Raw genomic sequence first — 144,179 nt, 5'->3', positions numbered from 1 at the left:
ACTAGAGAGTGAAGTAAAGAATGACTGAGACTGCCTGAAATTATGGGTCAGCTAAGGTAAACACCCATTGCAACAGCAGGGGCCCAGGGTGGGAGTTGGGAAAGGAGAAGGTTAAAACTTTCATGATCTTAAGTCTGGCCATCAAGGCAGATGGTTTGAAAGTGGGGAATAAAGTTATTTCATTGGTTCTCATAGCTATCACTCTGTGATGTTTCTCTTCTTTCTCTCCCTCCATTTTCTTTTCCTCTTCATCCTTCTCTTTCTCCTCCTCCTCCTCTTCCTCTTCTTTTTCTTGTCTCTTCCTCCTCTTTTTCTCTCTTCTTTTTCCTCCTCATCTTTCTCTTCTTCCTTTCCTCTTCCCCTCATCTTCTTCCTCCTCTTCTTTTCCCTCATCTTCCCCCTTCTCATTCTCTTTCTCCTTTTCCTCTTTATCTCATCCCCCCCTCCTTTTTTTTTTTTTAAATCCAGATTTGTGATTTTATCCATGTGGAGAACTTTCTACCTTAGAAAAGTTTTGTTATGCAGATAGACACACTTTATGGTTGGGCTCCTAGGGTCAGAAAGGTTAAATAACTGACCCAGAGTCACATAATGAATAAGTGTCAAAGGTAGGATCAAACTCAGGTCTTCCTGACTTCAAGCCAGTCACTCTATCCCACCACCACCATGTTGTTTCTCAGTCCTTAGCTTTGGGCAGCTGCTAGAATGGTGCCCAGAAGCAGTCCACTCCCCTCATGTGATTGGCAAAAATTCCAAGTTGTTCTCCTTGAGTACTTGGCTTCAAAGCAACCCTTCCCCTCTGGCTTCCTCATCCTCATTCTTCCCTGTCCTCCCAGCCAAGATCCATTTGTCTTTTAATTATAGCTCCTTTCTCCTGCTATGGACTACTTCAATTCAATCAGTCTTCAATTTATCAGCATTTACTCAGTCATCAAGCTGGGATCTGGGGCTCTAAAGAGAAATATGAAACAACTATTGTTTTTAAGGACTTAGCATTTTATTTAGAGGAGACAATATGTGGATCTTCTCACATACTCCTTGATTATTGGAATCTGGGTCTTCAAGCTTCAAACAGTGGTTCTGGTTTGCTCAGTGGAAAGATCATGAACTGGCTAGGGAATTCTCCATGACTGTGGTCTTACCACCACTCCCTGGCTGGACCAACCGTCTAACCTGGTCATAAGTCCTTGTCTTGTAATTGGCAATACTAGGGTCTTTACTTGACTTCCTGATCTTTATTACCCTCCTACAATTTGTGAACCTCCCAATTCTTGACTTTGGCTTCTGAATTATATGGCCTGCCAGATTCCTTGGACACTGCATTTACCTTTTCCAGTCTGTCCTCTGACCCACACCTCTTCCTGATCTCATTGTTTGCCAACTTCCCAAGGTCCCACATTGTCTTGTGTTCAGTGCCAATTATTGCCCATGCTCTCCTGAGATTTGAGTAGCAAGCCCGAGATTGAGCACCTAGACGATGTTATGTCTCTTACTACAATGGAGCTTTTTTGAGTGAAAAGTGAGGACTTAGGATAACATCTGCCAGGAAAGGACTTTTGGAAATTTGGGGTGTGTGTGTGTGTAAGTATGAATTTATCTATCTCCTACCCCTTCCTGGATCCCACTCCCCTATACGCCAATGTTATTGCTTAGTGATTTCTGACACTGCAGCCAAATTTCACCCAGAGATCATAATGGACCTAAAGATCTAAAAGTAAATGTTAGTTCTTAAGGAAAAAAAAAAATTGGGGGAGGGGGGGAGAGAAGGTGCAGGGAGAAAAATGATTAATGATTTGGGTTAATATTGAGCGGCACTATCAAACTCAAGTAAGAGGCAGGGTACTAAACCATTCATAAGGATCCCTGTGGGTACATATGACTTAGAAAACCACATATTAACATCATCTATATTTTATTGTTTTTTTTTTTTTAGATATTTCCAATTACATTTTTATTCTGATTCCTATTGCATTACCTGAAGCCAATCCATTTTTGTTTGCCTTAATTTCCTCAAATGCAAAATGTAAAATAGGAATTACCTCTCAGGGCTGTTGTGAGGATGAAATATTTGTAAGGCATACTTAGCATAGTACCTGACACATAGTAGCTGCTATATAAATGCTAGCTATTATTATGTATATGTTTTATGGATACTTTTGGCAGTTTGGTAAAGCTTACAAATTATTCAGAAGCATGTTTCTCCTCCTTAGTAGTTTATTTTTTTTCAATTACATGTAAAGCTAGTTCTCAACATTCATTTTTGTAAGATTTTAAGTTCCAAATTTTTTCTCTCCCTGCCATGGCAATCTGATTTAGATTATACCTGTATAATTATGTTATACATATTTCCATATTAGTTATGTTGTAAAAAAAGAATCAGAACAAAAGGGAAAAACTGTGAGAAAGAAAAAACAAAAGACAAAATTTAAAAAAAAAAGAAAATGGTAAACTTTGATCTGTATTTAGGCTCCATAGTTCTCTATCTGGATGTGGATGGCATTTTCCATTCTGAGTCTATTGGAATTGTCTTGGATCAATGTATTGCTAAGAAAAGCTAAATCTATTGTAGTTGATTATTATACAATGGAGAACCAAGTGTTATGCTGAAATAAAGTTATTAAAACTTTTAAATGGGACGGATTGGATGAAGTGTTCTCAAGTTTGAGACTAGTTTATGAGACTGGACCTAAATCATATGATCCCTATTCCCAGGCCTTGAACCCTGGGATACAGGAAGTTAGTGAAGTTACAGGGAGCAACGTGACCCACAGGAAGCAGACAACACTGGTCACCATGGGTCAAGCATGGTTATGTCCTTTTGGTCTATCCAAGCCCTTGGGTCTTTTCCTATTTAACTGACTGTTCTACTTCCAGCTGATCAGGGTTCCAGGAGCACAGGGCAGGAGTTAGGATGGCTCCCAGGTGTGTCTGGGCCTCTCCTTGCAGGGATTAAATAAATGCTTTCTCTTTGTACCCGAAGAGGTCTCTGATTAGTTAATTTGAGTAAGGGGATCTAGCACCCGTCCCACATACTTTTAAAAAAATTCCTATAATTAAGAACCTCTGACCAAGAGCTAGCTAGTGAAATAAATAAACATACCTTCCACCTCACAGCTCCACTTGATTAGGCTTGTTTGGGAGCTGCCATAGTTTTTACAAGGCCTAGATGTCTGTGAGCCTCAAGTTTACAGGTGGCAGAGTTTACCTGGTCTTTCACTTTCAGAACATGTGGGCAACTTGGGAACCAGTCTTCTATTTAGGAAAAAAAAACCACCCTAAAAGTCCCACTCAGCCCACAGGGAGGGTCACCCGGCCAATCATCCATTTCTGCTTCATCCCACAGGAAGTTGACAAAGGCGTTTTGGGGAAGCACTGTGGGGACAGGAAGGGGACTGTAAGAGGGCTTGGGAGGAAGAAGAACGATAGTGGCTTACCCAAAGAGCAGCCAGGGACAGTCCCATGGATAAGGACCAGAGGAATTTTCAGTAATCCAGTGTTGACAAGTACCTGGGGAAAGAGGGGAAGGCCCAACTCTTGCTTCAATCCATCAGCATTTATTAAGTTCCTACTATATGCATTGTGCAAGAGATTAGAAATATTATTTCATTTTATTCTCACAACAACCCGGGGAGGCAAGTGCTATTATTATTCCCATTTTAGAGATGAAGACATTGAGATAAACAGGCTTAAGTGATAGCTATTAACAGAGTGAGACCAGAGATAGGCTGGGATGCTATCTATCCTCCATCTACAGTGAGCCTCCATGGAGGAGGCTGTATCTATGTGTATGTATGTATGCTCTTAGCCCCTGTGGTTTAGACAGCTCACAGCTGACTTCCTGTGCAGAATCAATTAGGGCCCTTTTGATATTGCACAACTATCTTCTCACTTAGTATTTCCTCAGAGATGGGGTGGGGCCTTGGCAGAGGGACAGTGATCTGGCCAGCCCCCAAAGCCGAGACAAGGTTGGGAGGGTTTTTTTTTCTGGTCTGGCCAGGGTGTGGGCAAAGGTGATGAGTTTCTCCGGCTTTAGCCAGATAGACATTATCATACAGAGCACTGGATCTCAAGGGCTGGAGTTCAAATTCTGGCTTTTTTCTTCCTCCACAAATTGAGAAGGATTGGCCTACATGGCCTCCAAGGTCTCTTTTATGGTACCAAGTCCAAGAAGAGCAGGAACCATAGTAACATTTTGTTGTTTGTGGTTCAGTCATATCTGATTCTCCACGACCCCATTTGGGGTTTTCTTGGCAAAGATATCTGGAGTGGTTTGCCATTTCCTGTTATAGCTCATCTGATATATAAGGAAACCAAGGCAAACAGGGTGCCCAGAATTGTATAGCTAGTAAGTATCTGAGATCAGATTGGAATTCTTGTGTTCCTGACTCCAAACTCAGTGCTCTATCCACGGCACCACACAATCTGAACCCAGGGAGATGAGCCTTCCTGACTGGGCCAGGGGCCTTCCTCACCGTGTAACCTAGCTGCCCTTTGCATGTGCACTATGCTAAAAGGTCATCTACTTGAGAGACCTAATTCAGGATCAAACTTGATCTCTTCCAAAGGATGCATTGGGTGCTCCTGATCCTGAAAACCTATAATCCCCCTGGAATATCACAATCTACTTGTTCACTGGCTATCATATTTACTTTTTTTCACATTAAATTTTTTAAAGGCTTTTTTATTTTCAAAACATATGCATGAATAATTTTTCAACACTGACCCCTACAAAGTCTTGTGTTCCAAATTTTCCCCTCCTTCCTCCACCCCTTCCCCTGGATGGCAAGCAATCCAATATATATTAAATATGTTAAAATAAATGTTAAATCCAATATATGTAAACATATTTATACAGTTTTGTTGCTGCACAAGAAAAATCAGATCAAAAAGGAAAGAAAATGAGTAAGAAAACAAAATGCAAGCAAACAACAACAAAAAGAGTGAAAATAGTATGTTGTGATCCACACTTATTCCCTACAGACCTCTCTCTGGGTGTGGATGGCTTTCGTCATCACAAGATCATTGGAACTGGCCTCAATCATCTCATTGTTGGAAAGAGTCACATTCATCAGAATTGACCATCATATAATCTTGTTGCTGTTTCACATTAAATTTAAAAAAATAAAGATTTTATTATTCATTTCTATTTTTTCAATGTTATTTTATTTATTTTTATATTCTTTATTCATTTCTATTTATAAGCATTTATTTTCATTCTCTCTCACTTCCTTCTCCCTTGATGTTTATATGTTTACAATTTATCACCAACTGAATATATTCCTTGTTAGATTCTCCTTTGAATGAGGACAGTTAAAGAAAAACCAATTTATATGGCATCCATAGAGAATGACTTTGTGCCTGTGGGAGAGATGGAGATGTCAGGGTTTTTTATTTGTTTCTGATTCTTCATTTCTTGAGAGATATACAGGGGATTCCATATGCCTTTTGGGAAAGAGATATTTGGAGAAAGAGAAAAAAGCTTTGGGAAATGGCAGGTAAATAGAGGGTAAACAGAGAAATATACACTTCTATATGTCTTTGATTTCAGTTTGTCTCCCTAGAGACTGGGGAATTTTCCTTTGGATAAGATGAGGAACTCTCTCTTGGTTGAAATGAAGATATTTTTCCCCCAGTGTCAGAACTTATTTACTATGCATATTTTCTGCTATATTTGAATTTATACAATGCCACCAATTCTGTTTGCCATCTGCTTTGATAAAGGATTTTACTCAATAGTTATTATTTGTGATTTTTTTGTAACTAGCTTTTGGTGGCAAGGAGTCAAGAGTCTTCAGGGAGAAGTTTGGTGTTAGCCCTTTCCTTTTAAGAACTAATAATCAGGAAAGTGATTTGAAGATTAAAAAAAATCATGAATTAATATTAGGGGAACATATATGATTCTAGCCTGGTATCCCCCCTTTTATGGTTCCCTTCTTTGTAGGAATCAAAGCCTCTCATGAAGAAGGGAGAAAAAGATTCTACATTGGCAACCAATGTGGATATATATATATATAACCTACATGCGCAACACATATACCATGCATATAAAATAAAGGGGCTGAATGAGATCAGTGGTTCTCAGGCATTTTTGTGCCCATGACCCAATAATGGTTTTTGGGAAGGGTGTACAGTAGGGAATAGAGGGAGACTCTAACATCTCACACACACACACGCACACACACGCACACACACGATTGCAAGTATAACTTCCAAATAATTCATAACATACCTATCTAGGACATTTGAGAATCACTGAACTATCAATCAACCAATCAATCAATATTTATTAATTGCCTACTATGTGCCAGGTACTGTGCTAAGTGCTTTTACAAACCTATTAACCCTATCAAGGATGTGCTATCATTATCTCCATTTTATAATTGAGGAAACTGAGGCAGACAAAAGTTAAGCAATTTGTTTGATGTCACAGAAATAGTATCTGAAACTGAATTTGAACTCATATCCTCCTGAATCTATGTCCATCTCTCTATCCAATGAGCTATCTAGCTGCTAGAATATCTTTGGTTCTATTTCCTTTGACAAGAGGAACTTCACTGGATGAATCCTGGTTAATTCTTCTAGCCTGGGGATTTCAAAGTCTTTAGTTCTATCACTGTGCTCATCAAAAATTGTTTTTTATTTTTATTTAAATTTTTTTTCAACATTAAAAAAAATAAGGACAGCTCATTTCTCTAAAAATAAATAGCAATGGTTTTCTTGGTGAATTCTCTTCCCTAGTAATTGGTGATGATGGTGATAATGATGTTGATGATGGAAGGGAAGGGAATAAGCACTTATATACTGTCTACTATATGCCAAGCATGGTGCTAAGCAGTATTTTAAAAAAGAGTCTAAATTGATCCTCAAAACAATCCCTACAAAATAGGTGCTGTTATTATCCTCATTTTACAACTGAGGAAACTGAGGAAAAGGGAAGTTGAGTGATTTGCTCAGAGTCATACAGTTATGAACCTGATTCACCATGCCTAAATTTAGCTGATATTATTATTATTATTCAGACAGACAACAACTCATAGTGGATAATAGCTGACTTTGTAATTGGAAAGATTTAGATTCAAATGCTGTGATTTTTACTGGTTATATGATCTTGGGCAAGTCACCATGTCATATTCCAAGCATCTCTAAAACTAAAAGAGAGAGGAGGTGCCAATTTTATTGGTAAAGGGAATTCGTCAAAAGGAGTTTCCTATGTTAATAAAATCACAGATCAGGCTTAAAAAAAAAAAAAGATGAAGATGATGATCATTATAAGCTTGTGGGGTTGAAGATCTTTGAATGCTCCCAACTCATTAGCTGAGTGTTGAGCCCTGTCCTCCTAACTCTGCGAGCAGGGGACAGGATTTCTGGAGCAGCTTCCAGGGTAGGAGTGGGGAGGGCCTCAGACCTCAGAGTAACTGGGGCCATAGAGGTGGCCAAGACCGCCTGCAGTTCCCTTGCTTTATCCTGTTAGGAGAAAACACAGAAACCTCTGTTCTCTTTGAAACCCAGTTCCCCACCCTTGGCCATTTTCTGTGTGGGACTTTTTTTTCTCTTTTGGTTTCAGCTGCTAGGTTCAGGTTTAGTTTTCTACTCTCTGCCCAGTTTTGGGGACTTAGTCTTCCTCTCAAGCCAGCTTTTGCAGCATTGCCTTTATACTATTCAGAACAGTTTATCAGAAGCATCAGGATCCATCAGCTCCAGCTGTCCCCAGGAAGCCGGGTCATCATAATAAGGCAGAGTGTCCAGAGACCCAGGCTACAGCTACTCTTTTCTCAACCCCTCAGGGAAAGACCTACCAGGACAGGATTGCCTTTTAAGTCCCAAGGCCTACTCTGGGCTAACTTCTGAAACTTTCACTGACCCCTTACTCCTGAAGCCTTCTCTCTCTCTCTCTCTCTCTCTCTCTCTGAGAGCATATTGTCCTACTGGGCCTCTACAAAACATAGTAGCTAGTGGAAAAATGCTGGCCCTTATGTCAAGAAGCTTTGAGTTCAAATCCAATCTCAGATACTCACTAGTTTTATGACTCTGACTTTATCTTTCTTTCCCCTTTACCCTTCTTTTTGTCTCAATTTCCTGGATTGTAAAGTGGGGATCAATAGCACCTACTTCCCAGGATTGTTGTAAGAATTAAATGAGATATTTGCAAAATGTCTGGTATATAATAGGAGCTTAATAAATGTATGCTTCCATCTTTTTTACCTTCCTTTCTCTCTCTCCATTAAAATCCACTTCCTTTCCAATTCTAAATTCTGCCTCTTCCTCTCCTTCCCAATTCCTACCATTCCAAAAAGGATCCTTTGTCTTTCTCTATCAGAACTCATTCTCTGGGTGCTATTCTAAAGAAATGTCATAGGCACTAATTCACATTAAGCTATGGATGATTTGAGAGAACTTCACTCTGGTTATCCCCTCAGGACTCTTTCCCTTTTAAAGGGGAGAGCCAACATAGCATCTTTTATTTTTCTTTTCTTTTTTTAAAATTAAATCTTTTTAATTTTCAAAACATATGCATAGATAATTTTTCAACATTAACTCTTGCAAAACCTTGTGTTACAATTATCCCCCCTTTTACCACCATCCCCTTCCCTAGATGGCAAGTAAATATGGTAAAATATATATTAAATCCAATATATGCATACAAGAAAATCAAATCAAAAAGAAAAAAATGAGAAAGAAAATAAAATGGAAGCAAATAACAACAAAAAGAGTGAAAATGCTATGTTGTGATCCATACTCAACTCTCATAGTCCTCTCTCTGAGTGTAGATGGCTTTCTTCATCACACTGATAGCACCTTGTTTTGTAGTTTTTTTTATTGCCCTTACCATGTATATTCTATTTATAGGTTTAATGTCTTATCCACCAACTAGAATGGAAGCTGTTGGGGAACAGAGATCTTGTATTACTTACATTTTTTCTTCTCTCTCCTCCCATCGTCCCAAGTATCTAAACACTATTAGGTGCTTAATAAATGTTTGGGATATAATAACCTAAAGAAATGTATCCTTAATGGTAGAATTTCAGGTATCATTATTAATACAGAAGATATTTTAAGCAGGATGACTCAGTACCCATAGAATTATATCATATATAAATGATCTTTAACTGAGTATAGGCCCCATTGATCTCTGAGAGGAGGAGATAATTGAGACCTAATACAAAGAAGATTCATTTTACCAAAAAGACAAAAAGGTACGCAGTTAAATTAGTTGGCTCAGTGAGGGTTTGGAGTGGGTGTCAGTGGCAACGTCCAGGTTCAGCGTACCAGCTTGGTAGATTCCCCTAATTATCAAAGGGTGGCCTCTTGATGTGGAGTTCCAAAATAAAAGGAGGGGGTGACTGTTTAATATGGATATTCACCTTGATACCCTAAAAAGGGAGTATTTGTCAGTCACCAGAGATTACCTGGGTTTCTTTGCAATAGGGCTGAAGAAGGCTTGAGTTTTTCCTAACATCACCCTTCCAGCCTCCCATCTCCTTCTGAGTCAGAATGCTATACTCAGAGCTGAATAAGGACCCGCATGATTACTTAACCTCTGAGTTTTCCTGACTTCTGCCTATTGTTCTTTATGCCACAACTCTCTGCTGGGATAGAAAAATGCACGTATCTCCTAAGCACCCTAATAGTGGTAGCGGTGGAGTATAGTGAGCATTTTGGAACAACTAAGCCCTTTTGTCAAGTCTAATACTCAAGTCTAAGGCAAGCTTCCTCCCTTCCACAGAAGAAGCTGTGATTGCTTCGTAAGAGGCAATCTCATTCTGGGTTTCTGGGTGGGGAGGAAAAGGAGGGCAAAGGGAAAGGGGAAGGAGAAATGGGAAGTAGGAAAAGACAGGGAAAGAAGGGAGAGAATCTAGAATGGGAGAAGAATAATGGTTATACCAAACGATCCCTGAGGGGTCCCTTCTACCTCTGAAATTCTGTGATTCTGAGGAGGAAAGAGGGGGAGGAGGAGGAGTGGAAAGAAAAGGATCAATAAAGAGGGAAAGAAAAGGGGAAAGGAAGGAATTGGTGGAAGAAGATAGGGAAGGAGGAAGGCAAAAGGGGAGGGAGAAATGCTTGAGGAGGAGAAAATATGAGGAGAAGAAAAGGAATTGGTGGAGGAAGAAAGGGGAAGAAGAAAGGCAAAGGGGGAAGGAGGAATGTATGAGAGAAAATATGGGGAGGAGGAAGGGAAGAGATAGAGATAAAGAATGATGAGAGAGGGAGGAGCTTTGGGAATGAAAGGAAAAAAAGATAGGAGGGAGGGGAAGAAAGAAGAGAATGGAGGGAAGAGATAAGGAGGGGAAAATCTAAGGGAGGAAAGAAAAGAAAAGGAAAGAGGTTAAAGGGTGGAGGGAAAATGGGGCAGAAATAATTTAGCTTTTCAAAAAAATGAAACCAAAAGTACTCTAAGTAATAATCTGAAAGAAAGATCTATTGCTGAGCTCCTACACCAGCAAATTGGAAACAAGGTCAATAGAGTTCACTAAAGGACGAATCTATCCCTAGAAATACCCCCATAGTGCCCTGTGTTCTTCATAAAACAATAATACATTTATCGAGGGCTTCAAAGTTTGCAAATCTCCTAATAGATATTATCACATCAAATCCTCACAACAACTCTGTGAATAAGTATTACAGAGAAATGTGGAAAACAAATTTCCCTTCCAGATCTTGCAGCCTAAGGTCATCACTTCCAGCATGAGTAGAGAGGAAATAACAGTGATGGGAGATTTCCAGTTGTCAGTGACTTTCGAACAGACTGGAATTAAATCTCTATAAAACTGATAGAAGGTGCAGTGGATAGAGTGCTGGGCCTAGAGTCAAGAAGATTGAGCTTCCTGAGGTTAAATCCTGCCCCAGCTTCTTACTAGCTATATGACTCTGAACAAGTCACTTAACCCTGTTTGCCTTAGTTTCCTCACCGTTAAAATAAGCTGGAGAAGGAAACGACAAATTCCTCCAGTATTTCTGCCAAGAGAACCTCAGATGGGGTCACAAAGAATCAGACATGATTGAAAAATGGTTGAATAACAGGAAAATTATCCTAGCAATTAGAGCTGCCCCAAAGTAGAGGGGTCCTTGGAAGGTGATGGTGGGGGGACCCCTCCATGAAGGTCTTTAAAGATTGGGTAACCTTAAATATATTATATCTTATAATGGGGATTCCTTCCATACTGGTTGGACTAGGTAGCTACAGAGGTCCCTTCCAACTCTTAAGTTCTGTGCTTCTATGTAAAAGCTGGATTGGAGAGAGAATGGAAAAAGAGACGCCAGTTAGGAGGCTATTGTCATGGTCCAGGCAAAAGGTGATATAAGGTAGAGGTTATCGAAGTGGACAGAAGGGAACAGAGAAAGGATATGAAGGTAGAACCGAGGAGACGTGTCAGAATGCTGAATGTGAGGAATGAGGGAGAGGTTGTGAATTGGGGTGACTGGAAGGATGGTGATTTTCTTGACAGAAATGGGGAAGTTTGGAAGAGAGATGAGTTTTGGGAAATATAAAACAAGAGAGCTAGTAGCCAGGAGAAGTTGATTGACAACATCAACATTTGCAGAGAGGTTAAGGAATCTAGAAATCTATCCTCTTTCAGAGAAGAGGCCCCTCCTTTCTCTGCAGCACTTAGTGCTTTTTGCAACAGACAGCGCGTTCTACTTGGTTCTGTAATGATTTGCTTACATGTGTCAGTCCCATTGAGTGGAAGCTGCAGGATAGAAGAGGATCCCCTTTGCTTCTCCCACAAGGCTCGGTAAACAGGAGGTACTCTATAAACACTGAACATTCCCATAGACTAAACCGACTCTATCTCACTCATATTTGACTTCAGAAATGCTTTGGGGTTTTTGTTGGCAAAAACGGCACCTCGCCCAGTTCTCCTGAACAAGGCGTTCCTCTGTGAAATCTGCTTTGGTGAGTCTTGGACCAGAATTCCCGGCCTCTGCTTTGGGCTTCAAAGGAAGGTTTTATCCATGGCGATCTCTGTGCATTGATGAACCAGGGGGAGAGTTCTGCCCTCTCTTAGACTATGTGGGGGTCTGTCTTTAGAGTTCCTGTAAAGTAGGGAGAGTTCGTCTTTAGTAACTTCCTATTTTCTTCCTTGAGTTAGAGCTAAACTCGTGTTTCATTACAACTATGACTTTTGGGAAAGTTCCTCTTTCTTGACAAATATTAGCAATCCAGGGAGTTTATGAAGGCTTCCAAATCAATGCAGGAGGTTGTTTATGAGTTCTCTGCCAGCTGCATTGGTTCCCCCATGTGGGGGGAATAAGTACTGCAGCCTGATAATTAGCTGTATCTCTAAAGCAAACTGGGGGGAATCATTCAACAAATTCTTACTATGTGCCAGGCTCTGTGCTAAACAATGAAAGAAAGTGACCTCTTTCTGATAGTTTTCTTTTTTATTACGTTTAATCAAAATTTTTAACCATCCCCTTTTGCTTAGCACGATTCTCTATATAGCAGGGTTTTTTTTTTCTTCTTTTAATAAATATATTATTCATTTAAAAAATTGAGTTCCAAATTCCCTCCTTCTCTCTAGTCCTACACTAACTCATTGAGAAGACAAACAATGTGACATTAATTATACATATGAAATCATCCAAATTATTTCCATATTAGCCGTATTGCCAAAAAACAAAAACAAAACAAGAAGGAAAATGAACAAAATTATACTTCAATATGTAGACTTTTTTGCTTCTTTTTTCTGAGGATGGGGAGCATTTTTTCATCATGAGTCCTTCAGAACTGTCTTGGATCACTATATTGTTAAGAGTAGCCAAGTCTTTCACACGATTATCCTTACAATACTTACAAGGTTCTGCTCACTTCACTCTGCATTGATTCATATAGTTCTTCCCAGGTTTTTCTGAAACCATCCAACTCATCATTTCTCATAGCACAATAGTATTTCGTCATAATCATAAACTTGTTCAATTTTTTTGACCATTGGTGCAATTGTTTCTGATAGTTTTCTAAAGGCAATATCTAATTTCTCATCTTGTGATATTTTTCTGAGACTGTTCACGGAGAGGCAGCAAGCTAAAGGGGATTCTGGGTAGAAAGTCTGATGTTCAAATCCTGGATCTTACTATTTATGTGATTTTGGACAAATTGGTTCACTCAGTTCTTCAGAGAAATGAGTAGATATTAGTTAATATTGGGCTAAGATATTCAGGGATTAGACACTACACCCAGAGAAGGAACACTGGGAAATGATGCGGACTACTTGCATTTTTGTTTTTCTTCCCAGGTTATTTTTACCTTCTGACTCCAATTTTTCTTGTGCAACAAGAGAACTGTATGGACCTGCACACATATATTGTATCTAAGATATACTTTAACATGTTTAGCATGTATGGGACTGTCTGCCATCTAGGGGAGGGAAGGAAGAGAAAAGACAGAACAGAAGTGAATGCAAGGGACAATGTTGTAAAAATTATCCATGCATATGTTCTGTCAATAAAAAGTTATAATAAAAAAAATTATGAAAATGGGAGAAATTTGACTACAGCAGATTTATCCTGTTCTACCTAAACAATACTTAACATACATTTAATTAAAACAGAAAAGTAACATTTTAAAATTTAAGGAAAAAAAAAAGATATGCAAGGATTAGATAGGTAGCCCATTAAGTCAATCCAACATAGAATCAGATCTAAATCTATAGACTTAGAGATAAAAAGGCCCCTAAAGGTCATCTTGCCCAATTGCTTATTTGTAGATGAAAAACCTGAGGCTCACAGAAGTCAATAAACTTACTTAACATCATACATAAGTAAATGGTGATTGAGATTTGAACTCAAATACCAAGATTCCAAGTTTAGTCCTCTTTCCTATGTACATGTATTGCTAATTTTTTTTGAAAAAAATTTCTTTACAACATTATCCCTTGCACTCACTTCTGTTCTGATTTTTTCCCTCCCTTCCTCCACTCCCTCCCCCAGATGGCAAACAGTCCTATACATGTTAAATACGTCACAGTATATCCTAGATACAATATATGTGTGCAGAATCGAACAGTTCTCTTGTTGCACAGGAAGAATTGGATTCAGAAGGTAAAAATAATCCAGGAAGAAAAACAAAAATGCAGAGTTTACATTCATTTCCCAGTGTTCTTTCTTTGGGTGTAGCTGCTTCTGTACATCATTGATCAATTGAAACTGAATTAGATCTTCTCTTTGTCAAAGAAATCCATTTCCATCAGAATACATCCTCATACAGTATCATTATTGAGGTATATAATGATCCCCTGGTTCTGCTCATTTCACTTAGCATCAGTTCATGTAAGTCTCTCCAGTCCTCTCTGTATTCATCCTGCTGGTATTTCTTACAGAACAATAATATTCCATAACATTCGTATATCACGATTTACCCAGCCATTCTCCAATTGATGGGCACCCATTCATTTTCCAGTTTCTAGCCACTACAAACAGGGCCGTCACAAACATTTTGGCACATACAGGTCCCTTTCCCTTTTTTAGTATCTCTTTGGGATATAAACTCAGTAGTAGCACTGCTGGATCTAAGGGTATGTACAGTTTGATAACTTTTTGGCCCAGTTTTCCCACATCCCCTCCAACATTCCACATTATCTTTCCCTGTCACTCTAGCCAATCTGACAGGTGTGTAATGGTATCTGACAGGTGTGTAATGGTATCTGACAGGTGTGTAATGGTATCTCAGAGTTGTCTTAATTTGCATTTCTCTGATCAATAGTGATTTGGAACACTCTTTCATATGAGTGGAAATAGTTTCAATTTCATCATCTGAGAATTGTCTGTTCATATCCTTTGACCATTTATCAATTGGAGAATGGCTTGATTTCTTGTAAATTAGAGTCAATTCTCTGTATATTTTGGAAATGAGGCCTTTATCAGAACCTTTAACTGTGAAAATGTTTTCCCAGTTTGTTGCTTCCCTTCTAATTTTGTTTGCATTAGTTTTGTTTGTATAGCTTTTTAATTTGATATAATCAAAATTTTCTATTTTGTGACCAATAATGGTCTCTAGTTCAGCTTTTGTCACAGATTGCTTCCTCTTTCACAAGTCTGAGAGGTAAACTATCCTATGTTCCTCTAATTTATTTATGATCTCGTTCTTTATGCTAAATCATGGACCTATTTTGATCTTATCTTGGTATACGGTGTTAAGTGTGGCTCTATGCTTAATTTCTGCCATCATGTATTGCTATTTTTGAGTCACTTTCAGTCATGCCCAACTCTTTGTGACTCCACTTAGGGTTTTCTTGGCAAAGATACTGGGTTGGTTTGCCATTTCTTTTTCTGGCTTATTTTACAGAAGAGGAAATTGAAGCAAAAAGGGTTAAGTGACTTGCCCAGAGTCATCCAATCAGTAAGTATCTGAGGCCAGATTTGAACTCAACCAGATGAATCTTTCTGACTCCAGGCTCAGCGCTCTCTCCAGGAATACCTGTTTAAGTCCTCATTTAACTTCTCAGTGTCCTCAGACAATTTTCTAAATAACTATATATTATAGATGAGTGTCCATAGTTGTATCCACACAGGGAGTTGTTTCTATTGATGAAATTACAAGTCCAGACCAAAATAAAAAATGGAATTGTTCATCTAAATTGTTTCTTTAAATGAGTATAAATCAGGGTAAATCACAAGCTTATTTATAGCATCTGCTGATTTCCAAGGCATAAATACTATATCTAAAATGTAAGAATCCAGCTCTAGAGTACATTGCTTCTAACTGAAGATCTCCATGAAGCCCATGAATCAAATCATTGATGTTTGAGTAGTTGCTGTGTGTTCTTTACTTTACTGGGTACTCCTGTAGAAATCATGTACTTTGCACTTGTGGGACTTGTAGTCTGTTTCAGGACATAAGTTGACATTGTATCAAACAATGAGTCAATGATACAAGTTGCTTTGAAATAAAGTGCCAGCTTTTGTAATATATAATGGTGTATTCACAGACACAAGTGCATGCATTATAATCTCCTTTGAACCTTGCCACAACCTCTGGAAGCCTGGAGCAGTGTGGCCTAGGTTAGCTTCATTTTGCAGATAAAAAAACAGATACTTAGTCAATAAACAAAAGCAACAACGGGCACATTGTATAGAGCATCAGATTCATCTTGGCTGTATGACCTTCGGCAAGTCATTGACCCTGTTTGCATTAGTCTCCTCATCTGTAAAATGAATTGGAGAAGGGAATGGCCATTCCTGTATCTTTGCCAAGAAAACTCCAAAAACAGCCATGAAAAGTTGGGCGTGACTGAAATGCCTCAATCAACAACAGTCAGTAAATAAGCATTTATTAATCACCTATTATGAGCATGAAATGTGTTGAACACTGGGATTACACAGTCCTTGCTTTTAAGGACCTCACAGTATAATAAGGGAGACATATATTTATGTACAGGGCAGCTACCTGGCACAGTGCACTAGGTGTGGAGTCAAGAAGAATCATCCTGAGTTCAAATGTGGCCTTAGACAAAGAAAACCTCAAATATGGTCACAAAGAGTCAGATAGATTCAACTGAAACGAATGAACAACAACAAAATATAAATAAGAGATATACAGAATATACAGGAAAGATAATCAACCAATGGAAGGCACTAAGATTATGGAAGACTGGGAAAGGCTTTGTGCAAAAAGTCAGATTTTAGCTGAGACTTGAAGGAAGCTGGAAGGCAGAGATAAAAAGAAAAAAATACTCAAAGGCATTAAAGACAGCTAGTGAAAATATTTGGAGTTGGGTGATGGAGGGTCTTACTCAAGAAAGAGGAAAGAGGCCAGTGACACTGGATCTCAGAATTATCTGGGCATGGAAAGAGGTAGAAAGTGTAAGAAGCTTGAAAAGATAGGAGGGGCCATGTTAAGAAAGGTTCTAAAAACCAACAGAGAACTTTATATTTGATCCCAGAATTAACAGGGAAACACTGGAGTTGATTAAATTTGGGATGAGGAGGGTGAAATGGCCAGATTTTTGTTTAAGAATGATCAATTTGATAAATGAAGGAAGAATAGAGTGGAATGGGGAGACCAACCTGAAAGCTATCTCTGTGATCCCAGGGGGGGTCTGCGCTATGGTGAGTGCAGTGTCAGAAGAGAGAATGGGTCATATTTAAGAAATGTTATGAATGTAGAATTATTAGCAGCAGAGTAGACATAGGAGGTGATGGATGGTGAGAAGTTGAAGAAGACCTAGGTTACAAGCCTGGATGACTGCTGTTAGGATTCTTACAAGATACTAAGCCAGTGGAATTGATAGAGACAATAATTATCTAATTTAGCATGGTACTTAACAGTTCTCTAGTTCAGTAATGTACTTAGTTGTGATGACCATGCATTTTAAAATCAGCTGGAGTCAGGAATTCAGGTTAAGGGAAAATCTTCAATCTTTATTCTTTGTGGAGGTGAAGGGGGATCGCGATAGCAATGTGAGCAGCTGTGACAAGAAGCCAGCCAGCAGTCTCTCCCTGCCTCTCTTCCTCCCTCTCTGCCTCACCCACCAAAATCGTCATTTCCTATACAACACATCAGGACTTGCACAAAGAGTGGGCAGGGCCATTCTTTCTCCAAGCTTATATATTAATAGAGTATGGTCCAATTACTATTTAGGCTCACGTGCTTGGACCTCAGTGCATCAATCTGAGCTTCAGCCCATTACATCTCCCACTTTCTTTTGTTTTAGAACACAGGTGATCATGCCATCCCTGACTCCTCAGGGAGGTCAGAGCCCCCAAGAGTAGGTGATCACCCCCTCCCTGACTTCTCAGGAAAGGAGGTGAAAGCACCGAAAAGGAGGTGATCACGACCCCCCTGACTTCTCAGGAAGGGAGGTGAAAGCACTAAAAAGGAGATGATAATGCCCTCCCTGATATCTCAGGAAGGAAGATGAAATGCATCAAAGGGAAGTGGGGGTTGCTAGTGGGTTTCTGGGCTGAAGGGTCTTATTATGCATAAACCCATCAGCATGGGAGGTATTACACAAGCACATAGCAATAACGCAGACACTATTAGTGATGACCCTCCCCTCAGTCAGTGTAGGCTCAATGTGGTGTAACAAACATGAATTGTACACCCAAGTAGCAGTATAACAAACAATATAAATCAACATGGTGTTGTAAAAGATTGCCAGAAGTCCTAGAAGGAGAGTATGTAAACAACAGTCACACATACACCTTCTTCAGCAGCCAAGAGATAGTCCAAAACCAATCTATTGTCCATTGCTTCACATGATCCCCCCAAATTTTTGAAGTCCTGCAAAAGTCTTTTTATGCGTTAGGGAATCCAATGATTCCAGCAGATTTTGAAGTCCTGTAACAGTCTTATCATTTCTCAGAAAATCCAATGATTCCTGAGGGCTTTCAAGTCTTATGTCTCAGAGAATCCAAAGGATTCCTGAGGATTTTCAAGTCCTACAACAATCTTATGTCTCAGAGAATCCAATGATTCCTGAGGGTTTTCAAGTCCTACAACGATCTTATCACGTCTCAGAGAATCCAATGATTCCTGAGGGTTTTGAAGTCCAACAATTTTCGATGTCCATGAGTCAAATGCCATAACTGCCACACTCTTTCAATAGTGAGCACAATCAGCAACAGAATCACCCGATATTTCTTGTGTCTTCTCCTTTGTTTCAAGGATCTGCTCTGTTTCTCTGCGATAGATAAGAAGAATATGGCCTGTTAGCACCCATCTGATTCCTTTTCACCTGTAGAGATAAAAGCAAACCCTCTCCCCCAAGCAGTTAGCTTATCTGGTCCCTTCCATTCACCACTTTCTGGATTTCTCCACAATCTTTAGATAATCGCCAGGCTTAGTACTTACTAGAGTTCCACAAAAGTCACACCTTTGATAAAAGACCATATAAGCTCAGACAAGCTCAGCCAGGAGGAGAACTGAAGAAGACAGAGAAGTGGTGGCAGGCTATCCTGTGGAGAACAATGAAACCAAGATCCAGAAGGCCTCTAAGAAAACTAGCCGAGCCCCAAGGGAAGGAGACAAGACTTTCAAGGAGACAATAAAGGATTTGGATTTTAACTTCTGGCTGCATTTGGGGTGATTACATTGAACTGAAATGAAGGCAGCCTCCAGAAGCCCCCCAAGAAACCTTCTCCCAGAGAACATTATATTTTAGAGAAGAACATTTCAGACTGGGAAGATAGTGGTTCCCTTGACAGAGATGGGACAGTTAGGAAGATGGGACCTGTTGAGAACTGTTGAGTTTAATTCATCTACGTGGCACTAAGTTCAAGATGCCCAAGGGGCAGCTGGAGATTCAAGATGAAGAACAGGAGAGAAGCTAGGGCTAGATACATAGATCTGAGAATTAAGTGCATAGAAATGATAGTAGAATACAGAGTTTATATGACTTATTTATGTTTGTATAGTTGGGACTTAAACAGTCTTTCATTTAAAATCTCATGGTCATTTTTAGGTTGAACTAATCAGGGATATCATGGAAGAGATAGAGTTGAATTGAGTTTTAAGCATTTTTTAAAAATTAAATTAATTTTTTTCAACAAGAATCAATGTTTTCTTCTTCTAATAATAATACACAATTATAACTCTAATCCCCATTAAAAAAAGAAGAACAAAACCCTGGTGATGTAGTCAAGTAAAAGAAATTCCAATCTTGCTATGTTGAGCTGAGCTTTGAATGGTGGTAAGAGGATCAGGACGATCCAAATGGAATTTTGATTGCAATCAGTTTGAGGGGAGGGGAAAGAAAGGAATAAACATTAGCGAGTGTCTACTATGTGCTAAGCATCATGTTCAGCTCTTTATAAATTTTATCTCATTTTATCCTAACAATCCTAATATGTAGATGCTTTTCTTCCCATTTCACAGCTGAGGAGAGTGAGACAGATAGAGTGAACCTCATAATTGCCCAGGGTCACATAGCTAGTAATTATCTAAAGTCAGATTTGAACTCAGGCTTTCTAAAATGCAGGCTCTGTGCCACTTACCCAATAGAGATCCATTGGTAGAGAGAGCCAGTCAATGACTTTTGTTAATAAAGCACATTGAATAAAATATTGGATTTGGAATCAGACTTGGATTTGTATTAGAAAGATCTGTATTTGAATTCTACTGTAGAAATTTATGGCGTAATTCTGGAGAAGCCATTTAACTTGCCTCCGTCTCCTTTTCTTCAAGAGTAAAATGAAAAAAGAAATCTGTATTACTTATCTTCCCAGGGTTGTTATGAGGTTTAAATTAAAAGGTTAGAGATCTAGAGCTGGATAGGGTCTTAAAGACCTTTTAATTCAAAACTTTCAATTTCCAGCTGAGGAAACTGAGACCCAGAGCAGTTGTGATTTCTATCTTAGGTCATACATATAGTGAGCATCAAGTTGTATATAAAATATCATCACCATCACCATTAATACCTACTGCTAACCTTAAAGCTCTAACTTAACTAGATATCCCCCCAAAATGTGATAAAGTTTTAAGCTACTAATATTAATTGTGGTTTTTGTTGTTGTTGCCACTGATGCCTCTTCAGTATAAACCATATTTCCCTTTATTTGTGATGTTTGGAGGCTGACCTGAGGTTGTGCACTGTCTGTCTGATGAAGATAAATTGCCGGAAGGACAACAGCCATCAGCACCACTTGGTTGCTGGCTGTGTGTCTTGAGCTCTGAGCTCTAGGTCATTGTTAGTCCTTTGAGACTTAAATGTTTCCTTGTAGCTCAGACAACAGGCTCTTTTGGGACTGCCCCACAGCAGCAAAGACTAAAGGGCAGGACCCTAACTAATCACTGTTAGTAGTTGGAAAAGATTTCTTGCCAAAAGTCACCCTGATTTAATACCCCCCTCTCTCTCTGGGTGTGTGTGTGTATGTGTGTGTGTGTGTGTGTGTGTGTATGTATGAAAGGGGGGGAGACAGAGAGAGAGAGAGAGAGAGAGAGAGAAGAAGAAGAAGAAGAAGAAGAAGAAGAAGAAGAAGAAGAAGAAGAAGAAGAAGAAGAAGAAGAAGAAGAGAAGAAGAAGAAGAAGAAGAAGAAGAAAGAAGAAGAAAAAAGAAGAAGAAGAAGAAGAAAGAAGAAGAAAAAAGAAGAAGAAAAAAGAAAGAAAGAAAGAAAGAAAGAAAGAAAGAAAGAAAGAAAGAAAGAAAGAAAGAAAGAAAGAAAAAGAGAAGAAAAAAGGAGAAAAAGGAGAACGAAAAAAGAAGGAGGAGAAGAAGGAGGAGAAGAAGGTGAAGAAAAAAGAAGAAAAAGGAGGAGGAGGAGGAGAAGGAGAAGAAGAAAGGAAGAGAAGAAAAAAGATCAGGGAAGGAGATGTTTTCTATTATTGTTCACTAACTCACACTCATCTCATCTTCAAGATCAATCTGGACTGATGCTGAGAAGAATCAGAAAATGAGAGGAGGGGAGGAAAGACCTTTCCTTAGGACCTCAACTTTAGGCAAGTAACTCACAGATCGCCACTAATGTGGAAACAAGTATTGGATCAATTGGCACATTCTGTTCCAAAAACCTAAGGGAAATTGAACAGAAGAAAGTGAAAATAGAAGATTTTCAAAGTGAATTAAGAGGGAGATTTAAAAATCACACTTGTGGGAAGATGTAAATAGTCTACACTTTTGTGCAACATGAGTCAGACAGTATGTAGTTGTTCCAGAAGTCCATGAGGTGGTATCCAGGTTGGCTTAGAGGGATCTTTGTCCAGACTCTTGCTGGACTCTTCCCCAAATATGCCAGTATCTGGTGAAATAGGGAATTCCAGTATCCTAAGATCTTAGAATTGGAAGAGCCTCAGCACCTGCTTAATCTTAAGTAAGAATCCTCTCAGTAATATAACCAACAAAAGTGCTTGCAGGCTTCCAGTAAGAAGGAGCCTCTTGTCTCCCAACATAATCCATGCTTCCTTTTTAATAGTTCTGCTGGGAAATTTTTCCTGACAATGAGACTAAATTGGACTTTTTCTATACTACTACCCATTGCTCTTTCTTCTAGCTTTTGGGGCCAAACAGAACAAGTGTAATCATTTTTCTATCTGACAATTAAAAACTTTTTTTTTAATCAAGAATTTATCTTCTCTTCCCTCATCAAATTGGGAAAATAAAATAAAAGCCCTTGCAATAAATTTACTTTGTCAAAACACATTCCCTGAATGGTCTGTGTCCAAAAATATATTTTTCATTTTTGATCTTGAGCCCAACACTTTATTAGGAGTTGGGAGGCATGCTTTATCATTTGTCCTCTGGAATCATCTGACAGTTTTTAAAATAGAAGATTTGGTTAAAAATCCACCCTCTCCTTCTCCTTCTTGCTCTCTTTCTTCTCCCTTTCCCTCCCTTTCTTTCCCTCCCTCTTCCTCTTTCTCTCTCTTTTACACACACACACACACACACACACACACACACACACACACACGCACACACACACGCACCCACCCCTCAGGCAAGTCTCTGTGCACTATTTTGTGCTGTAGTTTTTTTAGCAGTTGAATTTGATGGCAGTTAACGCCTATCATAATCCTAAATCTATTATATTAAAAGTAGTCTTAAATTTATTATTTTAAAAGTAGTAAAAGGCAGGTATCATGTCCCTTCTGAATCTTCTTTTTTTTTTCTCCCTAGGCTAACTATTCTTGGTTCCTTCTCTTGATCCTCGTGTGGCTTCTACTCTATTCATGATTCTACTTACCTGTGATTAGATCTTCTCCAGCATAATCTTCATTTATTTATTTATTTTTTGCTGAGGCGTTTGGTGTTAAGTGACTTGCCCAGGGTCACACAGCTAGGAAGTGTTAAGTGTCTGAGATCGGATTTGAACTCAGGTCCTCTTAACTTTAGGGCTGGTGCTCTATTCATGCACTACCTTGCTGCCACTTCCAGCATTTTTTTTAGTGTTTCTTTCTTTTTTTTTTATTACAGCTTTTTATTTACAAGATATATGCATGGGTAATTTTTCAGCATTGACTCTTACAAAACCTTTTGTTCCAATTTTTTCCCTCCTTCCCCCCACTCTCTCCCCCAGATGGCAGGTAGAACAATACATGTTAAATATGTTAAAATATATGTTAAATACAATATATGTATATATATCCATACAGTTATTTTGCTGCATAAGAAGAATTGGACTTTGAAATAATGTAAATTAACCTGTGAGGGAAATCAAAAATGCAGGCAGACAAAAATAGAGGAATTGGGAATTCTATGTAGTGGTTCACACTCATTTCCCAGAGTTCTTTCTCTGGGTGTAGCTGGTTCTATTCATTATTGAACAATTGGAGCTGATTTGGTTCATCTCATTGTTGAAGAGAGCCACGTCCATCAAAATTGATCATCATATAGTATTGTTGTTGAAGTATATAATAATTTCCTGGTCCTGCTTATTTCACTCAGCATCAGTTCATGTAAGTCTCTCCAGGCCTTTCTAAAATCATCCTGCTCTTCCAGAATTATTTTACCTTTCTTTCTTACTTCAAAGTCCCATGGCAACAGGCAAGTGACAAAACAGCAGATTTAGATACATTGGGAACTGTAGTCACAACTCTGCCCCCAGGCAGCCCAGGCCAGAGAGTCATCTTCAACTAAAACAGCAATGGGATTCAGCACCCCCTTGGTGTCTGGGCTACTTTTTAAAGAACTATACTGTTCACTTCCTAGTGTGATGAAGGGGCTAGAAAAGGTGCTCTGTTTGCCTTTTCAGTGGAAGGGTCCTATCTTGTAGTCAACACACACACACACACACACACACACACACATACACACACACTGTACAAAAAACTTTGGCAATGATTCTACTCACTATCAGTATAACAGTGTGTATATTCTTATGGGCCCACTGAAATCTGGTAGACCTGAAAGTTGAATAACTTTCATTTGAGAGCTCATTGAATAGAAGGTATCAAATCCTGTAATGGGCTGAGGCTCGAGTTGATGCACTGAGGTCCCAAGCACGTGAGGCTAAATAGTAATTGGACCATACTCTATTAATATATAAGCTTGGAGAAAGAATGGCCCCCACCCACTCTTTGTGCAAGTCCTGATGTGTTGTATAGGAAATGACGATTTCGGTGGGTGGAGGCAGAGAGGGAGGAAGAGAGGCAGGGAGAGACTGCTGACTGGCTTCTTGTTGCAACTGCTCACATTGCTATCACGACCCCCCCCCCCCTTCATCTCCGATTCCCCTTCACCTTCAATCTTTCTTCACCTCCACTAAGAATAAAGATTGACGTTTTCCCTAACCTGAATTCCTGACTCTGGCTAAATCCAAATAACAGCCATGAGTAAAACATGGCTGGCAAATAAAGACCAGCTGCTAAAGTTGGAGCTGGGTATGTGTTTTTCTGGAGTGGCCAAAATGAAGAGTACTACCATGAAGCTGGCATAGGTTTGCAATCAAAATTAATCTAGTCAACAAGCTTGTATGCCTGCCAAAAAGAATAAAATATGGGCTCAAGACTGTGATGGCCACTTTCAGGGAAGTACCATGCCGCCATCATCAGTGTGTGTGCTCCTATCATGATGAACCCTGGTAAAGTCAAAGAAAAATTTCATGGAGACCTGGAGACCCTCATCATCAATGTGATTCTGAGATATCTTGTCAAATATGATTCAATACTTTCAAAATTGTGAGGCCTTCAGAAGGAATTTCTTCTCTGTATGGTCTGCTTTGGTACAGTAGCTCTTCCCCAGATCTAAAGTGCTATTTTGCTTTTCTGTGGGGTTAGAGGTATTACCATATTCAGCACACTATGCTAAGCTTGGAGGAAGATGATGATAATATTGTAACTGACATTTCTACACTGTAGCAATTTAAGGTTTGCCAAGAGTTTTCTATAGATTATCTCTTTTGATTCCCATTAAAAAAAAGAGAGAGATTTTGTTGTTCAGTTATGTTAAACTTGTAGTTTTCTTGGCAAAGATACTGGAGTAGTTTGCAATTTCCTTCTTCAGCTCATCTTACAGATGAGAAAACTGAGGTAAGCATGCTTAAGTGACTTGTCAAGTATCACACAGTTAATAAAGACCACATTTGAGGTGATGAATCTTCCTGACTTCAGACCCAGGTCTCTGTGTACTATGGTATCATCTAGCCTCACTAATGAGAGAGATACCATAGGCATTATTGTCTCTCCCATATGAATGAGGAAATCTCAGTTTATGTGACTTACCTATGGCCCCACAGTAAGTAATAAAGGCAGGATATGAATCCAGATCTTCATGACTTCAGAAAGATGCAGTATTTATTTAAGACAGTCCTTACCTTCCGTGGGCTTCCAGTCTTCGAAGGGGATAAGACAAGCATAGACAATCATAGTGGATAACCTAATATGTCACAAAACAAAATGCAATGAGAGGTCTAAAAGAGAAGGGCCATTTTCTGGCTTAGGAGATCAAAAAAGCAGCATTTGAGTTAGGGCTACTGAAGGAAGCATAAGAATCCAACAGGTGAGGAGAGCTTGGAAACCTATGATTTATGAGGCAGGAAACAAAGGAAGTGCCCATCCGGAGGACAGAAGGAGAGTCCCCTAGGGTCAATTTCATACACGGTTATTGAAGGCCTGTTATATGTAAACTCGATGCCTGGTGACGGACTGACAGACTCCCCTGGGATCCCGAGGTCTGAGCCGTTGCTCAGCCGCCGTTGCCCTATCATCGCTCCCTTTCCCATTCCCACTTCCAATCACCTGCCTTCCATTCTTCCCAGCCACCCCGAAAGCTGGAGAGGCGCCCCCGCCCCTCTCAGTACGCAGCACTGGCGAAGCTTCACCTCCTGGTTCCCGACAGGAGCGCGCCGTTGTCCGTGGCCCGGGCTCTGTCCGGCAGCTTCTGGGTGCCTTCGGCCCATGGGCTCCGCTTCTCTCCCACCGCTGGCAAGGCCGGGGGACTGAGCACTCCGGGGGCTGGAGCGGAGGCGGTGGAGGCAGGCGTGGCAGCGTCATCAGGGGCATGGAGGAGCAGCTAGCCTTGGAGAATGACTGCCGTGAGTCCGTGCGTCTGGGGCGCGTGGTCCTCCGGGGGTGCTGCCTTCTTCCTGACCTCAGGGGAGGAGGCGTGTGGGGAGGCTGGGTGCTCTGCCCTCGGGGGAGGCTCCTTCTCGTTGCCGCGCTACGCAGAGCGCGTGTGGGGCTTCTCTCGGCCGGCTGCAGGCCGGACTGCAAGCATCCCCAGCGGTGCTGGGCCACTCCGCGCTTTGGGGCGCGGGCTTCAGAGGTTCCCCTGCTCCTAGACGGGCAGATAGGAGGACTGAAAGCGCTTGGCGAGCTTCCTTAAGTGTATGCCCCCTGTGGATTTGCGGATTTGGGGGCAGTGGCGGGGAGGGGGGAGGGAGGCTTCCGTTCCGTTTTGATTTATAATTCCGATTTAGGCATTTTCAGCCGTCCCCAAGAGCTAGACGACAGTTCCCTGCTCATTCCAAGTCATTTATGCAAACTGATGGTGTTAGATGTAAGGTGGAGTGGAAGCCAAATCCCGCAGCTCTGAGCTGATCTGGGAACTATTCCCCACACAAATGAATGGAAAGAGTAAGAAGGGAATCTTATTTGGAAACCTCAAAGGAGTCCTATTTGGTCTCTGAGGTCTTTTAGTTTCGAAGTCACAGAATCTCCAAAATTCGAATTGCCAAGATCTGATCGGCAGAAGCTTTTTATTTTACAGATGAAGAAACAGGCCTAGAGAGGGCGAACAACTTGCATTTGCATTTATTGATCAGAAGCACCCTAAATTGTTTGTGGGAAGGTTGATTACTGAAACCCATCTTCACTTGGCTCACATCCAAAGCCGTAGATTATTGGAGCAAGAGCTGAATCTGACTTGGCCTGTTTCACACCATTGCAGTCTGCCAGTTTGTTGTCTAGAGTTCTTTTGCACCTGACTGGCTGAAAAAGAGCTGATCCGAAGGGGGGGAAATGGCTAGTTTCATTATGGCCCTCATTTGAGGTGTTCACTACTGCCAGGGAAAAATGTGTTGGCTGAAATGAACCATAACTCTGAGGTAATATAGAGTCTGGTGGAACTAGGAAATGAAAGGGAAGAATTAGATGGCCTCCAAGATATCTTGCAGCTCTAGATCCATGGTCTATGACTCATGGATAGATTGACCAGGAACACGCACAGCACCATGGCAAGATTTTCCCTGACCAGTCTATCTATCATTCTCCTACCATTGTAAATCTTCTCTCCTGGTTTGGGGACAGCGTTCACTTAGGCAGAATGATGAAGAAAGAAAAATTTGCTATAGGGACTAGTCCCTTCCCCTTTTTGTGCCTCTTTCCTTCCTGGTACCTTCAGGAGCCAGTGTCTTTATGTTATCTGTTAGCTATACAAAGCTTTCCCTAGTAGTGCTGTATCTAGATCTCTCCCAAGTGCCTTAGGTTCAAAAATGACCTGCATAGACTGAGAGGGCAGCCCTTTCTCTTCACCACCTCATCCCTCAATTAAGCTAAAGATCGGGAGAATAGTTGAGGTAGGATGTAATAGGGGATAGGTAATTGGACTTGGAGGCAGGAAGACATGGCTTCAAATTCCACACCAAATACTTACAAGCCTGATGGAGCAAGTCAGGGTACCTCAGTTTACTCACTTGTAAAATTATAGGGTTGGACTTTATGGCTTCTAAATTTTCTTCTAGCTCTAAATCTATGATCTCATATTATAAATTAATTCTTATTTTGGGTAAGTTGTTCCAGATGACTTCTCAAGGCCCATTTCTCACCTGAGATTTCTGTAAATTCATATGTGAATAATCTTTCAAGTCAACAAGCCTTCATAGAATATATGAACGGTCTACACATTCTAGGGAAAAACAACTGTTTAGTAAGTAGGTCTGTTGCCTAGCACATTTTCCATCTGTATGTAAGGTGTATCAGCAACCTGACCATGAATACATAGTGGAGTCCAGGACCTTGCACCACAGACAAGGATCACAATTTGACAGATGGTTTAGTAATAATAAAACATTAAGATTATAGAGACTCGGCCACTATGTACCTTTCAGATTGGCTAAGATGTCAGGAAAAAATAATGACAAACGTTGGAAGGGATGTAGGAAAATTGGGACACTAATACATCATTGGTGGAGTTGAACTGATTCAATCATTCTGGAGAGCAATTTGGAACTATACTCAAAAGGCTATCAAACTGTGCATACCCTTTGACATAGGAGTGTTTCTACTGGGCTTGTATCCCAAAGAGTTCATAAAGGAGGGAAAGGGACCCACATGTGCAAAAATGTTTGTGGCAGCCTTTTTTGTAGTGGCAAGAAACTGGGAACTGTGTGGATGCCCATCAGTTGGAGAATGACTAAGTTATGAATATTTTGAAATATTATTGGTCTATAAGAAACAATAGCAGGATGATTTCAGAGAAACCTGGACACTAACTAATGCTAAATGAAGTGAGTAAAACCAGGAGATCATTATACTTGGCAACACAAGATTGATTATACAATGATCAATTTTGATGGATTTGGCTCTTCAACAATGAGATGATTCAGGTCAGTTCCAATGGTCTTGTGATGAAGAGAGCCATCTGCACCCATAGAGAGGACTATGGGGACTGAGTGTGGATCACAACATAGTATTTTCACTTTTTTGTTATTGTTTGCTTGCATTTTGTTTTCTTTCTCATTTTTTTCTTTTTCATCTGATTTTTCTTGTGCAGCATAATTGTGGAAATATGTATAGAAGAATTGCATGTGCTTAAAATATATTGGATTACTTGCCATCTAGGGGAGAGAATAGGGGAAAGGTAGGGAAAAAATTTGGAATACAAGGTTTTGCAAAGGTGAATGTTGAAAAGTATCTATGCGTATGTTTTAAAAAATGAAAAGCTTTGATAAAAAGATTATAGATGTTTATTGATATCTTTTGTTTTTATATCACCTAATTTTCTTTCTATATTCCTCTTCCCCAAGAAAAGATCATTATAAGAATTTTTAAGCAATGCAGTAATCCAAGACAAATCTGAAGAACTTATGAAAATTGCTATATTGAGAGGGTGTGCTCTGGAAGAGAATCCAGCAAAGAAGACAGGGCAGGAGTGTTTGGGTAGATAGGAGGAAAACCAGGAGAGAGTGGTAGTTTGAAAACTTAGAAGAGAGTTTCAAGGAAGAAAGACTGATCAATAATGCCAGAGGTTACAGATAAGTCAATGGGAATAAGGACTGAGAAGAGGCTATTGGAACTGGAAACTAAGAGATCATTATTACTTTAGAGGGAGCAGTATCATGAAATGATAAGATTGAGAGCTGGATTTTTAAGGGGTTAAGAGAATGAGAGAAAATGAAGTCAAGACATCTATTGTAGATAGCCTTTTCAAGGAATTTAGATACAAAGACCCAAAGAGAAATAGGACAAACAAAAAAACCTCTCTTTCCAGAAAATCACAATCTTGGATATTGTTTAGTCTTACCTACCTCTGAACAAGAAAGAGCGCTACATCATTCCACAGGTGGACAACCAACACTTGCTTAGGGATTTTTAGTGAGGGACAACCCACCATCTCCAAAAAAAGGCCCATTTTTGAAAATTTGGACTGTTGGGAAAACTCTCATACTTAAGCCCAATTTCCTCTTTTCTTGTGATGTGCAGAACAGAATAGAGAATCCTTCTCCCAGGTGTCACCCCTTCAGGTGCTTGAAGAAAGCTGTGATGTCTTCTTTTCTCCAGGAGAAATGTTCCTGGTAGTTCTTTCAATTGTCTTATTGGGACGTGATCTCAAAGCTCATCACTATCCAGTTTGTTTGTTTTTTTCCTGAAGCAATTGGGGTTAAGTGACTTACTCAGAGTCACACAGCTAGGAAGTGTTAACTGTCTGAGATCATATTTGAACTCAGGCCTTCCTGACTTCAGGGCTGGTGCTCTATCCACTGCACTACCTAGCTGCCCTCCAGTTACCTTTCTTTAGACATCTTTAAATTTGTCAAGAATGGAATAGGATACCCAGATGATTCAACCAGAGCTGAATATGGATAGGGAGGAACAGTCACCTTCCTTCTCCTGCATACTATAATTTCCTTATTGTAATCTAAATTTACACTAAACATCTTTGGCTGCCATATCTCCCCAGTGACTCCAATGCACCCTTCAAAGATCCATCCACACCTTCATGTCTTTTTCAGGTGTTCTGTGGCCACATTTCTTCTATCTTATACTTGTAAAGTTGATTTAAAAATAAGACTAAACAACTAGGTATAAGACTTTCTACTTTATTGATATGTTCTGGTATTTTTTTTCACATCACCAGAATTTCTCTCATTATTTCTCTTCCATCTCAGAGAACCACCTCATATCAACCTCCCCAAAAATTTAAGGAAAGAAGAAATGAGACAAAAACAATTAGCAAAAACAATCAACACATCAAAAAAGCCTGAAAATGTTTGCTTTGTATTATATCCAGGCACCTCCCATCTCTGTAAAGAGTGGGGATAGAGGTATCTTCTTGTAGCTTTTTCTTTGACCCATGCTTATAAGTTTGCAACATTAGCTTTTGATTTTTTTTTGTATAAGTGTGGTTATTCTTTACATTTATATTATTGAAATCATTGTGTATAACTCTATTCTTTTTAGTAGTTTTAGATTCATAGTGTCTGTCAAAATCTTTTTTCTGGGTCCCAGTTCTGGCATCCATTATATAATTCTCATATAACTAGTCAGTTTTACTGCTTTCATTCCTTCCCCTCTCTTCTCTCCCTCTCCCATGACCCTTCCCTTTTTCCCTCTCCCACAATCTTCCTCACCCTCATTAATAACCTTCTTTAATAGCCTAGGGGGAAAAGCTAGAGGGGAGAGAGAGTGTAGTTTCAGAACTGTATCAGCTGTAAGCTCTCCTCCCTCAGTACCCAGCTGTCCACTCTTTGAAATCTATCAGTGTGATGGGTTTCAGATTTTATCCTAAAAGCAATTTGATGGAATGGTGGGGAGCAGAGGAGAGAGAAAGGAGTATTATTGAGAGTAATGGGGGTCAGGGAAGACCAGAGAGGTCTGCATTGCTGAAGACAAATTATGTTGCTTGTATAATTTGCTGAGGGTCAGGCCAGCATTCATAATGGGTCATTAAAGAAGAAAAAAAAATTTTGGAAGGTAATTAGCAATTGTTTTGGTCAGAAATCCTGAGAGTTTTCTCCTCTCAGACTGAGGTTTTTTTTTTTTTTAATTAGATAAAATAGGCCATTTTCTGCCTCATTTCTTACCTAGCCTTAATTACTAATTGGGCATTATTTCAGTCAAAATGAGATCTCTAAAAGACCTTAACTTTAAAAGGTCCAGATCTCCCATTGCATGCAGGGCCATCTCCTGGTCTATATCTGGCCACTGGATCTAGATGGCTCTAGAGGAGAAAGTAAGGCTGGTGACTTTACACAGGCCTCTTTCATTTAAATCCCTATAAAATTTGATCCCTGATGTCATGATCCTCTTCAAGAACAAAAACCAAACAACAACAAGAAAAACTAGGGTTTTTGATACATTAATCTTTTGAAGTTGATGTTACAAAGAAATGGTCATGAACTCCCAGAAGACTTTCATCAATCTTCTCTCCTGGTCAAATGGAGTTTGGATTCCAGACTCAGTAGATCATGGGTATAATCCAGAGTGGATTTACTTAGGCTCTCAGGTTCAAAGATTGCTTTTTGATGAGTGACTTGGTCCAGATTGTTCACTTGAGGGATAAAAACCACAGCTAGGGCTGGCTCCTTTCTTTGGTCCTTTGGCCCTTCATTAAGATGCTTACCAGTTATATACTCAAAGTTTCTTTTTTTAATTCTTTGCTGCCCTGTATTCCTTTTCCCTTTAGTGCTTCCTTTGGAGAGACAATTCCATGAGGCAGCCAGACAGAACAATGTTGGGAAGATGAAAGAATTGATTGGAACTGGGGTCAATATCAGAGCTAAAAACAATGTAAGTCATTTTTCTCTCTAGAACCCCTTAACTTTTCTGGGATCTAGTGGGGGAGGTCCATGAATAGATTTCAGATCTGTGGAATTTAAATGGGGGGAAATGATATCTTTATTTTCATTAACCTCTAATTAAAACTTAATCATGAATGTTGGCAGCAAAACATTCTTTTGATAAGATGGGTTCCAAGACTAATTATACATTATTTTACCTTTCCTACCATTTTGATCCTTGAAGAGAGCTCCATCATACCAGGTTCTCATTTAATCTTCCTTCCTCTCCTTTCTGACCTTAGGGTCACTTTTTTCCCCTCTTGCCTACTCCTTTTTTTCTGTCATGTTCAAGGATAAATCCTATGTATTTTATATTTTTGAAATACTATTATATCAATTTAAATGTGAAATTCAATTTAAAAATCAGAAGCAAGAAGAGAAGGGAATTAGGAAGCTAGAATATAGCAGGAGTCTACTGGGAGGAGAATAAAGGAGAGAAAATAGGTTGTGACTTTTTTTGGGTAGTTTGTGAATAACAGCCAAGAAAGGAGCAACCCAAGTTTAAGGTTGATGGATCCTCTGTTCTTCTGGAACAGGTGGGCAGGTTGGCACTACACTGGGCTTCTGGAGCTGGGCATGAGCAAGCTGTGAGACTACTCCTGGAGTACGAAGTGTCTGTGGATGACAAGGACATGGTAAGCAGGTGGTGCTGGGCCATTGTCTCTTACTCTGTATTTCTGGGCAAAAAAAGATCTCTTTGTGTCTTAATTTGTAAATTTGGGGTTTTCACTCTGAATTTGATCCACCAGCCTTTATGATTTAATTTACACCTTCCAAACTAAAAAGAATACAATAGTACCTTAATAATGGTATATAGACACATGAAAACAAATTTATAAGCATCTGGATTGACACCAAAATAAAGAAACCCAGACAGGTCCATGGATAAGTAGAGCATATTTCACTTGGAAGAGGCAACATTTACTGGCCTCAGAAACTCAACACTTATTAGCTGTGTGTCCCTGGGCAAGTCACGTAACCTTGATTGCCTCATCAAAAACAAAAATAAAAACCAAAAAACCAGAAACAAAACAACAACAAAAAGGGCAACATTTAGTGTGTATCTGATGTCTGGCATTTGAAGGCCTACTGCCGGGTAGAAGAAGAAATGGACTTGTTCCATTTGCTTCTAGAGAACTAGGAAAAATGAGCATAGTCATAGCTAGGTTTGGGGGAAGGAAAAACTTCTTAACAATCAGAGCTATCCACAGATGGTATGGGCTATCTCTTGAGGTAGATTCCCTTCACTACAAGTCTGGATGACCATTTGTCAGATATATTATAGAAAGATTTATTATTCAGGTTTGAGTTGGACTAGATGGCCTTGTGGGATTTTGTAAATGTTAAGAATGTGAATGGGGCTGGCTGATAAAGAATTACTGAATGTTAAAGCTACAAAGCATCTCAGAGCCAGGGCTTATATATGTGTGAGTGTGTGTGTGTGTGTGTGTGTGTATACGTACATACACACACACACACAACCACACACATATACACACACACACACCCCACACTTTAAATTAGTGGTCTCAAAATTCAGTGAGTTTCCTATCAATGGAAGCATTCATAGAACATGGAAGAATTATGTATAAAATTTGCAGGTTACACAAAGCTAGAAGGACAGGATAGAACCAAGGGCAGATCTTCTATATTTTGTATTAATGACATAAGAAGATAAAGGATTTGGGTTTTTACCAAAAATTTCCAGGTCTCGTAAAATTGGAAGAAATTCTTTATATGATAATAGATATTTTGTAAATTTCAAGTATTATATTCCTTTGAGTAGTTAAAAATCAGAGTAATCTTAACAGGCTGAACTAATGGATTGGAGCATTATTTCAGCCTGTTAAGATTATTCTGATTTTTAACTACTCAAAGGAATATAATACTTGAATCTAGAGTTTGAAATGTAAGAGACATGAAGTTCAGATTAAAAAAAGGATGCAAATATGTAATGGGGTGTGTGTGTAATTTGTTTGGTAATTCTGTGATTTGAGATTTTAAGATGACCACAGTGTGATATAGCTATTTTAAAAAAAATTTAAAAGCTAACGCAATCTTGGATTTCTTTAATAGAAACATTGTAACATATCAGGAGAAATAATGATTCCATGATCAGCCTTATTAATCATTACTATAGCAATCTACTCTAGACATTCAGATTATTATCTTCAATTCTGAGCATTATACTTTTGATAAACTAGAATACATACCAATATGTATGCATATTTATATTATATACATACATGACTATATGCATATACATACTACATGCATGCACACACATATATACATATGTACACACATATAATACTATATATGTACACTATAAAAGTTATAAAAATAAATATTTTTTAAAAGGATAAAGAAAAAATTTTTGATCCTAGAATTAATGGGGCATCTTTGGAGGTTTTAACTAGGTTATGATAAGATTGATCAGGGAATATCAAGGTTATACTCTTAAATTTGAGGAAAATCACTTTGGCAACTTGGTAAAGGATGGACTGGAGAACAATTCACAAGGAAGTAAAGAAAAGACACTCATGAATATAATTTCTTCTACTAATATATATGTATTTATATAGAAACACTTTCTTGAACTGATACTTTGTTTAAATTTTGACTTCCTTATCTTCTGCTGAACACATGACAATGTTTTCTTGTCTTTGGTTTTATTTTGTTTTGTATTCTTTTGCTTTTCTTTTTTTTCTTATTTTGTTTTTTAAATAAAATATATGTTTAAGAAAGAAAATATGCAAAGTTACCCAAAAAAAGGATGAATTGGAGCAGAGAGAAACATAAAACAAGAAGATCAAGTAGGAGACTATTACAAGTCCAAAAAAGAAGTGATAAAGATCTGAGCTAGAGGACTGGCTGAGAGAAAGTGAATATGAGAAATCCAGAGTTTGGAGACCCCTGATCTAGAGTTTAAGCAATAGGAGCATTGTGTTAGTTATACGGAATAAAATTTTGCCTTAACATAAAGGGTTTTTCAGTGGAATAGGCTGTCCTGAGAAATGAGGGCTAGATAACCATTCCTGAGATAGATTGTCTTTAGGCAGTGAGTTAACAGACATTTATTTTGTGCCTATTATGTGCCAGGCACTGCCAAGCATCTTCCGTGGGAGAGGAGATGCTTGCATTAGATGGAAGATTGAACCATATGACTGCAAAATTCTCTCCTGACCCTAAAATTCTGAGCCTGCAAGTTACAATGAAATTTAGGTTCCTAGATTTGCAGATAGAAGATCACGCAGATACATAGGTAATAATGGATGCAGATGCCTCAGCACATGGACATGCAGGGATGTCTGGGGATGTGATATGAGTACATAAAGAAATAAACACTCCTCCATGAGGCAGGGAGAAACACAGCTACAGGAAGAATGAAGACAAAAACAGCCTGCATTTTTCTTCCTTTCTCCCTCTAGTTTGGGATGAATGCACTGCTTCTCTCTGCCTGGTTTGGCCACCTACGGATCCTACAGCTGCTAGTCAATTCAGGGGCCAAGATCAACTGTGAGGACAAGGTGAGACCACTGCTTAAATCTAGGGGCAGATGAGTCAGGACCACAGAACCCACCTGCCCCCAGCTGGGAGTGGATTTGATGAGTGAACTACTGAGAAGCCTAGGAATGTGAGCAAGCAAGGTAATAAAGCAAGATCTCCACCCTTCACCCCCAATGCTATTTCTCCAACTAGCTTCTGGATTATAGTCTATAAGGCTTAAGCAGGATTATCCTGGGGTTCTGGGATCCAAACAAGGCTACAACCTTGGGGAAAAGTGTGGTAAGTATATTCTTTATGTGTAAGGGGCAGGTGGGGAGGGGAGAGGAGATGGGAATACAAGTAAAATGGTTCTGTCCCCCTTACTTCTCCCTTTCCCTCTTTCCCTTCCTCCTCTCTCTTTTCCTTTTTCCTTCTCCCTTCTTTTCCCTCTCTCTTCCCTCTTTTCCCCTCTCTCTTCCCTCTTTTCCCCTCTCTCTTCCCTCTTTTCCCTCTCCCCCTCTCTTTTCCCCTCTCTCCCTTCCTCTTTTCCCTCTCCTCCCTTTGTCTCCTCCGCCATCCCCTCTTTTCTCTCCCCTTCTCTTTCTCCTCTTTTTTCCCCCTCTATAGCCAAGGACTTACAGACCATTGGTTTATTGAACCAATGGTTTATTGAAACTTTTGTTCCCTCACTGATAGCAATAGGGATGACCAGGATATTTATTCCTTCTCTCCCTTACAGGCCTCCTTACCTATGATCCTTCTATTCATCTGTCAAAAACTCCCTTAGTCCTTTTCCCACTCCTTTCTGTTGCATGAATTTTGGGCATTCCACTTCTGCCATGATAGGTGGTATAGAAATAAAGGGGAGGGGGATGTATATTTTTTAAGCTTTTTATTTTCAAAATATATGCAAAGGTAGTTTTCAATATTTACCCTTTCAAATTTTGTGATCCAAATTTTTCTCCCTCCCTCCCCCCACTCTCTCCCCTAGACAGCAAGTAATCCAATATATGTTAAACGTGCAGTTCTTCTATATATATTTCCACAATTATCTTTCTGCACAGGAAAAATCAGATCAAAAAGGAAAAAAAATGAGAAAGAAAACAAAAAGTAAACAAAAAAAAACTAAAGAGGTGAAAGAACTATGTTGTGATACACATTCAGCAGTGAGGACTTTATCAGAGCCCTTGGATGTAAATCCCCCCTCCCCCCAGTTTTCTGCTTCTCTTCTAATCTTGGTTTTGTTTGTGCAAAACCTTTTTTAATTTAATAAAATCAAAATTATTCATTTTGCATAATGTACTCTAGTTCTTCTTTGGCCACAAATTTCTTCCTCCTCCACAGCTCTGAAAGGTAGATTATTCTTTATTCTTCTAATTTGCTTACAATATCATTCTTTCTGTCTAAATCATGAACCCATTTTGACCCTATCTTTGTATAGGGTGTTAGGTGTTGGTCAATGCCTAGTTTCTGTCATACTAGTTTCCAATTTTCCATTTCCAATTTCCAAAAATGTCAAAGACATTTTTTTTAACAGAGGGGGAAAGGACCTACATATACAAAAATATTTATAGCAACTCTTTCTGTAGTGGCAAAGGAAATTTTGGAAGTTGAGGGGATGTCTATCACTTAGGGAGTGGCTGAACAAGTTGTGGTTTATGAATGTAAGGAGATACTATTGTGCTATAGGAAATGGTGAGCAGGTGTATTTCAGAAAAACCTGGAAAGACATATGAACTGATACTGAATAAAGTGAGTAGAACCAGGAGAACATTGTATACAGCAATAGAAATATTGTACAATGACATGGCAACAATATTATATGATGATCAATTCTGATGGAAGTGGCTCTTTCCATCAATGAGATGATTCAGACCACTTCCAATAATCTTGTGATGAAGAGAGCCATCTACATCCAGAAAGAGGACTGTGGGAACTGAGTGTGGACCACAACATTGCATTTTCATTCTTTCTGTTGTTGTTTGCTTGCATTTTGTTTTCTTTCTCAGTTTTTTTTTCCTTCTTGGTCTGATTTTTCTTGTGCAACAAGATAATTATGTAAATATGTATGCATATATTGAATTTAACATATATTTTAGCATAGTTAACATGGATTAGGTTACCTGCAATTTAGGGGAGAGGGTGAGGGAGAAGGGGAAAATTTGGAATACAAAGTTTTGCAAGGGTCAATGTTGGAAAAACTACCTATGCATATGTTTTGTAAATAAAAAACTTTAATTAAAAAAAGAGAAAAAAAGAAATATTGTACAATGATCAACTATGAATGTCTTAGCTATTCTCAGCAATACAATGATCCAAGATAATTCCAAAGGACTCATGATGAAAAATGCTGTTCATATCTAGAAAAAGCACTGATGGAGTATGACTACAGATGGAAGCATACTGTTTTCACTTTATTTTTTTGTGTATGTTTTTTCTTTTAGTCTAGTTTCGTCTTTCACAATATGACTAATGTGGAAATATGTTTTACATGATTGCACATATAGAACCTACATTATTTCTAGTAGGCTCATGCCTAAAATAAAGAAAACAAAATTTTCTTCTATGGAACTTAGCCTTGTTTTATAACATCACTTCATAGAAAAAGGCTATTCTCCCAATAGCCATCTTATTTCTGGGACCCAAACCATTTCAGACATTAAATAACACAGGGGATTTAGAAGGGAAATTGAGGGGCTTAGAAAAGTCATCATTAATACATTTGCCTTAGAAGAGAACATGAATGACCAAGGCAGTGAATGGTGACATGGATGGAGGCAGTGTTGGCAGGGGATGAAGGCAAAGGGTATTAAAGAATGCCCCCCCCTTTTTTTTTTGCAGAACGGTCTGAACATACTGCACTGTGCAGCCCAAAGAGGCCATGTCCATGTGCTGGAGTTTATAATGGAAGATTTAGAGGATGTGCCCCTTGATCGAACTGATAAGGTAAAAGCTATTACGAACCTAGTAACAACATTTTTCACTTTAGGATAATAATGATGAAGTTTGAATCTGAGAGGCTGGGTAGGGGCAGAGTCTTCTTGGAGCAGAGGTCCAACTTCCTTTTTCATCCTTTATCAAATGTCAGGTAAAACATTTATTGAGAAGAAGGGAGGGAACATTTATTAAATACCTACTCTATGCCAAGCACTGTGCTAAACACTTTATAAATATTATCCCATTTGAGCCTCAGAGCAAGTCTGGGAGATAGGTGCTATTATCATACCTATTATCATAAGGGTCTTAAATGTTAAATATTATTATTATGGGGCAACTAGGTGGTACAGTAGATAGAACACCTGACCTGGAATCAGGAAGATATGAGTTCAAGTCTGGTCCCAGACACTTAATAATTGTGTGATCCTGAGCAAGTCATTTAATCTCTGCCACAGTTTCTAAATCTGTAAAATAAGCTAGAGAAGGAAATGGCAAACCACTGTAGTATTCTTTCCAAGAAAGCCCCAGATGGGGTCATGAAGAATCAGATACACTTAATCACTAAAAATAACCAACAAGTGATTGACTGGAGCATGGAGTACGTGAAGGGGAACAAAGTAAGGAGGGGAAGCAGTGTTTTTGATGAGGTGCAAATGATGAGATGGAAAAATAGAGAGAAAGAGATCCCCTAACAGCAATACCCCTTGGCCGGTAGCAGGTTTTGCGAAAGAATTTGCAAACCCTAATAAATACAGGCACGAGGTTTGTGGCAGAGAATGGGATTTAATTACACTAACAAGTCAGCTTGCTGGGAAATCAGCTTTCTTAGTGAGCAAGGAATATAGCAAAGGTAGGTTACACTGAGAAGAAAATATCTTCAGCAGTGGGCAAGGTCCTGTTAGGAAAGACAGTAAAGGTCCTGCCTGCAAAGATAGGTTTGAGCAACTCTTGGTTATATCAGGTACACCTTGGTCTGGGGTCTGGGGAACAGTTTGAGCCACTCAATAGAGGACTATTGACTATGAGATCTCCAATTGAATAAAATCACTTAACTGAGAGTATGAGCCACTGGCAGGGACTTAATCTTCAGTTCAATAGAGGGTGGTGATTATGTCCCTGTCCAAGATCGCCAATTGAATGAGATTACTCAGGGTGGTTCCCTTATGGACAGAAGGGTGTGCTCTGCCCAGGAGAGAACTTGAGACCCGAATCACCCTTCCCTCACAGATCAAAGGGGACACAGTTTCAGGGCCCTCTTCCAAAGGTTAAAGGGGATACAATTTACATCATTTTGGACTGGGCTTAACATGAAATACAGGTTATTTAACAGTTAAGCAAGGATGTACCTAGCTATAGCAGAAGGAGGATATTTGGCAACAATATGTGAGAAGAACTTCCAGAATTGCTTCCAAAACAAAAAGCATCCTTGCCTGAATTGCCTTTTGTGGTTTGCTAGCCAAGAACCTGACTATACAGGAAGTTCCTCGTGGTTGATTTATGTCAAGAAAGTGAACTTAACAACCTCAGCCATTATTTCCTTGAGTCAATCATGTTTCAAGGATAATTTTGATACCATTTAAAAACAAATTAGTCTAACTCACATAAGGGTAAGGGTTAAGATGCTGCTTCCAATACAAAATGAATTAGGATCATAGCAACTCATACATTGTCAGTCAATAAACATTTATTAAGTGCCAATTATGGTCCACATTTAAGGCATGGTCCTAGCCTACAAACTCCAAGATATGTTGTGAGGTTGCAGCAGTCAAAATTTACATTACTTTGAGCAAAGCACCTGCAGGTAAGGGCATGTCCCAATGTGGACAGAGGGAAAGGAAGGGAAAGAAGAAAGAAAATAAATCACTTTGGCTCTCATTGATTGACTCACTTGGTCATTGTTTGGGTCCTGATTTCCCTAGAGTGAACATAAGTAGTAATTGTTTCTGTTTTGGTCAGGATTCCTAGGCGTCTTCCCCTTCTAGAATGAGATATTTTAAATATATATGTATATGCATATATATATGCACATGTATGTATATATATATATGTATATGTGTATGTATATATTTGACTAGGTAAAAAATCATTTTCTGCCTCATTTCTTACCTAGCCTTAATTGGGTGTTGCCTCAGTCAAACTGAGACCTTTAAAGAACTTACCTTAAAGGCCAAGATCTCCCATTACCTCCAGGTTTATCTCAGGTTATCCTGATCTATATCTTGCCACCAGACCCAGATGGCTCTAGAGGAGAAAGTGATTTTGCTCAGTCCTGTTTCACTTAACTCCAACTCACTTGCATATATCATGGCATCCCTCCCTTTAATTTGCTTTTCTGGATATTTCTCAGATCATGCTAAGTTATATAGATTATATTTTCCATTCCCTAATATTATAGTCCTTTTTGAGAATGAAGGACAAACAACAACTATGAGCCAGCCTTTATGCTTAGTGCTAAAGGTACAAACAAAGGTAAAACAAAGTTTCTGCAACATTCATTCTAATTGGAGAAGATAATACATAAATATCTCAAAAGGGGGCAAGAGTCTGCTGCAATGCAGAGAAGTGTGATCAAATGAAAAATGAGTCAATTGCCCTGTGTGTCTTCCACCAATGGAAGATGTAAGAAGAACTCTCTAAAGTCCAGTCCCCCATTGTGCAGTCAGACACAAAGAGGGCCTCCAGGAGTATGGAGTCCTGATGAGGGATGAATCTTAGGATGATTGTGATCTTGCTGGATGATAAGTTTCTGAAGACCATGATGAAATCCAGATGTAACTCTGAGGGATCATAGAGAGTCTTGAATGCCAGTCTGGGAATTTTTATTTCTTTTGGACAATAGGGAAACCATCAGTTCTTTCATCTGCAGAATGAAGGGGCTGGACTACCTGATTTCTGAGGGTTTTTCCAGCTCCAACATTCCATGATTCCAAGACATCAGATCAAGTTGGTGCTCAAGAAAGATTAACTCAGAAAGTGGTCCTTGGAGCTGGGAAAGACTAAAAATAGATTAGTAAAAAAGCTGTTGTAATAGTCCTCTTTTGTGAGAAAAGGCTCATTTTCTCCAAAGCCATGAGGAAAGAATGGTGATAATGATAATGATTCCTATTCAGATAGGTTTGCAAAGCATTTACATATATTATTGTATTTGATCATTGGGGAGGAGGAGAAAGTACAGATGGTAGATTTCCCCTTTTGTGAGAAGGCTGGAGAGGGAGGGTATCTACCAGCTGTTCCTCCCTTTCCATTGGAGAACTATGGGAAGCCATGGCAAAAACAGGGCATGGCAACCAGCTTGGAGATCCAGCAGCTCCCAAAATCTCTTCACACTGCCAATGTCTTCTCACAGGGAGTCCATACATAAAAGCCTGGAAATTTATCAGCACATGCTTAATCAATGAAATGAATCTCCTAGAACAAATTGCTTCTGGTGATGGCAAGAGCCCTTTGTGGGGTTGAAACAGTATCTGCCCACTGGAATGTGTGCTCACTTGAGAAACTGTGACAAGCTGACTCTAGAATTCTAGGAAAGGAGTCTTTGTAATGACTCAGGCTAAGTGGAGCTTTGGCTCTCTTATCTTCCTTTGCATCTCATGTCCCTCCCTTTGATTTGCTTTCTGGGCATTTCTCGTGTCATACTAAATCATAGGGATTATGGCTCATTCCCTGGGCCATGGGACTCTGGATTGTTTAAACCTCTTATTTCCAAAGCAGTCCAATTGGCTTTGTTTAATAACAGGATTGGGGAATATGACCCTAATAACTTACTGTATAATAAAATGCAACTGAAAAGTAAGCAAAAGGCCACCAAAAAAATTGACCTAGAGGGCTTGGAACAGCAACCCCAAAGTTTATACATTTTATTCACAAGAAAGTCTTTTCACTTAGATTTTAGACGTAGTTTAACCAGCTTGTTTATCTGGCTGCCAAGCTTCCAGCGGATCAAGAGAAAAGCTATTGGAGTAGATGCCCCAACCATGAGAGAGTCCTGAATGTGGAGTTTAAGGACCTGGGGGTGATGATAAGGGCATAGATTTGGATTTGGGCAATGAGGAGGTGCCATGGATAGAGTGCCAGGACTGGAATCATCTTCCTGCCTTAGACACTAACTAGCTGGGAGACCCTGGACAAGACACTTAATCCTCTTTGCCTCAGTTTTCTTATCTGTAAAATGTGCTGGAGAAGGAAAGGACAGTCTGCTCCAGTATCTCTGCCAAGAAAACCCCAACTGGGCACAGAGAGACATGACTGAAATGACTAAACATCAACAAGATTTAAAAGTGGAAGGACATCATCTAATCCAACAACTTCATTTTACAAATAAAAGAACTTGGGACCACAAAGGGATATCGAGTCACTTATCCAAAGTCACACTGATAATAATCCACAGTGGTAAGATTTAAAACAGGTCCCCTGACTTTAGGAGCAGTGTTTTCCCCCCACTGACAGCATACTGCCTCAACAGTCATATTTAAGCTCTAGCATGTATTACTTGTGGCGCCCTGTGGTCTCAGTTTCCTCAATTGTAAAAATGATGGGATTGGACTTGATGACCTTTAAGTTTCCTTTCACTTGTGAATCTAGAGTCTTATGATGAAAAATGGCAGCTTACCACCTGACTTTGAAGTCATAGACAGAAAACCAAGAAATAACTGACAGGGATTTGGCTATTTAAGCAGGCTGGAGGACAGTTTCATAAATCTCAGTGCAACTCTGAAGAGCTCATGCATGCAAGACCCCTCTTGCTATTTCTAGGAGCACTAATAGCATTTTTTGAAATTATTTTTTTTCAGTGAACAGAAATCTATTTTTTCTCCCTTCTCCCCATTGGGAAAAACCTCCCCTCCAAACTTTATAATATACAGAATCAAAGCAAAACAATTTATGTTATTCATGTTCAGATAAAATGCATAAAATTTTGTTTTGTACCACTCTAATATACTTGATCTAGCTATAAATATTGTTATAGTTATATCTTATTCATTGTATAAAATATATTTCAAAAAGATTTTTTAAAAAGAAAAGAATCTATTTTTTAAAATAACTTTTATTGACAGTACATATGCATGGGTAATTTTTTACAACATGATCCCTTGCACTCACTTCTGTTCTGACTTTCCCCCTCCCTCCCTCCACCCCTTCCCTGAGATGGCAAGCAATCTTATATATGTTAAATATGTTATAGAATACAACATATGTGTGCAGAACCGAACAGTTCTCTTGTTGCACAAGGAGAATTGGATTCAGAAGGTAAAAATAACCTGAGAAGAAAAACAAAAATGCAAACAGTTTACATTCATTTCCCAATGTTCCTTCTCTGGGTGTATTTGATTCTGTCCATCATTGATCAATTGTAACTGAATTAGATCTTCTCTTTGTTGAAGAAATTCATTTCCATCAGAATACATCCTCATACAGTATAATTGTTGAGGTATATAATGATCCCCTGGTTCTGCTCATTTCACTCAACATCAGTTCATGTAAGTCTCTCCAAGTCTCTCTGTATTCATCCTGCTGGTCATTTCTTAACAGAACAATAATATTCCATAACATTCATATACCACAATTTACCCAACCATTCTCCAATTGATGGGCATCCATTCAATTTCCAGTTTCTAGCCACCACGAAAAGAGCTGCCACAAACATTTTGGCACATACAGGTCCATTTCCCTTCTTTAGTATCTCTTTGGGATATAAGCCCAGTAGTAGCACTGCTCGATCAAAGGATATGCACAGTTTGATAGCTTTTTGGGCATAATTCCAGATTGCTCTCCAGAATAGTTGGATTCATTCACAACTCCACCAACAATGCATCAGTGTCCCAGTTTTCCCTCATCCCCTCCAACATCCATCATTATTTTTTCCTGTCATCTTAGCCAATCTGACAGGTGTGTAGTGGTATCTCAGAGTTGTCTTAATTTGCATTTCTCTGATCAATAGTGATTTGGAACACTCTTTCATATGAGTGGAAATAGTTTCATTTTCATCAACTGAAAATTGTCTGTTCATATCCTTTGACCATTTATCAATTGGAGAATGGCTTGATTTAAAAGAATCTATTTTTATTTTGTTATTATTTTAAAAATATTTTTATTATCTTTTTCTTTTTTTTATTATAGCTTTTTATTTACAAGTTATATGCATGTGTAATTTTACAACATTGACAGTTGCCAAACCTTTTGTTCCAATTTTTCCCCTCCTTTCCCCCATCCCCTCCCCCTGATGGCAGATTGACCAATACATGTTAAATATGTTAAAGTATAAATTAGATACAATATGAGTATACATGTCCTAACCATTATTTTGCTGTACAAAAAGAATCGGACTTTGAAATATTGTGCTACTAGCCTGTGAAGGAAATCAAAAATGCAGGGGGACAAAAATAGATTGGGAATTCTATGTAATGGTTCATAGTCATCTCCTAGAGTTCTTTCGCTGGGTGTAGCTCGTTTAATTCATTACTGCTCTATTGGAACTGATTTGATTCATCTCATTGCTGGAGAGGTCACGTTCATCAGAATTGATCATCATATAGTATTGTTGTTGAAGTATATAATGATCTCCTGGTCTTACTCATTTCACTCAGCATCAGTTCATGTAAGTCTCGCCAGTCCTCTCTGTATTCATCCTGCTGATCATTTCTTACAGAAAAATAATATTCCATAACATTCATATACTACAATTTATTCAGCCATTCTCCAATTGATGGGCATCCATTCAGTTTCCAGTTTCTGGCCACTACAAAAAGGGCTGCCACAAACATTCTTGCACATACAGGTCCCTTTCCCTTCTTTAAGATCTCTTTGGGATATAAGCTCAGTAGTAACACTGTTGGGTGAAAGGGTATGCACAGTTTAATAACTTTTTGAGCATAGTTCCAAATTACTCTCCAGAATGGCTGGATGTGTTCACAATTCCACCAACAATGTATCAGTCCCAATTTTCCCACATCCCCTCCAACATTCCGCATTATCTTTCCCTGTCATTCTAGCCAATCTGACAGGTGTGTAGTGGTATCTCAGAGTTGTCTTAATTTGAAATTCTCGATTAATAATGACTTGGAGCATCTTTTCATATGGCTAGAAATAGTTTCAATTTCTTTGAGAATTGTCTGTTCATATCCTTTGACCATTTATCAATTGGAGAATGACTTGATTTCTTATAAATTAGAGTCAAGTCAAAGAATCTATTTTTACAAAAATATTTATAGCAGTTCTTTTTGTGGTGGCTAAGAATCAGAAATTGAGAGGATGCTCATCAACTGGAGAATGGTTGACTAAACTATGATATATGATTATGTTAGAATATTATTGTGCTTATCCCCTTTCTCGATATAAAATTGCTAGAACAATTTTCCTCTTACAAAACTTTTCCAAACTTTCAGTCTCCCATATTCTGAAAACAGGCTAGTACTTAATAAATGTTTTTTGGGTTAAACTGAATTATGATAATCAGAGAAGGAAATGGCAAACCACTCTAGGATTTTTGCCAAGAAAACACTATGGACAATATTGGTGTGCCATAGACCAAGAGATCACAAAGATCAGAGGAATTTGGATAATGCACAACAAATTATGATAGCCAATATTTTTAAATAGATCCTGAGTCATTAAGAAAAGGTTTAAATCACATTAAAAAATTCTATATAAGAAGGCAGTGAAATATATCTTATGGTATTTTTTAGAAAGAATTCTGTTCCCAAATTGCTCTTTTAGAAAGTTTTGTTATTAATTCCCTATTACGATCTTATTCTGATGCCTTATTGTGTAGCAGAGATGGTACTGAATTCCTTTCCCCCCCATTTTACTTAACATTTACTGTTCATATTATATTCGTATTTCATTTCGTATTCAGATGTCACATTTTCTACACTGGTATTTTCATGTTACCAACCCCCTCTGATCCCAAGAAAAATAAAGGATTTTGTACAACTTTAGGATGGAATGTCCCAGAAATGAAATTGCAGTTACACTCAAGTTACAAAGAACATAAAGAGACAAAGAAGGGGAAAGCTGCATTAGAATACAGCTGCAGGGAGAACATCAAAAAAAGAATCTTAGTGTTAATATTTGTGTCATAGGGTTAGCCTTAGAGAGGTCAGCATGGTCAGAAAGCAGGACCAAACAGTGAATTTCAACAGAACATCCTATATATGAGTTAAAAATATCCATTTACATTGTAAATGTGCTGTTCTTTCCCCTGTCTGTTATGATAGTAAATATTTTTGAGATTTAAACAGTAATAACATGTCAGAATACTAATATGCCTTAATTTATCAAGCTGAAATGAATGATGTGTTCTTCCTAAGCAAACTGATTTTTGTAGCACAGACAAGAATAACTGGACCTCCCAAATTCTCTGCATTGGAGGCTTAATAAAGACCGCCATGACAAAGCAGGAAACTCCCTGTCGCCAGATAAATACCAGTTGTTCTAAAGGTACACGTTTTGATATCTATCTTAGAAGGAGTAGCAGCAAAAATCGAAGCCAATGGTTGCCTTTGCTCTGGGATCAACATAGATCATCATCAGACAGTAAAAGTTAGAGAAAAGGCTTTCTTTGCTAGTCTGCCCGTGAACAGGCAAGAGCAAGTACAATCTGTTCTGGGCAACAGCATGGGAGCAGTGGTATTTAGGATGAAAGGAGATGTTCTCAATTAAGAGGAATTAAATATATGCCTCTTGGCTCTTCCTAAAGGATTTGTACAAATTTAGGCTTGCCCTTTATTTGGAGGCTAAGAAAGATAGTAGAGCTTCATATAGCCACACTCTTGAAGAGGTTTAAAGAAATAAGGTCCAGGAGATCCAAATAATTAGGGTGTAATTAGATGATTAATAAGACCATTAAGTACAAACACACACATCAATAAAAGACAGTTTCAATTTAGCAGCCACTTTAACAAAGCATGGAAGATACTGGCTTTTTAAATAGAGGATATTTTAAAGTCTATTATCAATATAAAACATAAGGAACACTGGCATTATATGACACCTGTTCTTTGTTTTAATTATAGGGTAATATGTAAACTTCAACTCAGGAGGAGTGAGAAGGGGAAGGGAAGAATAAAACCAACATTTCACAGAGATGAAATTGAAATTAGTTCTTTATTGAAGAGTCTCAAGGGTAAAATTTGCTCAAAGTGCTTTAAGGAATTCTCTTCAACATTTCTTTGGGCAAGATTTGGAGGAGCTGCCAACCCAGTGTCCAAAGTTTCAAAGACAGTATGTTTTTATAAGTGCCTTGAGCAATAAAGTTCCTTTCAAAGTTTTACAGAAATACAGATTTACAAATAACAAATTACAAATTACAAAAATACAAAAATAAAAATTTACAGATAAAGGAGAGCATTTTAAATGAGGGCTTCTTCTCAACAACTGCTTTCATGGCTTGTACATCCTTACCCATAGCATAACATGCATCCAGCTGGTTAGATACAGCTGTATGATCTTTTCTGGTCATAACCTATCCAACAGCAGACTTCATTAATTGGAACACGGAGAGCAACACATTAATAGATGGATAAATGTGTCTTAAGCAGCTGCCTGTCCATTTAGATTTGTCCTTTGGTAATGTTTCCATCAAATCATGGATGGAATGAATGATATCATCATTGGGCATGGTGAGAATAGAGATCTGAGTAATTTTGCCATTTATGCCTTTCCCGAGCCGCTCATTCATATATTATGACTAAGTCTGGATACATTAACCAGGAAGCTACAATGACTAGGGGCGACTTCTTGGGCTGCTGAAACCTCTTAAAGAACTTCAGCATAGAATTCTTTTAGCTGCTAGAATGATCGGTTTCTGCTTTTAGAGCTAGATAAGGGGTAATAACATCTCAATGGCTGGGTCAATGGCCAAGTTAGAAGAGACAGACATTCTCCACTGAACCATTTTCTTTAAAGTCTGATTTGAAGAATTGAGCCGTTTCCACATTTACACCCAGAGCAGCAAATACAATCACAAAATTGTCTTCACTGAGTCCACAGCATCTTTGGGTTTCTCCCCCAAGCCAGTCTGCCACTAGATCTGAGCAGGACCTCATGATGGGGTAAGCCAGCAGCAGAGAAAATGGGAATTTTCTGCCTCCTAGCCAGACTGTGCAGCCATCTATCGCTGAAATGCCTGTTTGGATCATTTCCTCAGGGTGTGATTGACATTGAGGGCTGAGTGGACATTCCATAATGTCAGGAAAGTGGGACGACTGGACTTCTGTCAATAGGTTTCCCAGAACCATTGAAAACTTGACCAAGCATATCTTCAGACACTGGTATTTAAAGACTATCTCCTGTAAACTCACAGGCTGTCTTCTCGGGCTCTATGCCGGAGGTTCCTTCAAAAACTTGAACTGTCACTGCTTTTCTGTCACTAACCTGACCGCCTCTCGGTGCCATCAGGAAAGATCAAGAGGATGATCTCAGTATATATGGGAAACTTAACTTGAAGTAAGATTACCAAAGGATGGTGACTCCCGATACTGTTTTGGAGTGAGACGCAGTTGAGAGAACTAGCATCTCTCCCAGATCCTTGATGTGGGCCCCATGCTGGATCTGGGTGACTGGGACAGATTGGGCACAGACCCGGTCACCATCCCCCAAACCGCTCACACTACCCTCTTGTCTCCTCTGTCCCATTAGGCCCTCCATGCTTCTGGATTCTTGAAGCCTATTTCAGGAAAGAGCAACCTCCAGTCGGTCCTACCAAGCTGGATAGGACTTGAAGATTGTTCATTCATTTTTTTCAGTTGTGTCCAATTATTTATGACTTTTGGATTTTTCTTGGCAAAAATGCTGGAGAAGCTTGCCATTTCCTTCTCCAAATATTTTTTTTTTCCTTAGCTGAGGCAGTTGGGGTTAAGTGACTTGCCCAGGTCACACAGCTAGAAAGTGTTAAGTGTCTGAGACCAGATTTGAACCCAGATCCTCCTGACTTCAGGGCTGGGGCTCTATCCACTTCACTACCCAGGTGCCCCTCTCCAAATCATTTTACAGATGAGGAAACTGAGGCAAACAGGGTCAAATGTCTTGTCCAGGGGTCACACAGCTATAAATGTCTGAGGCTGATTTTTAAATCAGATTTTTCTGTCCACAGTACCCTATTTATGGAGCCATTTAATTGCCTTAGGATTAAAAAAGTGGATTGGCAAATGTACAAGCTATGTATTGTCTATTGTCTGAGGATCAGTCTAACTAAGTTTGTCATCAGAAGAGTATTAATGTTTTTGGCCACAGCAATTTAGAAATACTGATTTACTTAGACACATAGCACATGGGGTATCACAATATGTTTGTTACTAGAGATTGGGGGGGAGTGTCTACATTGATTAAAATCATGAATTCCTGATGTAATAAAGCATTAATATTTAAAGGGGTGAATTTCAGTCAAAGCTAGTGTGTAGTTGGATGCTGGATGACTGAGGCACTTTTGTATTAAGGAGTTGTCAATGTCAGTCCTTCAGCACATCAGAGGAGTTGGCTGTCTCTGTTTTATGGACCTCTAGGGATGACTCAAGACCTCTAGGTTTGCTTCTGGGGTCCTTCTGTAGAGTCTATCCCCAAGGAAATGTGAGATGGGATTGACAGGGTGATGGAGGCTGGGGAGGAAGGTGACGACTACTTTGTTGGTCAGTTGGACAGTTGAAAATAACTGTATTTTTTCTCTGAAATCAAAGTTGGATCGGACAGCTTTCCATTTGGCGGCTGAGCATGGACAGCTTGATGCTCTGGATTTCTTGATTGGCTCCGGCTGCAACCACAGCATCAAAGACAAGGTACTGAGAGCTAAGTCTAGGATGGGAGAGGGGAGGCTGGAGAATTTCTACTCTTTAGAGGGAGAACCCTCAAAGTGGAGGCTGGGGGTCCCCAAGACTCTTTCAGCAGATCTTCAAAGTCAAAATTATCTTCATCATAAAATATTTTAATTTCTAATACAATATCAACAGGTGTAACCCACACAAACAAAAACTGTTTGAGGAGTTCTCAATGATTCTTAAGCATAAAAACAGATGCTGAGATGGAAAAATTTGAGTATGGATGCTCTAGAATCAATCAATCAATCAGTAAGTATTTATTAAGGGTCTAGTCAAGCATGTGCTAGATGCTAGAGATATAACACTGTCCTGAAGGAGCCTCCATTCTCTGGGAGATATCGAGAGACACTCACTATCCCTCCCTCCTTCCCTTCTTCTCCTCCCCTTCCTCCTTCCCCTCTCCTCCCCTTCCTCCTCCTCTTCTTCCTCCTCCTCCTCCTCCTTTTCCTTTTCCTCCTTCTCCTTTTCTTCCTCCTCCTCCTCCTCCTCCTTCTCTTCCTCCTTCCCCCAGTTGTGTGTAGAAAGAGAGAGAAAAAGAAAGAGGAGAACACACACACACACACACACACACACACACACGTAGATACAAATTTATGTTTGCAGAGAATGCGCTAACAGGTAGAGGGGAAGATGAGGAAAATTTCCAGAAGGAAACACAAAAGCAGGATTGCTTTGACAGGTTCGTGCTGAATTTATTATATACTTCATTGAGAAGGAAACTATACATAACAGAAATTCATGATTTCATGTACAATCCCTCTCTACCCTATCCCCATTTTATTTTATAGAAGTATTATTTTATTTGGTATTTAAATTCAGAAAAGTAAATTTTAAGGAAAAGTCTCATATAAAAGATTGGTTTTGTGTTGTGTTCAGAAGGAAACTGAGGATTCCAAGGGATAGTGGTGAGAGACGAGGATGAACATTCCAGGAGCCAGGGACAGCCAGGGACATCTTCCTGCTGGAAGATGGAGTGTCAAATACATGTAAAGATATCAAGACCAGTTTGATTGATGGGGATATGGAGCCCCATTGCCCATGCTCTCACCTGGGGCCTCTAGCTCTAATTCTGCACTGAAGGCATTGCAGTGGAGGAGAGAGCAGGGAAATCCTCAGGCAGGGAAAGCCTAGAGGCGGGGAATTCGTTCTGTGCTCGATGACTGGCAGGTCCAAGTCAACATGCAAGTGTATTTGTTTAACACTCAGTCCCTCAAGATTCTTCAGGATCTTCCCATGGCTAAAACCAATCACGAGGGAAATTATTTCTATAAACAGCCTATATATTAGTTTATTTAAACCACCTAGCAAAAATGACATGTTGCTGAAAATATCCTACAACAATTAATTAATTTTCAAAGGGCAGAGGATAGAGCATTGGGCTTGGGATCAAGAAGACTCATCTTCAGTTCAAATCCAGCTTCAGGGGGCAGCTAGGTGGCACAGTGGATAATGTACCAGCCCAGGAGAACCTGAGTTTAAATGTGGTCTTAGACACTTAACACTTCCTAGCTGTGTGACCCTGGGCAGGTCACTTAACCCCAATGGCCTCATCAAACAAATAAGTAAATGAAAAAGAAAAAAAAGAAACAAATCCATCCTCAGACCTTTACTAGTTGTGTGTGTCCCTGGACAAGTTATTTAATCCTGTTTGCTTCAGTTTCCTCCTCTGTAAAAAGAGCTGGAGAAGGAAATGGTAAACGACTGCAGTGTGTTTGCCAAGAAACTCCACCTGGGGTTATAAAGAGTCAGACATAACTGAAAACAATTGAGCAGCAATAATAATAGTTAGTTTTAGGTGCTTATTCAACAAGGGGATGCATTTGAGTAAAATGTGATGGAGATCAAATTTTGCACATGAACTTCACTATACTTCAATTTCTTTATCTTTTTTATTTTATTTTTTGCAAGGCAATTGGGGTTAGGTGACTTGCCCATGGTCACCCAGTGTTAACTGTCTGAGGCTAGATTTGAACTCAGGGTCTCCTGACTTTAGGGCTAGTGTTCTATCCACTATGCTGCCCTCTGTTTCTTTATCTTTAAAATGAGAATGATAATTTGAAATGTATTCATCTTGGTGGTTGATAGACTCAAATGAAAGAATATGCTATAAATGCTAATGATTACTATTATTGTTCTTGGAGTAACAGCAGCAGTAGTATGAATTAATCAATGGGGGATAAAGATTCAATGTGTTCAAACTGATCACTTGACTTGATTATAGAAATCAATATATTATATATATTATAGAAATCAACTCGAATTTTCATCATTAAATGTAGAATCTAACTAATCAATTTTGAAAGCTGGCAAGGACATTTAGATTCATTTAGTCTAATCAGCTTATTTTTCAGAGAGGTGAAGAAATCCCATTCAAGCACTCACAACTAGTTCATGGATGAAGTGAAACTAAAATCTCACTTCCTAGAGTTGTTTAGTTATTTTCAATCATGTCCAATTCTTCATGACCCCATTTGAGGTTTTCTTGACAAAGATACTGGAGTGGTTTGTTATTTCCTTCTTTAGCTCATTTTACAAATAAGGAAACTGAGGTAAATAGGGGTAGGTGACTGACTGCCTGTCCAAGCTCACACACCTTGGAAGTGTCGAGGCTGGAACTGAACTCAGAAAGATGAATCTTCCTGATTTCAGGACTGGTACTCACTCCACTGCACCAATCAGCAGCCCTGTCTCCCATAGTATGCCTACTAAAAATTTTTATTGTTATCACCTCCTGCATCCAGAGAGCCATCACTAATATCAAAGAATAAAAAAAAGAGCAATAAAAAGGTGGTTCAGCAAAACTGATGAGCATATCAACCAAAGCTGACATGTACATAATATTTCAAATCTATGATCTCCCACCTTTGCAAAAGAAGTGGGAAAAGTACATTCTCCTAACTCTTTTTTGGGGGGGCCAAGCTAGTTCATTATAATTACATAGTATTCAGGTTCATTTTGCTTTTGTGCTTATTGTTCTTTCCATTTACTTTGTTGTTGTCATTGGGTATATTGCTTTCTGCTGATGCTTTTCATGACAGAAGAAATCTTTTTTTGGAATGGATACATAGAAATCCTTACCTAAAAGTAATGTTGCTATCAGAGAAGCCTGGAAAGACTTACATGAACTCATGCTATGTGAACTAAGTAGGACCAGGAGATCATTGTACATAGCAACAGCAAGATTATACGATGATCAATTCTGATGGACGTGACTCTTCAACATCGGGATGATTCAGGCCATTTTCAAGGATCTTGCAATAAAGGGAACAAATCTGCACCCAGTGAGAGGACTATGGGGACTAGGGGGATCACAACATAGTATTTTCACTTTTTTATTGTTGTTTGCTTGCATTTTTTTTCCCTTTTAGATTTGATTTTTCTTGTGCGGTGTGATAATTGTGGAAATATATATATAGAAGAATTACATGTGTTTAGCATATATTGCATTACTTGCTGTCTAGAGGAAGGGGTGGAAGAAGGGAAGGAGGAAAAGAAATTTGGAACACAAGGTTTTGCAAGGTTGAGTGTTGAAAACTATCCATGCATATGTTTTGAAAATAAAAGCTTTATGTATATATTTATAAAGTAATGGTCTATCCAGGGCCCTCAGACATGAGAGAGGCCATATCCCCTCAGTTTGAACATTTATTTTCATTTATTTTACCTTTATTTTAAATAGAAAATTATTTTCAGTTCCAAATTCTTTCCCTCCTCTCAGCCCCTCCCCCACCTATTGAGAAGGGAAGCAGTATATCAGTTATACATGTGAAGCCATGCAAAATATATTTCCATATTAGCTAAGTTGCAATAAAAATGAAGAAAAAATGCTCCAATCTGTACTCAGAGCTCATTAGTTCTTTCTTCAGAGATGGATAGTATTTTTCATCACCAGTGTTTTGGAATTATCATGGATCATTGTATTGATAAGAATAGCTAAATCTTTCACAGTTGCTGATTATTGTTATATTGTTATTACTGTATATAATGTTCTCCTGGTTCTGCTCACTTCACTTTGTATCAGTTCATAAGTCTTCCCAGGTTTTTCCGAAACAATCCTATTGATCATTGTTTATAGCATAATAGTATTTCATCACAATCATACACAACTTATTCATTCATTTCTTAATGGATGGATATCCTTTCAATTTTCAGTCCTTTGCCACTACACAAAGATATCCTATAAAAACATTTTTATATATAAGTCCTTTTCCTTTTTAAAAATTTCTTTGGGATTATGATATAGCAGCACTATTGCTGAGTCAAAGGTATGCACAGTTTTATAGCCCTTTGGGTTTAATTCCAAATTGTTCTCCAGGATAGTCAGACCAGTTCACAACTCTACCAACAATGCATTAGTGTCCCTACTTTTTCTCTTCAATATTTGTCATTTTTCTTTCTTGTCATGTTAGCCAATCTGAAAGAGATAGTACCTTAAAGTTGTTTTAATTTGCATTTCTCTAATTATTGGTTTAGAGTATTTTTATATAACTATTGATAGCTATGATAGCTTGTTTATATCCTTTGTTCACTTATCAATTGAGGTATGGCTTTTATTTTAATAAATTTGGTTCAGCCCCTATATATTTAAAAAAACGAAACCTTTATCAGAGAAACTTACTATTAATCTCTCTCCTCAGTTTCTTGTTTTGCTTCTAATTTTGGCTGCATTGCTTCTGTTTGGCAAAACCCTTTTAATTTAATGTAACCCAAATGATCCATTCTCTCCTCTCTCCCCGAATCTGGGAGCTTATGAAGCATTTGCTGTGTGACAGGCTTTGCGCTAGGAATAAAAAGACATAGGTAGCTATGTAGTATGGTGGATAGAGCAAGAGCACTGGGTCTGCCTCAGAGTAGCTTTGTGACTCTGGTCAACCTGTTTGCCTCAGTTCCTCAGCTGTAAAGATAATAATAGTGCTTATCTCCCAGAATTTTTGTGAGTTCCAAATAAGATATTTGATTTTTTTTTATTGAAGCTTTTTATTTTCAAAACATATGCATGGATAATTTTTCAGCACTGACCTTAGGTTCCAAAATTTCCTTCCCCCCCCCCCCAACCCACTCCTAGATGGCAAGTAATCCAGTATATGTTAAACATTAAAATATATGTTAAAATCTAACATGTATAAATATCTTTATACAATTCTCTTGCTGCACACGAAAAATCAGATCAAAAAGGAAGAAAATAGGAGAAAGAAACCACGATGTAAGCGAACAAGAAGAGCGAGGGGGCTGTGCTGCGGCCTGTCTCGGGGCAGCGCGCTCTCTCCCTCACAGGACCATCGGCCCCCACCCTGAGGTCATGTGTAAGGTTCTGCACGCCCGTAAATGCCCGCTGTCGCTATGACCGATCGGAGCAGCGGCCACCGGGCCCTTTGTACCCACGCCCCGACGATGAGGACGACATGAGTTTGTTAAGAAGCCCAGGGCACAAAGCGCCGATATTTATAAGCCGCGAGCCAAGGAACAAACAAAGCGGGTCTCGGCCCTTTCTGGGAGCTTTGTCTGCTTCCTTTGTGTCTCCCGGAACACCAAAGGGCCGTGGCTCGGAGACGCTTCCCGCGGCGCGGGGACCGCCCCCTGCGGCGCGTGTGGGAGATCAGCCAGGAGGGCCCGAGCCGCGGCTCACTAGGCGCCTGCGCTGCTCCCGAGTATTTTTAGCCCCTCCGTGATTCTCACGCACGTTTTCAGACAGGATGATTTACATCAGCCCGTCTAAAAGCGGCGCTCGGGCCCCTTCCGTCTCGGAGGGAGGGAGTCGGCGGCTGAAGCCCAGATGAGACCGTCCGGGCCGCCCCTTTCCCAGGGAGCGGAGCCTTTCCCATCCCCGGGTTATTTATGGCTGGGAAGCCCCGGCCGAGCCCCGGGCCGGCCGTCCCACCGGCACCCCCTGCTGGCCGAGGCTCTGACCGACCGACGCAGGGACGAGCATTCATCAGACCCTTGCTGCCTCGGGCACGCCGGCCTTGGCCTGTAATCCTTGCTTTTCGGGCCTACGGGAAGGGACTCAGGCTCCCAGGTGTCAGCCACTCGAGGGCCTTCTCGTCTTTCTGGAGACCCGAGGCACGGGACGAGCTTTGGGAGAAGGACAAGCTGGGGTGGGTCAGCAGGAGCCTCCGTTGCCTGGTGTGAGCGCCGTGTCTGGCGGGGATTAAGCCCGAATATGCCCGTCTCTTTGGGCTTTCACCTCAAACGCCCTGAAAACGAATCAACAGCACTTAGGCTTCACACACATTGTTCGTTGGTCCCACGCACCCCTTTGGCAGCTACATAGGTTTACAGTATATAGATTTCTTAGAATAATATTTTTAAAACCATGTTGTTGATTCCCTTTTATTCTTATTTCCCTCCCGATATGATTCATAAAAAAGTGTATTTTAAAAAGTTAATATAACTATATAAACAGGAAAAAACAATCTTTTAAAATGTTGAATTGTTTTCTTTGTGGCCCCATTTAGGATTTTCCGGCAGAGATACTGGAGTAGCTTGCCATTTTCTTCTCTAACTTATTTTACAGATAAGGGAACTGAAGCCGATTGGATTACATGAGTTACCCAGAATCACACGGCTAATTAAGTGTCTGAGCCCAGATTTGAACTGGGTCTGTCCCATTCCAAGCCCAGCGCTCCATCCTCACACCATCTAGCTGCTCCCATGCCTCTTGTGTTACCGCCTCGGGTGGGTGGGTGGCCCCAGGTAGTCTTTAAGTAAGTCCCTGTGACTTAAGTGACTTTGGTTAGTATGCAGAATCACTCACCCGCCCATTTTCCACCTGACCAGTATCTCTTTGCAGGAGGGAAACACGGCCCTTCATTTGGCAGCCAAGAATGGCCACTCTTTGGTGCTCCAGAGGATCATTGAGATTGGACTGGATCTAGAGGAGAAGAACGCAGTAAGTCCCACTTGCCATGAGCCCCGCCGGCTCCTCCTGGCTCTGGGGTCAGTCTGAAGCCTCGGTTTCTCAGCTTCCCCTTTCAGCTTTCAACAGATATCCCAAGCATCCCTCTCTTAGTCCTGCTCTCGGTGCTCATTGGCTGATTTAGGCTTATTTATCCCTTTTGCAGAATGCTTCACCTTTTAATGTTATTTATAGAATACTAACATTTCCTCTAATGCAGGGACAACTTTGATTCAATAATTATAATTACAAAAATAATTATAAATATAATGATAACAACAAAAAAAACAACAACATTTATGTAGTACTTACTATGTGCCTTATAATTATCTCATTTGATCCTCACAACAACCCTGGGAGATAGGTGCTATTATTATCCCCATTTTACAGATGACAAACAGGTTGACTTACCTAGGGTCACACAGCTAGTAAGTAACTGAGGTCTGATTTGAACTCATCTTTCTTCCTGACTCCACGTCCAGCGCTTTATCCACTGAACCAACCTAATTGCTTCTTTACCCCTGACCTTCCCTTCTTTTCTCCCCATTTCCAACACTTGAGGTATTTGTAGTATCTAGCAGAGTACCTGGAACTTTGTAAACATCTAAAAAATATTTGGTTAAATTGATGTTCAGTTGTTTTCAGTCACGTCCAGTTCTTTGAGGCTCTTTTTGGGGTTTTCTTGGCATTTCTTCTCTAGCTCATTTGACAGGTGAAGAAATTGAGCCTGGCCCAGGGTCTCTCAGCTAGGAAGTGTCTGAGACCCGATTTGAACTCCCGGTTCCAGGCCTGTTACTCTATCCACTGGTGCCATATTTCTATATTTGTATTTGATTAGTGTTTAATTAATACTTTTGTTCAAAAGGTAATCCTTGAGATTTGGGGAATACTCTCCATGTAAGGAAGAATGGGACATATTTTCTAGTTCCATCTTACTCTCCAAGTGGCTGGAGTCTTGGAATTGTTTACATGTGCATTAATGCAATAAAAAAATTGTTGAGCACCTGTTGATGTATAGAGATATTGGCTATATATGTAATTTATAGCATATGTGTATATATGTAATAAAGCTAATAGGTTTAGAGCTGCAAAGGTCCTTATTGGGTAACAAGTCTTCATTTTCCAGATAAAGAAGATAAAGTAGAAAGAAATTATACTGACCCAGAATCACAAAAGCAGCAATTACCTGAAGTGGGAGGACAGTGAAATCGTATAATAAGTTCCTTACCCTCAAGGAGCTTATACTTCAGTTAGGAAAATCACACATGTGCATACGAAAAATTAAATAGCAGTATTAATGTTAGGGATGTCAGAAGGCAGGACTTGTGGCTAGAAGAGTGGAACAATCAATCAACAACCGTTAATTGAGCACCTATTTGTGTCTCACATAGTGGAACAGACAGAATTAGTCCCTGCCATCAAAGAGCTTACATTCTAATAGGAAAATAAATGTCAGAGGACCCTGAGATCCTTGTGGCTTAAGGGGTCAGGAAATGCCTTTTAGATAAAGTGGGACTTTAGCTGTCCCATAAAAGCAAAGTTTTGGAAAAGAAAAGCGGAAGGAGGGAGGGCATCCCAGGTATTGGGAATGTCACGAACAAAAGTACAGAAGCAAAACTGACCATAGCACGTCTATAGGATAGTGAGCAGATCAGCCTAATCAGAGTAAATTGTGTGAAATGATGACTATTCTAAATAGGGATAAGGACTGAGATCTGTGTTTTCTTTAATAAAGGAAGCTTCTTCTATAAATAAAGATCATCACTTTCTCTGCAACATAAAGAGTGTTCGAGTTTCCCAGAGCATTCAAGAGTTAAGTTTCTTGTCCAGGGTCACACAATTAGGGTGTACCAGAGGCTGGAATTAAAACTAGGTCTTTCTGATTTTGAGGCTGGATATCTATTCTCTGTGACATGCTGCCCCCATCTCTAACTTGTGTTTCAGGAAGGCTTGACTGCACTGCATATGGCAACTGAGGAAGGCCACTTGGACTGTGTCCAGCTCCTGCTTCAGGCTGGCAGCAAGGTCAACGCCCAGACCCAGGTGAGCCAGCCCGACCTGTTTGTTTTCAGCCTGTTTGGCTGCTGAGGAACGTGCCTTGTGGAATTTGCCTGATCCTGCTTCATTCTCTGTCACTTGGACAAATAATACATAGTTAAGGGTCATCAAAACGAATGGCCAGATAAAGAGGGGATGCCTGATGTGAAAAACTGGGTAACACAAGATTTTAGATTTGTACCTTGAATGGATCTCGGAGTCCATCTTATCCAGCCCCTTCATTTTTACAGATGAGGACACTGAGACCCAGAGAGGATTGGGATTTGCTCAATGTCACACAGGTAGTGACAGTGTTTAGCACAGTGCTTGCTTGGCACTTAATAAATGTTCATTAAATGACAAAAGCAAGTTGGGAACCAAGGTCCTGTGACTCCAAAGGTGGTATTCTTTTTTACTACCTTATTAATACACATCAATTCATATGAGAAGTAACAAGAAAACGGCAGCAATAAAAGCAGGAGGAGGAGGTCCAGACCCAAGCACCTGAACTGTTTTTGGAGCTTTGGGGTTTGGAGATGGGTGGGTTTATATGGTAGGATTGGGGCTGCCTCACACACCCAGGCTGTGGTGTGGAACACTGCCAGGATTCTGGAGTCTCTAGGCTGAAGCCTCTGGGGCTAATTATCCTTGGACAAGGAGGGTAACTCACTCAAGGCAGGGAAAGTGACTTTGGGAGTAATAGATCCTGGAGCTAAATGAATGGATTTACCTCTGGTATGTATAGTGGCTGAGAGGGCTAGAATTCAAATCCTGGAAGCTGCTGTTAATAGCTCAGTTTCCTAATCTGTAAAATTAAGGGATTGAACTAGATGGCTGTGGTACAGTGGAAAGAACACCAGAGAACCTTGTTTCAAATCATAGAACCAGAGATTTGGGGCTAGAAGAGACCTTAGAGATTGTCAAGTTCAACCCTCTTCATTTTATTGATATGGAAGCTGAGACATGTTTGGTGACTTGCCCAGAGTCACAGATCTAAAAATTGTCTGAGGTAGGATTTGAATTCAGATCTTTGTACCCACAAGGTCCCTCATTCTATCCTCCCTGAACAAATCCCTTAAAACACCCTTGTCACCATCTACAAAATAAAGAGGCTGAATTAGATAATTACATCCATGATTTGATACCCCTAGGATCTTTGGGGATGCTTCTGGCTGTAAAGTCTTTGGATTTCAGGATGGATAGCGCCGCATCGCCTGATAGTCTACACTTGGGTCTCTGTGTTTGAAGGAGTAGCACAGACTATAGAAGACACAAGATAGGAAGGGGAATGAGGACTCAGAGATGGGAACTAGAGGGTATAGTTTTGCCTGAGCTCAACAGGCCAGGAGACTTAAGGACAGAACAGCTGATTTATAAGTATCCTGATGCTCCTCTGGCAGGCAAAGAATTCTTGTGAAAGATGAAGTCTGGTCCCTGGAAACTGGGCACTTACAGGCTTCCCTAATATAAGACCAAAGCAGGGGGCATTTTAAGGCAGTGGTTTAGAGACAGGTAAACACACAATGCTACTGAGTCAGGCAGAAGGGTACAGTGACCTTAGAACCATAAATAATACTAATGAGAGCTAACACAATTTTTTATAGTGCCTACTATGTGCCAGGCACTGTGCTAAGCTCTCTACAAATAGCAGATGGGTCCCGGATCTCAGAGGGAACACGTAGCAGCTGCACGGATGGGGAAAGGCTTCCTGCAGTAGCAAATGCATCAATGGTGGCTGCAAATGTGAGAGCAGGAATCATGCTGCATTTCTGATATTTCCATTAGAAACAAATGAATTGCCTTCATTACGCTGCTCTTCATGGCTTTGATGATATTGCTCAAGCTCTCATTGATGCTGGAATTAGCACAGATGCTGCAAATCAGGTAAGTTGGATTTTTTAGAGTTAAAAATCTTATATACGTTGGTATTGAATATGTCAATAGTGGAAAGATGGCTCAAGTTGCTATAATGCATGAAATCATATGGGAAATGTGCTTTCTATGGGGGTTTTGGACCTTAGGGAACATATCTAACCTAATTCCATTTTATAAAAAGAGGAAATACTTATAAAGTGTTTAAAATTAGCAAAGCTTCATATACATTTAAACCTCATAATAATCCTGTGGGTTGGGAACTAAAGGTATTAGCTTCATTTTATACTTGAAGAAAGAGGTTGAAAAGATAAATGGAACACACTACTACTAAGCATCAGGGTTGAGATTTGAACCAGGTCTTCGTATATGTATGTGTATGTGTGTGTGTATGTACAAGGTATACATGCACATATAAATGAATGTTTATAAATATAAAACATGTGTGCATATTTAAATGGATGTCTATATAATTATGTAGATATCAAAAGTATATCTATGTCTGTATATATAAACATGTATGAGTGTATTTAGGTATATGTGGATATCTATCTATATATAAATGTGTAGAAGGAAATGGCAAACCACTTCAGTATTCTAGTCAAAAAAATCCCAAATGGGTCACAAAGAGTCAGACACAAAACTGAACAACAATTCTTCAATACCTTGCACATGTAGTAGGTACTCAGGAACCACTTGTAGAATGAAATTGGCCTAAAGGAAAACCAAATGAAAGGAAAAGGGTGCTGTACTAGGAGTCTGATGACCCGGTTTCCATTTTCTTGGGCAAGTCCCTTAATAGTCTGTCAAATGCCTCATTAATAAACAAGAGGGTCAGTCGAAACCACTTAGGTTCCTTTCAGCTTTGCGGTTCTGATTGTTTGGCAGGATCACTAACTTAAAGTTTATGAAGAGCTTTTTAAAGAGGAAATCTTGGTTATGGAGTACTATACTAAAAGAAAGTGAATTAGAGCAGGGAAGATAAATTAGACACCCTCCCCAAAAGAATAGGACTAAGCATTAATATTATTAATTTATTTATAACATATTAGAATAAGCATTTATTTAGTAAAAACTACTATGCACTAGGCACTGGGGATACAAAGGCAGAAATGAAACTGCTTCTGCTCTCAAGGAGCTTACATTCTTTTGGGAGAATCAACATATACAAGAATATACAAAAATAGATTATATAAATCCAAGATAATTGGAGAGAGGGAAGGTGCTAGTCCTACTTTCTGGGGACCAGACTGTTGTTTGCCCTTAGCTTTTGAAGAGGACCATGACATCAGGGAGGTAATGCCATGACCTGAGAATGAATTGGATTTAAGTGAGGGAGGCTGGGCAAGGTCACCTGCCTCACTTTCCCCTCCAAGGGCATCTGGGTCTAGTGGCCAGATAGAGATCAAGACGACTGGAGATGGCTCTGGATGCAGTGGGAGACCTTGGTCTATTTAAATTAAGGTCTTTTAATAGGTTTCATTCAGTTTGACTGAGGCAAGAGTCTTTGGAATTAAGGCTACATAAGAAGAATTCTCAAAATATATCTATGTCTATACCTGTATATCTACTTAAATAAACATATTGTGGCAGCCCTTTTTGTAGTGGCAAGAAACTGGAAACTGAGTGGATGCTCATCAGTTGGAGAATGGCTGAATAAGTTGTGGTAGATGAATGTTATGGAATATTATTGTTTTGTAAGAAATGACCAGTATATTGATTTCAGAAAGGCCTAGAGAGACTTGCATGAACTGATGCTGAGTGAAGTGAGCAGAACCAGGAGAACATTGTACATGTCAACAGCAAGCTTATTCAATGATTAATTCTGATGGATGGGGTTCTTTTCAACAATGAGGTGATTCATGACAGTTCCAATGGTCTTATGATGGAGAGAACCATTTACACCCAGAGAGAGGACTGTGGGAACTGAGTGTGGACCACAACACAGCATTTTTACCATTTTTATTATTTGCTTGAATTTTTGTTTTCTTTATTATTTTTTCTTTTTGATCTCATTTTTCTTGTGCAGCATGATAATTGTGGAAATATATATAGAAGAACTACACGTTTAACATATTGGATTACTTCCTGTCTGGGAGAAGGGAGGGAGGGGAGGAAGGGAAAAAAATTTGGAACACAAGGTTTTGTATGTGTGTGTGTGTGTGTGTGTGTGTGTGTGTGTGTGTATGCATATATATATATATATGCATGTGTGTGTATGTCTATCTCCCATGCAGAATTTAAGTCAGGCATGATGCTGCTAAAGCCCAATCTACTAGCACCATTGTGATGGGTTATTTATAGAAAGGACACATGTAGGGAGTGACAGATAAGCTGAGTTTTGAGGAGCTTTAAAGACAAAAGCTTTTTGATTACCTGAGTGACCAAACACAGAAAAGGTAAAATGGAGTCCACCTCCCCCCTCCTTAGAGATTTTCCAAAAGAAACCCTATGCAAATAGTTTAGGGATCAGGGAAACAAAATGCAACTAAGTTAGATGAAGTCCCTGCCTGAGGTCCTTTTGGCTTGAGTATTTTATGGACTTTTGGGAAAATCAGAAAAGGGCGAATGAATCTCAGTAATAGTAGCATGCAGCAGCAGTGGTAGTAGTAATAGAGGTAGTAGTAGTATACTAGGTCTTACCTAGTTATCATCATTACCAACATCCTAACCAACAAATGTGGAACCTGCCATGGTGCTAAAAGTGTAAGGGCCTAATTGGTTACATAGGGCATACATATATTGTAAGAGGTCTTAAATAATCACTTTTGCCTTAAATATTAATCTCAAGAATATGGCTGTGATCTCTCCAAGACATAATTCCTTCCTCATCTGTATAATGAGGTAGTTAGACTAGGTGCCTTTTAAGATTTTTTTCCTTTTCCGTTTTAGATGCTATAAATATTTGATTTTAATTCCCTAAGTCTTGGGACTTAGGTGAGCAGCTGGGAGCACAGAGGTATTATATTGCTGGGCATGGTGGCCCACAACTGTAGTCAGCTACAGTAGGTTGAGGCCAGAGAATGGCTTGAGAACTGGGGGTTCTTAGCTTCAGTGGTGATAATGCAATTAATTAGAAGTTCCAGGCACTAAGCCCTGAGAGGAGGGGGACATCAAGCTGTCTAAGGAGGGACAACAGATCAAAGCTTTCTGTGTTGATCAGCAGTGCAAATGGGCCCATGAATCCAAAAACCAAACAACCCAAACTCAAAACTATAATTCGGAAAATGGGGGGAAAAGGGGACACAAGCATTTGAGAAGTGCATTCGTATGCTAGTCACTCTGCTAAGCATCTTATAATTATCTCATTTGATCCTCAAAATTTTAGGAAGTAGGTGCTATTTTTATTCCCATTTTATAGGGGGAAAAACTCAAGCAGAGAGTGGTGAGTTTAGGATCACACAATTATGAAGTATCTGAGGCTGGATTTGAACTTGGGATTCCCTGATTCCAAGCCCTGTATTTGATATAGTAATTTCTTTCCTTATGTCTCTGAAATCACTTTGTATTTCTTTATCTGTATTCACATTGGTTTTCCCCCAGGAGACTATTAAGCTACTTGAAGCCAGCAACTGTTTCATTTTTGCCTCATATCTGCAGTGCCTAACATAGCACCTGGCAAGTAGTAGGAGCTTAATAAATGCAAACAGAATTGAATTTATCTGCATTAGGTAAGATTTTCTTGTGATGAAGTAGTCTGAAGTGAGGGAGGCAAGCCCCAGACTTGAGCTTGGGGCGTCACATTTTTGTTGTTAATGCCTTATTCATCTAGGTCAATATTGTCACAAGGCCCACACAAAAGCCAGTTCTGAGTTGTAAGCTTCTCTGGGGAGTGTTCTTGGGCTCACTGATGCAATTTCTTCACAGCAAAATTCATCTCCCATCCACATTGCGGTGTTGAACAATTTTCCTTCCATAGTCAGACTCCTTATCGAGGCAGAAATCGACCTGGATGTCACCGACAATGTAAGCTTTTCTAAGGGCCATCCTTTGCAGATGTTAAGTGGCCAATGATCATTTTGCTGTTTTTGGACTTTGGCAGGTTTGTTGCTTGATAGTGTAGTTTTGTCTTGGGAGTAAATTCTTTCATTTTGGGAGAGATAAATTTTGTTTCCATCAATAAAAATATTTCCCCCTCTGCTATCATTCTCCCCATTTGAGAAATCCCACCCAAAATGTTATTTGAAGTTATTTTAGGAGGAAAAATCAACCAACTTACTATTAACATGGTTGCTCAGTTGTAAATATGGTTGATTTCTCTTTTACTGTTATAGATCATTAAGCATGCTGTGTCTGTAATTTGAAAGTGGAACTGCTGTTCCATTTGGTTGTGGATTATTTGCTTTATTTCAGGGCAGATGCTTGAGGTTCTTTTTCTGTCAGTGGGAAGCCAAAGACCACATTCCGATCCAGAGAATTAAATTTTGCAATGAGAGAATGTACTGAGGCCAAAGGCTCTAGTTATATGAGGGCTCCTGATAAAAATATTTTCATTTTGTCCAGTTATCTTTTTTGTTCAATTTGCAAATTTCTTTAAGCTAACCTATAGCAAAGGTTTTTTTTTTTTTTTTAATTTTAGCATAATTAGAGTGCTAATGGCCATTTCAAAGCTTGACTTCCTTATTTCAGAGCCCCACTGCTACATGGGCCATATCACTTGTTACTTCCCAAGTTTAAAGGTTTTTGCTCTGAAATTCATTTCCCTTTCATCATGTTATTTTCTCAGAGGCAACAGACACCCCTCCACATTGCTGCTGAGAACGCGAGACAAGACATAGCAGAAATGATTCTCCTCGAAGGAGTGAACTTAAATTTGACAGATAAGGTAGATTCCCTACTCAACCTCCTGTTGTTAAGGCATTGCCTCTTTACCTAGTATCAGGAGCTAGGTCTCATGGAGGTACACCATAAAGTATACCCCCTAGCAAGGGTTTATTTAGGCTCAACTCTCCCACACAGGGAGCTATGAAAGCTCCCTTATCCCTTATCCATGACCTCTTGTGATACTGCTGAAATATATTTACCATCAAGTACAGCCCTGCAGAGGGATAAAGGAGTAGGACGATGGAGGAAACAACAGGCAACAATCTATGTAGAAACAGGGAGGGTCAAGATGGGCTTTTTCATCTTTTTTCGTGTCCTGGATTCCCTCCTACAAAGATGTTTTAAACTTTGTTTAAAAATAAAAAACACAACTGCGTAAAACAGTGAATACAGTGCTGTCTTAGTCAGGAAGACTCATCTTTGTGATTTCAAACCTGGCTGCAGACCCTTAGCTGTGGGATGCTGAGCATCACTTAGCCCCATTTGTCTTAGTTTCCTTATCTGTAATGGCAAAAACTCCAGTGTCTCTGCCAAGGAACACTCCAAAAAGAGTACCAAAGTCAGACACGAGAGTGAAAAACAACAAAGTACATAGGATCACAGAGGAAGCCAATTATATTGAAATAGTTATCAAAGTATTTAAGAAAGCAAGTTCACCGATGAGAATCCCTTTAAGAGGCTAAAACTTAAAAAAAGTATGATTCTCAAGTCATTTTTCCCCCTTAATATCTGTCGATCCACTTGCTGTCTCAATGAGTTATTTCCAGGGGCCTCTAGAATCACAAACTCAAGTTTCTCCAATTTCCTGTACCCAGGGGGTGACTGTCTTTCATTATGAATACAGGTCACTCTTCACAACAGAAAAGCGTTTACTATGGGTGTTCTGTATCCACTATCACAGAGGTGAAGTCCTTTTCCTGGCTTGGAGGAATTTGTTATTTAGCTGAGAAATATGTCAGGATCATAGACTTAGAGCTGGAAAGCACTTTGTAAGCTGCTGACTCTAGCCTAAGAAAACCAAGGCTAAGTTAAGTGGCTTGCCCAGGGTCATTCATACATTAAAAAACAACACATGGCAGTACACAATGAAATGCTAAATTGGGTGATAAAGGTCACAGGTTTTATTTTCCCCTTTTGGCCTGATTTTTCTTGTACATGACAAATGTGGAAATGTTTAAAAGAATTGCACATTTTAAAAAAGAATTTAATGGAGGGATGGATCATTATTACAGAAGTTAGTCATGGAAAATGACATACTGGAAGGACTTAAAGGATGGTGGAACAGAGAGGGGAGAACAGTAAGAAGATGACTAGCCAAATGTTGTGCACCTTAAGATAGTGCAGGCCATTTTATCGCGGCTATCCCCAGGAAGCTGGAAGCAAAGTCCCAGAGGCTGTGTTTTCAGGGGAAAGATGGGGAGCAAAAGAAAGAATTGAGATGCTCTAGCACTCACGGCTCGTTCAATTTACTCAAGGACAACCTTTTGACAGCTAGGTGGCGCAATGGGCTGAAGTTAATAAGACCTAAATATGGTAGATCACAGATATTGGCTATGATCTTGCTGCCCTGCCTTCCTCAATTGTAAAATGGGGATACCATCTACTTTCTAGGGATTGTTGAGAGGGTCAACTAATTGGATAGCGCCTCACACCATGCCAGGTATATTGTAGGCCCTACATAAATGCTAGCTATTATTATTATTTTGAAATATCAAGATAATCTAGATTTTGTAGAGACGCTAATATTTACATCACATTACTTATTAGTTGTGTGACTTTAGGGAAGTTATTTTAGATCCCTGATCCTTTTTTCCTTCGATAAAAAAATAATTCACTCACATTGTGATATTCATAGCACAGAGGGTTGTTTGTAAGGAAAATGCTCTATAAATCTAAATGGTATAACTATATATAAATGATTCTTATGAATGTGAATATTCTCATTATGGAAAATTTTTTTAATGATATTAAACATTTAGTATCATACCTAAAGAAACCTCTCATTTTCCCCTCTCTAATATAGACAGGGAATGTCATCCTTTCAGTATATAGGGCATACTAAAAAAAAAAATCTCATTTTCATTTTATATAAATAAATGTAGTAATACCATTTGTTCTTTCCTCTTAATTCTAGCAAGGAAAAACATCATTGGATGTCGCTGCTCGTGGCAACCACATCTGCTTGGTAGATATGATCATAAAAGCAGATCGGTTTTACAAATGGGAGCAGGTAGGAAGGTACCCTGTTGTTGGCGTGTACAGAATGACCCGACAGTTTTCAGGATAATTTGGCCACAGTTGGCTTCAAGTAGCTGGTATTGCCTCCAGGTGGTGGTGGAATAGATGTCTGTGGAAGTCAGAGAAAGGAAAAAGAGAAAATAGCAGGCTGCCCACTGCATTCACTCCTCCCATTTTGACAAATGATCTCAAATGAATGAAATGTGCTTATGGGATGGATGTCACTGAGGGTGGACAGAGATGTCTTTTTCCCTATCCTGTCTTCAGGGCAAATTACATCCATCAAAGTGCTAGTATGAAAATCAAAGCAGCTGAGGTGGAAGAGTAGGGACTGGCATTGTGGTCAGTTAGCCGACAAGACATAAGTAGAGTTTAGAAGGCACAGATCAGAAAAAAGGACTGCAGATACTATCCCTATTTATAGATAAGGATCCAGAACTTCAAAGGAAAGATTTGCCTAAGTTGCCCAATATCACAGGGTAGTAAAAACACAGAATCAAAGACAAGCATCTTGAAAGCCAATTCTAATTCACAAAGCCTTTTTTTTTTTTTTTTGGGGGGGGGGGGAAGGAGGGGAGGTTGAAGCCAGCCCCAGGGTTTGGTTAACCCAAGACCTTCATGAAGGAGTAGATGAAATCCAGGTTAGAGAAATGGTAAAAAGCATAGGGATGAGGAGCTGGGAATCTCTGACTACTATTACAGTAAATCTCAACTTCTGTAAACTGGGGATAACACCCATAGATCTTTTTTTCACAAAGGGCATTGTAAACATCAAAACCCCAAATAAATATCAGGATGTTTATTCATTTTGGCCAAAACAAAGAAGTCATAAGACTAAATTTAACCTAATTTCTTTCAATGTTTTATTGAGGCATTTTTACATTATTTCATTTCCCAATGGCTCCCTTCTCCCTTAAAGCCTCTTCCATTTAAAAGGTCAGAGAATATATATGATCAGATGAGATGTAGAAAATTCTGTATTACTGGGGGTATTCAAGCACAAACTAGATGGCCACTTGCAGAGAGCACAGAAGGATGTCTTCCACGGCCTCCACAAGGCGTCCCCTGGAGGCAGGGAGGTGGAAGATGCTGTAGTAGATGAAGTGAGGAGCCAACAGTGACTGGTCCCATGACCAACGTCACCCTCCCCAAAGCAGAAAGCTGGAGCACTCAGCAGATTGTTTCTAAACAGTTCTTTTTTGGCCAGGCAGACTGTGTCCCATGATTTCCTCCTGACAGGCTATTTGCACTTTTCACACCATCAGCTTCTATTCTGCCGCTGCAGGACAACCTCAGAACTGGGTCTGACTCTTGGGCTGTGAAACCCTTAACCTTTAAACAGGACCATGGGCTGGAAACCCAGCATATTCGCTCAGTACTGTGGCACTTAGCCACCAAATACCTCAAGCACAACGATTGGAAGAAACTGGCGCATCACTGGAAGTTTACTGATGCACACATTCGCGCTATTGAACAGCAATGGGCAGGTACTTATTACACACAAACTCCTATTTCTGGGGGAAATATTTTTTACCCTGTGATGATGCATTGGAAAGAACCGTGTAAGGCAGGTCACATTCTAGCTTCCTCTTTGTACCTGTTTTGGCTGGCTGACCTTGAGTAAGGAAATCATTTCTCATAGCACCTTGTAACTGACATAACGTACTTGCCACAGGTTATGCCCTATTACAGGGATGTGTAGGTAGGTCTTATTTTCTCTTGGTAACCCCGTGTTGGATGAATACAGCTGTCACCTGACAGCAGAGTCCAAAACATCTGTTCAGTGATATGGTCTGCCTTAGAACCAAGATTCTTCTGGGCAGTAAGACTGAAAGAGCTTAGCCCATGACTCCAGTATATTTTTAACCTTTGGAACATGTAGTTATGAAGAAGTTACCTTGGTAAAAATATTCCCTTTCGCTCACTAGTACTAAAAATTAAATGCTCAGTTTTTCTAAGTCTGTGATGAATTTAACTGTGATAGAAAAATTTCCGGTTCCACTTAACGATTCTTAAAAAGCCATAAGCAGAAGAAATTTGACCCCAAACCCACATTTCTGTTTCATGTAGCTTAGCAAAAGAAGAATATATAATAGCTGCTTTATATTTAAGTGAATTGTTATGGAAATCTATATTGATCCTACAATTAAAATAAAGGCTAAACAGATACACTTAAAAAAAAACAATATGGAGATCATGATAATATGTGTGTATATATATATGTATATATATACACACACACACACATATGTATGTAAAGATATGAAAATAACCTATGTATTTGTTACTCTCTTACTGGCTATAGGCTAAATGAATGAGAGTTGAAAAGTGCCTGTATAGGCAATGACATTATTAAAGACTATACAAATATAGTAGTTCTCTTCAAAATGCTTTCCTAGACATTATTTGATATGAGCTTTTATAATAACCCTGTGCTTCAGGAAAGGCTGTTCTTAACCGATGATATAAATGAAGAAACCAATGCATAATCTATGGCAAATATATGTCAGGTGCAAGGTACTTGTTTCCAATCAGAAAGCTCAGGAGCAGCATAGCAGGGAGCAAACCCAGATCTCCAAGTTCCAGATGAGGATCGTCTTCCCTCCACTCTATTTCCCTATTACAGACTGAGAACATGACAATTAACTAGGCTTTGAAACAAAATGTTTGTACATCTACCAATAAGGTGGTTGTGAACCCAATATAAACTGATGAACAATTGCCTCTCAGTGACACTACTCCTTATTTTACTTCTTCCTCCAAACTTCCTTACTTCTGCTAGAGCAACTACCCTGTTCCAGTCACCTGGGTTCAGCCATCTGGAGCCATCTCTGATGCTAACCACTCCTTGCCACACACAATTATTATTTTTTAAATTAAATGTATTTTTTTCAACAAATAAAATTCTATTTTCCCCCTAGTCTTTAATGGAAAAAAATATCCCAATAATCTTTGAGACAAATATGCATAATGCAGCAAAACAAATTCCTGCTCTGGCCACATCCCCACACCTGATGCTTCCACTTATCAGAAATCAGGTATCATCATCAGTCCTGCTGATTCTACCTCCACAACATTTATTAGATCTGCTACCACTCATTCAAGCTTTTACCATTCCTTGACTGAATTATTGTAACCACTTCCTAATTGATTTTCTCATCCTGGCTTTGCCCGCCCCCTCCCCCCCCTTCACAGAGCTATCAAACTGATATTTCTAAAGCACAAGTTCTGACCAGCGACTCCCCTACTCAAAAAGTGTCAGTGCAACCCAGGTGCCTCTAGCATAAAATACAAATTCCTTAATTTGTGGGCACTAAAGGCCCCAGTCTCCTGGGTTACAACAGAACAAGACAAGTCATCCCCAAATCTGATATGCCACATGCCACCTCTGCCTATTCACACAAGCCATCCTGCAGAGCTGGACTATGCTCCCTCTTCATTTCTACCTTTTAGATTTCTACTCTAGGATTAGTTCAGGTAACACCATGATGTCTTCCACAAATTGTTGCTGCTTTCTCCCTCAAATAGCCCCCCAACATTTTAATCTCTCCTTTGCCCCCTTTACTACCATTCAGCTTCTGTATGTGTAGTATAACTTCTCAGTAGAATGTAAATTTGGAAGCACAAATTATTTCATTTTTGAATTCTCAATACCGACTGTGGTTCTTGAACATATGCTAGGCCTTCAAATCAAAGTGAACTTTGTCTATGGGGTTCCTGTATATAATTTGAAGGACAAGTACGATAGAGAAAATGTACAAAGCATATCAAATGAAGAGAAGTCCTGGGAAGCGATGCTGTTGTGATGGGCTCTGTGGGTTTAGTCAAAAAATTCAATGATCAGTGTGATTTGTCTGTAATGTCCTATGAAAGAGAGCCTTCTATTTAGTAAGCATGACTCCTAGAGGGCCAGAGCACCAAACTTAATGAATGTGAACCCTGTTGTCCTTTCCAACAAGTGCTGCTGTTTTTTAAGTACCTGCCATTTGTTCCCCATGGCTGGGTCCTACAGGGTTTACAGAGACCTAAGTCAGGATACTTTCCTAGAGGTACTTAATTGTGTATACAGGGAGACAAGCCCCCTGGAAAAGTTGAACTAGAATTAAATAATTTTAAGATTCTGTGTGCAAAATACTAAATAAATGGCATTAATTATAAAGCCTGTAAAAGCTCAGAGATCAAAGGATATGAACAACAAATCATAAACATGGAAAAAACTCTTTGACCTCACCTGTAATCAATTAAAATGAAAACAAATGAAGCATATCCAGAACTTACTGAACTGGTAACAATAAATAAAGAGGACAAAACATGAGAGTAGAACTGTAGAGAAACATAACCTAGGCATGCCTGGTAACACCAATGGTCTAGACAATTACCCAACACAAACAATAATATCGACATGAAATTATCTCCATTATCCCAGTGTTGGAAATGTGCCCCAAGAATTTACTGAAAAAGGAAAACATAGAATGATACATGAATGATCCTGATAGCGGCATATTAAGCCAGAAGCAAAAAAAATCCTATCAAAAACTTACATGTCTCATGGTTGAAGAAAGGCTAAGTATCTGCTAGTAAGAATGACAAATATAGGGATTATTAAAAAAAAAAAAAAAACGATAAAACTGAACAGTACAGTGACTACAATAACTCTCATTTCTAAAAGTAAATTCTACTACAGGTGCCAAACACATAGTCCTTGTGGTCCAATTTATTTCCAAGGTGAGCCAAAATGAATTAAAATGTAATTGGGAAATATTTAACAAAATAAGTTAAAATTCAATTCAACATAATGTTAATGTGTGGTTTTTCCAAGTCCAGGTATGGCCTATGGGAATCCTTATTCCTATAACCCTATTTGGGTTAATGGTCCCCATTTACAGTTGAAGGCAATTAGGTGGTACAGTGAATGGAACGGAGGCCTCACAGCCAGGACGACTCATCTTCCTGAGTTCAAATCTGATTTCAGACACCCTTACTAGCTATGTGACCCTGGGCAAGTCACTTAACCCTGTTTGTCTCAGTTTCCTTATCTGTAAAATGAGCCTAGAGAAGGAAATGGCAAAACATTCTAGTATATTTGCCAAGAAAACCCCAATAGGGTCAGGAAGTCATTCACAATTGAAATGATCAAACTATCAAAATTATATTAGAGTTTGATACTCCTGCTCTAACACAGATATATTATATATATATTATATATCCCATCAGATGGGAAAGGGATTTAGCTAGAATTGCCAAGAAGTTGATATTGCTATTGTGTTTAAGTACGCTTTTGTTATAGTTTGGGAATTAAATGCTTATGTTTTAATGGAGAGTGAAGTAAAAAACTCAAAAATTATTGTAAAAAAAAAAAGTTCAGGGGAGATTACTGGGCTAAAGTGATTTTAGAGATACTTGGGATTAAGGTTCATGGAGGATGGTGACCTTCATGGAGGAACTCACTTTCCCTGACTGAATCATCACCCTCATCTCTGTATGAGCCACCTAGGGAAGGAGCTTCATAAGGGGCATCTTACTGTTTTCCTTCAAGGAATTGTTGAGCATTAGCTAAAAACAAACAGACTCTGAGATTGCTGCTGATGGCTCTGAGTTATTGCTGAGTTGTTTTTCCCTCCTATTCTCCATTGTCATCAGGCACTAAGAGCTATCGGGAACATGGCCACAGAATGTTGCTTATTTGGCTCCATGGCGTAATCATGGCAGCTGAAAACCCAAACAAAGGACTATATGAAGGGCTTGTGGGAATCGACAGAAGAGATCTCGCTGGTAAAATACGTCCTCAGCACATTCAGCTAAGTAGAGCACTGGCGTCCCTTGGGGAAGCTGATCATTCAATTGTTTTTCTACACTGCTCCATGGGCAGTGTGGCTTTGGCAGGGGCCACTTTCATCTGGAACACCACCAGATGTCCTTAGTGTGCATTTACAAAGGGAGTCTGATACACCCCACCTAGGCAGCCAGCCCTAGCCAGGGAGAAGGCTAGATGTGGGGTTTAGTCCTGACTGATTCATCCTACAGTGACCTTGGGCAGATCTCTCCAAGCTGTTTACAAAGTCACTGGATTCTGGGCAAGATGTATAAATGAGGTTATTTTTCTTGAGGTGGGTTGGGGCATACATTTTTTACAACATGATTTTGTAGAGGGTAAATGCTAAGCTGTGGGCACGCTGAGCTATTTTTCACCTCTGTTGCTTTTCTTATGGGCTTTCTCTCTTGCTCTCCACTCCTCACACTCCTGACAGCAATATCTTCCTCTCATTCAGAAATACAACTATAATATTCCTTCTCAGACAGGTCAGATTATATACACAAGAGTTTAATCTGCTCTTGGGTGAAGAAAGCATAATAAAGAAGATAATAGGTTTCAGGTCATGAATAGTTTCTCATTAAAATAAAATCAGTTCTGCAAGGTAGATCAGAGTTTTCCATCAACAGAAGGAAATATAAATTCCTTGTTTTCTTTTACAGAAAGCATCAGAAAGAAAGTGAATGCAGATTCCAGTTCTTCCAAGAAGTGTATAACAATGTGACTTGACCTAGAGAGAGCTGGGTGGAGCAGCCCTCCAGAAAGTGACTCCCCTTTTATGGCTCTGACACACTTCTCACTGAACCCAGAACCTCAAGATCAGTGCCACAGAAGTCTCATGCCAGTAACCTTTTCCCTAAAGGTCTGTGCAGGGGTTTGTTCCACATCTCCTCTAAACTAGGAAACCAGTTACTGTAAATGGGTGCATGTACAACTTATGGGATACACTGGGCTTTGGAATCACACAAAATTGATCGCTTTGGTTTTATTACTATAGCTTGTTTACCACTACAACTGTTATTATTTATAAGCTGGTTTGTCTACTTTATAAAGTTTGAAAGAAAGTTTGAAACACTTCTTGCTAATTGCAACTCAAGAATACTGCTTTCCTGAGTTTTGCTAAGAGGATTGGCCAAGACAGGTTGTTATGAGTTCTCAAGTGTTACTGATAATAAGTAGAAAAAATTACAATGGCCATTTTGAATCTACTAGGTCCAACATTTTGTAAAAATCATAGTTGCACAGCTGATTAAGAATTTAAAAATGTTTTCTGAAAATTACACATGACCAAGTTTTGCTTTATTGCATAATAATTTCAAAGAGAGATTAAGAGGATTACTTCTTAGAAAAATAAATGCACTGGCAACTAATTAAACCTTTTTCATTTGGCAAAAGCTGCCCATTGGGAGAAAGGTACAGAAAAGAGAAAGAGACTCAAGAGTTTAGGACTTGAAAGAATTTTCAGGGTTCTTCAAAGTTGTCAAAATCTCCATCTCCCTTTTAATAAACATGTGAAGAAACTGATCCCATGGCTAATTAGCAAAACTGGGACTAAGATTTAAGTCTGTTGAATCCTCCAAGTCACGTGTAGTTCTGAGGAATGTGTATTCCCTTAAATGCAGTTTTTCTGCCCTCCCTTACAATATAAAAAGATCTCTGGGGCAAAAGGAGGAGGGCAAGCTGTGATTTTCCTTGAGTGCTGGCTACTTAATCACATGTAGACATTGAGTTCTCTGGGCAATATATGTCATCAGACAGAACCTAGATCACAGGGGATTTAGATGGTTTAGTAAGATGATTTTTACAAACGAAGTTTTCTAATTTTTTTAAGAGGAAAAAATTATTAAATTGATTGCGGATTCTATAATAAAACTTTGAGTTGGACCAAGTGAATATTAATTAGTTCATTAAACACAATGGCTTCTCTAAACTTCCTCTCAATTCTACCGACAAGTATTTATTAGTAGTATCTATCTGGGGAGAAAAGATGACTCTCATATAAACAACGCTGACAGCACCGACCCAGTCTGTCAGATCGGTGCTAAAAGCAGTTCCCTCAATATCACTATTTCCTCACATGCACAGAAGGGAGAGGTCTTCCTGACTCCATGGTTGGCCCTCTGTCCACTACACCATCCTAACTCTTGCTCAAAAATAACTTTTCCATTGTATCCTTTGGCTTTTCAGATCCCAGGAACAAAAATGATGTAAATGGGGGCCTGTATATTTTCTGCATTATCTGCTGTCGTCATGTTAGTTATTCCTGAGAGAAATCATCCACAATTCACATTTCCTGATGGCTGGGAATTAGTTCTTTAGTTCTCTTCACCTTATATTAATAAATGAGAAATCACTGCTTGGGGAAAGCAGAAATCTGTGAGTAATATACAACAAAAACTCCATCATTCTCAGTGGTTATCCACAAAAAGGAAGCCTTTTAAGCTCGTGCAAATGTATAATGTAAGCAGGCTACCAATCAGACACCACAGAAGATATTGGCTATCATTTACCCTTTAGAGCCAGCAAGAAGCCAATAAGAGCCAATGTGCTGATCCCTGTGTTTGAGAAGGAACCACCTTCTATAACCACGGTGGCTATTAACACCATTTTTAATATGTGCTTTATGGACCTACTTAATACACATTCAGCCCCCTTCACAATGATTCTGAAGCATAATGTTCTAATAAGGGGGGAAAAAACCCAACTTAAACTTTTCTTTTTTTATGAGTAGCCCAGTTCCTAGAATATGTCCATTAAAGTAGAAGTAAGTTGAAAGTCAAGTGTACCCAGCATAGCTATAATCAACTTCTTGGGCTTAGATGCCTTCAGGTACTACTGGCAGATCTGCCTCTTCAAGTTTGAATCAAATTGTCAATGTTTGTCAACTTCAAATAAGTGACAAAAAAAGCAAATTAAGCTGTTTGAAATAGTTTTCTCAACATTAACACCACACATTCCCTCCCTTTTTAAAGACAATATGAATGATGATACTGAGCTTCCTACACAGACACAATTACAAAGATCATTTGATAAGCAAACAGCAAGAAATCAATTTTAAGGAAAGCCCTGTAACTAAAATGGCAGCAGCAACAATTATGATAAAGAAAACCACTTCTTGAAACTGAAGTTTTATTCAAAATGACTGTAGTAGCTGACAAGATGACAGCTAAAAAAAGCCCAAACAATTTGTTTTGATTAGAAATAAAGCAAAGAGGTGGATGGTAGCCTTGGCACCTTAACAACTTTTAACCAAAAATAGATAAAAAATAATCAATAAGCTTCTAGTACACAATCTGTATTTGCAGTATTTACAGCTAAAGCATTAAAAAACACTCCCAAACTTCACAAATTAATGTTCCCTTAAATGCAGAGGTGAAGACTTTTGGTAGCAAAATTTTTCACAATTCTTAAAATAAGAGGCTTCAAAGATATTCCTTTAAATTCAAAAGCTAAAAGTCAAACAAAAAAAAAAAAATGCAGTTACACTGGCTTGGGGAGCTCACTGTCACCAGTAATGAATTTTACAGAATGGGTTCTATTTCAGAAACCCAGTGATGACTGGCTGATTTAAAAAAAACAAAAAACAAAAAAAACACTCCAACACAAAGAGGCAGATTGAAAGCCCTGATTGTACCGGAAGGCTGGTCGATTGATTCATAATCAAGCTGCAAACAGCCCAACTTATGGCTCTTCTTGACCACTGATATTAAGGTTTCCTTTTTGTACTTCAAGTTCTTCAGCACTGACCATAGAGGGATCAATGGCTGCATATTTTGTTCCATGAAACTGCAATAAGTGGATCTATGGAAATAGAGAGGAGCTATTTAAATGGTTGTTTTTGGAATTATTTTTCATTATTTTTTAAAAGACTCTATTTACTCATCATTGCATTTGATTCTACCAAAAAAGTTATCCCAGAATCCTTGATTTATTCCTTACAATTAAAGTCTTCAATGAATAGCAGTCTCAGGGTAAAAGGTTGTCTTCCAAATATCAGAAAATATAATCATTTCCTCAATACAATCCAATGTTTCCAATTGCTGAATTCCACGTATATATTAGGGAAGCATTAAAATGAGAAAAATAGTCTAATGTTTCAGAAGTCCCAAGTTGGGACTTACCTGTACATAAAGGTTCACCTCAGCACTTCTGCAAAGGTAAGGAAAATTGCCTCCAGTTTTAAGATGTGCTCTTCTAGCATTAGGGTATAATTTATACATTTCTTCTTTAGCTTCAGTTGAAAGGGCACTCTGATCAAATACCTTTGAGGAAAAAAATGAGAAAAACTAAAAATACAGCTGTATTTAATGAAGTCTCTTCAAATGATGAAAATTATCAAATAATGCAACAACAGTTTTCTTTGCAACAACAGTTTTCTTTCTGAAATGTTCTATATGCCCATCAAGTGGCCTTTTACAAACTCCATGTATACTTCCCATACAAAACTTTCCATTTCCTTTCTTTGTGCAGAATCTCTTCTACGTCTGAAATTCTCTCCCTCATTACCTTATTTGGAGTCATAACTTCCTTCAAGGCACAACTACCTACTCTAAGAGTTCTTTCCTGATTTCCCCAGTTATTAGTTATTAATTATCATGTTATCCATGGTTTTCATTACTTCTACTTCCCTTGAAAATACTCCAATTTTACTTTGTAAAAATTTTGCTTTTAATCTTCTATGTACACGCTATTTTCCATCAGCAGAATGAAAGCTCTTTGGGGGCAGACAGAAACTAGTTTTTATCTTTATGTCTCCAGTGCCTAGCATGGTTTTAGAAAAATTTTGGGTCTGTTGTTGTTTTATAGACACTTGCTGAATGCTTTACTGAACTGTAAAGAGATCAGGTTGAATCACTTCTTTATTGCTTTAGCTTTCTCCCAACTAGTGTCAACTTTCAAGCTCATAAAAATAAGCACAGACTACAAATTTGGTGATTATCGTGTGGGCAATAAAGCTAGAACCAGAGAATCTGTCACAAGAAGTCATCAACTCAAATTTCTTAATGATTAGTCCCTTTTACACTATCCTTGATAAGAAGCTATCTATCTGTTCTTTGAAGACTTCCACTGACAGAGAGCTCATGGCTAAGTCTCTCCTTTTCAGACAGTTCTAAATGGTACCAAGTTTTTTTTCTTATACAGATTCTGTCTCCCTCCACTAGTCTCATTTCTCAGTAGAGGAATTACAAAGAACTAAATTTACCTCAAATATTTATTAAGAAGTGCACCCCGACTCAGAAATTTCACTGCTATCCATATATCACAAGGAGATCAATGAGAAAAATGGGGGATAGCAAAGAAGCAAAAACATAGTAGACAATGGCTATCAAATTGTGGTACATAAATGCAATCGAATATTATTATGCTATAAGAAATCATGTGATGAATACAGAGAAATATGGACTTGTAAAAAGTAAAGAAAGCAAAATCAGAAATAAAGCATATACAACTACAATAATGTTAACTGAAAAAGAACTGAACCGAATGCTTCAAAATTATGACGACTAAGTTTGGGACCCAAAGAAAAGATATGAGAAGATACTACTCCTCCTAGCTTTCTAGCCAAGTCAGGGACCAAAGGTGTGAAAAAAACTTTTTTGGACTTTTTTTGTTTTTTTGACACATTGATTAGTTTTGTTAATTTTTTTCTTCTTTTAAAAATCCTTTTAAGGAATGGTTCTCTAGGTGACATTTGGGAAGGAATGCAGTAAGAAATGCAGGTTATATAAAAACAATTATCAACAAAAAACTAAAATATGTATAGGTACTAGAAAAAAAAAAGCCAAATGATCCATTTCATCTTCTGTGATTCTGTCCACATAAGCTGAACTACTAGCCATTGACACTTTAGCAGCTGATTCTGTTAATTTTCATAAGCGTCAAGGAGAACACTGCTCTCCTTTATTTCTGGCTTTCAATATCCTTATCTTAATTCAAGGTTCAATTCCAGGATCCCTTCTTCCTCTGATCTCCCAAGCTATTAGTTTTATCTCTATTCAATTTTCCTTGAACTCTTTTCATTTGTTTTCCTCTTGTAAACCCTGGACAAATTAAATGATTTGCTGGCCACAGACCCTTTTGTTTCTGTGTCCCCAATGTCTACCTAGTATCTTGCATTGATGTTTGTTGAATTGAATTATGAAGAAAAAATTTGAGCAGACTTGGAAACTGCCTGGATATAAAGTCAAAGATAATTCTGAGTTTTTGAATCTCACAGACTGAAAAGATGATGAGGATGATGGTATTCTTAATATGTGTAAGTATGGAGGAGGGCAGGCAGGTTTGGGGAAGATGATAATGATAATGTTTTGGATATGATGCATTTGAGATCTCAATAGGCAAGGATATTTCAGTGGTGGTGGTAATATGGGCCTGGAGTTCAGGAAATAAATCAGGACTGTAAAAAAAAAAGATTTAGGCAATATCTATATAGATGATAATTAAATATCCATGGGAGTTAATGAGAACACCAAGAAAGAACACAGGAGAGAAGTGGCAGCACAGAGCTCCTTGGGAGAATAACCAGCACTACAAGGCAGGAAATATATGATGACCTAGGAAAGAAGGTAGGTAGGCAGGAAAAGTAAGGCAGTAGTGCCATGGAAACCAAAGTAACAGACCCTATCCTACCATGTCTATTAGGAAGACATGGCAAACCATGTAAAGCTGCAGAGCGATCAAATGAAGGCTGAAAAAAAGCCACTGAAGTAAATGCTTAAGAGGTCATTGGTAATCTCAGAGAAAGCAATGTCAATCAAATGGTAAAAGTCTAGAAACCAAATTCAAAGGCTGGTGAGGAACTGGGATCAGGTGAGAGAAGATAACTTTTCCCTAGGAATTTGATTATAAAAGTGGTTTGTTAGTTAGAAGGATTGCTGGGTATGAAAGTAGAGAAGAAATCAGAAGATAAGAAAGATAAGAGCAGGGGAATTATTAAAGATTCAAGCATTAGGAGGAGACTGGAGGGGATAGAATAAGGGATTAAGTAAAGGGGCTAGCCTTGATGAAGAGAAGGCCCCCTTCTTCCTTAGAGCCCAGACCAAATTCAGAAAGAATATATATGTAGTTTTAAAGTAGAGAGAGAACAGCAGATGCCTTTCAGATGACTTCTATTTTACCAGAGGGGAATTGGGTGGGAGTTAGGAAGGAAAATGTGACAGAAAGTTAATCAGGAAAGAATAAAAAGCCTGCTGTGCAGCAGAGAAGAGTCAGTAAGGTTAGACAGCCTAAATCTATAGTGCAGCCAATCAGAAGAGTTGTATGACTTCCTCAAGTCCTGTCCAGTAGCATTTGAGTAAGAGCAAAGAATATGGGCAGAGGGTATAATCCACAGTGGAGTTTGGCATGAGTACTAATAGGATTAAGGACAAAAAGACTGCAAGGATAGAAAACATCACAGCCTGGGAGAAAAGTGAGGGTGCAGGTAATGGAAGTCATAATGAGGAAAAAGAATGGGTGCAGAAGGACTGAAGAGTATGATGGAAGCGAGAAGGTTAGAATCAGAGAAGGGAAGTATAAGATTTAGAATCATGGAAAGTACACACATTGGGGCTGTGGTGATATGCCTGAGGTTGGCTAAGTAAAGTAAAGATATAGGTAAAGACAGTTGAGGATATGTTGAAAAAATGAACAGTTTGATCCCTTTCTAATATGATAGCGGAGATTCAGTGGAGAAATCAGATTGACAGTTGATAAATAATCAACAAAGAAACTACTTCTGAGTTTAAGATTCACAAAAAAACAAAGTTAGGATTCTGGAAGGCAAGGAAAATTCTGAATAAAAAAGATGCAAAGGTTCTACCTTTATGTAAATGAAGGTTCTACTTTAATATACAAAAAGAAAACTTACGTCCATAATAGTTACAGGAATGTCCCGAATTTTATGAGGTTCCACATAAGAATTCTGACAGTTCAAAGTAAGTCTAGAAGCCAACTCACTTTGACCCAAACTTTCTAGCTGTAGGAGAAAACAAAAGTAATTATTTATTTTGTTAGTTAAAATTTAAATCAACAGATAAAGACAGTGCTTCCACTGGTATATCACTCAAAGGATGTTCCAACAAATATCACTGATGATGAAATATGCTCAACATGACAGAAAATAGACCTGGCCTTTCTTAGTCACTTACACCAAGTCACTGAGCCTTATTTTTCTCTATAACAATTGTAATGTCTCATTCCCCATTCCAATGATGGTTTAAAAAATAAAGAAACTGCAATAGGCATTTGAATTTTCAACTTCAATTTATCCCTTAAATGCAAAGTTGTAAATGATTACCCTAATTCATGATATATGAATAATGTCAGCAGATAATTCTTTAAGGTTTCAGTTTCCAAACAACTATTTACTTGGTAAGTGTTTAATAAAGCAGATGAATACAAAAAGGTAGGACTATGAACTCATATCCTTCCCCAAGTATACAAAAATATATATATATAGAGAGAGAGAGAATTAAACAACATGTTACGTAGTTATAAAAGTAAACTATTTCTTGAGTGCAAGATCAGAGATCATTCAGGATGAAAGCCCATGAGTGTAATGATACCTACTATGGCTTACAATGGGGCACGATGAGAAATCTCCAGAGAGACTATTCTGAATATCTGAATATTCTGACTCATGGTTGCCTTCCTCACACCCTACTAAATAGAACCTTTTCTTTCTTCTCTCCCTCCTTGCCCAATAGGAGAATAATGTCTTCTGAGCACTGAAAATTATAATTATGAATGAAAACCAAAAACATTTAATGGACTTAACTGCATCCAAAGGAAGCAATACACAGAGAACATTGATGAACCCTTAAGAGTTATTCAAGGACCTAAGCTTCTTTAATTTAAATGCAAAATAATGATATTTCCCGAAATTCACCACTGGCCAGATAAGTTGATTATGACAAAAAGTGATAGTTAACCCTTAAATAATAAGAAACTACAAAGTATAGAATGAGAGACAGATTTCATAAATAAGTAATCTTGGGCAATTATGTAATATCTGTTCCGATGTATGAAAAAGTTAATACTCAGAAATCATCTTTTATGTACATTAAAACAAACAAAAAAAGACCCAACCTGTGATATCTAGCTTAAAGAATGCAGGGTTATAGGTAGAGAGGAATAGTCTACATAACAAAGAACATATATAGTGAGACACCCCTTACCCTGTCAACCATGAAATCAATGGCATCTGCCATGACAGGATCCACAGGACCAGATGAAAAGTTTCCAAGTACTATTTTCTTGAGCATAAATGCTGGCATTAACCAAAAGCTGCAATGCACAGAACCAAGCTAAGTATTTTGAATATCCAATTATATACAACAATTTTATATATTCAATCAATCAACAAGCATGTATTAAGTATATACAATGTGCTAGGTACCATACTAATCATTGGGGAGGGAAAAACAAAACTGAAATAGTTCCTGCCCTCCACAAATTTACAATCCATTAGGAAGCCAACCTTCACTTCAATAACGCTATGCAAGATAAATACAAAGTGATTTGTTAAAGGGAGGTTCCGAAAGCCAGAAGAATCAGGAAAAGCCTCATGGAGAAGAAAGTGGAGTTGGCTTCCAGTATTCTGCTGCCTATCCCTACTAGGCCCCCCTCCCATTTACACTAGGATTTTACTGTGTCAAGAGGGATTCTCAATTGCTTTCTAGACTCTCTTTTGTCTTTTCAAAACTTCTAAACTCTGGTTCTCAACATAAGTTCTAGGAAGTTACTGATTCTATGGGTCTTTTTCCTCTGCAGTTATAATTAAATTCAACTTTGCAGAATACATTATTTTGTTTGTTATTAAACTATCATGTGAAAATTTCAAAGAATTAATTTTAAAGAGGTAGAAAAGTTGATGATTTTACTTGGTTACTAGAGTCTATAAAAATCATTACAAGTTCAGCCTAATTCTGTTAATCAATCTGTAAATGATCAGTTGTTCTCTTTGAAAATACAGGTTGCCAGAGCACAGTTTGTGAAACTGCTGCTTCAAAGAAAAGGAATCTTCTGGCAATATGAAAAAATATATTCCCCAAACTAAGTAATCTGTGAATATGAACATTTAAGATCATCAAGCATCCATTTTATAGTTTTAAAATAATTCTTTTTCACTTTAGCTGAGAATCACAATAGGTATAAAATGAGTTTTGGTTAATGCTGAAATTGAGAAAGTCTAGGGAGAAGAGTAATGACCATTTATATTTAAATACTGTTTTCAGACTAAATGGTTTCCTCTCTACAATCCTATATGACAGGGCTTTCAAAATGGTCATTCCCATTTTATAGTTGAGCACTGAGGCCCAAGGAAGTGAACTGACTTGCTCTTGGGTTATGCAACTAATAAGTAGCAATGCCCAGTCTCAAAACCAAGCCCTCTAGCTCCAAGACTCTTTCTGTTGCATCACTCTGTGCCAGGGCCAATGTTATCCCCTCCAATAACCACCAGGTTCTTTCTTTCTTCTTTAATATTTTAAAGATAATATTGGATCAAGTACTGAAAATAAAGAATGATAATAGAAGGATATTTTAAAACATAACAGTGCAATTCTATCTAGAGGGTAAAAACCATGCCAACAATATTTTCCTTATGAGGACACCCGAAAACTAGACCAATCCCCAACCTATATTTAAGTCACTGCTATTATAGCTTCATCAGCAAAAATGCCACAGACCTGTTAAAAATGAAGAAATAGATGAAAATAACAAAATCTCATAGTAGTCCGGATGTGGTTGCCCACATCTACAGTAGGTAGCATTTAAACTAGTTCACACCTCAAAAAGAGCAGCAAGACAATATGTGCCAGGAAAAGCAAAACTACTGACATTTTCTAACCTTATTCTTCCAGTATGAGAAACATGCCGCAAGGAAGTAACACAAAAGGAATATCAACAACATAAAACAAAATCTGTATAAGGATTTTTACAGAGGCATAATTTATAACTGTGAAAACCTGGCAATAATCTTTGGACCCCATAAATAGATACTATCTGACTATTAGAAATGACAAAGTGAATTACACATGGAAATGTATACATAAAACGGTATAACATAAGGGGGAAAAAGTAGAATCCATGAGAGTTTATAAAAGCTGGTTATAAGTATGTAAAAATGTGTATGTCATCAATGTTTGGAAGAGAATCTAAATGTTCATCAGGCTCTTTTTTCCCCTGTAAAGTTAGGTTTTCTTAAGTTTTTCTTTCTTTCTTTCTTTTTTCTTTTTTAAAAGAGGGCAATTACATGACCATAGGCAGCTAAGTGGCACAATGGATAGAGTATTGGGACCCAGAGTCAGGAAGACTCATCTTCTTGAGTTCAAATCCAGCCTCAGACACTTACTAGCTGTGTGACTTTGAATAAGTCACTTAATCCTTTTTGCCTCAGTTTCCTCATCTGTAAAATGAGTTGGAGAAGGAAATGGCAAACCACTTCAGTATCTTTGCCAAGAAAACCCCAAATGGGGTCACGAAGAGTTGGACACGACTGAAACGACTGAACAACAAAAAAGCAACATGACTGTGAGATACAATTATTTTTCCTTCTCCCTCACTCCCCCAAAACTATCTAGCATTTTAGTATTAAGCAAAATATCAGTTTTAGTTTAATTTTCTTACCTGTTTGCAGTCCAGGTCTGGTTAAAGATGGAGGTATCACTGAAGGAATTACAGAGGATAAGGGAATGAACTCTGGGAGATTTGTGAGTGTATTCAGCAAACTTCTGCGCCAAAAAGCCTCCCAAAGAAGCCCCAAAAAGATGAACCTTAATTTGAATCAAATATAAATTACCAAAGATTGAAGTAAAATGTCTGGAAATCCCATTCCAAATTTAATTTTAAAATAAAGCTAAATAAAATGTATCAGCTTTGGCTATTCTCTGCCATTTGAGATATCTAAACAGAAAATACAAGATGTTTTTTGTTTAGATTTAAGTATAGCTTTAAAAACAAATATCTCAGCAAGAAACATGATGTAACTAAATTATAATCAAGTTTTTAAAAACTATATGAAACACACACGTCTAGACTTGTAATTTCACTTTTGTGGGAAGTTGCATATCAAGAAACACTCTCAACCAACATATATTATCAACTGTTAGGCAACCTATAATAGTTACCTGAGATACTAGGAGGTAAGTGATTTGCCCATACTCTCTTAATATAAGGTAAATTTAAATTATGTCATTTAAAAATTTGGGTGTACTAACTTTATCAAGTTGTAGATGGTCTAATAGTTTTCGGAATCCATCACAAAACTCAAGATGGTCCCAATAAACAGGATACTGCAGCTGTAATAAGAATTTTTCATAATAATATATTAAAACAATGAAACCTAATCCATATACATCTGAAAAGTATCTCAATATAATATTTATTATTATTATTTATATACCAACATTTATATACAGCATTTATATACCAAAATTTCAGTTTTTAGTTGAATGTCATATTTCATTTAAAAGATTCATTCTGTTGTTTAATAAAAATTAGAGCTGACATTATTCTTCTTTGTAGAGGTGAGAGATGGTGTGTGTGTGTGTGTGTGTGTGTGTGTGTGTGTATAACAGTACTGGCTAATTTTACTGGTTGTTTTTCTCTTTTTTTTTTCCCCTTTGTTACAAGTGAAATTTCTTTGGGGTAGAAGGGTCATTATTTAGAAATAGATATAAAAACAAAAGACAGCAATTATTTTTTTTTAAATTAGAGGTGACAATGTAGTAGGAACAAAAAAAAAGATTAAATTGGTGTTAAAGAATAGATAAAAATGAATTTCCTAATACTATATGAATGACAATTTTAATGCAGATTAATTCTGATCCCAAACACTCAAAAAATTGTGGGGATGATGAGAAAACATAATCTTTCTTTGAAAAATCTTGTTTTTGTTCAAATCAAACTTCCCTCTAAATTGAGTCAACAGAATTGAAAACAAAATCTACAATTAAGCAAAAGTTTGAAAATAAATGGGGGTTGTAGCTACTTTATATAGCTTCCACTGTGTTTTCTTGCCACAATGTATCTTTATCAAGCTTTTAAACAAAATCTCTCTTTTCTTTTTGGTATTGAGTCATACTGTGTAATTTTATACTAGTCTTTTTATCTGTGAACATGACTATAGCATCATGAACCTAGAATATTCTCAATTAGATGGTGAAGAAAAGAAAAGTAAGTTATTAACCACAGATTATTGGGAGTGAGCAGGTCCTCTCCAAATCCTTCTATAGGTAAACCCTGTCTGTATTGATTGGATGTTCTAAATTAATAATATTCGTCTTGTCTTTTAATTGACATCAGGTTAGGCTGAATCAATGACAATGTATGGCTTTTATATAATAAACACTACTTTTATTAAATTTCACAAAGAATTCATGAAGAAGAAAAAAAGATCTGAACAACAGAGGAATTAAAGAAATTGTATTAGTGATGAATGTTGTTTTGAAGTAAAACAAAAATAAAAACAAAAAACCTTTGCCAATTTCCTTTCCGAGCAATGAAAGAGAAAAGATCTGAGCAATAAAGAGAATTCTGACCAAATATATAGTGAAAGTCCATCTAGCTAATAGGAGTGAAGAAATCAATAGCTAAAACCCAAAGAAACGAGCTAAAATATTTCTATATAACTAACATGTACCTAATATTATCTATAGCTAAGAATAGTTACTTTTCACTTAGGCATAATTCCAACGAAAAGAAAAATCCAACACAAGTGGACATTTCGCAGATATGAGAAAAGTAATTTATACTATGGTTTTAGAGATATAAACTTATGGTCAATTTTCAGTTATCAGAAGAGGGAAGCTGGCTTTTTCAATTCTCTACTTGACATTGAACTTTTCTATACTTAATCTCACTGGTTAGCATATAAGACAGCTTTCCAGAAGGAACTGGAAGAAGAAAAAAAGGCCCCAAATGCACAGCTGGACTATACCTTCAGAAAAGATCATTTAAAACTCAATACTGAATTTTTTTCTCTCTCTCTCTCTCCATTACCAGAAAAAGTTTGAACCAAAGAGTCACAAAATTTAGAGAGAGAAGTAAGTTGGTGTTGGTGCTATCACATTCCTATATGTAACCATGTCTTTGGGGTTATGATATGACCTACAGTCTCATTTATATATATATATATATAAATACATCTGAGTATACATGCTATTTCTCTTTAAATATCTTGATAATTTTTTAAAGCATCTCAAAACAATCTCACTGAAAAAACAACTGTGAAACTTGGCTTTCATAACTGGCCTTAAAAATTAGCAAAAAAAGAAAAACCCAATCCCTTGATCCCTCAATAATACTCACTGCTATAACTCTGTAACCCCATCCAGTCAATGCCAAAATCTGCCGGAAAAACACATCTGCAGTTCCACTTACAGGGGGAAGAAATATGAGGGGACATCTGATACTTCTGGGGCCTGCATCATAGAGTGACCACACTTTACTATCATCATCATCTACTATAATCTGAAAGAAAAAGTTAAAAATTATGAAGACTCCTGTAATTAATTTAGTTTTTAGATAGTTCTTATTTTACATAAGTAGAATGTCAATGACAGTATTAATATTATTTTCCTATTAAAAGATAAAACTAGGGCATCCAAATCTTAATGCCAAATTCCCATTTGTAAGAGCTAAATTGATATCTTTTATTTTCTTCAGTGTTAATGTCGATAACCAAACTAGAGAAGATGCCTTTGTAGTCTTCCAAAGAATAATATTATCCTTTATTAGTGCTAACATTATACAAATTCCATTTCTATAAAGACAATGTGAAGAAATATAATTAGTAAAAGTGAATATGATATCTACTCTGTAGCAAATTAAATCTGAGTGGCCTTTTGTATATATGTGTTTGCTGGAATGAGGGAGATGATGGAGTAGAGAGGACAGAAGGCAGGAATTGCAGATTTGTTCAGTGATTTCAGCTCCTGGGGAAGCTCAAGGAGAAGCCAGCTAATAGAAATGAACCACAGAGAGGAGGATGGGTGTTTCATATGGGAGGGAGAAGGAATCAACTTTTGTGACCCTGGGGCTTTCTCACAGAGGACCAATAGGAAACATTAGCTTGGAATTACAAAGTCATTTACAAATGTGTAATCAGTTGGGGGTGAGTTGTTTGAAGAAAATACAACTCTGCTTGTTTGGTTCCCTTTTTGTCAGTTCTATATTTTGATCTTGTTATCTTGGAAAAAGTACTCAAATGGCTTTCATGGGGTTCAGGATAGGCCTGACCAGGAATTTCTTCAACAATATCCCTGACAAGTGGTCCTTCAATTTCTGTTTGAAAAACTCCTTTGTTGTTGGAAATAAAATTTTACTTCACTTTATAATTCTAATTCAGCTTGTGCTTTCCAAACATAGAAAAAGTCCATGGCAAGAAACCACAGCAGATTTCCTGGGCCTTGACACTGGCCAGAAAGGATGACCACTGTGCTGACAAGAGTTACAACTACCACACTAGTGCTTTGATTCACTTGAGTCATATAAATCCCCAACCTCAAGCACAGTTTTCCAAAGTAAACTCCTGCAAAAATGAAGGCTATTTAAGGTATCTCACAAAACATAGCAATATGATCTAAAAGTTTAGGCTCTTGGAAGCATATGCTCTAAATTGAGGAGATTTTACCAAGGACACAAATTTAGGGAAATAAAACAAGATGGTATGTACTAATGATGGGGATGAACCCTGAAACAGTTTCGAGCTTTCCCCTAGAAAAAGCATACCTTTCCCAGACAATGCCCTCCCCAAGTTAAGTGGTCTCATTCAGTTGGAGATCTTGGCCTGATGCTAGTCCTATTGAGTGGCTCAGAAACTCCAAGATAATCTCTTTTTAACTGGAAATCTAGGCCTAAGGCATTGACAACATTGAGTGAAATCTCATTCAATTTTGAATGGAAGCCCGAGCCTCAGACAGCTAATAAAAGATAACTATGAACCCCGAATCTTTGCAGAAGTCCTAAAGAGGATTATGTTTGCCAAGGAAGCTATCTTGGCAAAGCTGACTGCCAGGACTTTTGCCCACGGGATATTCTCTTCTTAGTGTTAACCTTGGTTTCTTTCCTGACAGGACCTTGCCACACAAGAAGTCTGTCTTCCTAGCAAAACCGACTATTCATTGCCAAACTCTTAATGAGGAGTTTTGCCCACTAAGAAAACTTCCTTCTTAGTGAACAATAAAATTCCCTTTTTTGCCATACAGATTTCAGATCTGCAAATTCTTTCGCATTGGATCTGCAGGGACCAAAGGGGATTCTACACCCCAATTCTTGCACCTCTTCACTACCACTAACCTCATCATTTGCACCTCATCATTTTGTTTCCCTGACCAGGAATCCCCGAGAATCTGGATGAAATAAAGCCTTTTCTTGTTGTCTATTCGATAGCCAGGACAATCCAAAATTTCCCAGGAATTCCCAGGAAAATTGGGATTGTGGGAGCTCAACGCTCAGTAGAATTCTCTGTCCAGGGATTCTCAGACTGGAAATCCTGTGCCTTGACAAAAAGTCCCCTTAATCAGGGAAAGTTTTTGTCATATCTATCTCTCTTTAGAGATGCCTAAAGAGAATGAGGAGCTATAGAATTGAAAAGCCTAGGGCTTATGGCAAAATGGAACAAAACACTTCTGTTTCTAAGGATCCTTCCTTAGACAGAAACAAATTCAGCTTGAAAGACCTCAAAACTAAAAAGCTTAAAACAGTATTGCAGGATGCTGCTTAAACTTGCTGGAAGGAAATCATACTCATTTCTTCCAGCTCCTCTAGGGACAAGGGAGCCCTCCCCTCTGCACCCCTAAGCAATCCCTATCAGGAGGCTTCTGAATCCCTTCCAGAACAGGATCTTATGTTCAGCTATCTCTTTAATTCTATCTCTGTCACCTGAACCAAATCCCGAAACTCCCAGCCTTTTTTCTCATCCTCAGGATATTGATTTTACCCTCTGCTCCCTGGGAGAAGCAGCACTCTCAGGGAGACACACTCAGAGCAGAGGTGCCTTTTTCAATGTCAAATGTCTCCCAGACTAAGGAAAAACCTGGCCATTACTCTGAGGACCGCACCCAGCCTTTTGAGGGGTCGAAGGCCAATGCCCTCCTTGATCTTTCCTGGGAAAGAAGCCAGATTTGGTCCCTCAAATTTCTCCCTTAGAAAACAGCTGTTGGAGTCTTTAATGATAGGGATCACACTGCAGCTGAGAGGCCCCAGAATTAAAGCACGATTTGGAGAATAGTCACTACTCTTGGCTGCGGACATTTCCAGGAACCACAAAGGTTCATGCTTTAGGTGTTATGGAATCTGTCCAAGGAGACTCCTCAGTCCTTGTCCTGAGTTTGAGCAGGAGGGGCACTGGAAAAGGGACTGCCTACAGGGAACAAGCTGTCCCATCAATGCCCTGCCCTCCAGCAGGAGTTTGGGGCTTGGTCAAGCTTCCCCTTGCTCCACCATGACAATCCAACACCTGGTGGCCAGTAAGACCATTGAATTTCTTTTTACAGTGGGAGGGGCTTCTCCTTAATTCTGGCTCTAGCACTCTGGTCTCTCTTACCCCTCCCCCTATAGAGTGGGGATTACAGGGGAACTCAAGAGCTGCCTTGAGACCTATCCTCTCCTTGCCAGCTTGGTGACCTGCCATTTAAATGCTCATTTGCTATTACTCCCTCCTATCCTGCTCCCTTATTGGGGCGTGATTTAATAGTGAAATTGGGGACCCAATTTTCTCTTCTCAGACCTCCAGATAGTCTTTTTGTACTGCACCCAAAGCTCTCCAAGAGTGAGAGATTTCTTAAGCACAAACTTTTGGCTATAAGGTTAAGAGCTTTGGAGCTGCTTAACTGAAGGCTTATCTGGATCTGCAGTCCTGAAAAGAAGGGTCACATCCGGGGCAACCCCAGACTCGTTGCCCACTTCTCAAAGAAACTGGACTCCACTTTCCCAGGATAGCCCTCCAGCTTTAGAGTGGTGGCTGCCCCAGTCTTTTAATTGAAGAAGCCTCAAAAACTAACCTTGGAACAGCCATTAGAGGTTTTGATCCTGCACTGAGTTCAGAGTATTTTAGAAGCCCAAGGACATCAATGGCTGCTGGTGGGAGGCTTAATAGGTATTGGGCTCTCCTATCTGACTTGACTCTCCAGGTGTCCCGTACTCTAAATCCTGTCACCCTGCTCCCTGATAGCACCCACTGGGGAGATATCATTCATAGTTTTTTTGAAAATGGGGAAAGAAAGGCAGATTATTCTGTAGTGACTTTCAATGGCACCCTAGAAGCTAAGCCACTGCCGCCTGGGACTTCTGCTTTAGAAGACTGAACTCGGTGCCCTAACCAGAGCTTTGGAACTGGGGAAGGGAATGAGAGTGAACATCTATACTGACTCCAAATATGCTTTTCATATTTTGCATGGTCTTTCAAATAACTCATACTAATCTATAACTATTTAAACATTTATTTTCACTTCACCTTTTTAGGAGATCCTTTCTAAGGAAGCAATAGAAAAAAAGAGAGAAAAAGAGAATTGGAAGTGTTTATATCTACTGACTTAAAAGTCTATCCAAACTCTTAAGCAAACTTGTCATGAACTATAATTTATACTAAGTGTTCTGATAATTATACCATTAGATCTAATGTGTTGCACACAGTGGTTATTTAACAAATGTTTACTGAATTGATTAATTGTATGGAACGCCTAAAATTCAATATTTAAGTACCTACTATGTGCAAGGCCCTAAGTGAAGATCTGGGAATATAAAAGTGAAAAATCTCTTTTTCAGAGGGAAAGATCATTTTGAATTGAGAAGATAAAGGAAACGTACCTGAGCCAAGTCAGGAAAAAAGAAAAGCATGTCAAAAGGCAGAGATAGGGGAGTGGGTGGAGGTGTTTCAAGCTAAGAGAATGGTTTGCATGAATATACTGAAACAAGAGAGTAGGACCAGATGAGGAAACAGTTTATGGTCCAGGATGGTTGGCAAAATACAGTACATGAAAAGGTATAGACACTAAAATAAACCTGAAAAGGTGTATTGGAGCCAGATTATCAAAGGCCTAAATGTTAGGCTAATGAGGTTGTTCCTTATGAATAACAGGAAGTTGATAAAGGAAGCACTAGTTGGTTCAAATTATATCCTCTATTTTTACATATACTTAGAAAAAGGGACTTTTGAAAAGTTGTTCTATAGTCCTTTATAGATATGGTCTTCTAGGGAGCTTAAGTGAGGTTGGGTGAGAAAGAAATGATGCACACATTGCTCTCCAAAGAGCGAGGGGGAAGGGTTGGAAACCAGCAACTTGAATACAATAAGGAAGGGACAGAGTGCTTTCTAAAGTGATTCGCCCTAAACCAAAGAAACCAGTAGGACAATGAATTAGAGAAATATACTTCTGCTTTTCAATATGGAAAATTATTTTATAATTAATCTAATTTTGTGTCATCTTCATTGCTACTTGATGTGACAAAAACCATAATTTTGTGAATATTTGTGAATAAAGACATGTTACATATGCATAGTAAAAAACCTTAAGTACAGAGCATATTGATACCTGTGTGAAAGTATCAGTTTTGATGATATTTGTAAATAAAGAGTCCCTTTTCTCCAATATTATTGCTGAACTATTTTTAAAAATTATTTTGGGAACCCAAAATCAACACAACAATTTTTTAAAGAGTTTGAGTTTTTTAAATCATCACAGCCAAAAGTCTTCCAAAAGATGAATACATTGGTTTGGGAGCACCAAATGTTATACTCCATTGTGCTGGCATGCTTTTTATTGAGAAAATGCACCATTTAACAATATATAAAAGAAAATAGGAGGCAATTTTAATCCAAAGTACTATGAACCAATATGGGGAATAGATAGTGCTTTATAATAGATTTTTCACCATACTTTGTGGAATTCTGATGATGATCCACTTCTTTCAAATTAAAACACAGAGAAGTGCATAAGCAACTATATAAACTAACCAAATTCTATTTGCAGGGACACGTAATCTGATTAGAGAAGCATAAGTATAGAGGGACTTACTACCAAAAAATGTATTTAGGAAATAAAGAGGGTAGTCATCTGCACCTTCAATCTTGAATTAACCTAAAAATATAATCGTACTTCACAGATTATGTAACCTTTCTATTGAACAATAAAACCACAGTACTTGGCAAGAGTGGAAATGACTTAGGTTACACTAGCATTGGGCTAAATCACCAAAAAAACCAAACCAGGACTTTGTAAAAAGTTCAGTTCCATAGATAATTATTAAATGCCTATTATATGGAGAGCATCAGTCTAGGAACTAGGAAGAAAGGGAAAAATACAAAAGAGATCTAGCAAAATCACACATACCTTTTTAAGGGGAACTGTACTCCTGAACCAGTTATAATCAGGAGAGACTTTAATCTCTCCCATGATTTGCTGAAACAGCTGTTAACCCTGAAATAAAAACATGTGATGTTTTACACCAAAAATTCATGTTTATACAAAAACTAAACACAAAAGCTGTTCCTATGAACATAAATAATGCTTAAAGTAAGAGAATGAGAGTTATTTTATGCTGTCAATAAACTTTTTTTTTTTTTGGGGGGGAGGGCGGTTCTAAAGAACACACTAGCTCATTCTAGTGTATCAAAACAATGTTAGAAGTAAAAAATACCTTAGAAATCATCTGGTCAAAAGGTTTCCAACTAGATGGAATCTTAAGAGAATAGTTCTTCTAATGTCTTCATTTTTCCAGATAAAGAAATCAAGGCTCCAAGAGGCTCAGTGATTTTTGCTCAAAGTCATACAACTCACTAGTAGCAATACCAGCCACTCTCCTGCCTTCTAATTTTAATGTTTCAGTGTAAGTAACCATTTGACAAGAGTATTTTAAAACTAACTTTAATAAATATGTAACTGTGGAATTGTCTTTACCAGCTACATAAAACTTTTTTTAACAGGGTACCCAGGTCAGAGGTGCCCAAGTAGTGGCTTACATAGTCACATATGATCTTCCAGAATTTCATGTTACTTGAAACACATCATAGGGTCACAATCAGAGATTGAAGGGGATACACTACAGTGGTTACCTAGATGAACCCCTATATTTTAAAGATGAGGAAACTGTAGCCCACAAAAGGTAAGTGACTTTAAAAAGTCATACACACAGTAATAATGTCAAAAGCAGGATTTAAATTCAGATCCTAACTGAATCTATCGTTTTTTTCTTATATTGCCTCCTACATACATGGGAAGAGAGCTCTTATACAAACCACTGTCCCATCTTCTTCAAGAAGTCTTTTTTTAGTCCTTCACCTTAGTGCCAGCTATCAGAGATTATCCCCAATTTATTTCATATGTAACTTATTTGTATATAGTTGTTGCATACTGGGGGCAAGGCCTGTTTTTTATTTTTCTTTGTATTTGACAAGACTTAACAAAATACCAGGCACATGGTAAGCAATAAATGCTAGTCAACTAAATATCTAATGTTAGGATTAAAAGTTGTATAATGCCTTCTAGGAGGCCAAACATAGCATCATAACAGATTTATGAGTCCACCACCAAACTAGCAAAGGAGAAATATTATTTAAAATAGGTCCTTTTTTCCCTCACCAAAAATGTCCTACTTTGGTACTATTTAGTGATGAACATTTTTGGCCACAAAAATTCACCAAAACAATCTTTACTAAAGCATGAAATGGCTGTAATCTGTGGTAGTAAAGGCAATAATCACACCTAATAAACTACAGACCCTATGAAGTACTGAAATAAGCCTGTACCAAGAGATTGGTGAATTCAGGGTTTACAGTTATGTAAGGGTATGTTAACTTCATCCCTCTGGGGCTAGTTTTCTCATTTGTAATGTAAGATTAGACCACATGATTTCTAAGGTCCCTAAGATATTTACTCAGGTTAGCCAGCCTTGATGTAAGATTATTTTTCTTCACTGGTTCACAATGAAACCTGAAAATAGTTACTGGTTTTATATTTTAATAATTTAGTTAGCAAAAACCGTTCATCATGTTCATCAGCTGTAGGAAGTTTCAGATACAATCACAGGAAGCATTCTAATTAACTTCACTATTAACACCAGCACAACTATGTAACCCAATACTCAAGAGAGTTTGCAAATAACTATTTTCCTCAACTAAGTTCTTCAACCTCATAAATCAACTAAAAACCTGGGAAGAGGAGTCTTATAACTTGTGGGAACTTTGAACTGTGGCGAGTTTAGGTTTGGGCAACTTTGCTACACTTCAAACATAAGTGGAAATTCATCTTCCCAATCCAAAATCTGTAACCAAAGTATGGCCTGGAACTGAACTACCTTCAAGAAAAACAGCTGTTTGTTTCCACAAATTATATGCTATGTCAGATAGAACTCTGAAGTAATACGTAAGGATTATCAACAAACTGCCTGTAACTCAAAAGTTATTTAAAGCTAGATATTCCTACATTAACATTTCAATCTCAATCCATATATTTGATCACTATCTCAATTTGATCCCAAGGGATACTTTTAAAACAAATCAATTTAGGTCAGGAATGATTTGCAAAAACAAAAAAACCAAAGGTTATCTCATACATAAATATGACCAATAAAAATATGTACTAAGCAAAAGGAATTTCATTTGGGGGAGGAGGAGGATTTATTTCTAATTTTCTGAGGAATGAATATTTAGGGGCAGTTAGATGACAGTTTGATAGAGCATTGGCCCTGAAGTCAGAAGGAGCTAAGTTCAAATTTGCCCTCAGACACAACACTTACTACCTGTATGATCCACCCCCATCCTTAATTCCCAAGTACAATCTTTGGGCTAGTCATTTTATCAAACTTAAGGCATCTGGCATACTAATTAGGAATATATTTATCTGGATGACCTCAAACAACTGTCATTTTAAAAAAACCTACTTAGGTAATGATGAATTTAACATTCAATTGAGAAATTAGATTACAAGAAATAAATTGTCTTCTAAGAAAGCAACATTCTAGTCTTACTTAGTAAGGGAAAAAGACTTATTATACTTATAAAACCAATATTAGATAATAAGGCCAGAAATAAGTGAGCTTTCCAAATCACCAAACTGAAAGCAAAATGAACTTTAAATTTTGGAACTTCAAAGTACAATCAAGAGACAAAAGGCAGAAATACATCTCATCTCCCGCCACAGCCATTCATTATACTCATTCTTAACTTCCCATACCATAAACAAAAGAGATTTCTTACCAGTATTTCTTTGCAATACAGAAAAAAAATCACTTCACTTTCTAACTTTAGACTCTCTAAATTTAAGTATTCACTGGCCTGGAACTAAATTGCTGCTCAAGACAAGTGATGTTTAACACTTGTGCTGGTCTGAAAGTATATGAAAAGTAAAAGAGATACCAAGTGTTGACTGAGCAACTGATTGTTTAGTCAGCTGGGAGAGAAAAACAGCTGGGTACCACTAGTGTGAAAAAGGAAAGTTTGTTCATGTAGATCCTTTTCATCCCTTTAGAGTGGGTTTAAAATTTCCAAGTCACATGAGGGATAAACTGTGAGGCAAAGAAACCTTAACAGTCTGACCAAGCTGGTTGGATTTAATCAGCAAAGAAAACAAGTCAAAACATGGTTAAATTTAAGATAATTGGGATGAGAGGGAAGCTCTTTTATGTTTTGATGAGTAATGAACTGTAATTTTGGCCCTAAACCTCAAAATTTATCTGTTTGCTGGACTCTAAATTCCTCCTACCTACCCCTTAACAATGCTTGGCATTTATGGGAGAGTTTAGGATGATCAACACCTGCCTCACAGAAATCCAAATAATGATTATATTATATCATGCAGTAAAATGTCACTTTCTTCCTTAACAGTAAATCTTTTATCCTTATCTATAATCTAAGACTACATATGATGAATAAAGATTATATGAGTAATTAACAATAACAGCAATAATCATATTAACAAGAGTTTCCTTGCTTTAGAGGCTGCTGGCAAGATTGCAAAGCTAACAGGACCAATGTAAATGGTTCAGCTATTCTGTCCTGAGTCATGGCTGGGAAAATTTCTACCCACTTTTCAGTAAATTCATTTTAACAGCTGCCAAAACTTAAAACCAGAAACTGACTACTTTAGATCTTTCCTGCAGCAATTTAAGGCCATTTCCTCTTGTTCTCTAGATCAGTTGGAGACAGAACAAATGGCATAATAACTTCAGAGACTTTGGAAACAGCTATTATGTTATCTCTCAGTCTATTAGGATTACTTGAATTATGTGTCTATAGGAGTAAGAAGTACCCAAATAGCGATAAATTAGCAACGTAAAGAGCATTCTATGGATGCTTTAAAAAAAAAAATCTTTCTGGAAAAAAATGCATGAAAAACTAGAGGTGATTTTTAACTATTTCTGCAGCATTTGTCAAACCCACTTGGCACAAGCCCAGTCCTACCAGGCTGTGGAGTGATTCCAACGAAAACCAGGGACTCTGCTGAAGGAGGCAGGCGCTTGTAGTCCACGCGTGGCTGGAAATGAGCACCAGAATGAGATAGAGCTTCCCTGGGCACAAGCACACAGCTGGGGAGACAGCCGCAGACTCCCACGGGAGGACGCGTCTGCACGCACGGGACCTACCCACATCATCATCCGGGGAGCAAGTTTTTGTTTGTTTTGGGTCAGGACGTGGGACATTCCTGCTATGGATGCAGTCCAGCCACTTAGGATCTTAGAGATGCGTGGGCCGCAAAGATGAATGATTCATTCAGTAGATGTCAAGAGGCGGGACTCGAACTCAGCTCCTCTAGACTCCAAGGCCGGTACTCTCGCACTAAAGATGTGGGCCCGCCTGCCTGCCCCAGGATCCCCGAAGCTAGTGGAGCCGAAGACACCCCGCTGGGCTCAGGATCTGGATGCGCCCCCCGCACAGATACCCAACCACTCCCGGCCGGCGACCCTAGCCACACACCCCCGTAGCCCGAGGCCCCTCACCTGCCGCGGGCCGGCCCCCACTTCTCTGCCCAGCCCCAGCTTCTCGCAGCAAGCCCCCCGGGGCCAAGACCGCGGATCTGTCGGTGTTCGTACCTGAGGCCGAGCGGCCAGGCGGAGCGGGAGGAGCAGGGGGCTGCCTCCGGAGGCGGAGCGCGCAGCCGTGCAGGCCCGGGCCCCACTCCGCTTGGTGCCCAACAGTCCCGGGCCGCCAGGCCGCGCCGCTTCCGGGGGTGGTGGTGAGGGGGCGGGGCCACTCTGGGTGGTGACATCACGTGAGGCGGAAGTCGGGCCGGGCACCCGCCGTTTCCATAACTACGGAGACAGCGGCCACACACCTCTATTTCTCTTTGCAGTTCTGGCCTTGCCATGAGCGCGGGGTAAGAGACGGGCGAGTTCGAGAATCCCCGGCCACGTGGGAGCATCAGAGTGGTCCCTCAGCCGGTCTCTGGTCTTAGGCTGCGGCTGGCCACAGCTCTCAATCTAATCTAGGGCCAGGCCCGAGAAGGCCAGCATCCCGGGGCCTCCCCTCATTTCCTGAAGTCAGCGCTGTGCATGACTGCCAGTGTCCCCCCCAAACACCCATGACCCTTATGCTTGACAGTGTTTGAAATATGCAGTGTAGAAGGATAAAAGGCACCGTAGAGCTCGGACCGTCCACTCGGTCTTATTATGCTGAAGATAAAACTCGATTCTACAAGGCTAAGGACCAATCCAAGATCAAGGCCAAATAGCAGAAGCAAGATCTGAACCCCTCAGCGGCTAACACTGACTCCAGATCTGGCATTCTTTTGGTTGTACCCCCTTTCTAATAACATAGTAGCCAAGTAGAAATCAGGACCTAAAATCAGGCTTCCCAACTACATGTCCAAAAGACAGTAAGAATCTGAAGTGACCAATAAAGAGGTAACAATACTTTGTAAAAGCAAAGAACAAGAAACTAGATACCCATTACCTTCATGAAGGAACTGCTAAACAAGTTCTGAACTCTGGAAGTGGGACTTCAGACAACACCATTCAACTAAAACTACTCTCCGCAAACTACTAATTTTCCAATTGCCAAATCTAACGGTCTCAGATCTAATCCCTCCCCTGACCGTCTGTCTCACAGCTCCAACTCCCTATTAAGATCTCTAACGTAAGGTCTCCTAAACATTTGAATTCCACAGATCCAAACTTTTTTCCCAAACTCCTCTTCACCTTCCAAACTTCCCCATTACGTAAGGGGTACCACCCTTCTCCCAGTCACCACACTTACAACTTAAGTGTTACCCTTTACTCCTCATTTGTCTCTCATATCCAATCAGCTGCCCAGTTTGACTATTTTGACATTGGTAACAGTTCTTATATAATTCTTCCTCTCCCCCTGATACTGCCATCACCTTGGTATAAGGCTCTCATCTCTTGCCTGCACTGCTGCGGGAGCTTATTGTTCTCTCTGACTCAATCTTCCTCCTCTACTCCCATCCATCCCCCACTAGTCTCTCAAATTCCTAAAGCATACATCTGACTATATCACCACCCCCCTTTCAATAAATACCATATAACTTCCATATAAATTCCTAAAACTTCCAGTATCAAATGTAAACGCCTTTGGCATTCAAAGCCCTTCATAACCTTACTCTTTCTTTTTCAGTTTTCTTATGCCTTATTCTCCATCACATACATTTCCATCAAGTGATACTAGCCTCTTGCTGCTCCTTGCACCCCACCTTCTGACTGCATTTTTACTAGCTGTCTCCCCATACCTTGAACTCTTTTATCTCCACTTTCTAGTTTCCATGGCTTCTTTCTAGTAATCTTAGTTTAAATTTTATCTTCTGCAAGAAGCCTTTTCTAGTCCTCCACATTCTTAGTATCTTTCCTCTGAGATGACTATCCCCAATATAGCTTGTATGTAACTTGTTTGTACTTCATGTTTGTACATTGTTTTCCCTATTAAGACTGTGGGCTCCTTGAGAGCAGTCACTATTTTTTGCTTTTCTTTGAATCTCTACAACTTAGCATAGTGGAACCTTAGCTCATGGAAGGTACTTAATAAATAAATGCTTGTTAATCTGATATGAACATGACAGAACATTACCCTGCTGTAAGAAATGAATATGATGATTATGAAGAAGCATGGGGAAACTTTGAAATGATGCAAAGTGAAATAGCTATGATAGTGATATGCTTAATTACAGTTAAGAAAATGAAAGAAATGCATCAAAATAAAAATTGAATAATGTGTGATTATGATGACCAAGTTTGGCTCCAAAGAAAGAATATAAAAAGCATCATCCAATTCCCATACCCAATATGGAACACTGTTTATAATGCCAAACTTTTTTTTTTTTAATAGGCTTTATTGACATTTTTTCCTTTTAAAAAATCTTTGGTTATAGGGGATGATTCTCTGGAAAGAATATTTGGGGTATATAGGTATAAAAAACAAAAGATAAAATTTAATAAAATGATGGGTCAAATGGAATAGGATTAAATTTAACTGCAAGTGTACAAAGTTAGAGAGTCATTGTTAGACAACAGTTCATCTGCAGAAGACCAAGAACTTGGAAACACAATACAAATCAACAGTATAGCTTGGCAGCCCCCAAAAGCTAAGACAATTTTAGTTACCTTGTCCAGAACAAAGACTTAGACTTTGAGTCAGATTATTTGAGTTTAGGTCCCAGCTCCAATATTTATTAGGGATATGACTTTAGGCATACCACTTAATCTGGGCCTCAATTTCCATATACATAATTTGCATTACTTACCTCACAAGGTTATTTGGTGGAGTGGGAAGGATTTGTAGATTCATATATAAATGTGAAGTATTATTAGCCTACTATTTTATGAGATTATCTTAAATTTTTCTTCCAACTACAAAATTTATATTTTGAAATATTTTTTGGCTTTAACTATTTTAATATATTCCACCTGCTTTCAATGATCCAAACCCTCGGATTAAAGAATTTTTAAAAGGGGAGGGAAAAGCAGTTTCAGAAAACCAGGTAATTTGATAAGTATATCTGTCGATATTTACAAGACTCTAAACTCAAGAGTTCCCACCTCTGCAAAAAAAGGACATATATTTTCTCAAGTCTTTTCCAGTGCCAATATTATATCATAATAAAATTCTCTGATACTATGATTCCATAATGATATTTGACAGAATTGAATTCATGGTCTGTAGAACCTAAGTCTCCAGTGCTACCCACTCCTTCTGCCAGCAACAACCATGTCATCAAGACACAAACTTCTGATACATTCATACCTCCTAGGTCTTATCTATACAGACTTTGAAATTTTTCCTTGTGTTTTATCATTGTAATACTAAAGATTATCATCTGGATCAAATACATAATGAATAATTGTATCTTCTTGAAATGTATAACAAACATATGCTGACATTTGTATTTTCAGATTATGCCCCACAAATGGTAGGCATATTCTCTAATTCTTTAAAAGAATAAGAGCATTATCTGTATGTTCCAGCTGCCTCTAATTCACAACTGTTTCTAATATACTTTTCAATTCAAAAATCCACTTAAGCACAAGGAGACTTCGTGGCTGGGATACAAAAAATCGCTCACTGTTGATTTAAGAGTTAGCAAGAGGGGTTGGCAGCTGTTGTGGGTATGGGCCACCAGATGGCTCTCCCAATACTGTCATCTGTTAGAAATTCAGCTGAAAACCAGAATGTCCATGAGGTATGCTTTTAACGAATAACCAAAGCAATTTCCAAAGCAATAAATTTTACTGCCCACCTCACATACAGTAAAAACTTCATGCAAAATAGACATGTGAAAGACAAACAGAAACAGAAAACCTTTTTTTTTTTTAAGTTTTTTAGTTTAGTTTTTTTTTTTTTAAGGAGTAATCTTAATTTAAAGCTGTCACTATTTCAAAGATTCCCTGAAAGACAAACAACTGTAGTATAGTGAAACTATTATTATGTCAAAAGACTCAGGGCAGAATACTAATGCCCATTCCTCATTGCCAAAATCAAATCTGCCCTGCACATTGTATTGGTTTTTTTGTTTTGTTTAGGGGGAAAAAGTGTTATTGCTGTCTTGTTCTTAAAGGATTGATTTTTGAATATAACTTCTCACATCTTCCTCTCTCCCCTAACCCCACCATACTGATATCGTGTAACAAAGGGTTAAACAAATTAAATCAGCTTATTTTACTATGCATCAGTTCACAAAATCTTCCCTTGTTTCTCTGAATTCCTCATATTACTACATAGAAACATTCCATTATTTTCACATACCAGTTCCTCTGGCGGCGCTTCCTCAGTTGATGGGCACCCACTTTGTTTCCCATTCCTTGCTACCAGAATGGTTATTGTGAATATTTTGGTATAGGATTCTTCTTTCTGGGTTCTTATCTCTTTGGGGATATATGCCCAATAGTAGGATTGCTGAGTCAAGGAAATAGGAAATGTTTAGTCACTTTTCTCACATAATTCCAAAATGTCTTCCAGAGCAATTGACAACTCCAAACATTGCCTTTATTAGCGTGCCTGTCTTTTCATAATCCCTGCAATGCTCGTGACTTCCCCCTTTATCCACTTTGCCAATTTGTATCACATGAGATAAAATTGCAGAGCTGTTTTCAACTGCACATACCAATGCTGCATTGTGCTATTGATCAGGGACAAAGTTCAGAAGTTGGAGAGCTAAAAAAAGGAATTGGAAGGCAATTCTAGTCTGCTGTTAGTGCTATGTTACAGGAATTTCTACATACAACGATGCATCATCTAAGGTACTATATATAATTAATTACTATGTTTTACAAGTTAATTATAATTAAAATACAGATGTTCCCAAACTGGGGTGTGAACTTATCAAAGGAACACAGGAAATATTTAATAAAAAATGTTATTTTTCTATTGAAATAAATCTTTTGTTTTTTACATGCATAGTCATGGTGAATTTGAGAATTTATTCTCACATTGAATAGAGGGTATAGAGAAAACTACTGAAAGCCAAGGGACAGATTAGAAAACCCTGGTGCAATGTTTAGAGAATTAGCTGTATTCAAGTAGAATCGCTAACATATTGGTTGTGTAACCCTGGATAAATCACTTCTCAGTGTACTAGGCAACTCTCTAATACTTTAAGTTATGGAAGAGGTGTTTATGTGCATAAATAGAGGAAACTCCTCACCAGAAACTATGTATTTGAAATAGCAGGTCCTATCGTCATTCTTAATTATATATACATATATATGATATATATACATACATACACACAGAGGAAAGGATGATTTTTGTGCTATGAAAATTGTGATAAATTCATTGTTTAATTGAATAAAATCCAAATTAGGAAAATTATATTCATATAATGTTTTATGAAACTTGTATGGGGACATAATTTTGTTTTTAAAATGGATAGTTACTACACAAAGTTCAAAGATTCTTTTATAATATGTTGCCATGAAAACCAAGATAGCTGTGGTTCCAGAGAAGGAGACAATAAGCTTAGAACTTAAAAGAATTGGTGGCTTACTGCATAGAGTACTGGGCCTGGAGTCTGAGTTTGAATACAGCTTCAAACACTTCTGCCTTGGCAGGTTAGCACGATGGTCCAAATAAAGAAAGATAAAATTTAACAGGGATAAATGTCAACTCTTACCCTTGGGTTAAAAAAATCCACTTGACAGGTACAAGATGGAAAGTACAGTAAGACAGCAGTTTGTTTGAAAAAGAACTACTGATGTAAGTGAACTTCAAGCTGACCTGGCAGTTGATAGTTGGGAGAATCTGAAGCCTGCATTGACAGGTGCCCTGGTCATATAAAATCTAGAATATCACTAAGCTTGGGAGTAGGGGAAGTACATTTTAGAAAAGCACAGGGAACAAAAAGCCCAGGCTGATCTGGAATGCAAAGATCACCTTGTTCCCTGTCTTTGGGTTTCAGATCATCTGTATTCCCTGTCTTTGCATTCTAGCTCACCCCACCTGTGTTCCAGATCACTTGAGTTCTATTTCACCCAACTCTGCACTTCCTGTCTTCACTATCTAGACTACTTATTTCCCCTGCCTTTGTGTTTCTAGAGCACCTGTTGAATTCTAGATCCCCAGGCTCTCCATCCCTTGTCTTTGTCTAGATTACCCATTTCCCCTGTCTTCATGTTCTAGATCACCTGTCGTCCCCCACCTGCCTTCAAGTTCTAGACCACTCAGTGGTCCTTACAGCTTGCCTTCCATCTTCACATTCTGTTTTCCCTTTATGTTCTAGATCACTTAATGGCCCAGACAGTTTAGATTACCTTTTCCTGTCTTCACATTCTAGATCACTCAACAGCCTGGACCACTGTTTTTCCCTATCTTTGCATTCTAGATTACTTAAAGGATTAGATGATCTACTTTCCAGATCACCTGTTTTCCCTGTCTTCACATTCTAGACTGCACTTTCCCCCATTTTCAGTTCTAGATCATCTTTCCCCTGCCCTTGTGTTCTTGATCACCAGTTTTCCATCTTCAGTCTAGATCACTCAAGTTCTACATTGCCCGGCACTGTGCCTCCTGTCTTCATCACCTGTTTTGTCTTGTATTCTAGCTCACCTGTTTTCATGGCTTTATGGTCAAGACCATCTGTTTCTCTGCCTTTGCACCTTACATTATCTGTTTCTATCTTTGCCTTCTAGATCACCCAGCTCTGAGGCACCTGTCTTTTCTGTCTAGATCACTTATTTCCCGTTTGCATTCTAGATCACTATGGCTCTGTGTTCCATTTTTGTGCTCTAGATTGCCTATTTTCTGTCTTTGCATTCTAAATCACATTTTAGAAGTCATGCAAAAATTGGAGAATGGATAGAGGGCCAACCATAATTGTGAAGGTCCTTAAAATGATGCTATATGTGAATAGGCTGATGGAACTAAGGATGTTTAGCCTAGAGAAACATGAAATTGAAAATTGATTTTAACTCTATTTTGTTAAGACTTAAGCTACATAGATTTAATATTCTCCTTCACTGTATGTGCCCAAATTCCAAATTCACCCAGGTCACCTGGATAACAATTCTACTCTTGTGACTTGTACCCCCACTCTTATATAACTTCACCAATCACACTTTCCATAGTTTAAAAACTGTTGTACCAACTCTCATTGTCTGCACTTAAGACACTTAAGAATTGATTTCATCTATGACGAAGTAGGGAGCTAAAAGAGCATTCATATTACTTCTTCATTAAAATGTCAACCAGACACCTGTGTTGAGATTTTGTTCAGTCATCTTATTAATCACTAAAAAAGATTGTATCATCCCTAATTTGTTTTTGGTCATTGAAAGGCCACTGGTTAATTGTCCCAGTTTATTGACAAATGCTAGCCCTACTAATAATTGGGTGATTGGAATCTATCAGAATAACTCTCAGGACAGACCTATTAAAGCTTCCTTCAATTATTAAAGGACTCTTATGAAAGATGCTGAACTTGTTAAGCATCAGAAAACCTAAGTACATTTGGTAGGATGCACTAATCTCTCCCACATTTCAATTTTGCTTGATAACAGTGATCTCAAGTGTCACTTAGGCTGCATAAAGTCAATAGGTAGAGTGAAACTCCTTCCCTATTCCTTCTCAACCAATCTGTTTTTAGAATTCAAACCTGATTTTTGCAGTCTAGTAACTTGATATTTAACTTAATCATTTATCTTTTTTTTTTTTTTGTTGTTCTTCCTTTCCTCCCATCCACAATTTGGTTCAGTACATGCTACAATCTTTTAATATTTTTTTAAAAGCCATGTGCTTTTATAGCCCTAAATAGCATTTATTCAATTTCTCTTTTAAGATTTAAGGTCACTTATGGGTAGAGAATTTATTTACTACTTTTTGAAAGTGATGTCTCACTTCCGAAAAAACAGAAATTATGATTATAATTTGTTTTATTATAACATTATATTTTGTTATAATTTTACAAATTATAATTTGTTTTATTTTATGGGAAAAATCAATTGCTGGTAGAAAGAATACTGAGTTGGAGTCAGAATATCTGGGTTAAAATTTCAGTTCAGCTACCACAATGGAAACATTTTGCAAAGATTTTCCAGGAAATTGCCAGTGTGGAAATTTAACCCTCAAAGGCACCTAATTTGTCATTCCCTATTCATTTGGGAATATAAGAAAATAGATACAAAGTGAGAATTCTGTATCGGGAGAACTCCATATTGGGAGATCGGACTTATATGGTGGGAGTTCAGCAGGGAAAATTATGTCACCAAACAGAAATTCAAAAGTTGACCAAAGCTCCTTCCAATCTATTCTGGGAGGCAAAAAGATAAGAATAGATACTCAAAATCTTAATTCATCAAGGTAATTATCAGGAATTATTCATATTACAGAAGGATTTTTCTGCTTTATAAGAGGATTCACAAAGAAATAAAATCTCTTAGTGAATGAGCTTTCCTCATGTATGTAAATGTTTACTTATATGTTAATTACCTGAAAGGAAGCTGAAGATGAGGGAGAAGAGAGAAACTTAAAGTTCACTGCTAATTAAATTTACTGAGAAATTTAATTAAAACACTGCCTCTGAAAGTACAAAAAAAACTGAAAGGGGAAATAATTCAATTTTCAAAAAATTCAATATATAAAAACTACTTAAACAACACATCATATGAATAAAGTATGGCACATTTATGTCCTAAACATATCTATAGACCATAATATGCTCTTAGACAGATAATTTTATCCATTTTGCAATCATATAAAGTTTTATTTACTTCCAAATAAAACAAAAATGTGTTTATTAATAATTTACCTTAACCATTAAAGCAGACAAGGCTATTTTGTAAAAAGGAAGCTGTTGACCGGTTTAAAATCTGAAGTAGCAAATAATCTCTTCCCAAAATAGTGCTGCTTTTAGCAAATGAAGTAGTAATTCCTAATAAATGAGATTTCTTAAATTAAAAGATAGATTTTTGTCCAACTTTTCCCTAAATAGTCAAAGCACTGTTGCATAGCAACAATTTAGATTGTTTCCCATGCTTCTTTTTGGTAAGGTTAAGAGTTTGAAATCTGCATTCCTTCAGCTGGGCTTGGGAATTCTGTTGAAACCAAAGATGCAAATAACCATTGTAGAAATCAGTAGCTGTAAGTTTTTTCTTGAATATAACTGACCGTACACCAATCCAGCCACCCTGTAGAGAAGATAAAATACATGGCAGTAAGACCAGGCAGTTATAGCAGAAAAGCAAAGCTTAGTTTTATAGACAGTCCTTAAAACAATTATTTCCTTAGTACCTAATCATAGAAAGTATAGTTGTAAATCCTGCTAGACAGATATATAAATACAATCCCATCCTATGTGAACTTATTACTTATGGCAAGAAAGACAAATACAAAACCAGAATGCATACACATAATATATAGATAATAGAATAAATATGAATTAAGAGGAAGGTACATAAATCAATGTAATCAAGAGAAAGTCTATTTTAATTGAGGGGAATTAGACAATATCATGAATTAGTCATTCTTTATAAAAACATTTTAAATATATATGCATGCATATATATGTATCCCAATTGTTAAGGAAAGCAACCTGATGGCTTACTCAAAAACCAGAAAAAAAAATAGCTACTATAAATCTTAAGTCTGACAGATATTCATATTTGAAAGCATTGTATACTAACCCCTAAAACAAAATTAAAAATCTTAATCTGGGATTTGTCAATATTAAGTTTACTCAAATATGTACCACTCTAGTAGAGTGGTAACTATATCTTCCTCTGAACCTAGCGTAGTCATTACATAAAAGATATTTAGTGAATGTTTATTAAATTTGTTATTGTTGCATATCCTTTCAGATTTTCAGTTAGGAATGAGTGCTCAACTAAACCTCATAGGTTAATATCATTTAACAAATGATGCTTCAGATTGAATGGCTCAGAAGAGAATTGAAGATAATTTGTTTATTGTTTAAAACTATTTGATATAGGAACAGCTAGTTGGCATAATGGATAGAACACCAGCCCTGAAGTCAGGAGGACCTGAGTTCAAATCTGACCTCAGACACTTAACATTTCCTGGCTGTGTGACCCTGAGCAAGTCACTTAAGCCCAATTGCCTCAGCAAAACAAACAAACAAAAACTATTTGATATAAACAAAGGAGATATGCAATTATATGCATACATGCTCAAGATGGTAAAGACAAGCAAATGAAATATTACAACCACAAAGAAAACTATACCTTGCAACAAACCAAGAGTGTTTGTGACTGTTTGTGATATATTATTGTTCCTGGAAGAACAGACTGTCCAGTTAATTTTTGATCTAAAAAAGTAAAGAAAGGAGAAAAAGAGCAACTTTTTGACTGATGATGATGAATGGAAAAGTTATTTTAAGTAATCTTAGAATAGCCCCCAAACTGGATAGAACTGCTAAATTTTTAAAAAGCTCTCAGTGTTGCCCTAACATTCCCATTTTATATGCTAATATCTGAAAATCTGGACCCACTGTGATTCATTAATATAACCAGAAATTTTTTAATACAGAGAGCAAAATGAGTCTCTTGTTAAACACATACTACACTTAAATACTGGAAAGATCCTGATAGGTCTGGAACTAACCTAAAGTTTAATTTGAGGACAGTAGGATTCTATAATCTGTGGCTGAAGAATCTTCCACCATTAAAAATATTCAACAAGTTGCCCATGGATATTTATTTATGGCATTACCCTTGGATGAAATTTATTAGACTACTACCACTTCAAGGAAAATGTTAACTGCCAACTATGCTAATTAATGAAATTATACCTAACCAAACTTGAGTTTCATATAAGAATTACATTTCAGGGACCTGACATAAATTATAATACATTTTCAGTTATCAAGTAAAAGCTTTTTTTAAAAATTATTTAAAGGTTACCAGCAAGAACTGGACTACTAGCTTCCACCAAATCCAGAAGCTTAATAATGCTACCCATCCAGAGCGTCTGCAATGGAATCTGAAAATGAATGCAAAATAGGGATGAAGAAGGAATACATTGTTCCAAAATTTCTTCTCAAGAATCATTAGATGTTTTTCCACTTATCTTCTATTAGTGAAGGAGCAATCTAAATGTTGCCTAGGCCTTTCTGGATAGGTTATATTGCTAATCCTTTTGAATACAAGGATTTGAGCTATAGGATATATAAGACAACATTCAGTAAAAATTAATCATCTATAAACATTTGTTCAACACCTACTATGGACAGTATACATCGATGAGTGTTATGGGCACCACATTAATTGTTTTGATTTACTTCTAGGATTTAAAAGAACATATGAGAAAGACTTTATCTCTCAAATATACTGAATCAGAACAGGTGGCTGAAGAATCTAAATCTGTTTCATGACACGGAGCAGGTGGTAATAAGTGCATGAGGAGAAACACATGCCATGAAACTGCTTTAAATCACTCAGCCACCTGTCCTGATTTAGTATGTTGGAAAGACAAATTCTTTGTTCTATTTTTAAAAAATTCTTAAAATAAAAAATATACAGATTTTCTCGAAGGCAGTAAAGTTTTTTTTTTTTTTTTTTAATGAATTCATTTCCACACACTGTGGAGCTAAGAGTTTTTAAAAATTAAAAAACAGTCCTTTTGGTTTCTTGTATGTAAGAGAAGAAAGAGTTCATTAAGGTTTTAGAAAACTTACGTTTCTGAAAACATTTAGGAATTGAAATAAACCAAAGAGATCTGAAAAGCCAAATACCGATTTCCTTCCCCTCTGATCTTCTCTCCCATCCCTGTGAGTATAACACTGATTTCTATAACATACTTTCACACTCTAAGAATTGTTCATCTCTGATCTATAATAATAACTAAGCGAGGTGGTGTGGTACAAGAAGATTAGTTATGCAGCTCAGCCCAGATTAAAATGTAACGAAGAATTATTTAACAAAAATACAATAAAATATAAATAATGCTAATATATCACTAATGTAGTCCATAGTAACATACACATAAGTCAGAAAAACCGAAGTCCCAATACTGTCTCAGATCTTATTGTGTGAATCTGGGTAAATTATTTAGCCTCTCAGTCTTAGTTTCCTCATTTATAAAAGGGGTTTAAAAATAACATTCACCTCACAAGGTTATTGTGAAAGTCAAATGATGAAATATGTATAGCATTCTGAATCTTTAAAAAAATCTTTAAATTAAATTAAATTAAATCTTTAAAATGTTACCCCATCCAATCACTGAAAAAAACTAGTGTGTCCCAGAAGTCTTACATACTTAATATTTCATTGAAACTTATGGGACACTCTGTATAATTTATTCTTTATCTCATATCTTCATCTAGAAAACTCATATCCTTTTGGAGCCTCCAAAATGTTTCTGAAACATTATTACTGATTAAAATTTAAATTTACTAAGAACTCTAAATGCCTTAGGCACTGTTGAGTACATTTAGAATATACAGAAACTAGTTTACAGAAATTAACATTTTAGGCTATGCCTTAATGCAATCTTTAGAACATCTCTGATAGGAAATCCAGCATAGAATCAGCAAAAAATGGGTAACTGAATCCAAGTATCTGAAGATACTAACATATATTACAACTTCAGTATACTTACAGTAATGTGTGAGATTTAAGAACTTGACTGATCATGCAAACAAGTCAATCTTTTATTTATATTTAATATATTCCTGAATTTAGTCATGTACAATCAGTCCTGATGCAAATATCCAAAAAGGTGATTTCCAGATAAAACTGAAAACAGATAAGACTGAAAAAGATGCCTTACCATGCTGCCAATGGCACGTTGAAGTCGTAATATTTCCTCTGGAGTCTGTTCCTCCCATTTTACACAACTCATAGCAACAGAGATCTTGGGAGCTATAATATATATCATTATTATTTTATTATATCATATGACAACTTAATATTATATATTATTATTAAAAATGTCAATAATTAAAATTAACATTTTCATACCTGCTAGATTATAACATCTATAAAAGCAAAGACTATGTCTGATCTAAACTTTGGCTCCTCCCCTGATCCAGTTTAGTTCTCTGCCACTATAAGCACTTAAAACAATCTACTAAACTGTTGAATTTCATGTTTATGGTGAAATAAGTACAACTGTATCAATTTATATTCCAGTTCTCTCAAAATTCCCTACTTCTCAAGGGTAACAATCAGTATGACATACACATCAAGTAATAAATAAAACTGGAGAGAAAGTAAATAGGGATACAAATTCTGTGGATTATGTGCCAGTTTTATTCAATTTTCAATAGTGTATGCATCATATTTAACATATATAGGACTGCTTGCCATCTAGGAGAGGGGGTGGAGGGAAGGAGGGGAAAAATTGGAACAGAACCGAGTGCAAGGGATAATGTTGTAAAAAAAATTACTCTGGCATGGGTTCTGTCAATAAAAAGTTATTATAAAATAAAATAAAATTTAAAAATAAAAAGTTTTTAAAAATTTCAATAGTGTAATTTGGGACATGAGATTCTTAGCTAAATTTTAGTTATAATTTCATTGGATATATTATTTAAAAGTTAACTTTTTTATTTGCAAAACAAAGAAGTGTGAATTTTAAAAAGGACAATTAAACAAGAATAAAATATTTTAAGCCATAGTTCATCTCACAATACTATGTTTTGTCTCTTGACTGAGTCTGTTTATGGTAGGGTTTGATGAAGGGAGGGTTTCATAGGGGACCTCAGTTTTTTAGCAGCCCAGGTAAAAATTTACTGTAGGTAAGCAACTTTCCTCTTTTGATACAAGGGAGTTAAGCAAGAGAGCTAATGGACCTGTTTAGCCCAAGGTGGAGTTTTCTGCAATTAGCTCTTACCATATGTTATTCCTTCAGCTGGTTGCTGCCTTTCATTTTTTAAGTTTTCAGGTAAGTTTCTCAAAACTGAAATAAGCTACAAAAAAGAATATTAAAAAAATTAATATTATAATAAGTACACCAAATTTTAATATGGCATAATTTCTTTTTACTTCAAAAGAATGGAAAGGGAGAAAGTCAAGTCAGCTACTATACTGGATTTTTACTGAGATACTATGTCAATAATTTCTAATAAGGCACCAGACTTTACATAGACACCAGTGGAACTACTCTTTTTTTCTAGTGGAGCTATACTGTGTCAATCAGCTCAGGCTCCTGGGTTGGTGAACCAACAGCATTCTCAATGTCAGTGGTCCACATGAGGAGTGTAGTCTGTAGTTAAGACATTTTTTTCTATAAGCTAACTGGTCCACATGGGAAATATTCATTCATTTACTGGAAATGAATTAGTATGTATTCATCATATGAAATATAAAGTCATAAGCCTGTTGACTATATAGCAGTATCTCCTCAACTTGGTTAAGTAGCCTAAATGTTAAAGCCTAAATGCATATTTACTAACTTATTCAATAATACAAATTTCAAGAAGACCATACACAAGTTAAGAACAAAGCTTCTTTAGCTCTCTGGTTATATACAGTATGACTTTCTATAACTATTGATAAATGTTAATCAATTCAGATGATTCCCAAATCCATCCTCTTTCTTCCCTACACTAAGATGCTTTCTCACACATTTTACAACATCTTTTCACACAACTCTCTTCCATGTTCTCAATGCTCAGGTCAAACACAACTTGCTTTCCTTTTTTTTTTTTTTACTCCCGAGAACTTGTGTTTGACTTTATTTATTTTTTTTATTTTATTTAATAATAAACTTCTCTGCCTTTCAAAGCCCACTCTTATTATGACCCTTATTATTTCTGTGTGTGGCCCCATCACATTCACAAGTCTCTCTCTGCTCACAACTTTAGAGAAGTGGTTGGCTCTCTTATACTGTCAGTCCCCAGGCTGTGCTGGCTATAACTGCTATGTTTCTCAATTTTGTACATCTTTTCCTCTTTAATCTCAGTAAGACCATGTTAGGACACTCCTTGACTACCGTGCACCTGAACCACTGCAAAAGTCTTTCTGCCTCCATTTTCTTTTTCTTCCTCTAAAATCAATTCATCACAATGTTACTAGAGTGATACTAGTGTATGAGACACCCAACATTCTTTTCAACATCTTTTGGCAGCCTCCTTCTGCTCACAAAGTTGTGCTCCAGAGAAACATTTTTTCACACAACATGAATAAAAACATCAATGCTAATACTATTTCTCCTTTAAAATCTTAATTATGAAGTCTTATAAAAGTACTTTTCACATTTAATAATTTTTAGTATAAAAATAGGTTTATTTTTCTCTTTCTTCCTCCAAATTTCCTGGAACTCCTTTACCCTGAGCATATTCCACATTTTCAAATCCTGAAACCAGCACTTAGGCTTCTGTCAATAAATTTCAAGCCCCAAAATATTTTGCCAACAAATTAGTTTGGGAAACACTGGCTTACCAAATAAAACAAATTAAGTTACAAATAAAGTTCAAAATACTTTGGAATTGAAGGTCTTCTACCCTCTAGCATCAAAACCAACTGCCTCTTTGGTCTTTTCACACAACTCTCTTCCATGTTCTCAATGCTCAGGTCAAACACAACTTGCTTTCCTTTTTTTTTTTTTTTTTTTTTACTCCCGAGAACTTGTATTTGACTTTATTTTTTTTATTTTATTTTATAATAACTTTATATTGACAGAATCCATGCCAGGGTAATTTTTTTTTACAACATTATCCCTTGCACTCATTTCTGTTCTGATTTTTCCCTTCCCTCGATGGCAAGCAGTCCTATATATGTTAGATATGTTTGCTTTCCCTTTACATGTTTTCACTTTCCCATCTTCACACCTTACTTTAGAAGACCCTAAAGCTGAAAGCCCTCTCCTATCTCAGACAGTTCATTTTACCATATTAATTAATAAACACTTATTAAGTTCTGGCTTTATGCCAGGCACTTGGAATTCAAAGTTAAAAATGAAAACTTATATTTTATCAGGAGAGACAACATAGACATTTATGAGTATATACAAGAGATATATAAAAGAATGCAAAGTGAGATTTCGTTGTGGTATGTTATGGGCCAGAACTCTGAACTTGAAACAAGGGTTCTTACTAAGTGGCAAGGTACTAAGTGGCAATCTAGTTTAGCATGGTTCAGTATATTTTAATCTTACAACAAATAATGTTTCCTATGATATAATGATTAGTTTATACTCAATCAGTACAGCATGAGATTCTTAATCTCAAGGTTGTGGGTTCGAGCCCCATGTTGGGCGCCAAAATATAATGTTCTTTGTTTCATTTTCTTGGAGTCTCTGGGCAGCATTCTTTCCACTTCAGTTATCACCACAAGAGTAGCCAGGGGTTAAAGTCCAAATCCTTTATTATCTCTTTCAAAGTCTTGTCTCCTTTCCTGGGGCTTGGTTAGCTTTCTTAAAGGCCTTCCAAAGTCTTGGTTTCAGTGGAGAAACTAAGGAGGAGAGCCTGCCAACACAAGGTGTGAGATGGGATGAATCTGTTTGAGTCCAAGGACTTGTGCTTCAGCCTCCAGTATGCTTGTCTTCTCTAGATCTCTCAATGAATCTAGCTGAGGCTCCTAACTTATATGCTCTACACTAAGTATAAAGCAACCATTATATCACAAGGAAACCATTATTTGTGGTAAGATTAAATCAATCATACTGAATTTAGAGAACTATTAAACACCATGCTAAGCTAGATAACCATTGTTTCATCAATTTCACTTAGTACCTTGTAAGAATCTTTGTTTCAAGTTCAGAGTTCTGGCTCATAACAGTGGTAGAGAGAGGATCTAGTAGCTGCAGAGACGAAGAATTGTCTCACAGAAGTGAAGATGCTTGAGTTGAGCTTGGGTAGAGAGGAGGGAGATGCAACTTCATGCTTGGAGGACAACCTATGCAAAAGTATAAAGTAGGAAGAAGGAAAGCATGTAAGGAAAAGTAAGACGGCAGTTTGGGAAGCATAGGGATAATGTCAAGGGAATTAATGGTTGATAAAACTGAAAGACAGGCAAGAGCCAGTTTGTAAAGGTCCTCATATGGAGGGATAGGGAGTGCTTTAGCATTCACTTTAACAGCTTTGTGGAGGATGGATTGAAATGGGGAGAGAATGAGGCAAGGAAACAAATTCAATGGCTATTTTGATATTCCAGATGAAAAGCGAGGAGGGCCTGAACCAGAGTGAAGCCAAGTAATCAAAGAGAAGGGACTGTGTAACAGATGTTGTGGTAACTAGATAAATGAGATGAGGGAAAAGTGAGGATTTGAGGATGATTCTGAGATTGTGAACCTGATTGATTGGAAAAGCTGTGGGGTCCTCAACATAAAGAGGGAATTTCAAAAATGGGATGGGGTGAGGTCTGAGTAAGAAACACTGAGTTCTGTTTTGGAAATATTCAATGATGAGATGTCTATGATAAGTCCAGTTCAAAAAGCCTTTTCAGTGATTCAGAAAAGAGACTAGGACATATAGACCTAGAATCACGTGTACAGAGATAATTATACAATAACAGGAACTGATGAAGTTACCAAGAGATAGCTCTGTTAACGTGACATCTATTCTTTAGGAACCAGTTCAAATGCCAATTCTCTTCTATGTAGAATGTTCCCTTCACGTCAGGAATAATTTTCCCCTCTCTGAACCAGTGAATTGATCATTGATTATTTTATGTGACAGATATCTGTGTATATGTTTTATTCTCCAATAGACTGTAAAATTTATGAGGAAAAAGACAATGTCTTATTTAAGCCTAAAGTTTTAGGTTTGAACTTTAGACTTTATTGTTACCAAAAAAAAAAAAGTTAACTAAGAGAATATTAATAACTTTAGATTCATGATTATTTTCCAAATCTTTACAGGAAAAATCTATACATACACAGAAGGCATCACTAATAAGGATTTATAGATAGCTTTTTACAAACAATATTCTAGAGCAAACTAGTTCTTTAGTGGTTTAGATATAAAGAAATTGACTGATTTGCTTCTAGTGAATTTGCTCTACTGATTCAGTCTATCAAAATATTCTCAACGAGGTGTCTTGCATGCATATGTCAATATTACATAGGATTCCTTGAAAATGAAAATTTTTTTCAGTGGTCTTCTGATTAAAAATATTAAGCAAGAATCAAATGGGAAGACATGAATTTGCCAAAAAATTTTTTTTTTGCCACCATCAGACTGTTCAGCACAGACTAAATAGAAGATGTATTTCCTACAAATGGTGAGGCCCTCCAGTTTGTGGATGATGTTAAGCTGATTTCATCAAGCCCAACAATATTGTAGAACTTTCTAAATGAGATCTATAATCATTCCAAGGAGTCTAGTCTACCACATATGCAAAAATGTTCATAGCAGCTCTTTTTGTGATGGCAAGGAATTAGAAATTGAATGGATACTCATCAGTTGAGTAATGGCTGAACAAATTATGGTACATGAATATAATGGAATATTATTGTTCTATAAAAAATGATGAGCAGACCAATTTCCGAAAATCCTGGAAAGACCTGCATGAACTGATGCTAAGTGAAATGAGCAGAACTAAGAAAACATTGTACACAGTGACAGCAAGACTGTGTAATCATTAATAACAGACCAAAATCTGTCTCTTTTCAGCAGTATAGTGATTGAAGACAATTCTAATAGATTTTGGATGGAAAATGCCATACATGTCCAAAGAACTATGGAGATTGAATGTGGATTGAAGCATATATTTTCACTTTTTTTTCTTTCTTGTGGTTTTTTCCCTTTTGTTCTAATTCTTCTTTCCCAGCATGACTCATGGAAATATGTACATGTATAATCTATCAGATTGTTTGGTGTCTTGAGGGAGGGTGGAGGTAAGAGAGGGAGGGAGAAAAAATATGTTAGAACTTAAAACCTTACAAAAATCAATGTTAAAAATCCTCTTTACATGTGATTGGAAAAAAATACTATTAAAAATAAAATAAAAAAAACGCAAATGGATAACGGAGGGGGGAAAGTCTGGTCTAATTATTGGTACAGAAAGAAATAAAGAATACCTATGGTCTAGTCTGCTATACGGTTCACTGAAAAGCCCACAAAGCTGGTCCATCAGTATATATAATTTAGGAAAATGGAGAGTAATCTAGTCTAAAAATGCAATAGCAGGAGAATGGACTGAGTTGATTTTGGGAAAATGTATAGTGTTTTTATTATCCCAAATTTTTGCCAGAAACAAAGAATCATTTTTTAAAAGAACAATATTTTATTGTTGTTCTATAAGAAATGATGAGCAGCCTGATTTCAGAAAGGCCTGGAAAGATCTACATAAACTGATGCTGAGTGAAGTGAGCAGAACCAAAAGAACATTATATACAGTAACAAGAAGATGATATGATAATCAACTATGATGGACATGGCTCTTTTCAACAAATAAGGTGATTCAAGGCAATTCCAATAGACTTGCAATGGAAAGTGCAATTCACATCCAAAGAAAGAATTATGGAGACTGAATGTGGATCAAATTATAGTATTTTCACCTTTTTTGTTGCTGCTGTTTGCTTTTTTTTTCCCTTTCTTGTATTTTTTTCCCCTTTTGATCTGATTTTTTTTTTTTTTGCACAGTATGAAAAATATGAAAGTAGGTTTAGAAGAATTGCACATGTTTAATCTATATTGGGTTGCCTGCTGTCTCAGGGAGGGGGGAAAGAGGAAGAGAGGGAGAAAAATTTGGGACACAAGGTTTTGCAAAGGTGAATATTGAAATCTATCTTTGCATGTATTTTGAAAAATAAAAACTATTAAAAACAACAACAATATTTTTTGATGCTCTCTGATCCTGAGTCATGGAAAAGCATATTTCAAAAACTAAAACTGAGGGGACATTAATTAAGACATTAAATTAACAGCCTCTCATGCTCATCAAGAGATTTGGGGGAAGGTTTCAGTACAATGGGTAAATGTGCTACAGATTCAGAATAGGAAGAGAAGTATAGGTCATACAAGATAAGAAGGTGAAGATGGCTAGAAACTACATCCCTGGAGGAGTATTACATAATTGAGATCTATCTATCTTTCTCAAAGTCTAACCCAGAGCTCTGGATAAAGTAAGAATTTAAAAGTTTGTTGAAACTAAATGTTCAAACAAAGTTGTACTCATGGTGATTCATTTGTCCAAAGAATTTAACCAGGTATTTTTCATTGTCAGCTTCAGTAATATGAGGAAAAGTGGCTCTCAATCCTGAAAATGGACACTTCAGTAATATATGTATGCATGAATGAATATATTTCATCTCGCATGCAGAACATCACAAACTTGTTCATAAGGTAAACTTCTAAACATTATGCTTTAAAAATATGGATTATAATAGAAAAATGCTTTAAATTTATATAGCACTAACAGGAATTCCTAATCACTAGTCTTCTATAATATTATATGGTTCAGATTCTTAAATATTTTCTGTAAAAACATTCCTTTTGGTATGTGTTTAAACTTTACTGACACTTATGCAGTATTTCTTTTCCTCAATATTGTACAATAACTTGTTTGTTATGATATTGTTTTTCCTGGTTCCCACTCTACTCTTTCCCTTGCAAAAATCTGTGAATCTATTCCTTTTTTCTTTAATTTTTTTATTAAGGCCTTTGATTTTCAAAGTATATGTATGGATAATTTTTTGACATTGGCTCTTACAAAACCCTGAGTTCCAAACTTTTCTCCTTTTCCCCCCACCCCCTCCCCAGATAGCAAGTAATCCAATATATCTTAAACATGTACAATTCTTCTATACATATTATGCTACACAGGAAAGATCAGATCAAAAAGGAAAAAAAAAATGAGTAAGAAAACAAAATGCAAGCAAACAACAAAAAAGTAAACAATCTATGTTGTGAGTCACACTCAGTTCCCACAGTTCTCTCTCTGGGTGTAGATAGCTCTCTTCATCACAAGATCATTTGAACTGACTGTTGAAAAGAGCTATCTATGTCCATGTGATTCTATTCTTTAAAAATATTTCTACCCATTTTCTTTTCCAATAAAAAGTGGGTTTGATTCCACTATAAGCAAAATCAGATTTTCAATTCAGCAGATATTTATTAAGTGTGTGCAGAACACTCAAGTAGTAGAGAAATACAAAATTTAAGTAAGAGGTGGTTCTTGCCCTTTGAAACTTCAAATTTTATTGGTATATTGTCAACTAAAAGAGGTGATGAATGAGTACACGGCTGAGGATCAAAATGAAGAACTTTAGAAGGATTAAGGGGAAAAGGTGGTTATAGCTGAAGAAGTAGTAAAAAAGACTTATGGGAGAATTGATATTTTCTGTGGGCTCTAAAAGAGGGGAAGAACTTTAATATATAAAAAAGGGGAGGAAGATCATTTAAGCACAGACACATTATCAAAGATATCAATATGGAAAAGTGGAAGCATGTTCCAGATACAGAACAATTGAGGTTAGCTAAAGAACAGAGTACAAGATAAGAAAACAGGAAAGGAAAGGAAGAATGAATGCCAGATTGGGAAGAGTCTTAAGCAAACACTAAAGGATGATGGAATACTTCTAAGCCATCTGGAATGATGACTATGAAGAACATATCCTGAATGTAATTATGTAAAGGAAGATTATATAGCAAAAAATTTCTAATAACTTTTTAGTAGAGTCTCTGGGGTTCTCTAAGTATACCATCATATCATCAGCAAAGAGTTAATTTGGTTTCCTCATTGCCTATTCTTATTCCTTTAATCTCTTTCTCAACTCTTACTGCCAAAGCTAGCATTTCTAATACAATATTAAATAGTAACAGTGATAGTGGGTCACCTTGTTTCACTCCTGATCTTACTGGGAATGGTTGCAGTTTGTCCCTGTTACATATAATGCTTACTGCTGGTTTTAAATAGATGCTCCTGATTATTTTAAGGAAAAGTCCATTTATTCCTATACTCTCAAGAGTTTTTAATAGGAATGGATGTTGGATTTTATCAAATGCTTTTTCTGCATCTATTGAGATGATTATATGGTTTTTGTTAATTTGATTATCAATATGGCCAATTATAATGATAGTTTTCCTAATATTGAACCAGCCCTGCATTCCTAGTATAAATCCTACTTGACCATAGTGTATTATCCTGGGGATGATTTTCTGGAGTCTTTTTATAGCAAAAAATTTCATAACTGATACAGAAAGCAATTCTGGTACATTGTTTAAATAATGACCAAGATCTCATTTCTTTTATTATGGGTAAATAACTGAGAGGTACAGTGTCAGATGCAATCATTAATAACCACTTCTTTTGCTGTTTTGTGAATTGTTTCTGGGGCCTTAGGGCATCCCTTGGCCCCACCTCTGTTCTATACATGCTATGATTAATTTTCTGGATAGTTAGGGGATTTTGTCTATTGTTTTTGCTAATTATCATGTTTGTACTGTCTCTCTCGTTCTGATTCCTATATATGAACATCTGTATATGGTAATAGGGTGGTAAGGAGGGAGAAGCTAAGTGATGCAGTAGAGTGCCAGGCCAGAAATCAGGAAGATGCACCTTCCTGAGGTAAAATCTGGTTTCAGACATGTACTAGCTGTGTGATCCCAGGTAAGTCACTTTTCCCTGTTTGCCTCAGTTTCCTCATTTGTAAAATAAGCAGAAGAAAATGGCAAAACCACTGCAATATCTCTGTCAAGCAATGGAGTCATGAAAAGTCAAACACAATTGAAAACAACTGAACGACAACAATCTGTTAATGGTTGTTAAAATTTATCAATTTTTAAAAAAAGGTTTTTGGGCAACAGGGTAAAATGATTAGATTTATGCATAAGAAGATTAATTTAACAATAGTGTAAAGGCTTACTAGAGAAGGGAGAGAAAGGCCACATAAAATGCTACAACAGTACAGGCAGGTAGAAATAATGGCAATGGGAATAGGAACCAATTGGTATGTGAAATAAATATTGCAGAGGTAGAATTGACAGGACAATGAAAGTTATTATTTAAAGATATGAGGGTGAGGGAAGATTTAAAGATAACTCCACTAATTAGTAAACATTTATAAAATCCCTTTAAGTTCCAATACTATGCTAGATGATAGAAATACAAAAACAAAAAAGAGGCAGTCCCTGCTTTCAAGGAATTTACATTCTATGGGGTAGACATGTTCACAAAAAAGAAATGTAGAATACATATTTAAAAATTATGCAATGATATACACAGTATTAACTGGAAGAATCAGCAAAGGCTTTTAGAAGAGGAGTTCTTCTAATCCGAAGTCTATGGGATTGTTGTTGGGTTTTTTCCCCCTATAATCATAGCTTTTTATTTTTCAAAGTACATTCAAAGATAGCTTTCAACTAAGCAAAACTTTGTGCTCCAAATTTCCTTCCCGCCCTCCTCATTTCCTCCCCTCCCCTAGACAGCAAGCAATTCAATCAATATAGGTTAAACATGTGCAATTCTTCTAAATATATTTCTACATTTATCATGCTCCACAAGAAAATCAGTCAAAAGGGAAAAAAAAATTAGAAAGAAAAAAAAAAAAACAAGCACACAAACAACAACAACAAAGGTGAAAATACTATATTATGATCCACATTCTGTTCCCATAGTCCTTTCTCTGGATGTGGATTGTTTTTTAAAATATTTTGATAATGATTTTGATATAATTAGTCTCTTTTGCAGCCTTATTTTATCTTATGCATTTAAAATATTCTGAATATTAAAAATTATGTATGTGTTTTGATCTCCTTTTGTGATAGGAATTCTAGAATAATAGATCAGGGTAAAACTGGCTATAGTTTGCTTAGATTTTACAACTCCTTTGACAAAGTAACTTGTGCTAGTCTTATGGACAAGATGTAGATATGTGAGCTGGACAAATAAAAGAGTTAAGTAATTTTGAAGTTGCTAAATTTCTGCACACAAAGTGCAGTTAACTATAATTCCATATCAACTTAGTTAGTTCTTCAGTGAACTAACTCAGAGATCACTGCTTGGTCCAATGTCACTGAAGACATCCCATATGATGAATAAATGTGGCTAAGCAAAACAAACTAACACAACATGCTTCTTCTTATCTTTCCAGTCTTCTTGCACATCATTCTCCTCCAAGCACTCTACAATCTAATCCAGAGATGCAATTTTTATTCACTGTTCTTAAATAATCCTTTTTCTAATCTTTTTTCTTTAACAAACAAAAAAAATTCCAACTTTTTTGATGCTCCATTATATTGCTGTCACTTCCCAATAACTCCCTTTGATTTCATCAATAAATTTTTTTTTTAACAAAAAGAAAACGGTTAAGCAACACACAATAGCACATGTCCCACCTATAATATACTATTTCTGGGCTGAAAGGGAAGCATGCTTTACTATCACTCCTCTGAAGTTATGAATGGTGAGCATATTAATTAGCAGATCAGTGCATAATCAGTTCCTTATCACCACCCTAATAATTAGTGCTCTTCCCTTCAGATTATCAATTTATTTCTAACATAGTTAAAATGAACATAATGCTCTAGATATGATCTAAGAGAATACAAAGGAATTAGAAATTCCCTCTGTTTCTATTAATGCAGCTGAAGATTACATTTTCTTTTTTCACTGCTTTGGCATGTTATTGATTCACAATGAATTCAGAGTCAACTAAACCCCTATGTTTTTCAAATAAACTGTAGTATTTCCCAATCTGTACATGTGTAGTTGACTTTTTAAGCCCAATCATAAGATTTTAAAATTAAATCTATCAAATTTTGTTAGATTTATCCTAATGAGATTTTTGTATCCTCATTCTGTCACTGAGCATGCTAACTATCCTTTGTAGATTTGTCATTGTCACATGTCACATGTGCCCACATCACTGACAGAAGAGGACCAAAAAGAACCAAAAAAAATCCTATTGCACTCTGCTAGAGATCTTCTCTCAAGACAAAATCAATCCAATAATTATAATTTTTTTTAACCACTCATTTAACTAGTTATAAAGTCACTTAACTGTTCTATCATCCAGACGACATCACTAAATCTTATCCATATAATGGAATACCTGTCAAGTGCCATACCAAAGTGCCATACCAAAACCCAGGTAAATCCCTAAGAAATGCCCTGTTAACTACTCTAGTATATGAGACATTTCTAATTTCATTAGCATAGGACACTCCCAGCCAAGCAGACTGGAACCCATTTATGATTTAGTACATTAGTCCAAGGAGGTTCAGTGAGATACACAAAAGTTAAAAGACTGTCCAAAGTCATGAAAATAATAAGTATTGGAGGCAAATTATAATCAATATCTTCCTTACTTCAAGTGGAGCACTCCATCTACTACGCCGAACTGCCTCTATGACTCAAATAACATCACCTAAAAAGGAAATGAACTTAGCCTCACTTAACTTGCTCTTGGTTTACCCACTTTTAGCAAGTTTCCCATTCTAAGCACTTACAAGATATTCCTTTAATGACATAAGTCTCACTTATAAAGTGCTTTTCTCTATAGGAGCCTCGTGAGGTAAATAATGCAAGTGTTATCTACTTTTTATAGAGGAGGTAACTGAATCTTGAAGAGGTTTAAGTGACTTGCTTTTATAGCTAATAAGCTATAACTGGAGTAGGTATTTGAACCCAGGTCTTCAAAATCCAAGTACAGGATTCTTTACATGTCATTTCATACTTTTCCAACAAAAGAATACAAATGAGTAAGTACAAGGCACATGGGAAGTCCTGATTATGCTGTCTGAATTTCTAAATGAAAAAGCTAAATATTGAATGAATGATGTTAAAGAAGTTTGAGAAAGAAGAGATCATAGAAGGCTGGGATGGTCAGGGAGTACTTCAGAATGGGGCTGTGGCTATACAGGCAATATAAATCTTGGAGAAGAAACGAGAAAGAAGGGATTTCAGAGAATGCAAACAGTATATGCCTTAAAGGGGGTGAGGCAGCAGAGCTCTGAATATGTTTGAAGAATGGTAAATATGCTCAATTAGGCCAAAATATAGGGGTGAGGAAGGGAGAATGAGAGAGATAAGGTGAAAAAGGTAGATGGACTGGATTACAGAGGACTATGAATGCCAGCCTAATATTTAAATAACACAAAATTCAATCACTTTTTACCTTCCTCAAAGAATTAGTTTAAATACCTTATCATTCAATTCAGGAAGTATTTGTTAAAAGACAACATGGAGGACACAAATAGAAAAATGAAAATAGTCCTTGCCTTCAAAGAGTTAACCTTCTACATGATAAACTGTTCCTTATATTGGCACCTTAAAGGAAACCTTTATTTGGTGGACTGAAAGAAACTGTGAAGTGGGAAAACTTACCATGTTGGCACCCAGTCTTGATAATACTGTTTCCAATTCCTTTGCTGTACACCGAGGTGGTACAGGAATTGCTTCTTGTTTAATAATTGGACCTACATCAAACCTAACAGAAAAATTAAAAAGAAAACCACTCTTATTGACAATATTTACAAAGAATAATATATCGCACTCACATTTCTGCTCTCTTGGACTTTTAGTAAAAACACAGAACATTAGCTATACAGGGAGGGTCTTGCACAGAAGGCCAATCTGATTAGTAGCTGACAGCTACCTCTAACATCAAAAATAAGGGGAGAAATGCAGTAGTTTAAATAAAAATGTTGTTTTTTTTTTTTTTTTTTGCTGAGGCAATTGGGGTTAAGTGACTTGCCCAGGGTCACACAGATAGGAGACACAGTTAAGTGTCTAAGGCTGGATTTGAACTCAGGTCCTCTTGACTTCAGGGCTGATGCTCTATCCACTGCGCCACCTAATTGCCTTAATGGTCTTGTTTTGACAACATAATTCAATACAGAATTGAGAGGCAGAATAAACAGACAGAAACCAATCTGTTTGAAAACTTAATGTGTTTTAAAATTTAAAATGTTCTTTTCTAAAAAAGGAAAAGAGCATGATGTGTATACACACATCAAAAAATATACAAAAGTGAAATTACCTTTAGCCAGATGTCAAGGGGAAGATATTCTTTTACTACAAACATAGTTATCTTTCTTTACTAAAAATACAGATTAAAAGGTCTACCATCCATGGAAATAAGATTAGAACAAACATTGATTCTTTTTATATTTCTTTCTTCAAAGATTACATTTTGTTTACTTAAAAGTTCTATGTTTATTAAGTCATCAGGACTACCAATAAATAACATGTAAATTTTCACATGTGTTTCATATCAGGGAGCAAGGTTCTCCTTCTCTCATATATATGCATGTGTACACACACACATGTGTATATGTAGATGTAAGAATATGTATGTGTATATGCTTGTTTGTATATATGTTACACACATATGTGGCTTCATATCCCTTCACATATGCTGATATCAAACACAGGTTTCATGACCTAGCTACAAGAATAAAAATTTCAACAGAATGACAATTTGTAAATTTTTAAGTTGTTCTTTTCTGCTATTGACATTAACTGACAGGAACATATATAAAATTGCTATACTTAGTTTTTACTTTTGTAGTACGTATTACGGAAAATCTGTAACTAGCATTTAAAAGCATACTCATCAAAATTTATAGCAACAATATTACACAATCATTCATTATTCTTTTTTCTTTCTGTGATAAATAACAAATGGCTATTACAAACAAGAATATAAATACTAGTCTTTGATAAGCAGAGTTAAATCCATATCATCTGACAGAATTACCCAAAAAAGAGCACTTGATTGGAATTTAATTTCTAACAATCTAAATTCAAAAGTTTAAAAACCACACAAGGACTTTAAGAAGGGTATGTATGTTCTAAAAAAATAAAGAATTTATAACTTAAGGTTTGGAGTTTATGATTAAAAAAAAAATCACCATACACTCACTTCCATTTTTATGGAGTTAAAAATAAACTTTAATACTCAGAAATTGGAGAGAACGATTAATAATTAGTACCATTAGAAAAGCATATTAAGGATACTGACATTTTTTTTTAAAAAAAGGAAATTTGCTGTACCTTTTAGGTTTGATTTGCATAATTGTTACCCCAGTAACTGTGTCTCCATGAAGCACTGTATGGACTACAGGGGCAGGACCTCGCCATCTTGGGAGATAACTGGGATGGACATTCAATATTCCACTGGATTAGAAAATTGGGGAATTAACATATATGTGGGTTTATAACTTACTCTTAGGTAAACTGTTATGTGATCTTAAATAATGCTTACTTTTTCTAATTTACAGAAAATTGCTTTTTACATAAAATCATATTAGTTTATTTATTATTCCAAAAGTGTTCCATAATAATTCATTAGGAACTTAATAAATAATTTTTTTTTAAAAAATTTACCACAAAATGAAGGAAAAGATCTCAAGACCCAGTATGCATTTTATTCCCACTAACATCTTGGACAATGTAAAATATATTAATAATCTATTCAGGCACTGGCTGCCCTCATTTCATCCAAACAACCCAAACCAACCTTTCTATATCTCTACTATCTATACATGTATCTCTGTATCTCTACCATGTTATCTATTCACTTCTACATACTTATCCTTCATGTAAATGTTTCATTGCTCTTTCTGTTTATACTGCATATGCCTATGACAATCTGTATATTTGTCTCTGTAAACTCCTGAAGTTTTGGATTATTACTATAACAGTGCCTAGGCACTATTGGGTAGTGCAGTGCCACCCAAAATTAAACATATACTGCTTTTTGGTGGTAATGACTCATACTAATAAGTCCTTTTTTCTTGTTATTTTTAGTGACAAGCAGATTCTAAGATTAAAGGAAACAAAATTAAAGTTCAAATAGTAACTATTACAACTTAACACCAAGTTCAGCTATGACTAGTGATATCTAAATTTCTTTTTTAAAAAAGAACTTACTATGGAAATTTAAGAATGAGTTCTTCATTCAAAAGACGACCAAATGAAGCCACCACTCCAACATCGAACTCCCCAGATCCCACATCAGGCCATTCATATAATGGAAGCTGGGACTGAAGGGCAAAACTTTTCACTGGCAGTCCTTTTGGTGAAGGGGTAGGCACTGTGACCACTTCTAAATTTTCTACTAGCTGGTCCCCTTTATTTTCCCTTAAGATGGTAAGACAGGAAGGAAAATGCCAAGCTTAGTGAGTGATTTTCTTAAGATATATAATACAGCTGAATGAGAATATCATATTTTGTTATATACAGAGAGTATAATACCTTTTTGATTGAACTAGTAAAAGATTCAATGTTAGATACCTAAACCAAAAGATTAAGTAAAAAATTTGGGATCAAGGTGAAAGCCAGATGAATTTGTAAAAATGTTGGAATAGTTTAAAAAGAAATAATTTTATTTACTTTTCAACCACAACACACAATATGTCAATCTATAAATTGTTGCAATAATAAGTAAAATAACATAAATTCATGAAAAATTTAGGGTCACAAAATCAGTCAGAATATTTTATAAAACATTAAATAATCACAAATGTTCTATTAGGTTCTGAATATTTTATTCAACAACTATGGCAGTCATGTCAAACTCCCAGCCTGTGTATAGGAGTTACCAGTGCAGTCCAAACCAGATTAAAGTGTAACTGGGAAATGTTTAACAAAATAAAAAATATATAAAGTAACATAATAATGCTAATCTGTAATTTGTTTAATATGCTCAGGTTTGATTCCACTGAACCACTCTTATATAGAAAGGTTTGGGAGGTAGCATGAAGTGGTAGAAAATATACTTATTTTGGAGTCTGGACTGAAATTCACTGTGCTATTTACTTCCTATTTAAGTAATTTTAAACTCTTCAGGCCTAATTTTTTTCCTTATCTACAGAATGAGGATAAAACATAGTAACTTTCTCTCAGGGAGACTGTAAAATAAATATGCAACAATACTTCACAAATTTAAAGTATTATGCCAATTATTATGTGTAAAGGTAAGTATCTCAGAAGGAATATTAAAAAAAAAAAACGGGGAACAGAAGGATAATACAGAAGGTTTGTATTGGGGTTTAAAGTATGTCTCCAGTCACCAAGAATTCTTAACTTTTTTTCCATCATGGGGTCAACCCCTTTGGCAGGTTAGTGAAGTCCAAAGACCCCCTCTTTGAATATTTTCAAATGCATAAAATATGCAGAATTAATAACAACAAATTAACATTTATATAACACTTCTTAGAATATTTTCAAATGCATAAGCTACGCATTATTAATAATAACAAACTAACATGTACATATTGCATATTGCAAACTAAAAGTTTGCAAAGCACTTTACAAAATATCTCATTTGATCCTCTTAACAACCCTGGGAAGCTGAGGCTTCTGTTATTCCTATTTTACAGGTGAAGGAACAGAGGCAGAGGTTATGTGATTGGCCCAGGCTCACAAAGCTAATAAGTGTCTGGGCATCCTAACTCCAAGTCCAGCTCTATCTAGGTACCAAAGGATAATTGTCAACATATTAGTACAGTCTTTTTTCTTTCTTTTTTTTGCTGATGCAATTGGGGTTAAGTGACTTGCCCAGGATCATACTGCCAATAAGTGTTCCATGTAGGCTAGATTTGAACTCAGATCTTCCTGACTCTGGAGCGGGGCTGTGTAACCAGGTAGATATTCTTCTTCGTTTCTGTCACATACACACACACACACACACACCTGAAAGGGCCTGGATACCCTCCCTCGTTTCTCTCACTGTCACTGTCTCATACACACACACATACACACACACACACACACACACACACACACACACACATACACACACACACACCTGAAAGGGCCTGGATACCCTCCCTCGTTTCTCTCACTGTCACTGTCTCATACACACACACACACACACACACACACACACACACACCCCTGAAAGGGCCTGGATACCCTCCCTCGTTTCTCTCACTGTCACTGTCTCATACATACACACACACACACACACACACACACACACACACACACACACACCCCTGAAAGGGCCTGGATACCCTCCCTCGTTTCTCTCACTGTCACTGTCTCATACATATACACACACACACACATACACACACACACACACACATATACGGGGCCGGGGCGCGAACTCCATACGGAGCTTGGCTGCGGGCGGAGACCCGAGCCCCGGCCCCAGGTACCTGGCTGCGCTCAGCGCCTGCAGGGTCTGCCGGGCAAAGTCGTCGGTGCCGAAGAAGAGCACCCGCCAGGGGGGCCGTTCCCGGGCTCTAGGCCGGACCGCCGGGCCGGCTTCTAGGCCGGGGCTGGAGGCCCGTCCCCGCCATTGCTGCACCGGTCTCCTCCGGGAAGCGCAGCACAGACTACAGGGCAGCGCCGGAGACCGAGCGGGAACTGGTAAGCGCCAAGTCAGTAGGAACGACCGCATCGCGCACACGTCGTCCCGCGGCCCACACTCCGCATGCGCAGTACGGCAGGGGCGGGACCTCGCGGAGGGGAGGGGCTTCCGGGGCGGGGGCGGGGGTAGGGGAGCCTTGGAGAATTGATGGCGGAGGCTCTCTGGTGGCATCCCTAATCCTCCAGCAAAAAATATTTTAGGCGAGTATTATGTGCCTGGCACAGAGTTCAGCGCGGAGCATAAAAGGCAAAAAGCCCTGGCCCTGAGCAGCTGGCCTTTTCACGTGTGAACTCCTAGGTCCGTCCGTTTCAGTAAGCGGGCACATGTAACGAGCCTGCGTAGTAGATGGAAGCGAATTTGAGAGGACCGGCAGCCTCAGCACTTGGGCCAAGGGCCAGGATCTTCTCCCAGATGGGACAGCTTTACAAGGGCCAAGTGGGACTCAAAGATAGGGAAGCTCGCCCACCCCTTCCTTGAGGGCTACCGCCGGGGCCCAAGGCCCGCGGTTTGGGATTTTTCCAGTGTTGATTGCCTGTGCTGATTTTTTCCCCTCTCTCTTTCTTTTAAAAAATATACTATTTATTATAGGGGTTGGTTGTGACGAGGTACGGATCGTGGCAGGGATATGGGTGGGTCTCCTAGTTCTCCAGATCACCGGGTTCGCAGCGAGACACGCTACACAAAGGCTGAGAAAAGGCTTTTGTCAAAGAGAGAGACACCGAGATGTTCTCTTAGTGGGCAATGTCCAAGAATTGCCAAGAGACCTTTTCTCAGGGCTTACTCTTCTACAGAAACAGAACAATTTGGGTTTTGCATCCGAAAGGAACATACTGGAGAGAGGGTGTGGGAGAGGAGTCTTTCCCAGGGAATGCAGATGCTCTTCTGGGCCAGGCTGCCTTGTCCTCATCCTCTCCCCCTCAAGCAATAAGCACAAATTCTTTTGGAGAAGGGTCGGTGGTGTCAAATCTTCGGTTTCTACTTCCTGCTGGAAACGGTCGTAGAGCGGTGCTTGGGGGAGAGAAGCGGGATCTGGAAGCGGCAGCCACAGTGTCCAGTGGATGCGGAGTTTGCCCATCAGTTATCTCAGGGTTCCCGGGTCCAGAAGTTGGAAGTTGGCAGCTTGTAGCCTAGAAGAAACAAATCTCCCGAGCAATCTGAAAACGCAAGGACCGAATATGATTAGAAGGATAATAATCAAAAGGGGGTTAGTATAGGTGCCAGTAGGGACCATATCCAGGAATCCCACCCAGAGGAGGACTTGGGGGGTGTGAGAAACTGCTCATGGATGTCTTGCACCCAGGCAGCCTTCTGTAAGATTCTCTGTGCGCAACTCAGCTTTCCTTGAGTTGTTAATATACATTCATGCTCTAAATATCCAACCCAAGGAAATAGCATCCCAGCCCCTTTCTGCAAGTACCACAGAGTTCTCCCAAAATCCCCGCTTATGTCTAAGCAAGTGGCCCAAGGGGCACGACCCGTAGTGTTTGAAGGGCGTCAAGCACCGGGTGGAGAGAATCACAGTGGGAGTGGGTTCCAATCAGAGGCATTTCTCTTAATAGGCCTCTGAGAGGTGCCCGAGGGGATGGGAACTTACTTTGCAGAGGAAGGCATATCCCTTAGGTGCACAGACGGTACCTGAGGTTACTTCTGAAGCAGTCTCCTGGTTGCTCGGCCTCACAGCTGAGTGTAGTTGCAAAGCATTCTATCAGTTGGGAGGTTAGTATCAACAAATACCAAAAGCAACTTAAAACCTCTACAAGGGGACGTGTGCGTGAAGTCTAGCTGCCAATCCTCGCCAGGGTCCGGCCCCTCCTCTGGACTGGCTTCGGGAGAGGTGGGGGCTTAACAGCTCCTTGGGATTTGCCTGGGCACAGACTGGGCAGGTCTGGCACACCTGTTTGATTGTTTCCCCCAGCTTGTGGCCCATTCACCAGGGAATGGAGAGCATTTTCCCCCAGGTGCGTGGCCTGGTGGAGACCAGAGATCAGTTTCCACTGACTTGCCTCTGGGATTAAGAGATGGTCTGAGTGTTGAGGTCTAGATTTGGGGTACCTCAATGAAATTAGGGTTTCGGCGCAAGGATACGGCAGTAAATGGGGTCTAGCAATAAAAGCATTTATTGGCCCGGAGAGCTAGACTGATAAAAGAGGTTTATTATTAGGTGAAGATAGAGATAAGGAGGGCACTGAACAGAGGATCCAATGGGCAGAGGGTCCTCACGTGGTAGCCATGTTTGGAATCTCTGCAAAGAGGGGTTCCCAGCGTGGCCTTTTTATAATAGGAGACTTAGCTCGAGGGGCTTTCGGGTGTAGCCCCAAAGTTGGCTCAGATCCGGGTGGGGCTGGGAACAGGTCAGATCTTCTATTGGAATCCAAAGGGACCAGGATTTGTGAGTTAAAGGACAATTTACATTATTAACTAGGAGAGGGTGGGAATCTAGAAAGGAATCTTTCCCGCATCATGAGGGCGTCTGAAACCAACCGGAGGGAGAAAGGCTGTACCCCGTTCCTTTGCTAGAGCTGTTTCCTGTGGGCTATAGGAAGGGACAAAAGACTCGGGCAGTTGGGGAATTAAAGCCGCCATAATCCGTGGTGAAAGGGCAGCAGACTTAGCAGCTAGGTCTGCCAGCCTGTTTCCCTTGGCCTGAAATGAATCTCCCCTCTGGTGCCCTTTACAGAATATGACCGAGACCTCTCTAGGTTCACAGACAGCTTGCAGTAGTTGCATAATTTCTCCCACATGTTTAATGGGAGAGTTTTTTGCTGTCAACAAGCCCCTTTCTTTCCAAATAGCTCCGTGAGCATGCAAGATATAGAAAGCATATTTGGAGTCAGTGTAGATGCTGACTCTCATCCCCTTCCCAAGTTCTAACGCTCTGGTTAATGCTATGAACTCCGATTTCCATGCAGAAGTGCCAGGAGGCAATGGCTTGGCCTCCAGGGTGCCGTGGAGAGACACCACAGCATAGCCCGCCTTTCTCTCCCCATTCTCGAGAAAGCTCGACCCATCTGTGAACCATTCCCCGTCTGGATTCTCAAGGGGGGTGTCCTTTAGGTCAGGTCTGCTGGAGTAGACAGAGTCTATAACTTCCTCACAATTATGGACGATCTCTTCCGATTGAGATACGTCAGGGAGGAAAGTGGCAGGATTTAAAGTGCGACAGACTTGGAGGGACAGGTCAGGGGTATCCAGCAGGAGAGCCTGGTACTTAGTGAGCCTCCCACTCAAGAGCCACTGGTGCCCTTTGGCTTCTAAAATGCTTTGGACTCTTTGGGGGGTCAAAACCTCTAATGGCTGACCCAAGGTCAGTTTGGAGGCTTCCTCAATAACAGCCACTGCTCTGAGATAGGAAGGCCATCCTAGGGAGATTGAGTCCAGTTTCTTTGAAAAATAAGCCACGGGTCTGGGGGCGGGTCCTAGAAGTGAGTAAGGACCCCCAACGCCTGTCCCCGCCTCTCATCTACATACAGAGTGAAGGGTTTCTGTAAGTTAGGCAGGGCAAGAGCAGGAGCAAAGTCAGTTTGGTTTTCAGGGTTTTAAAAGCTTTGACCTGCTCCGGTCCCCATTCAAGAGGAAGGTTATCAGGACCTTGAATAGAATCATAGAGGGGCCTGTTCAACAATCCCAAAATTAGGAATCCAGATCCTGCAGAAACCAGCCATGCCGAGAAAGGTTCTCAGCTGCTTTTTTGAGGCAGGTTCTGGGAGGCTTAAAATAACCTGTTTCCTCTCCTCTGTTAGAGATTGAGGGGTGGGGGTGAGATTGTGACCCAAGTATTTGACTGACTGGAGGGCAATGTGGGCCTTTGGTAGGAAGACCCTGTACCCTCTCGAGGCTAGAAAGTTTAAGGTCTTTGTGGCCGCTGTCAGAGACTCCTCTCTGGTCCAGCGGCAAAGTAGTATAGCATCCACATATTGTATAAGACTGCTGCCGGACAGAGTAAGGTCCCGCAGATCTTTAGCCAGGGCTTGGTCAAATAAATGTGGGCTGTCCCGAAAGCCCTGGGGCAATACAGTCCAAGCGAGCTGTTGGGGAACAGCCCTGGCTCAGCCCATTCAAAGGCAAAAAGGAATCCTCCTCATGCAGAGGGATACAGAAAAAGGCATCTTTAAGGATCAGGGTAGAAAACCATGTGTATTCCCTGGAATTTGTGCGAGAATGGTATATGGGTTGGCTACTATGGGATGGATTGGGACAACCGCATCACTAATAGCCCTAAGATCCTGTACTAGCTGGTAATCTCCCTTGGGCTTTCTGACAGGGAGAATCGGAGTATTCCAAGGGGAGTGGCAGGGAATCAGGAGTTTGAATTTGAGGAACTTGTCAATCAAAGGTTGCAGCCCTATCCTGTCTTCCCGTTTAATTGGGTATTGGCGCCTGTGAGGAAATACACTAGGATCCCTTAATCTGACAAGGTCTGGGCTGGCCTGCGTGGCTCTCCCAGGGATGCCCTGGTCCCACACAGAAGAGTCTATTTCCCCCCCAGATTTCGCAGGGAATGTGGGGGGGTCTGGAGGGAGTGCACAGAGATTATCTGGAGGCCTCACCAAAGAGAAGTGGGCTCCCAGTTTCATCATCAAGTCCCTACCCATCAATGGGCTGGGAGAGGAAGGGATAATTAAAAATGAATGTGGAAACAATAGCTCCCCGAACAGGCAAGACAGGGGGAGGGCTTCCAAACAATGTCTAAGTTTCCCTTCGATGCCCATCACCTTATGGGAGGGGGGTCGAGTAGGACCCAAGTGCTTGGGCAGAACAGAGAAAGAAGCCCCAGAGTCAAACAGGAAAGAGACTGGCCTACCTCCTGTGTCCAAGGTCACCCTGGGCTCGGCTTCGCTGATGGAGGTAGGGGGGCCAAGCCCAGGGCCCAGTCAGTCCTGGCCTGGAAAGGCCTGGAGGGCGAGGCTGGAGGCTGTGGTCCTCCCCTTCTCCTGGCGGTCGCTCTTCCGGTGTCCTTCCCGTCTGTATCTGGGGTAAGGGCCTGGAGGCTGGCTCTTCTGAGGGCAATTTCTTGCCCTATGACCAGGCTGATTGCACCTGAAGCACAAGCTTTGGGGACCCTGGGAAATGGCGACAGCCAGAGACTGGGCGTGCTCTCTGTTCCTTGCTCTGACTTTTTGGTCTGCCTCCTGATCCCTGTTGTTAAATACCCCAAAGGTGATTTCCACTAATTGATTCCTGGGAGTCTGGGGCCCTAGTTCCAATTTCTGCAGCTTCCGTCTGATATCTGAGGAAGACTGACTGATAAAATGCATGCCGAGGACAGCAGTCCCCTCTGGGGAAGTGGGATCTAGGTTAGTATATTTCCTAATGGCTTCTATGAGGCGCCCCTGAAATAAAGTGGGATTCTCGTCAGCTGCTTGGGTGACTTCTCTCAGCTTATCGTAATTCACCTGCTTTTTAATCCCCTTTTTCATGCCCTCAATGAGGCAGGTTAGGAAATGGTCCCTTTTCTCTCTCTCCCCGCTCCCTTCCTGATAGTCCCACCTGGGCTCTGCGACAGGCTCTGCTGCAGCCCCTGCCTGATATCTACCGGGGGAGGTGACGGCCAACTCGTCTCCACACTTCTGGGCCAGGTCCCAGATCCTCCTTTCCTCTTCTATGGTACAACAAGTAGAGAGAAGGATGTTAACGTCTCCCCAGGACAGATCGTACTGGAGAGCAACAGCTCTAAACCCCTCAGTGAACTTAATGGGATCCTCAGAATACCTGCCCAGTTTCTCCTTAATCTGGCAAAGATCCAACATGGAGAAGGGCAGCTGCACTCTAAGCGTTCCCCCCCAGGGCTGGCCACTTCCCTTTGGGGGCAAAGTCTAGAAGAAGTCCCCGACCCAGAGTCCCGAGCCACAGCTGGGAAGCCATCAGGGGAAGGAGGGAGAGGTCGGATAGCGCGGGATCCTGGGTCCCCGTCTGATAAGGAGGTGGCTTTGGAGGCGAATTAGGAGCGGCCTGTGGAGGGCCAGGAGGGGGGCAGGTGCTCCCTGCACCTCCAAAGGAGGAGGAAGGAGAGAGTCATTCAGAGGATCAGCTTCTTTCTCCATTTCCTCCACAATAGACTTAGCCAGCAACATCCTGCAAGTTAACCGTGATTCAGGGTTCTGGGAAAGGGCCATGAAGGCCTGGACATAAGGAATTTCCATCCATTTCTCTCATTTCTTGCAAAACAAGTCCAATTCTCTAATAGCTGGGAAACTGATAGAGCCATTAACTGGCCGTGCCTCGTGGTTGTCTGACTTATAATGAGGCCAGACAGTATTGCAAAAATGGACGAGCCTTTTCAACTTTAAGTCCTTTAAGCCAAGTTTGCAGTTCTATAGCGTAACCTTTCTAGACGTCTCAAGAAAGGTGTCAACAAAAGGCCCTCTTGTAAAAAGACAATTCATCCAAACAAAAAACAGGATTTCGTCCCCACAGCATCCTATGGGCAACTAATTTCCTCGAACAGAATCTGAGTCTGTCAGCAGCTTAGGGGAGCCACAGCTGCTCCCCACTATTGAAGAAATTATGGTACGCTTCTTACCTCAGTAATAAGACATCCTCATACGGGCCACCAAATGATGAGGTGTGGATCGTGGCAGGGATATGGGTGGGTCTCCTAGTTCTCCAGAACACCAATTAGGGCGGGTTCGCAGCGAGAAACGCTATACAAAGGCTGTGATAAGGAAAGGCTTTTATTAAAGAGAGAGACACCAAGATGTTCTCTTAGTGGGCAATGTCCAAGAATTGCCAAGAGACCTTTTCTCAGGGCTTACTCTTATACAGAAACAAAACAATTTGGGTTTTGCATCCGAAAGGAACATACTGGAGATAGGGTGTGGGAAAGGAGTCTTTCCCAGGGAATGCAGGTTTTGCATCCAAAAGGTGCATAATGTGTGGGAAAGGAGTCTTTCCCAGGGAATGCAGATGCTCTTCTGGGCCAGGCTGCCTTGTCCTCATCAGTTGTGTGGGAGAAAGTAAGGGATACTGAGGAAAACTATGAGATACAAAAATAGAACAAACAAAACAAAACAAAACAAAACAAAAAAAAAAACCCAGTCCCCAAAAGATATCAATAAAAATTTGTTCTAAAAAACAACAGCAGTGTAAGTTTGATGTTTGTGAGTTTTTCAGGCCTAGTGAAATGACCAGCTTCTGAATGAACCTCAAATCAGGAGAAAGGGGATTCAAGTGACTAGGTCATAGGTTGATATATATTCTCTCTGCACCTTTTTGTTTTTTTAAAGATCAATAAAAAATAAGGGTACTTGCTCTGTGAATTGAGATTCTTTTCCATTAAATGATTCATTACATCTTTTATTTGCTTCAACTATCAATCTTTATCTTAATTTATAGCTCTAGGCCTGACCTCTAAAATGCTCTCCAGGTTTTTATCTTTTGCCTCCTCAAGATGCTCAAAACTGAATATATCATTGTCTCTTTGAAAAACTGACTGGTGGAAACTGGAAACTGAGTAGATGCCCATCAATTGGAGAATGGCTGAATAAATTGTGGTATATGAATGCTATGGAATATTATTGTTCGGTAAGAAATGACCAGCAGGATGTATACAGAGAGGTCTGGAGAGACTTACATGAACTCATGCTGAGTAAAAGAGCAGAACCAGGAGATCATTATATACTTCAACAGACCTTCTTCAGCAATGAGATGAACCAAATCAGTTCCAATGGAGCAGTAATGAACTGAACCAGCTACAACCAGCAAAAGAACTCTGGGAGATGACTAAGAACCATTACACTGAATTCCCAATCCCTATATTTTTGCCTGCCTGCATTTTTTTTAAATTTCCTTCACAGGCTAATTGTACACTATTTCAGAGTCTGATTCTTTTTGTACAGCAAAATAACGGTTTGGACACATAAACTTATTTTGTATTTAATTTATACTTTAATATATTCAACATGTACAGGTCATCCTGCCATGTAGGGGAGGGGAAGAGGGGAAGGAAGGGAAAAATTGGAATAAAATGTTTGGCAATTGTCAATGCTGTAAAATTACCCATGCATATAACTTGTAAATAAAAAGCTATAAGAAAAAAAAATAAGAAAAGAAAAGAAAAAAAGAAAAATTGACTGTTGTACTAGCATGAGGACCTAGGTTTGCTTTGAAACCTATTAGTTGTATCATCTTGGACCAGTCACTCACTCTCAATAGGTTTGTTTCTTCATTTATGTATGTTGTCATTTTGCAGTCATGTCTGACTCCATTTCCTCTGCCATTTCCTTTTTCAGCTCATTTTACAGAAGAAGAAATGGAGGCAAAAAGGGTTAAGTGACTTGCCCAGGATCATACTAGCTATATAATTTCTGAGGTCAGATTTGAACCCAGAAAGATGATCCTTCCAGACTCCTGGTGTCCACTGTATCATCCAGCTTCCTCTTCCTCATTTATAAAATGGAGGAAATATACTAAATGATGTTTAAGGTACCTTCTTTTCAGCTCTGTCTATGGTTCACCATTTTGTCACCTATATTTAGAATTTTATTCTTCTTCATCTGAGTTTCCAATTGTCAAATCTTGTGGACTCTTTCTTCAAAATGTCTCTTAATTTTCTCCTTTTTCCACTACTCTTGTCACCTCACAGTTCTAATAAAGGCTTTCATTATCTCACATACGAATTACCGTAATGGACTTTCTGCTTTCAGTCTTTCTCTTTCTCTTCACAATACCCCCATAAAAAAATAAATAAATAAACAACTTAAATTCTGCCATTAAACTAAGTTCCTAAAATGGCAATTTCATCATTTGACCCCCTTGATATTTCATTATAAAATAGAATAGAATAAATAATAAATAGAATTTCATAATAAAAAAATTTTAGTCAGGCTACTGAAATGAAAAGTGCTACACTTTCTGTCGGAAGACCTGGCCCCCAAAACTTACTTCCTATAGTAAATGATGGGTTGAGTCCAGACCTCTGCCTCCCAGAATAGTTGCATGCTTCCTAAATTCTTTTCCATGCTAGAATCCTGATATTAAACAGTTTTTGAAAGAAGAAATAAAAACATGAAAAGTTGCTCAAATTCCCTAGTAATTGGAGAAATTTAGACCAAGCCAGTAGAAAGATATAACTCCACTAGAATGGCCAAAGTAGCAACAACAATAACAACAAAATGAAACTGTATGTTGGACTTGGCAGTAAGTGGTGCAGTGGCTATTGCTTTGGAATGGAATGAGGAAGACCTAAATTCAAATCCAGCTTCAGACATTTATTAACTGGGTGTCCTTAGCCAAATACTTTAATCTTTATTTTCATCAATTGTCTCAACTGTGAAGTGAGGATAATATAGGCCCTACCTTGAAGAAATTGTTGTGAGGATTAAATGAGATACTATTTCTAAAACATTTAGCATAATTCCTGGCACACCCTAAGTTCTTAATAAATCCTTCCCTCTCTTCCTCCTTTCCTCCCTTCCTTTATTCCTCCTTCTCTTCTTCCCTTCCTCCCTTCTTCTTTCTTCCTTTCCTTCCTCCCTCCTTCTCTCCTTACCTTTTTCCCTCCTTCTCTCTCCTTCTTCCTCCTTCCTTTCTTTTTTCTTCCTTCCTTCCTTCTTTCCTTCCTCCCTCCCTCCCTTCTTTCCTTCCTTCCTTCCTTCCTTCCTTCCTTCCTTCCTTCCTTCCTTCCTTCCTTGCTTCCTTCCTTCCTTCTTCCCTCTTTCCCTTTAATATAGCATTGATGGGTCTGCAGACTGGTTCAAAAATTTGGAGAACATTATATTAATATACTATGAGTCACAAAACTGATCATACCCTTTGACCCAACAATTTCATTGTTAGGACTTTATCCTAAAAAGATCATAAAGAAGAAAAAAAGGACCAATATGTACTAAGAATATTCATAGTTGCTTTATTTCTAATGGCCACAAACTGGAGAATAGCAGAATAAATGATGGTATATTCATGTAATAAAATGTTATGGTGCCATAAAAAATGATAACTATGAAGCCTATAACCTCTACAGAGTCATGAAGAGCAAGATCAGCAGAAATAGAACCGATTGTCAATTAACATTTGACTACAACTATTTTTTTTAAAGCTAAAGTTATTCCAAAAAGCTTTAGAAAAGTATATAAAGTAAATAAAATGTTTGTTTGCTATACATTTGGTTCTACTTTGTTAAATGTTAATGGATTTATGTGAGATTTTATTCTTTTTTATATATTTATTTGATAGGTTGTCTGTTGATAGTTATTAAACTTATAATTTAAAAATAAAATAAACCTTGTGTGCTTATTTCTTTTGCATATGATTCCTCCTCCCTGGAATTGTCTTCTCATTCATCTGTTCAGCTCATATTCTCCTTATTAGAAGAAAGGTTCCCTGTTTTATTTTTTAATCAATTTTACTTTTTGATACTGACTTATGTACAGTCTTTCACTCTTACTTAACTGTTTCATGTATTTATATAACCTCAACTAACTCCTGGAAACCAGAGATAATAGTTAAAGTAACTTTTGTCTTTATCTTAGCTCCCAGATTGGTAAAAAAAAAAAAAAAAAAAAAAATTACTGAATAAATTAATGATCACTTGCTTGGAGAGCAAGGATTGAGTCTTCAGATTTTAAATTTTTATTTGAATTGAATTGATTTTAATTTGTTCTGCTTATTTAAAAGAAGGAATTTTATGAGGGGTTATTTGTTTTTTGAACTGTTTATGAGTTGATGCTGAATGAAATGAACAAAACTAGAAGAACAATTTATATAAGGGCAATAATGAAAAAAAGATAATGAAGTTTTCAAAAATCTTAAAAGAATTCAGACCACTTTAATAAACAAACATGCTTCTAGAGAACTCATAAAGAAGCATGTTACCTACCTCCTCACAGAGAGATGTGACAAGGTATAGAAAGATACATACATTTTTGAACATGGACATTATGTGAATTAATTTCATTTCTTTCGAGGGTTTTTTTGGTTATTATTTTTTTAAAAAGTTGGCCATTGAAACATTTTTTAAAATGCACAGAAGGAAACAGAAGCAAACACAAACAGGACAGTTTTGAAAATAATGTGTGAAATTCTTATATACTTAAAAATAAATTAAAATACATATTTAAATTATTTCAAATTATTTACTTAATTATTTGGATTATTTATTTAGATAGTTAAATAACTATTTAAAATAAAATTTAAATTTAAAAATAAAAATAATAAATTAAAAAATACTTAAAAATAGAATTTGAAATGAAGATTCATGTTTTCACATACAATTCTCTTTTTGATGTGTATAAAGAAATGTTCTTTTTTGATGCTTAAATGGAAAAAAAAACCCATACAATTAAAAATGACTTCATGAAAAATTAACAGTAAGGATTACTTTATTTGTAACACCATGCCAATGAGTATGGCATTTTAACAACATTTTTACTGATTTTAAGCAATGAAATATAAATAGATTGTATTTCATTTTGCATCAGTTCAGGTAAAAAAAAAAATGCTGCCTAACAACGAGGTGTCTTCCATTCATATATCAAGATTACTCAACATTTCTAGGAAGGTGTAAAAACAGATATAATAATTTTTTTTCAGTGATCTCTGATAAGTAATATCCAGTAAGGCATAAAATGGGAGATAAATGCTTGCCAGAAATAATTGCCATTATGATAAACATCTAGTATAGAGTCAGGATTAAACAGATCTCCAGTGGAGGGAAGGGAATTCCAGGTGTTTTATGTGGAAGATAGTGTGCTAACTAACTGCATCAAGCCCTGAGATATTGATGAGTCTCCTGGGGAAAAAAATAATGCATGCCCTATAGATGTGTATGTGGGACAGAAGATACAGATGGACAATGAACTGTTCCTGTAGTTGAATAGGAGGAAGAGATCAGGTTTGATTGATTTTAGGAAAATACAAAATCTTTTTACTGATTGAGCCAAGCTTCTTATGAAAGCAAAGGCCCATCTTTTCAACATATTTCACTGTTGCTAGACAGCTGATAACTTGTCATGGAACATGGAAGACAGGGGTTTTTGTTGTTGCTGTTCCGATTTTGATTGGATTAGGCTGCCTCTGAGGTCCTTTCATCTTAGATTTTGTGGCCAGCTAGGTCTGGGTCTCACAGATTGAGGCATTAGAGTTGTACTTTGATGAAAAAGGGCATAAATGGAAACAATAACAACTAGAAGAAACTTCTTTGTAATAAAAGATTTTTTAATCAGAATTTTTAAATTTACAACATGCTTTACATATGTGTAACAATGCCTTTATAATGCTCCTGCTATTATCTGAAGGCCAGGTGTGTTACACTTCACTCCTCACCCAGGGTTCTCCAGTATCCTTACGTGGATTAGGTCTCTTGATTTTCCCACTGACTCCAACTCCACCAACTGTGTTTTCCAAATTTCAGGGACCAAGAACTCCAGTTCCTTTTAATCACTTAAAGATCACATTTTTTTTTTTTACAAAGAAATATGAACTTCAGGTGAATAGTAAGAATATTAAGTGTGCAAATATTTTTCTTCAACACTTGAGTGACATAATTCCTCTATGTCACCTCCAATTCCAGAGATATCCCCAGTTTAACTCAGTTCCTAGATAGCATTAGTCTCATCAAATATCAAATCCAAAGCTCCCCTGGGAACTTTGCTTCTCAGTGCTTCCCTGTAGGGCTGGTGGCAACATCTGACTTGGAAGCCTGGGCTCTAAGGCTCCCCACCCCCCAAGCCCCTGCCCCATGGCTTGATCTCCTCCACTGACCATATATAGAACAGATTCTTGGTGTTTCTCATGTGAGTGCCTCCATTTTAGGTGATAAGGTCATAGGCTATTATCATCCCTGTTTTTCAGATGAGGAAACTGAGGCTGAGATAAATTAACTGACTTGTTCAATATCACACAGCTAGTAAGTTTATGAGGAAGAATTTGAACTCAGATATTCCTGATTCCACATCCAGCACTCTATCTGCTGAACCACCTAGCTGGCTGATAGACTAAGATATGAACAGAAAGCTAATTCATTGTTGTAAGAGCTCCTTTAAAAAGTCCCTTTGTAGGGAGGGGGTGGGGGGAAGAAGGGGAAAAATTGGAACAAAAGGTTTTGCAAGGGTCAATGCTGAAAAATTACCCATGCATATATCTTGTAAATAAAAAGATATTTAAAAAGACCCCTTGTACTCGTTTAATGTAGAAGGATTAATTAATGGAAAAATTAAAACTTTTTTTAATGTTTGCAATGAGTTTTCCCTAAATATTTTCAGTGCTAAGTTGTTACTGACAGCATCTGTTGTACAATTTATTTTCAAAAAATTGTTTGAAGAAGTGCCCCATTTTATTATGATTAAGTGAAAGTTTTGTAGACTTTGGATTTTTACTGCTCTTGGACTCTGATTTATTCAAGACTGAAGATGTTTTGTTATTATATAACTAGGAACAGGAAAGGCTGAAGACAAGGAAGGAATTAAGAAACATAGGTAGGGCCAATGACATTCATTTGATATTGTAGATAAGATAAGATAGATTAAGATGACAGGCTTAGATGATCCATTCTTCATAGAAATGATTAAAGATCTATACTTTGTAACTGCCAATAGAAAAGCTCCATATTTGTACAAAAATTTCTAAAAGGACTTCAGCAGAAGTAGCATTTTAGATTATTAGATAGTTCAAAGGAGAATAGATTATGAACTAAAGGAGACCTCAGAAATCATTTAGTCTAATCCCCTCATTTAATAAATGTGGGATCTGAAGTCTAAACAATTTGGCCATAGTTAAAGCCAAAAATGGCAGTACTGGAATCTGAATCCCAGAGTATCCACTTCGTGTTCTTTCTAATGACTTGAAACCTTAAAGATTATTAACTATCTTATTTTATGGATGAGGAAACTGAGGCACAAAGATAGCTTTGGTGATGATTTTGACTCAATAGATCAGCACATATGCTAATTTTTTTTTACCTTTAAATTTTCATAATCATAAAATTGACTTCCCTAAAGCATTTCTATTTTCCAGGATGTAGATGTGATTTTGACTGAAAAACTGACTGAAAAAAAAATTAAAGAATTAATAGATATTTTGTTGAGTATCTTTCATGTATCCTGCACTGTGCAGAAATAGAACAAATTATAAGTTGTTTCTATTCTTCCCCCCTTCCCACTTAATAGTAGTTTATTTTTTTTCCAATTACATGTAAAGATAGTTTTCAACATTCATTTTTGTAAGATTTTGAGTTCCAAATTTTTCTTTCTCCCTCTCCCCTTCTCAAAACAGCAAGCAATCCAATATAGGTTATCCATGTACAATCATGTTAAACACTTTTCCATATTAATCATATTATGAAAGAAAAATCAGAACAGGAGGAAAAACCATGTCAGACAAAA

At 38.2% G+C, this 144,179-nt stretch overlaps 3 protein-coding genes and 1 pseudogene across 8 annotated transcripts; 1 reads left to right on the top strand and 3 right to left on the bottom strand.

The window, feature by feature from the left end:
• The first annotated feature begins 25,194 nt into the window (after nucleotides 1-25,194).
• On the top strand, nucleotides 25,195-75,671 carry ANKDD1A (ankyrin repeat and death domain containing 1A). 2 transcript variants are annotated; one of them, XM_051980848.1, is made up of 15 exons: nucleotides 25,195-25,903; nucleotides 31,714-31,817; nucleotides 32,404-32,502; nucleotides 35,299-35,397; nucleotides 38,198-38,302; nucleotides 49,963-50,061; nucleotides 56,891-56,989; nucleotides 58,940-59,038; nucleotides 60,818-60,916; nucleotides 64,772-64,870; nucleotides 65,631-65,729; nucleotides 67,863-67,958; nucleotides 69,252-69,453; nucleotides 73,607-73,738; nucleotides 74,441-75,671. In XM_051980848.1, exons 1-15 carry the CDS (start codon nucleotides 25,870-25,872, stop codon nucleotides 74,500-74,502), a joined length of 1,527 nt encoding a protein of 508 aa, XP_051836808.1. In that variant the 5' UTR covers nucleotides 25,195-25,869; the 3' UTR covers nucleotides 74,503-75,671. The 2 variants fall into 2 exon arrangements, with proteins under 2 accessions (XP_051836808.1, XP_051836809.1); XM_051980849.1 differs by lacking the exon at nucleotides 64,772-64,870.
• Nucleotides 47,311-49,561, bottom strand: LOC127552289 (V-type proton ATPase subunit B, brain isoform-like; annotated as a pseudogene).
• Nucleotides 75,672-76,890: 1,219 nt separating the features above from the next.
• SPG21 (SPG21 abhydrolase domain containing, maspardin) lies at nucleotides 76,891-103,941 on the bottom strand. Of its 4 annotated transcripts, XM_051980860.1 has the most exons (10): nucleotides 98,697-98,932; nucleotides 98,161-98,233; nucleotides 94,094-94,180; nucleotides 88,071-88,232; nucleotides 85,979-86,059; nucleotides 85,389-85,534; nucleotides 82,937-83,045; nucleotides 81,628-81,735; nucleotides 77,900-78,040; nucleotides 76,891-77,579 (listed from the first exon to the last, which is right to left on the bottom strand). In XM_051980860.1, the coding sequence occupies exons 3-10, from the start codon at nucleotides 94,154-94,156 to the stop codon at nucleotides 77,460-77,462; spliced, it is 930 nt and encodes a 309-aa protein (XP_051836820.1). In that variant the 5' UTR covers nucleotides 94,157-94,180; nucleotides 98,161-98,233; nucleotides 98,697-98,932; the 3' UTR covers nucleotides 76,891-77,459. The 4 variants fall into 4 exon arrangements, with proteins under 4 accessions (XP_051836820.1, XP_051836823.1, XP_051836819.1 ...); XM_051980863.1 differs by lacking the exons at nucleotides 98,161-98,233; nucleotides 98,697-98,932 and adding an exon at nucleotides 102,949-103,941; XM_051980859.1 differs by lacking the exon at nucleotides 98,161-98,233.
• A 3,427-nt stretch (nucleotides 103,942-107,368) lies between these two features.
• Nucleotides 107,369-130,157, bottom strand: MTFMT (mitochondrial methionyl-tRNA formyltransferase). 2 transcript variants are annotated; one of them, XM_051980852.1, is made up of 9 exons: nucleotides 129,650-130,157; nucleotides 127,416-127,625; nucleotides 126,537-126,659; nucleotides 124,866-124,968; nucleotides 112,486-112,561; nucleotides 111,421-111,512; nucleotides 109,554-109,632; nucleotides 108,876-108,958; nucleotides 107,369-107,822 (listed from the first exon to the last, which is right to left on the bottom strand). In XM_051980852.1, exons 1-9 carry the CDS (start codon nucleotides 130,033-130,035, stop codon nucleotides 107,619-107,621), a joined length of 1,356 nt encoding a protein of 451 aa, XP_051836812.1. In that variant the 5' UTR covers nucleotides 130,036-130,157; the 3' UTR covers nucleotides 107,369-107,618. The 2 variants fall into 2 exon arrangements, with proteins under 2 accessions (XP_051836812.1, XP_051836813.1); XM_051980853.1 differs by having other exon boundaries at nucleotides 126,537-126,635.
• Between the last annotated feature and the right edge of the window lie 14,022 nt (nucleotides 130,158-144,179).

The sequence above is a fragment of the Antechinus flavipes genome, chromosome 2, assembly GCF_016432865.1.
Source record: "Antechinus flavipes isolate AdamAnt ecotype Samford, QLD, Australia chromosome 2, AdamAnt_v2, whole genome shotgun sequence".
NCBI classification, from domain to species: domain Eukaryota; kingdom Metazoa; phylum Chordata; class Mammalia; order Dasyuromorphia; family Dasyuridae; genus Antechinus; species Antechinus flavipes.
This window is presented reverse-complemented; position numbering and strand designations above follow the sequence as displayed.

Coding starts and splice junctions, on each gene's coding strand:
- ANKDD1A (XM_051980848.1), top strand. CDS start 25,870: ATGGAGGAGCAGCTAGCCTTGGAGAATGACTGCC. Junction 50,062..56,890: donor ACCACAGCATCAAAGACAAG/GTACTGAGAGCT, acceptor ATCTCTTTGCAG/GAGGGAAACACGGCCCTTCA. Junction 73,739..74,440: donor CGACAGAAGAGATCTCGCTG/GTAAAATACGTC, acceptor TTTCTTTTACAG/AAAGCATCAGAAAGAAAGTG.
- SPG21 (XM_051980863.1), bottom strand. CDS start 94,156: ATGGGAGAGATTAAAGTCTCTCCTGATTATAACTGGTTCAGGAGTACA. Junction 88,233..94,093: donor GTACAGTTCCCCTTAAAAAG/GTATGTGTGATT, acceptor TTTTTCTTTCAG/ATTATAGTAGATGATGATGA. Junction 83,046..85,388: donor CAGACCTGGACTGCAAACAG/GTAAGAAAATTA, acceptor TGTGCATTGCAG/CTTTTGGTTAATGCCAGCAT.
- MTFMT (XM_051980852.1), bottom strand. CDS start 130,035: ATGCCACCAGAGAGCCTCCGCCATCAATTCTCCAAGGCTCCCCTACCC. Junction 111,513..112,485: donor AGCTGAAGGAATAACATATG/GTAAGAGCTAAT, acceptor TATATATTATAG/CTCCCAAGATCTCTGTTGCT. Junction 109,633..111,420: donor AACGTGCCATTGGCAGCATG/GTAAGGCATCTT, acceptor ATTCATTTTCAG/ATTCCATTGCAGACGCTCTG.